This window comes from Mytilus californianus, unplaced genomic scaffold (assembly GCF_021869535.1).
Source record: "Mytilus californianus isolate M0D057914Y unplaced genomic scaffold, xbMytCali1.0.p SCAF_2, whole genome shotgun sequence".
NCBI classification, from domain to species: domain Eukaryota; kingdom Metazoa; phylum Mollusca; class Bivalvia; order Mytilida; family Mytilidae; genus Mytilus; species Mytilus californianus.
Genome location: NW_026262668.1, coordinates 98,055,840 through 98,176,041, shown reverse-complemented (window position 1 = coordinate 98,176,041; position 120,202 = coordinate 98,055,840). Strand labels below are relative to the sequence as shown.

The 120,202-nt window shown below is 32.6% G+C and overlaps 4 long non-coding RNA genes across 5 annotated transcripts; 1 reads left to right on the top strand and 3 right to left on the bottom strand.

The window, feature by feature from the left end:
• The first annotated feature begins 7,813 nt into the window (after positions 1–7,813).
• Positions 7,814–8,783, top strand: LOC127728821 (uncharacterized). The gene is made up of 3 exons (XR_007994386.1): positions 7,814–8,072; positions 8,314–8,381; positions 8,484–8,783. It is a non-coding gene; the product is annotated as an uncharacterized LOC127728821 (long non-coding RNA).
• A 34,142-nt stretch (positions 8,784–42,925) lies between these two features.
• On the bottom strand, positions 42,926–47,509 carry LOC127728820 (uncharacterized). The gene is made up of 4 exons (XR_007994385.1): positions 47,391–47,509; positions 46,173–46,247; positions 44,087–44,259; positions 42,926–43,039 (listed from the first exon to the last, which is right to left on the bottom strand). It is a non-coding gene; the product is annotated as an uncharacterized LOC127728820 (long non-coding RNA).
• Positions 47,510–69,647: 22,138 nt separating this feature from the next.
• Positions 69,648–88,653, bottom strand: LOC127730516 (uncharacterized). Of its 2 annotated transcripts, none has more exons than XR_007995141.1 (3): positions 88,463–88,653; positions 78,766–78,916; positions 69,648–70,204 (listed from the first exon to the last, which is right to left on the bottom strand). It is a non-coding gene; the product is annotated as an uncharacterized LOC127730516 (long non-coding RNA). The 2 variants fall into 2 exon arrangements; XR_007995140.1 differs by lacking the exon at positions 88,463–88,653 and adding an exon at positions 84,687–84,868.
• Positions 88,654–92,392: 3,739 nt separating this feature from the next.
• LOC127728819 (uncharacterized) lies at positions 92,393–97,142 on the bottom strand. The gene is made up of 3 exons (XR_007994384.1): positions 97,057–97,142; positions 95,986–96,169; positions 92,393–92,493 (listed from the first exon to the last, which is right to left on the bottom strand). It is a non-coding gene; the product is annotated as an uncharacterized LOC127728819 (long non-coding RNA).
• Between the last annotated feature and the right edge of the window lie 23,060 nt (positions 97,143–120,202).

Genomic DNA, 120,202 nt, shown 5'->3' with positions numbered 1-120,202 from the left:
GCCAAGAACATTTTGTAGACGCATTGTTTTGAAATTAAATTAGAAGGTTTCATTTCTAAATGTTTGTGGTAAATTTATTCACAAGCGATTAAATGTAGAATATGTATTCTTTAATGTGATTAAACCTTGTTGGAACAATGGTTTACATTAAAAACAAAAGCATAATAAATAAAATAAGACAAAGGTACAAGTGATGTTGAGATGACAAGATAAAGAAATTATTAATAAATAAGAAAGATACTAGAGGGACAGTCAAACTCATAGATCGAAAACAAACTGACAACGACGCCATGGCCAAAAATAAAAAGACAAACAGACAAATAATAGTACAGATACAGATGACACAACATAAAAAACTAAAGACTAAGCAACACGAGACTAATAAGAATAATAAATTGAAAGATAGTAAACAATACAAGCATCTTGCAACACAGAGCTTATACATAGATGTCTGATTTATAGGTATGAATTTAAGAATCCACCCTTTTATTTATAGTTTTATAATGTAAAAAGTTGTTTTCAGTTTTTGGATTGTTTGGTAAATTCATATGATCCCTTAACTTTGAAAGATTACAATTATTATATATTTCCAATATTTGCCAATACAATTTCTCCCATCAGCAGTGAAAGATTTACATCCGAGAAGGTAGAGATAATCATATCCCATATTATTAGTATTGCTCACTTGACACGTTCTGTTTTCTCTTGCAATCTTGAAATATATGCCGATTTTCCAAATGGAATAAATATAATATCTGCCATCAAAAATACTGAAATAACTTTCAAAATTAAAATTTTCTTTATATATTCCTTAATTTAATATTAATTTTATTAATTTTTAGGCAGTTATTTACATTTGAAATTAAGGTTTAAATGAAATGGTTCTGCAAAGTGTTTTTAATTCAATATACATTTTTGGACATTTATTTACACTGACTCTTCAAAGTGGATCTAACTGTAATTTTGAGGCAGTTGTCTTTATAATGTGTCCTCATTGAAAATGTGTCAAATCCCCACTTGCGTCTTCTAGTTTCAATATTTAATATCAATGCTGATTATGTAGGCATACAAGTGACGCAACTGATTACCACGATCTTATTCAACCTATAAACACCAGCATATTCGTAAAACAAGATAAGTTAAGGAGTTTTACAGAAAGATTGTAAAGTTTTCAGATCAAAGTCTGGAAGAGAGAATTTTTATCAAAAGCCTTCCACAAATAAATTCTTACTGGGAGATATAACTCTGCTCCATTCCTCTGCTTATTTACGTGCAGAGATTTTAGCATCTTCACAAATCGATCCTTTCATTGGATTGAGCATTCCCAATTAGAATGGACATTACTGCATATTTATATATCCGCACAGGCAAACGGGTTGTTTGATGCTGTTTTCTTACGTCAAGTGGAACATATTGAATGGATTTTGAGGACGATAATAAATAAAGAGCTGCGCCATGAGCGCATAATACGTCCGTAGTTTTTTCAACGAATAAAGTTCCATAACTCCTCAATTTCATATCAGAAATATATAAAAAAAAAAAAAAAAATACAGAGAGGTTATTTTAATAGATATAAACCAGTCACCAAATGTTCATGAAAACTGCTCAAATCACTTTTGAGTTATTGTCCGAGAACGGGAAAATCGCCTCTTTTTATGAATAAAATCCCATAACTCGGAAACGTAAAATCTAAGATATATAAAATCGAAATGGAGCTTAAGTCAATAAATATAAATAATTCACCAAAGTTTCATGAAAACGGTTCAAAGCATTTTTGAGTTATTGTCCGAAAACTGGTAAATCCCCCTTTTTAATGAATAAAACCCGATTACTCGGAAATGTAAAATCTAAAATTAATAAAAATCGAAAGGGAGCTCACGTCAATAGATATAAACAATTCACCAAAGTGTCATGCAAATTGGTTACAGCGTTTTTGAGTTATTGTCAGACATGTTGACGACGGACGGACAGACGGACGGACAGACGGACGGACAACTGTATACCATAATACGTCCCGTAAACGGGCCTATAAAAATCAACAGACCAATTAGGTGTTTACTGCTTAGTGGGTAGACTGGAACGAAGGGTTTGAAATTTGAGAACTGCCACTCAAAAAGATGGTTGATTAGATTTGGGATATAAATTTTGCATTTCATAATAGGTTAGCTACGGACCTCAAAAAGGAAAAATTATTACATATTTTCACCACGAAACAGTGGATTAAGTCGTATGGACAAAGGGAATTGTGAGCAGACGTCACTCAAAAAGCAACGAAACAACAAAGTCAGTCAAGTATTATCATTTAGAGATCAACAAATGGTCTTTCAACAAAAGAAAGTATATGTATACCTTACATCAATTTCTTAACCCTAACCCTTATGGTTAGTCGACTCAACATAGGTATGTACTTCAAAAAGATGTATTTATTGATCGATTGTTTGCTTAACGCCCAGTGGTAAATAGAAGATTGCGTATTAAAAAAACGTTACACACCTCCTTGCCAATTTACATTGGACCATGTTTTTGATAAATCTGTAATAACATGTACTATACTTAACAACTGCATAGTAGTTAAATCGTCGAATCAATGGTTTACTTTGTAACAGATTTTTACCATTTTCTTTAAAAATCCTTAAAATTTCAAAGCGGGTTAATCATTCAAACAAATAAAAAAGACAAAAAACACTGAATATGACTAAAAAGAACTACAAAAACAGACAAAAAAAAACCAGAACATAAGCATAAAGTTAAAATTACAACAGAAAACTCAATTCAAAAGAAATAAAGTAATAATTCACAAAGCAATACTAAAAACTAATGGACCAGAAAAAAATTCTTTTAAAATTAACATCAACACATCTATCAACTGTAAACCAAAAGCACATTTACGGTGGTTCCAACAATTATATTTTATTTTGTCAAGCATTGTAGCTAAGAGAATACATAATGAACTGCCACACTATCCTTCACCTGAGTTCTTTGTTATAGTGTAGCAACAGTTGAATTCATATATGTAAGTTTATTTGGGATATTATCTACATGTGTATTACAGTAAAACGAATAATGTTTTGCGTCTTTAATTTCAGGAAAAAGATTCAATAATACAATACTAAGGATGTTTAAGCTCATTATACCTGCAGGAACTCAAACAACACCAGACAATATATTAGGTTCTCAACAGTTTGTACATACATTAATGCCTAGGGGAAATACATGGTATAAAAATTATCACTTTCATAATATATTGTGCTAGTATTATGACACGTTTATTTGTTTTATTATATTACATCACAAATATATATATCATTCGATAAATGGGGTCCATTGACAATATGTATCAGAAAGACATTTGTTTTGACACTGACGGATTAAACCATGCAATCTATGACAATTTGTCAAATTTTGCACGCTGTACTTGTATGTTAAATACTTCAATAAATTCAAATCTTAACATTGGGTAAAACGTGTCTAACTGTGGTATACGTTTTTTCCTCGTTACAATCTTATAAATGATAAAACATTAAAATGAAGAAAAAAAAAATAAATACAAAAAAATACTCCCCTCCAAAAACCCTTTAAACAATAAACATACAATATAATGCAATATATGTACCATTAAGCATATATATATAGTGTAAATGTAAACAAGTATAAATTGAAAACAACGTTCAAACCTATGATTGACTGAGTTGGATAAAAACCGCAATTTTTATACGTGTGCATGCAAAACAAATTTCTTGGTAGAGGGGTCTATAGTGTAAATGTATATACATGTATGCATGTCTTTTTTGTCAACTTAAATGTGGGTATCTCTAAATGCTTGATGAACATCCATTTGCTTTGAATTCATTGTATAATTACGACAATACTCACATATAGAAAGAAGAAGGGATTTAAAAAAATTCTTTCAATCTTTACTAAAATTCACAATATAACAGTCTGATTTGTGTGGCTTTTGAGTTTCTATCAACATTGTGCCGTATCATTGAACTTATGACCTTGATTAAATTAATGGATATTGATATTTTGTTTTTAGAATTTTTCCCAAAACTTGAATAGGGACATATTATTTTCGGAAATAAAGCTATATGTAATTTGTCTCTAAAATACAAATAAAAGCACGATATAAAATAATTCACAATTTCCTTCGAAGCACATTTTACGAAAACATGTTGAGGAGTAGGCCCAATTTTCCCTGATTTTTTTTTCACACTAGCGCCATTTTCATAAAGTTTTTCAATCTTTACTTAAATTCATAGTATAATGTTACCAAATGTGTGTACTTTAAGGTTCTAACAATATGCCTGCTTATTTATTAACAGGTCATAAAATTATAAACGCCTGAAGAAGACTCAAAGTTGGAATTTTGAGAGATTTTGACAAGTTTTGAGTATTTCTTTTGTATTCGTCTTTCAGATACAAATTATTTCATTTCTGTTAGCGATGTCCTTTGGTGCAAAATTTGACAAAAACATGTAAAATTTGCAATTTAGTATCAAAATGCCTTCAACAACAACATGTATCGCTGAATAATAGTATGCTTCGATTGAAAATTGAAAGATTGCGAAAAAGTATTTCAAGTAAATCATGGTTTAGATTTTCTTATTTTCAATTTCCAGGAGATTTGACAACTTTACGATTTTGACCCTATGAATGAAGAAAATAATGGGGATATGGTCCTACTCCTTTGCAATATTATATCAAATTGTCTCTGACAACAACGTTAACGTTAGCACTGAATATCTATTTAATATGGATATATCTAAATTCAATAATTAATAAATTCTTTTTAGTATATGATTACAAGTATTCAGTTACTTTGTTATTCAACATCAAGTATTTTTAGACAACTATCTGATTTTGGCCATGGGGGTAAAACAAATGCAGGGAATATTGGCGATCATGTGACTTCTTTAACATGTTCAATGGAGTTGAATTAACAAGTATTTTTTATAAATAAATCCTAATTTGTATGGTGAGAGAACACATGATCCTACATCCTGTTGATACTGTTTACTTATATTTGGCATTGCACTAGGTGTATTGCGTCTTTACACCAAATCTGTTGCATGTGCACTGATTGATACTTTTGTCCTGGAGAAAATGCTTTCAGAAACTGCGCACACCTTTTTATCGGTGCTTTGTGTTTATTATTCTTATGTTAGATGTTTGAGTGCTTCGTATCTATCTATTTGGTTAAACCAATTGTAACTTTTTTTTACAGTCTGTTCTTATGATTTGCTGTTACACCACCCTCCCAGATTAGGGGACGGTTAAGCGCTTATAATCATGTTTAACCCAGCTACATACTTTATGTGCCTATCCCGAGTCAGTGATTGTAGTTGGATCATGCCTGTCATAATTGTTTTCGTACATGTAAATTGTATCGTCATAAACTAGGCCGTTAGTTTTCTCGTTTGAGCTGTTTCACATTTTTAGGTCGGGACCATTTACAGCCGACTATACGGTATGGGATTTTCTCATCGTTGAAGGCCTTACGGAGACCTTTAATTGCTTATATCAACTTCATTCGAACTCTGGTGTATAGTTGTCTCATTGACAATCATACCACATACCACATCTCTTTATTATGCCACCGCTGTCACCGGAGGGGGCATTAAGTGTTACCCTTGTCCGTCTGTACGTCTGTCCCAAAATTGGTTTTCGTTCTTAACCAATTTTTGCCTCAACCAAATGTTATGAAAATATACATAATACTTATTACCACAAAACACAGATCAAGGTCGAATTTTGGTGGCGTCACTTTTACCGTTCTCGAGTTATGCTCTTTATTGTGTCCCATGGACATATTCTCCATGTATTTTTAAATTAAAAAGCAGTTTTGGCTCGAATTCGCAGGGCCGAGTGTTAAATCATTTTTCTTTTTATATTTAATTTTTTTTATAAGTTTTTACTACAAATGCTGCTTACTGGTGTATTATTTATGAATGTATGGCTATGAAAACAAAAAGGTATGAACTTATCAATATAACAAACTTTCCATGTATATGTATTCATGCATTTTTTTCCATTTTTCATATATTTTTTCACATTATAATTTTCATGGTGATTTATTCCTCCCGATTTGGGATATAGGTGTTATTCATATATTGATAATATACTGAAAAATAAAGGATAATCTATACATCTGTTCCATTATGATAACATTGAAGTAACAATCTGTTGATATTCACTAAAGGTATACTATTGGAAAAGTTTACCTTAAACCCTTTTCCTTTAACTTGATTATTGATTATAAAAAATCGTCCATACATTGTAATAGTCGACTTGTAATTTATTTTCTGTTATAGGTAAAGATTATTTGAACGTGTAGGCATTCTGCGAAATAAGATACATGTATGAAAAGATGACGAGTATTAATGGAATGCAATAAGTACCCATAGGAATTCTGGGAAATAAGACAGATGAAAAGTATTACTGGACTGTCAAAAAGTACCCATTGGAATTCCGAGAAATAAGATACGTGTATTGAAAAGATAACAAGTATTACTAGACTATCAATAAGAACCCATTGACATTCTTGGAAATAATAAACATGTATGGACAAGATGACGGTCAAGTCTTACAGTACTATCAATAAGTACCTACTAGGATTTTTCACAAGTTTTTCAATATCCTCGAATTATTTTTAATGTGTTATATTAGATCAGGCGTCAAGATTTATCGCAGTGCGTGTTTTTAATCGTCGTTTTTTTCTAGCAGAGCCTATGTAATTGTTCGACCTATTTCTGTTAACGACGCAATAATGTTATTGCGTCTTGTACTTAAATTGTATAGCAATTTACTATTTTAAGTTGAACTACAAATTCAATGATTGCCAATGAATTCATCTTCCTACGTCATGTAATACTAGTAATTACCATTTTTAAGTTTGGTATTTGAAATTCAGGACGCCAAGTAAAGTTTCCTTATTTGTTTTATATGAGTGACTATTAAAGCAGAAACGTTTGCTGATATCCAATTGTTTTAAATGAATTTGTTTTCCTTTACTACCCTTTTTATCAGTAAGACTGAATTAATACTTAGTCTACGCAATTTCAAAACAGACGCTATCCTCTTGTCACCATTATAAAAAATAACTGTACTAAAAACACAGTTTATAGGCTGACTTAAACACGCAGATGACCTAAATACGCAGATAAAAAATATTCAATATACTAAAGGACAGAGAATATAATAAATTTGTTTACCAATTACGGTACAAAAAGTAGGTGTCATTTTTCATCTTTTCGTGTTAAATACTTAACATATTAACATGACACTTTCTGTTACACAGAAAACATGCATTAATAATAACATGATCTAAAAACTATTGTCACATATTACCCACATGATCACATTGTTATGGTATCCCCTAGGTTATCAATTATTTGTGACTTTATTGCAGTTTCTTGATAAAATATTTGTGGTTTACTTGACGCAAAAGCTTGGCTTGTGGACTATATCGTGATGATAGACAAGTGGTTGTCGTGATCTAACTGAATCATTTGTCTTAGTGATTAATGTCAGAGAAATATTTAACCCATATATTTACACAACAAAGATAAACATCAAATACAGATTTTGTTAATTGATAAGTTCTGTAGATATAGTGTTAACCCTTTTACTCATAAACAGTCTTACTACAGACCATGCTAACCTCTGTCGAATCAAGAGAGTTCATCCTCAAATTATCTGAGGTCCACGGACAAAATATGATAGAGGACCCCCTTTATTGCGAGGATGATAATTGTGTTGCTAATGTCTGTTCAATAGGCGTTAAGTGCCACGCATATAGAACATGTATGTTACATAAAATTGAGAATGGAAATGGGGAATGTGTCAAAGAGACAACAACCCGACCATAGAGCAGACAACAGCCGAAGGCTACCAATGGGTCTTCAACGCAGCGAGAAACTCCCGCACCCGGAGTCTTTACCTCAAGAAATTCAGTTAAATTCACACTTAAAGCATGAAAAATGTATATTTGACTATGTCTTGGAGGTATAGAAACTGTATATTTGACTATGTCTTGGAGGTATAGAAACTGTATATTTGACTATGTCTTGGAGGTATAGAAACTGTATATTTGACTATCATGTCTTGGAGGTTTAGAAACTGTATATTTGACTATGTCTTGGAGGTATAGAAACTGTATATTTGACTATGTCTTGGAGGTATAGAAACTGTATATTTGACTATGTCTTGGAGGTATAGAAACTGTATATTTGACTATGTCTTGGAGGTATAGAAACTGTATATTTGACTATGTCTGGGCGGTATAGAAACTGTATATTTGACTATGTCTTGGAGGTATAGAAACTGTATATTTGACTATGTCTGGGCGGTATAGAAACTGTATATTTGACTATGTCTGGGAGGTATAGAAACTGTATATTTGACTATGACTTGGAGGTATAGAAACTGTACATTTGACTATGTCTGGGAGGTAAAGAAACTGTATATTTGACTATGTCTGGGAGGTATAGAAACTGTATATTTGACTATGTCTTGGAGGTATAGAAACTGTATATTTGACTATGTCTTGGAGGTATAGAAACTGTATATTTGACTATGTCTGGGAGGTATAGAAACTGTATATTTGACTATGTCTTGGAGGTATAGAAACTGTATATTTGACTATGTCTTGGAGGTATAGAAACTGTATATTTGACTATGTCTGGGAGGTATAGAAACTGTATATTTGACTATGTCTGGGAGGTATAGTAACTGTAAAACATCATCAACTGTTATGTGTTTGAAAAAATCAGATACAGCAAATGAGATTTCAGGTTTAGGGAAACATTAAAGTGTATTTTAGAGCACCGATTTACTTTTTAAAGTTAACATACACAATCAGTCCCATCTACATGCAAGTTTTCAAGATCACACGTCTACTACCACGTGCATAAAGTTGCATTGTAATAGTATTGCATAATGTTAAACTTATATTTCGTAACCAAACAAAACTGTTAAAGAATAACTAAAGATTGTAAATTCCTGTGGAAGCCGGATGCAACCAATTTTGCGTTTTCACGTTGCCAATACAAAGGCGAAAACGCGAAATAAAATTCATTTCTCGATTTCGCGTCTCCTCCTTTGAAAATACTTAGGCCACTATGCGAAAACACAAAATTAGCCACATTTGGCTTTCATGAATTCCCCCTGTCTTCAATTACTGAACGTTTATGTAAATGTCCTTACTCCGGATTTCTTTATTTGCTTCTAAATTTTTCTGTCGAAGGTCGGTGGTCCTTTCCGGGCACTCTGGCTTCCTCCATCATTTAAACTGACCGCCACGAAATAGCCAATTGTGCTGAAAGTGGCGTTAAACACAAAGCAAACAATCAATTAATCAATGGCTATTAAACCTTTGGTGTCGAGAGTAGATACATCTGTAGCCATCACCAAAATTGATACCAAACATGAACGTGTATATAAATGCAAACTTACTTTGGGCAAGTTTAAAAGCTTCTTATCTTCAAAACGATTCCAGAAAGATGTCACAGGAAATCCATAGGATTATGTAGTTGTGTAGTTGTTTAGTTGTGTAATAACTCATCAAAGATACCAGGCTTATAATTGTGTACGCCATATGCGCGTTTCGTCTTTATAAGACTCGTCAGTGACGCTCGAATCAAAAATGTTAAAGGTCCAAATAAAGTAAGAAGTTGAAGAGCATTAATATTTAAATGCAGTAATTTCTAAAATAGATCTGTTCGTTCAATTGCGAATTTAGTGAATAATTTAGTGGAGAATAAAAAAATAACAATCAACAATGGGAAGGAAAAGATAAGGCAATCGCACCGAATCTTGCTTTGGTGCTTGTTTTTCATTCATGGACGTTAATGTCTAGATGTCTTATGAGAGTACAGCATAAATAACTTATCATGGAAGTTTACCGCCACTGGTATATAATCGGTTAGCTTGTTATATTTTTTATTGGCTGCTGGTCTTCTTTAATTATCATGTGACCATGCTCTTTGAAAAACTAAATGGGATAATATAAATGCACGATACTCATTTCAATGCACAGGAGACATGTTCCTTGAATAACCTTCACTCAAAAGTTTGTGAATATTCATGATAACAAAGAAAGGCCCAGACGATGGTCAGTGAAATGTTAGGGAGATTTAATCTTATCTTAGTACAATTACGTAGCTTATATTTTTATAATTATCGAATTGCTCGATTAGCTTCATAACCTGTAAGTCCATGGAATCTGTAAGTGCAAGTTAAATTTATTATTGTTTTGTGGTGAAACATTAAGATTAAGAAAAACTGGAGGACATTGGTATTAAATCAAACATATTTTAAAAACTCGTTAATATCTAAGAATCTATTATTATATTAATATATAATCTCACAGTTTTCTCTGAAATCAACGATACATGTACTTGGACTTTATTTTAACACAATATTAGCTCCAAATTTATCTGAATCACTGGTAATCATCTCTCAATGATATAATGTCCATTCGAAACATGTATGTTCCCCTACGAATCCTACGTTCGGTTGACTTTCGGATTTTTTTTAACAATAATTCCGTTGAAAACAAACATGAAGAATAAAATATACATGTATTTTGGAACCATTCGAGAATACAGCTGACCCTATAAGAAAACAATTAAGAAAAACATAGGCATGGGTTCCCGATACACACAGCAGTGGTCTGTGGGTGGGATATTCTCCAAATAACATGGGTTCCCGATACACACAGCAGTGGTCTGTGGGTGGATACACACAGCAGTGGTCTGTGGGTGGATACACACAGCAGTGGTCTGTGGGTGGATACACACAGCAGTGGTCTGTGGGTGGGATATTCTCCAAATAACATGGGTTCCCGATACAAACAGCAGTGGTCTATGGGTGGATACACACAGCAGTGGTCTGTGGGTGGATACACACAGCAGTGGTCTGTGGGTGGGATATTCTCCAAATAACATGGGTTCCCGATACACACAGCAGTGGTCTGTGGGTGGATACACACAGCAGTGGTCTGTGGGTGGATACACACAGCAGTGGTCTGTGGGTGGATACACACAGCAGTGGTCTGTGGGTGGATACACACAGCAGTTGTCTGTGGGTGGATACACACAGCAGTGGTCTGTGGGTGGGATATTCTCCAAATAACATGGGTTCCCGATACACACAGCAGTGGTCTGTGGGTGGATACACACAGCAGTGGTCTGTGGGTGGGATATTCTCCAAATAACATGGGTTCCCGATACACACAGCAGTGGTCTGTGGGTGGATACACACATCAGTGGTCTGTGGGTGGATACACACAGCAGTGGTCTGTGGGTGGATACACACAGCAGTGGTCTGTGGGTGGATACACACATCAGTGGTCTGTGGGTGGATACACACAGCAGTGGTCTGTGGGTGGATACACACAGCAGTGGTCTGTGGGTGAGATATTCTCCAAATAATACAACGGAATAAGAAACAGTTCATATAAAATATTCAACGAAAACCAACTTAGCCTCAAAACCTAAAAAAACCTCAATTTTAAATGAGATCGTACACTACTCATTTAATGCAAAATCTGGATTTTTTTTTAGAATATTGTTTTACATACTTTTTTTTAAAATAAAGTCATTGGCATGTTTTATGACTGTTGCAGCAACTATGTACTAAAACAAAATGACTAATAACCACTTCAATCTACCATCCCATAAAGTTTGAATGTCTATTTGGGTCAGATTTACTACAAATGTACTAAGTCGTTAGACCAAAATCTCAAGTCTTAAATCAAGCCCGCCTTGATAAATAGGCTTAACATAGTAACCTATAACTCATAGAATTAATTCAATTATCCCACTTTCTTTGATAAATCTAAGATGTTACGTTTTATATATATTAACCAAGAAAACAATCTGGATTATTTGTTTGTGTTTTATGTTGCCAGTTAATTGAAAGGTCAGGTTAATAGTTGAAACAATGTGATATGTACACTGTTCATAAGATTATAAAGAACATGCTGACGACCATTACAATATTCAATAAACATATTTCTAACAATAGCATAAGAAATATTCGCCTGGCCTACACTTATACTCATATAAAGCATGTTGAATAATAAAGGGTCACTATATATGCAGTCGTCACGGGTTTGTATGTAAGGTGTACATGTATATAGTCTCCATACAGAGACAAGATATCATTGTTTTCCAATAGAGGACTTATTAGGGACCAGTACAATGACTAGCAATTACAATATAAATAAGAAGATGTGGTATGAGTGCCAATGAGACAACTATCCATCCAAGTCACAATGTGTAAAAAGTAAACAATTATAGGTCAAAGTACGGCCTTCAACACGGAGCCTTGGCTCACACCGAGCAGCAAGCCATAAAGGGCCCCAAAGAGACTATATAGATTACTATTAAACAATAACAATAACAAACATTAGCTCTAATATTGAGTATAACATGAGTAACTGTTATAAATTACACCTTATATCAGTATCCTGGATTTTGATTTGTTGATAGCTGGTGTATTTTTCATGTATTTTATTTTAAGAGAGGAAATGTGTTTACATTTACTCATCACCGGGGTATATGTACAAGGAAATGCCCTTTTTTCACTCACTTGCACTTTGATGACGTGACTGTGGTTTTCTAAAGCAGTTGGTTAAAATTTCTGATGTTTGATAAAACGAATTGCAATTGGGTAAGATTTTTGAATGAACTGCAATAGGTGGAGAGAAACACTTACGGTCAAGTCACAGTAAAACAGGTGTGTGGATGGTACGTTTTACGGTCAAGTCACAGTAAAACAGGTGTGTGGATGGTACGTATTACGGTCAAGTCACAGTAAAACAGGTGTGTGGATGGTACGTATTACGGTCAAGTCACAGTAAAACAGGTGTGTGGATGGTACGTATTACGGTCAAGTCACAGTAAAACAGGTGTGTGGATGGTACGTATTACGGTCAAGTCACAGTAAAACAGGTGTGTGGATGGTACGTATTACGGTCAAGTCACAGTAAAACAGGTGTGTGGATGGTACGTATTCGTTCATGTTAACTGAAGAAAACATAAATTGATAAATTTTATAAGAAAATTCAAATACAAAAAAAAAAAAACAAAAAAAAAAACCACATAATTCCTACATGTTGTATATTAAACCAGAAATAAGTATATTACGATAGAATTCAGTTGCAAACGTGAATTTGTTTATTTTATAAGATTGATTTTAAATGACCGTTTTACACGGAGTCAAAATAAACTTGTTTACATTTCAAATAGCTGATGCAGCAGATTATATGGTAAACAGAATTACGGAGAAATGTTTCTTTTCGACTTTCCTATCGTCCTTCCCGATCAGAATCTCTGTTTATTGAAAACAGGGCATCCTCCAGGAAATACTTCCAGCATTGGTATTAGTACTGCTCTTGGTAAATAGCACATGTCTAGTAAAATCAAAAAGATATTAATACAAATACGACAGATAATTTACTACCCTTACTTAAAGCATGCATATATGGATGGAATCACTAACTACATTGATCTTTTTGATTTCCAATAGCTCTATGGCGATGTGACCAGTATTTTAGAAATAGGTTAGACTAGTTTGAGAGTACATGTCATCGACCAGATTATCATGACTGTGTCAAACTGACCTAACAAAGTAGTTATAATACAGTCCTACTGACCATGTAGTTTTATGGCATATTAATGTCAGTTCTAGAACTTTGAATATCATGTAAATAGTACGTAAAACGGTCTTTAACTTCACTTTGCAGTATTTAAATATTCATCAATAACTATATTATTTTTGTTTGCATCAACAGTTTTGATCAATGGTTTTCTAGGTAAACGCTATTGTTACTCTATACTGTACATAATAAACTAAACTTCGCTCAAAGTGAGATATATATATCCAACGCAATCATAGGTTTGAACGTTGTTTTTAATTTGACTTGTTTATATATATATTTGGGCTTGTATTATATTTGCCTTCGGGTTTATATGATCCGTTCATCCTATTTTGACTTTTTTCAAAATTCAAGAGTAAATCGTAAATTGAGGTAAATTATATGGCCTTCCAAATACCGTTTCGATTCCTAACATCACTGAAGAGACATTAATTGTTGAAATCCGGATATGGTGTACAAATTTTTGCTCCTCGTGTTGGCGGTATACCATCTTTTCCGCAAGTTTATTGTTTTCTGTTTGGTAATAAATTAATAAAAAGATCTATTTTGTTACATCTTGTGATCCGTTTATTTGGCAATCGACAATGGCAGTCAGCAGGGTTTAAGAACATCAGTTGTTCGACCTGCTAGTCAATTGCGTTTTGTTAAAATATACTTTTTCACTCATTTGGTTTTTTGGAAAATGTTGTTTGTGCTGTATTTAGACCCCTCTACCAAGAAATTTGTTTTGCATGAACACGTAAAAAAATTGCGGTTTTTATCCAACGCAATCATAGGTTTGAACGTTGTTTTCAATTTAGACTTGTTTATATATGATAAAATTATACTCATATATTAGAATATATATATATATATATATATATATATATATATACTCATATCTTAGATGCATGATTTTTTTTATTAGTTGTTAGTGGCTTTGAACTAGCTGTCAGTAACTGCGAGTACTCTCAGATCTGTACTTAGTGTCTTTTTGTTGTTTGGATGTACAAGTACCCGGCCACGTCCACTTATATTTGTATTATTTGTATTTTTATCCATCTGATGAGTTAAGCCTCTTTCAACTGATTTTAATAGTTCGTTCTTATGTTGTACTGTTACACCACTGTCCCAGGTTAGGGGGAGAGTTGGGATCCCGCTAACATTTTTAACCCCGCCACATTCTGTATGTATGTGCCTGTCCCAAGTCAGGAGCCTGTAATTCAGTGGTTGTCGTTTGTTTATGTGTTACATATTGGTTTTTCATTCATTTTTTGTACATAAATTAGGCCGTTAGTTTTCTCGTTTGAATTGTTTTACATTGTCATTTCGGGGCCTTTCATAGCTGACTGTGCGGTATGGGCTTTGCTCATTGTTGAAGGTCGTACGGTGACCTATAGTTGTTAATTTCTGTGTCATTTGGTCTCTTGTGGAGAGTTGTCTCATTGGCAATCATACCACATCTTCTTTTTTTAGATATACATATATATAAGACTCGGATTGACGTCCAGTCTCTAACCAACCCCCATTCCTGAGGTCAACATCCAAATCTGACGTCGTAATAAAATAAGATTCAAACCTACATGTATGAACAATTATATATCCCTGAAATAGACATCTTTTTTGTTGTTCTCAAATTAATGTCCCAATAGTATTGGTTTCTCTAATTGTTGTCTTTTTTAAAGACTAGCCACAATGAAATCAAAGTTGTATAAAATGTTAGGTTGAACCTTATACTAAAAAAGTTGTGAAAGATATAATATTTCAAGCCTTGCAAATACATGTAATAATACATAACAACAATTAGCCATGTGTTGGCTGTACTTTTAGTTTTTTATTTTGTCTATTGTTTGAGATTGTGTAACTCTAGACGTCTTTCAATTTCTTTGGCATTGGGTTGTTTTCTTATTGTTGTACATGTATATTAATAATAATCCTCGTGACATTTTTTTAAATGAATATGAAAGGAATATGACAAAGAAGATCCAGAGGATGAACTTCTTTCACCAAAATATTAATATGCATGTACATATACATGTAATTTTTAAGATGATGTTGATGGTGGTCTTATTGTAATTTTCTGAGGTTTAACCTTTTAATTTTAAGGATGTTCGCTACTCTGTTTTAAAATAACAAGCTTTTCAAAAGATTGTTCTAAATTTATAGTATATAAATAAAGGAACCAAAAAAGCAGAAAAAAATGAAGCTTGTTTTTGAGATATAAGCCATTGAAAATTTGGCGGGAAATGATTCTCTCTAGATTTTTCATACTTTTAACACTGTCCGCTTTTCTCTTTTAAAAACTATGAAAAAATAACAAGGATTTTATAAGATGTTCAAATATGGCTTTTAAAACTATATGAAATAAAATTATGAAAAGAAAAGTAGGGGTTAGTGGGCAAAATTATTTAATGGCAAAACATGGATAAAACCAGAGGATTCCGAAAATCTGGCAAAATTTTAAAAACCAGAGGAGCGAACATCCTTAAGCTGTAACATGCCCAAGATTTGGTTTAAACAATATTTTATTCGATAAGTCAAATCATGCTATATAATATAATACAGTATAAACAATGGGATTCAGAAACAAGCAACATTACTTATTTTAATCTGTCTCCAAAAGAATGTTGACATACAATATAATGAATACTTGGAGCATGCTCTGTCAATTGAAATATATTAAGAATAGTAAATACAAAAAAAGATTGACTATATAGTTTGAGAAAAAAGGGAGAAAAAAAAACAAAAACAAAGAACAAAAAACAAGTGATTGAAATGAGCTAAATGAAATGCAAGGAAAACATATAAATGATGCTTTCATATTATGGTGTGAATCTTTTACTTTTCAATATGTATTTTTGTACCAATACAAAAAGAGTACAATTTTCTTCATCAGTTAAACAATCTGACCCAAAAAGCAAAATATTTACATCAATACGCTGCGGAAAATCAGCAAGAGAATTCAGTAGCACTTGGCGTATGTTAGTATAGTAAGGATTTAATGTCAATAGACCATGAGAACCACGACTAAGGGGGTTGACCAACTAATCCCCATGGATGAGATGTTGTAATTCTGATACATGTACAACACACCAAATATTATTGACTTATATTACTGGCAGTACTGGTTCCGTCACAAACAGAACTATAAATCAGATTCAGCATATACTGTGGATACATTATTATTCGTTGGATACCAACTTTCATGCATTTAGTGGGTATAGGTGAACCACGAAATTAAATTTTTAACGAATGACAAATTTCCTATAGATATATAGGCTTGTATGCAAACTTCGGCAAAACCACGAAATTAACATGTAAGGTTTCCTCAATCCACGAAAATGGGTCCCCACGAAAATAAGTGAATACACAGTAATCAGATCTACAGCTCCAGATAAAAATTCATAAATTGGGGTTTTTACCTATCACTTTTTATGTAATTGAGTGAAATAGTTTTTTCAATTGCATTATTAACTCCAATTCACCTCTCAAGCAGATATCAAATTTGGGTTTTCACCACCAAGCTCTTTAATGTATTGTTTTTTTTTCATCATCAAGATATTGAATTTAGGCATGCATATTATATTATAATGAAGTTATATCAAACTGATATGTTCATCCATGATTTGAATATGTTTCCTTCATTATATATGTGAGGGCTGTTTTATTTGGTTTATACCTTGACCATATTGATGAGCAATTGTTCGTTTAATTTGAGTCTGGTTTGTTTTAACTGTTCAACGAGTTTTGTATTTTCTCTCAATTTATAAATTATATAAACTGGTGTCACTAGTTGGGCAGTAACTAATTACTTTTCTAGAGCATATTCGATCACCCCTCGGTTTATTTGGGGTAGGTGTGGCTAATTTTTTAGATTTTTATGAAGTACTTTTGAACATTGGATCCTGTAAGACAGTTTTGCCAGTCCTATCAAAATTAAAAGTAAATTAATGTAAAGAAGAAAAAGTTGGATTACGATATACCTTAAAACTTTGACTGGAACAACCAGGTTGAGGATATGACCAGGGGTGGTTTAATGACTGAGATCACACTCAATTTAAATGATCCTGCAACATCAGATAAATAAATTGACAATGTTGTACTACACTTGATACTTGAATGTTTTTGTTTAAATGTATTTACATAAAAGTATCTGGTCATTGGTTGTCCCTTATTATAATTTTTGGTTTCCAATGCTATTCAATTATATATTTGATTTGGCGTTTCTCTGTTCCAACTAATTTTATTTTTGCACCGTTGATTATTCATTTGGAGACGAAACCCGTGTTTGTCATATTAACAATATTCTTGTTAAGGCGCGTGTAGTTGTCCTGGACGCGTGGTTTTCTGTCTGGAAGAGCTCTATGCATGAACCACTGTTACCAGTGCGTCCGAGGAAAGCTTCCTGATAACACTATATATAGCTAACTGAGTCTAGTTGTCAAACTATACCATGTATCAATGACTTCCCTTAAGTGTTTCCAGTTAAATTAACCTACATGTACATGTAAACAAACAGTAATGTGGTCTTATTTCATAGGTGGCGGAAGCCGGAGAGAACGACCAACCATTGGTTGGATGACTGACAATCATAGCCAATAAAGATTATATTTATGAGTCAAAAGTTGTAATTTTAATCTTTAACAAATTGTTAACGTCATTGGCTGTGCCAAAAACAACATACATTTTTTGTACCTTAGTTAAGCTTTGGAAACTTTGTTGCAGCAAGACAAAACTAATAGACAACTTTCGAGTTAATTGCATTTCCCTCAAAAACTTTGGTTTAAGTGAACATTATTCGTGCGTTTAGGGGCGTCATCACTTCCGTTCCTATGTTGAGCAATTGGTTGAAAAAAAAACGAATGCTATATTGCACGAATCATTTTTGCAAATTAAATTCTTTTAATTGATAATCAACACTTCTGTCATTAGAGATATGTTATTCAGTACCTGTTGGAACAAACATTATTTCTAGTTCATCTAAACGATCACGATTGATTAATTGATTGTTGGTGTTTTAACGCCACTTTTAAGCGCCACTTTTGGGCTATTTCGTGGCGGCCAGTTTTTATTAATGGAGGAAGCTGGAGTGTCCGGAGAAAACCACCGACCTTCGATAGGAAAACTGACAATCCTAGTCAATTAAGATTGGAGTCGAGTGCACGCGCACGAGCGGGGTTCGAACTCACAATCTCAGTATTGACTGGCTAGTGATTACAGTAGTAGAACTATTTAGATCACTTGGCCACCGAGGCCCATATTGACGATTATGAAGACACTTGATGAACTTTTATAGTGCAGGGATACAGGCGGTCCCCTCTATCTAGTAAATGACATCATAAAGCGTGTATAATTGACAAAATTTCCAGCAAAGGACACAAGTATAAAGTGCTCTATTGGGAAAGGGTTTCTCACCTACAATTGCTGCTGTCAGTGTAAATGTGTAATGATGACTGCCAAAAAATAAGTCCTTTTATTAGTTATTAGTTTACAAATCACTATTTAACGGTGGACATGACTAAGCGTTCCATAAAACTAAAAAGCGAGACGTATTGGCTTCATATGGAGCGCTTTAGTGTTCATAACAATAAAAAGGACAGGTTTGGGGGATAGACGTCACGTTTCTGAGTGTTACAGACATATTACTCCTTACTAGAGACCACGCAATGTGCATTTTCAAAATACATGTAGTTTATAGTATACATACATGAAATACTATTACGAAGGAAAAAACCATTACAGAAATTATATGCAACCATATTGCATATATATGTATTTTAGCCAAAAAATTACACTGCATGTTTTTCTTCAAGAATTGAACATGTTTGAATTAATATGTTCAATGTGTTGCTTCATGCAGACATCATATGGCAGACTATAATTAAATATTATGTATATCATATGGATGATGATGTTGTATTGAAAAAGTTTCATGGACATATTAGTTCGAGACAAAAATTTGGTTAGACAAATAGGTGGAATTCCAGTAGTTTTTGCAAAATCTGTAAAAATAATCCAAAAATATGGAAAGTTCCGACGTGTGTTCGTTTCGACTTTTGTTTACAAATAATAATGTCACATGATTATTCAATGATATCCGCCATCTTTATGTGTACTGTGAATACAAATTCCTCATCATAGCCATTTATCGTGTATAAACTTGAACAAATTGAAGATATGGTCATGGTTACACGTTAAATACAAAGATATTGCATATACAGATAATTCAGAAATTATTAAATAGTTAAATACTAAAATCAGAGAAAAATATGAGTGACCCATATTGTTAAGGTTCACATTTTTGTCCATTGTCCCCTACATTTCTAAGAAATGGGATTGTTACTTAGCGCTCTCAATGACAAAAGTTAACAGCGCCCAAATACAATACAAATGAATTGTCATCATGCTCAACGGCATTTCAGAAAACAAAAATATTATATTCTTCGTTTTCAACGTCGAAGAAGTCTCATTCATGGATTTTTTTTATGGCGGGATAGATCCTTACTCACTATCGGATTTTATGTAAATACATTATATAGACGTTCATTTAACAATCTGTCAGTGTCTTCTCTTCTTCTGATATATAGGTTCAGCTTCATTTCAAATTGAAGATTACATCAGGATTAATATATTACCTTTAGAGTAGCGTCACTGAAGCATTACATTTCAGCGGAGGAAATATATTTATAGTTATGTTGTGGTAATCTTAGGGATCACCTCAGTAATTCAACCAATCAGCGGAAGTTTAACATTGGGAATATCTATTTTAATGCAGTTTTTTGCACACTTAGATAGGAATTATTAAAAAACGGAATGTTGTTAGTAGATACAAATTAGAAAATGATGAACACTGTATGCAAAAGATGAATTGGATCGGGGTTCTGTGTATTCACATTATTTGTACAACTCTCCTTACTCTTGGTAATTTTTGGAATTTCCGTGACCTAAATGGTTCGCGAAAATTAATATTTTTATATATAATATAGTAATTATATTCGTAAAAGAGGGACGAAAGATACCAGAGGGACAGTCAAACTCATAGATCGAAAACAAACCGACAACGCCATGGCCAAAAACAAAAAGACAAACAGACAAATAATAATACAGATGACACAACATAGAAAACCAAAGACTAAGCAACACGAACCCCACCAAAAACTGGGGGTGATCTCAGGTGCTCCAAAAAGGGTAAGCAGATCCTGCTCCACATGTGGCACCCGTCGTGTTGCTTATGTTATTACAAATCCGGTAAATAGTCTAATTCGGTAGGTCACATTCGTGAAAAGGAAGGGTATTGTAGTTACGACATAAGAACATATCCGATAGCATCTGTGAAACGGTTATTCCATAACGGTCAACCAACTCGTGATGGCGTCCGTAAAATTTACGAAGGGATGATTTCAACTTCACCATATGGAACTCTTGGTTTAATAGCTTCCTTGTGAACAGCAATCCTCTATCAAGGAAATCATGATAGGAAATACAAGCCCGGGAATATCGTATCAATTGGGAGATATATACTCCGTATGCAGGCGCTGCTGGAATGTTGCTACATAGAAATGGAAAGTTCACAATTGGGAAGCTGAAATCATCTCTTTTTTGTCGTAAAGTTTTGTTTTCAACCGACCCTCAATGTCAATTTCTAGATGTAAGTCAAGATATGAGGCAGATTTAACTGTATATGTAGTATCCTTTATCTCTAGTTCGATGGGATAGATTCGTTCAACATAGTCACCAAATTTTGTATTATTTAGTGAGAGAACATCATCTATATAGCGGAACGTAAAGTTAAAGGATATTGCTAACTTCTTATCTTTCTTCCTAAGAAGTTCCTGTATGAAGTCAGCCTCATAATAATATAGAAACAAGTCGGCACGAAGAGGGGCACAATTGGTTCCCATTGGAATTCCGACAGTCTGTTGAAAACACGTCCTCCATACGTAACAAATATGTTGTCAATCAAGAAATCAAGCATTGTGATAATGTCAGTTTCAGAGAATTTTTTGTTTGAATCAGAGTGATTCTTTACAAAGTAGGATTTATCCCTCCCCAAGACAAGATACTTGTATCTACGTTCGTAACTGCTATGCGAATACCTTTTCAGTTATATAATGTGTTTGTTGGACTCTTTCTTCACTACTGATGAAGGAGAGACATTATTTTTAGCCCAAAATAAAACAGTTCTTCACAGATAGTAATAGTTAAATTATCTGGCATGTTGCCTAGATGGTAGACATTGCAGATCCAGAAAGGCTAATCCAAATAACATCAGCTGGGCATTAATGCGTCTTACTGATGAACTGAAATATAATTCGACAGAAAAAATATCACAACTTAAACTGGTTTGGTCCCGTTTAGTCACTGCTACATAATAATTTACAATACAAGTATATTTAATAGACTGGGATTTTTAGAAAATACGAAAAATGTAGTAATTTATATAAGTGTTTAAATATTTTCAATTTTTATTTCTTTTTTCAAAGTAAATGCTATATTTTTGTTTTTAAAACTTAAAAGAAACTGTCCATCATATGAGTGTTACAGTAACTGATTGTTTGTCTGCTTCTTTTGTTGGTTGATTTAGTGGATCTGTACTGGTTGGAGAAGTATGATGGGGAGTCGATATATATCTGGCATTACCTTTTGATGGGGAGTCGATATATATCTGGCATTACCTTTTGCAGGGATTCATAGTTCTTTCAAATGAACCTTTTTTATATAAAGAAGATGTATCGTAACGAAGAACATTACTCTTATGATTACAGAGGGGCATTAAAACATTGATAAGAGTGTAATAAAATCATGATCCTCCCTCCAAAACAAAACAAAAAAGAAAAAAGAAAAAAAGTGATATATGTTTGATACGAATAAAAAGAGACAAGACGACTTTAAGTACAAAACTACTTGTTTTAAGACTATGATTCTCGGATGACCAAAAAGCTGCAAGGAAGAACCAGGAAAGAAAATAAATTTTAGCAAAAGCACTTAACTTTATATTATTGCTTTTATAGATTATAAAACCACATTTACACATATAAGTATAAATGTATAAAACAGAACGAAATAAAACTGTATCAAAATTGTAAAAGTCCTTAAACTTTTAATATCGAAATAATGCTTTCTAGTACTGTAATATTTATATGTACCTTAAAAGAAACTTAGGTCAAGTTTACTCAGATGATTTTGGCGTTCTCTCTTAGTCAATTTTTGGGAATACAGGCGATTTATTTATCTGGCTTCTTAAATTTTGGTCGGAAACGTACCTAGTATTTTTTTTCTAGAAAAACTTGTCGCACGCACTTATATTAATGTCATGTTTATTTGACAACTATGCACTGGGTTGGTGTGCTGTTGGCAGTCTAGCAGTTCCAAAGTTTTCCATTCTCTCAGCAACCGTTTCCTTAGTTCTACCATGATTGATTGACACATTTAATCGAAAATTGTCAGTCGATGAAATGCATAACAGTCCACGTTTAATCCTTCCAAAAAGAAAGTGTGGAATGCTTCGCAGTATCATTAATTTAAAGTCAGCTTTTGTTTTTTTGTGAGAAAACAACAGTTTTTTTTTAGTTTTTTTTTATCTACTTATTATCTTTTAAATTTTTGGCTACATCTATTTGGGTTTCAGTTTCATCTTTATAAGTAATATGATACAAAGTACGACCGAACCGGGAATAGAGTCCGCTCTGAGAGTTGCGAATAAGGGACTGTGAATAAAGGAAAAATGTAACATTAAACAGTTAAACTAACAAATTATTCATGAGATAAAGAAAGTTAAATTCGAATCTCCTTGATTAGATTGACACGCGATACCGTTAATTCTGACTAAATATTTTTACTCTCTGTTAAGAATTGAACTATTTCTGTCAGATACAAGTAAATCGGTGCTCGCAACTTCATCATCACCTAACATACACAGCGAGAGTAACCCATAAACTGAAGCTTTAAATTTACCATGTTCTGATGGTTACACCTACAAATTGATGTTGACTTTATATACAGTTGTGTTGGTTGTTCTGAAGTATTTATACCTATAATTTTTAAATAGTATAATGTGAAAGTTTTGCAAATTACTAATATTTACGTATCGGTAAACATGATCAGTGAACAGAGCTATTATATAAGTATAGTATATGTATGACTGATGATATTATATTAACACCAAACACATCATACATATGTACGGAAAAAATGAATATAAAACTAATCATGTTCTACAGATTGAAGCTAAGGAAATGCGTAATAATGAATAATGTATCAATTTTGACTATCAGAGCTTATCCAACAATACACATATTCATCAATCAGGTCTTTAAATACCTATACTGTCAAACCATCCGCATATAATTTATTCTTTCCTTCCTGACGCGTTCTCAACTTTATGACTCGTTCAAACCAATAGAATCTTAGCCACACCATTAAACAACCAATCAGAACTAACTGTTGTTTAGTAATGATTTAAAAATTAAGTGTATATCGACTACAACTAATAGCTTCACAATGCCAAGCAAATACATCTATTTTGTTCTACTATTGGTTACTGTATACCCTAGACCATTCCATCCCAAAACACTGGCAACAATGCACCGGGTAGAAGCAATTATTGAAAAGTTTGTAACGGTGGGGAGTAAAATCTGGATCCGATTCCCACGGAAGAATTATGCTCCATGGGAATCGGATCCAGATTTAACTTACCCACCGTTACAAACTTTTCAACAATTGCTCCTCTGGAATCAGATCCCTCCGCAGATTTCTGATCGGGATGCCCGGTCTGATGCAGATAAGTTTAGAACTGTCCAACGCCCAAAAGTAGATTTGTTTTTGAAGAATCGACATAAAAGAACAAAAAAAAACAAGTATTTTTCAAAGTCGTGTTCTAAATAGTGAATGATCCAATCGGTATTGATAAAAACAAATGCATTTTACTGTGCGATTTATCTACGACCTTGGTCTTCCGCCGATTGATGATCTGGATAGTGAGTTAGGTACTCACAAAACAAAATTACTCCAAGACATTGATTTGTACCTATCCAAAACCAAAGGTTTTATATACACGATAACACATGTATTTTTATTAAATGTTTGTGTTCGTTTACTGTTGTCTCATTTGGGTTTTACTCTCCGTCTCGTAAGGTAGTTCGACTGACCAAAAGACAATGGACAGTGCGTGCTATAGCCTTTACTTAGGTAGTTCGACTGACCAAAAGACAAAGGGACAGTGCGTGTTATAGCCTTTACTTGATTTTTGTTGTCGCTTGTCGATGTTTCGAACAAAATCTAAATACGATTTAGAATATGACTAAATTCAACACATCAGCGTTATAGAATTGCACTAAATATTATGTCCCTTAAACCGTTAACTAGCCAATATTAATACCTTTAACTTTAATAAATAGATATAAGGGGGTATTGTAAAAAAATCTGTTTAAAGACGATTACTGTTTAACACATGCATTACATACTTATGGTCCAATTAAACAATTTGAAATTGATGACGCTAACAGTCATCAGACATGAACTTAAAAACACAATAAAAAATGGACATAAGATGTGAAATGGATGTCTTTTCCTGTGAAAACTTATCAAAGGCACAAGGTTCTCAATTAGACACGCAAAAATCAGTTTTTCTTTCATAGATGCGTAGAAATATCATCAAATTAGATCATTTTGTTCAAGTTGATCTACTTACAATATATGACCGAATTTCGACCCTTGGACACAAGAAAATTTAACAGTTTTCTGTTCCTTTATCAGTCTTCTTTCTAGCTACTGACTAATGCCAAATACTAATTAAGAGTTAGAATTAGTGCAGTTTTTAAGTATGGTTTTGAAATGGTTTCATTGCATTACTTTATTATACTCGACTGCGTGGATAGTAAATATATATATATATATATATATATATATCCGTGAAGATAAACGACGGAATAGGAACGGAGTTATTCCAAGTGCGTTGACATGGAAAGCATTTCCTGCTATTCATCAATCATCCATTACATTACTCCAAAGTCACATCCATCAGTAACTGTCAAAGCAAGGAAGCCGATAATGTCAGGATGGTATATTGATATATAGCGGAGATGTGGGATCTATGACAGTTATAAGGTTACTGCTAGACCTTTTCAAAAACTCTCGACACAGACTATAATGACATCTTCAGTTTGCAGGTGAAATGAAGGGGTCGTATTAAAGAGATAAATCATTCAGGAATAACAATACATTTACATATTCGATTTAACGGTATTTATATGAAAATAAGGAAATGTGGTTTTGATTGACAAATGAGATAACTATCCACTAGAAACCATATCACGTGGATTTAATCTACTATAAGTCACCATACAGCCTTAATAAAACAGAAAACAAGTTGCTTTCTCTAAAAAATAGAAAAGCAACACGTGAACCTAAGACCGCTGACTGGTCACCGAAAGATTGTTGCTGATTTTTTGTTTGCTTTTGAATTGAAATAATTGACTGTGAATAGAAGAAGATAACGATGAAGTTAAAGTACCTTTATTAAAAATATGTAATAGTGTGTACATTCTTGCACAAGTCAGTTGAAAGCAATGTTGGATAGTTGTGATTTGAAAAGTTTATATACAGCTACTATTTGAATATACATTTTAAAGCTCGACTATTTCATTTATTATTGGGATTGTTCATCATTTTTTTTCATAATCCCATTGCAAATCCCAGTTTCTGTAAACCGGATGTATAATGCGAGTTGCACAAACCAATCGCAATATAAATTTCAGCACTCAGTTTGCTTTATAATCTGGATGCATTTATTTTATCTATCATATCTTTATATTTTGTTTCCTGCTTGGATGCCTTCATATTCTCAACTCGTTATTGAAGTTGTCTGTACTCATGGTAGATGTTGTATAGCTAAATTTCAAGTTCATTTTCCATGTGAAGTGGAACCTTGAGGCATGCAACTTCGTATATTTTTCTTGAGAGTAACACACTATCTTCATTTGGACCTTTTATATAAAGACTTATTTTGGTCTCATAAAATATCTCAATTTTTTATGATTTCCTGACTTTTCTTAAATCAATCTAAATATTCTACAGGGAAACCTGGTTTTGAAGGATATCTTATTTTCAGAGGTTTGTGAATAACTGAACATACTCTCAAAAGAACTAATTTATATAAAAAGACATGTAGATATAAAAAGATACCAGGATTTATTTAGCATGTTGTACGCCAGACGTGAGTTAAGTCTACAAAGAATCATCAATGACGCTGGAATAAAAATAGTTAAAAAAGCCAAATAAAGTACGAAATTAAGTAATCTATTCCTTGGGTAGAAAATCCTTAGCATTTTGAAAATGTCAAAGTTTATAAAAGGACAGTGACTCAAAAAAGAAAACAAATTTAAAGAGAAACAGCTAGAGGTCAGAATACCGTAAGCAATGATGACCGTGATGAAGTCACATGTCAAGCTCTTACTGCCATGTCCTGAATTGAGATAAGAAAAGCGAAAAATCGCGTTCGGGAGTGAAATTAATATTTATGCATGAACGTGGTATTTTTGCGCAAGAAATAGTAAATAGAAAGCATACGCACTGATACTCTGGATAAGAATACGCATTTGCGTCATCACATATAAAATTAATCTAATAGTTGAATTCGGATGTCAAACTACCTACCTCATGTGGTTTGACTCCGGATTCATTGACATTTTATCCGGAATTATTGTGAACGCAAACCGATAGTGTGCGTGTGAACAGGGTGATGTATAATGTGAATGAATCAAGACTGTAGGATAGCTGGTCAACACAATGAATACAATTTTCAAAACCATACTAAGTACAAATATTTAGATGCTATAAAGTTGAACTAATAAAAGGAAAAAAAAACGAAAACAAAAGAATTGAAATTTCAAATAAACATACAGTAAAATTACATTCCTGTTAGTGAACCTTTTTTCCGAAAATAGCTTAAATATAATATCAATAAACACAAATGTCAAGTATTTACGGATGGACATTTTATTTATCGAATGAATCTCTTTTCAAAGTCTAACATTCCACTATATGAATATATTGCTATACAAAATATAAGCAGAGACTTATAAATTCCTACTAAATCAGTAAAAATTAATTTGCATTATGATAGTAACTAATTTTATTATGATTATTGTAAAATATTAATTACGTTTTTTGCGAGATGCAAGTATTTAAAATCCTTGTGAATTGAAACCAATCAAGTATTTTTCATTCACGACCGTTTAAAATTTAGATATATAGCTACATTTGGGTGCGCATCCCTTCTCATTGGTGCTCATACGTTACATTTAATTTCCATAAATGTAATGACTGATCAAACCTGTGAGACATAATCTAGTATACATTACAATTTTAATTATATTCTCTAATTATTAGTAATAAATTCAGTCTCAGTTTTTCAATGAATATTCTCTTAGTCTGATAGTATCTATTAATGAAATTAGATAAATTTTTTTACAGAAAAATCCTTTTGTTTGATTATCTTTCTGCTTTCCAACCACTGTACGTGTTTCCGACCTTAGATAAACATATTAAAACAGAAATATCATTTTCTTAATTTTCTTCATGCTTTCCGACATTTTCTCATTCTATGATTGAAATACTAAATATCAAACGATAAACGTTCAGAAATAATCAATTTATTCTGGGTCATTATATTTCAATTAACTATTCCCAGGTTTATTAAATACTACACACCCAACGCGTAGAGGGACCGTCTCAAAATATGAATTATATAATTGCGTTATCATTATACTTGATATTTAATAAACATTTACATTATTAAAAAACATATATGTTTTGTCAAAAGGCAAATAGATTCTAACATATGAATGAATTTAGAATGCAACCTAGTCTTTTTTGTTTTACTTTCAAATCTACAAATGAACTTTGCCGGATTGTTGAAATATACAAGGTCACGTGGTAGCCTTTCCATAGAGGGACCGTATCAAAGACAAACAACTACCTGTATAAATGATGGAAAATTTTCGAGACGTTCCGAGAATCTTGATTCCGAGGATATCGAGTGGCCCATAGACACATCCAAAACTCGCCAATATATAAAAATGCATACCGTATAGTTAGTAATGATAGGACCCAACAGGACAAAATGTTCTACCATTTTTTTAAACGAGAAAACTAACGGTCTGATTTATCATAAAACACTATGACTGACAGAAACAAACAACAACCACTAAATTATAAGCTTCTGACTCAACAATCATTTTTTCTTAAGGAACAGATATCGAGCAAACGGCTATTTGCGTAACTTTTCTTCTCTCTCTCTCTCTCTCTCTCTCTCTCTCTCTCTCTCTCTCTCTCTCTCTCTCTCTCTCTCATAAAAATGAACTCGTTTTAAGAATGATATTAAGTTATATTGTCGTCATTACGAACAGATTGACTATTAGTCAGAATAATGACTAACAATTCACATTGATGCAGCAAACTGAGAAAGATGGTTCAAGAAGACTGTGTTCTTCTGGGAGATAACATACTATACCAAAATTTCCACCCTGTGGTACATTGTAACACCATTTACGATACTTCAGATCAACGAACAGCCGTAAAATGTAAACAAAAAGTGTTGAAAATTAAATCGTATTGTCACTAAATGTAAAATTGAATTGAACATCAAATTGGTGAATTAAGAAAATGATAGTATAAAAACATTAACTTAATAATAATCAAAGTACTGAAGTACTGAACATCGGATGACCGCAAGTTCTTGTGGATGGTCACAACCGCTTGTCCAAGAAAAAAAAATCACATCTCTATACCTGAAAGTGAGGTTAATATACAGAGATATATTTTTTTCTGAGACAAGTTCGTGCGTGGATGATGAAAAAATGACAGGGAATTCAACCTCACCGTAATAACTATTATTATAATAGTGTAGTGATACAAATCAGTGTATATTATATTAATATTTGTATATAACAGTTACATGTATTATAATTTTCATCCATTTGTATATCATTTTATTCTAGTATTCTAATAATAGTGCAGTGCAAGTGCATTATGGACACTTTTCTGTAATAATTCGATTTTTCTAATAGTTGGATTTGAGTAGGCATTCATATTTTCCCGCAAAACGTTATTGAGATATTCTTCCGCGTGCGTTAACACAAATTTTCGGTATTCTTAATTTGTTATTGATACATATATTTCTCAAGACAAAACATTTTCATATCATTTATCTATGTTCTTAAAAATTATTTTCATGAATATTTATTGATGAAATTGATATATAACAAGCGATAAGAAATGTAATTTTGCGTTCGGTTATCAGTCAAAAACGAAAGTCACGTGAGTAGAAATATCTGTGGCAACAATACACCGGAATGCCCTCACGGTCATCCGATGTAAAAATAGAAATGTCAGGATTAATTAAGTAAGTACATTTATTTATAGAATATCCAGTTAGATTTGGACAAAGAAAGACGACTCAATCATCCTCATATTTGTAGATATTTGTCTGATTTAGTAATGAATTATCTGTCAGTTTTGATATCATTTTAAGTAAAGGTTTTATAGCACAAATATAATCAATCATTAGTCATAAGCCATTAATATGTATTCTCTGAGGAAAGATTGATAAAATTGATAAATCTATATTTCAGATCATTGATGAATGCCTTTCTACAATTTTCAAGAACAGGACAGTCAAAAAAAATGCCTATCATCTTCTACTGATTCTTAACATAAGTTACATTTAATAAACTTCTAAATTCAAGACAATTGATTATAATTTGTCAAATAATTTTCTTTGCCCTCCTGAGCATATAGTCAAGGAACTTCGAGGTTCAATTTAAACATATATTTAGATTTTCTGTATACTCTTAACTTATTTCTAGCTTTGGATCTTGTTTTATTATCTTCATTTAGTAGTTTATACCAAAGATCTATAATTTTTTGTCTTTTAACAAATAAGTTTTTATTCTATCTTCCATATAACATGTTAATAAAATTGAGAATGGAAATGGGGAGTGTGTCAAAGAGACAACAACCCTACCAAAGTGCAGAAAACAGCTGAAGGCCACCAATGGGTCTTCAATACAGCGAGAAAATCCCACACCCGGAGGCAGGCTTCAGCTGGCCCCTTAACAAAAATGCGTACTAGTTCAATGAAAATGGACGTCACACTAAACTCCAAAACATATAAATGTTTTGATATACTTATGTAAATAGTGTTAAAGATTCAAAAATGCAGATATCTTGTCAATACAATTAATCAAGGACTCTTTTTTGGCAGTTGACATAGCAGCTTTAAAAACTTTGTTATCTTGATTATCTTTATTACATTTGACCATGGAAGTAATATTTAAATATTACTTCCATGATTTGACTTTGTTCTTGTTTTGGGTACCATTACAAATGTTCTGTAGTCGTAAGGGGGCGACCAATTGATATTCTGGATGGGTGATCTGTTGCTACGCATGGTTATTTTTTTTTCTGTTTTTATTTCCGTTTTTTTTTTTACAATATTGCTTCCTGCATTTAGTGTTGCAGAATATTCATTTATATCTTGTATTTTGCATGAGTTTATATTTTCAGCTCTTACCATGCCAGGATATTCATTTTTTTAGAGATACATAATAGAGCAATGGTTTTAACTTCCAAGTCTCCTCTCCCTTATTTTTAAGTCGAACTCCTAATGAAAACTGACAGAATTTTAGAAGGATGTTCTCTAGTCTTAAATTTACAAATTTCTTGTAATATATTCAGGGTTCATCAGAAATTTCTAAACTATCATGATGAATTGTCCCCATTTTTCAGCGCCATATAGCAATACTGGTTTTACTGTGTGATTAAATGTGTGTATTGATGACGAGATTTTTGGTTTAAATGGAATAAACGCTTTCCTTAGTTTATATATTGCTTTTGTCATGAATATCATGCTTGGCATATGAAAATCTACCAGATTCTGCTAAAAAAAGCCGTAGATAGGTGTATATTTTAAGACATATTCAGTTTCAACGTTATTATTCCAGCGGATATAGGTATTATTGATCACTTTATTGTAAAGACATGAAACTTGGCATAGTGAACAATTAAGGGGTATAAACAAAATTTAGATATGAAGCCACGAAAAAAAAATCCAATATGGCCGCCAAAATAAAGATGGCCGACATAAGGTACTGGGAATACAACATCATACACTTGATGAAGTCTATGAATAAGCAAGAGTTAAGTAGATATCACAAATTAAAGGAAATACATTAAAGATATGCCAATAATCATTTTTGCAACTTTATTAATACATCATTAATCAAAATGGCGTCCAAATTCAAAATGAAACCGTCAAAAATGTCAAGAATTTGACAGTATTAATTTATATATATGCAGTATCAACACAGGCACTTGTCTCAGAAAAAAAATTCCTATATACCTTAATATAACGTTTTATATTAAGGTATATAGGACATTTTTTTTCTGAGACAAGTGCCTGTGAGTATCAATGTGGTATATAAAGTTAACAAATTTGTGAAACTGATCATGTAATTTAGACACTGTCCTATGTATTAATTATACCAGGGGACAGAAATTATGTTTTCAAAATGGCGGCAAAAAAATCGAAATGGCGCCATTAACAATGTCAAAATTTGACGTTTTTTCGTAAAGATGTGGTATAAAATGATACAAATATAAGGAAATATTTATTTGGATACAAATGCAAACCAACATATTATTTCTTTGTAATAGGTTACATAAACTATGAAATAAAAATGGGCGATACAATTCAAAATGGCGTCTCTGACAAGGTCTAAATTTACACAGTTATAATAAATGTTTTCATAACTTCAGAATATCTTCCAATTTAATAGCAGTGAAGACTATGTAAGAAACTCTACAAAGACCAGTATTTCTTTTTTCAAAATTTGAAAGAAAAAAAAATAGCGCATAAAAAGTAACTCTTTGGCATAACAACTTTATTGAACTATGCATATTATTGATAACTGAAAGACGATCAACATGCAGGATCATAACAAAAATTTAGCACAGTCTCAATCAGTTACTCACAGTCCGGTGAGCAGTTACATAATAAATGCTTTCCATTTCAATGCTGCTTTCAAGCATTGACATGACCCTCGACATCCTTTCTGCGTACATCCACAGTGCATGAGCTTTGGACATGACATTGCAGCTTCTGCAAGCCCTGATCAGAATGGTACCCACGTACTATCAAGTTCTGACCCGCTTCAGGTTTAAGTTTTTGGTCAAGGTAGTTTTTGATGAGGTTGAAGTCCAATCAACTTGAAACTTAGTATACATGTTCCACATGATATGATCTTTCTAATTTTAAAGCCAAAGTTTTGATCCCAATTTCACGGACCACTAAACATGGAACATGATAGTGCGAGTGGGGAATCCGTGTACTATGGACACATTCTTGTTCTATTCAGAATCGATATCTAAGGCAAGCAATAACATTCTGGTATCTGCCATCTCATACATGTATGAACATTAGCTCAATAACTCTTAGCTGTGTTCTGCAGTATATCCAATGGCGTTGTCCTTGTCAGTTACTACGATCTCATTTTTTTGTCAGCTTTGATTATTTTATCAGCGAGAAAATTAACTAACTAACTCAAAGTTATTATCGTCTAGACTCAAGAATTCTTACTAGTTTCCTGGACTATTCGACTCATCTTGAACTCGCCTTCGTTTACCTTTACTCTGTTTTCTACGAGTAGACGCTTTTAAGCTATTGTCAACGTACGTGTTAAACACAACGTCAATTCTTCGTCCATCTTTCCCAATACTCAGAATATGTAGATCCACCAAGAATGATAGAAGACACTACAGGTTAATCACCTGTTAGGGACGATAAATCGTCTAGACATTTTGACAGAAGGTTAGCTTTGTTCCTAGACGGATGTACCATTTTGACTAAGTGATGTTTCCAACTCTATCAACAAGCAAGTCTTGAAAATAAAGGACAATTACTTTTCAAATACAGTAGCTTGTGATCCATCGTAGAAGTTTTCTTTGCAGGTGGTTGTGTTCGAAAAAGTGGTAACTTGTTCCTCTTGATTTCATCGGAGACAGACGTTGTTCAATCGACAAGGCATTAGTCTCACATATAGACTTTACGAATATCAATTCTGTCAATTCAATTTGCAATGTTACATACCAGGATTTAAAACAAGGAGATTATTCGACCTTTCAAAAGACCACTTTTCGAATTCTAGGATTACCTCATCATCACTCAAAAGAATCGGTGTACTCTCGGAGAGCGTTTGGCAATAAACGGTAAAGTGTACATGCTGTAACTAGATGTTTTCTAAGTGTTTTTTGTAACATAAGACGCCTGCAGGAATGAATCTGCTGTTCCCAGTACTGTAAGCTGGGCATTTTCTTAAACACTAGTCCATCCACTATCGTCAAGCCAACTACCAAGTGTTTTCAACGCAGCCATTTTTATGGGTAGGTCGCCGAACATCATGACAAAGTTTTTCACACAATACATCCGAGGCCAGTTCCTTTGTATTAGTTTTACTAAGTGTGAAAAGTGGTTGGTCAACAGCAACAACAGAAGTTTTACCATGATTTAGCTTTCTTACAGCGCTACAAATAAGTTCAACAAATGACGTATCATTGCAACAGATTTAGCCTGCTCGTTAAACAGAGGTAGAAGGGCAGACATTGCTGGTAGTTTCTTCCTATTTGGCAACGATAAAGCATGATAGGCTAACCAGGAATTGTTTGTCCCAGTTTCAGCCTTAACACTTGAATTTACCGCAACATATTTGAGTTATTTGACTTCCATTTTTAATGCATCTGGGAATGAAGACATATCAATTGATAGTTAATGGTATACTTCTTGGATTGTGGTCAATGTGGTCCACAGCAGACGAAGTGATAAATTCTGCAGTAGATTGGTAGGGCAAAAGCTATCTTCCTGGATATCTCTACGACATGCATCATCGGCATCAAGTAGAAATTCCTAACACTCTGTCTTATGAAACAGATAGTCAAAGTTTGAAGAAAGTGTCTACTAGATCACGTTTTTTTTTGTAGTCGTACAGTGGATCATGATATTCAAGTACAAAACAGGAGGTTCATCGTCTTTCATGTGACGGTTTCTTTGCACAACTATTCATCAAAAGCTGTGCTATTGTCAATTTCGAATGAAAATTTGAACGATTCCGAATGTTGGGTCCATACTGAATCATACTGACCAAAACATGGCAATGGCTGGGATACAGAAGCTTCTTATGGATTTTTATAGATGGCTTTTAATAAAAAAAAAATCATTAGCATTATAACTAACACTTTACAAAATTTCTTGCTTTTATTATAAAGTGGTCAATTCTACAAATATATTGAACTTAGCCTCTTAACTATTGGTGGCCATTTTGAATTTGGCGGCCATTATGGAACTTCTAAGATAGCACTATATCAAAATATTTTTGTTAGCGTCATAACTAGCACTGAGCAACTGAGCAAAGTTTCGTAGTTTTACCATAAAGTGATCATATTAATATATAGGACTAAGACTCTTGACTATTGGCGGCCATTTTGAATTTGGCATCCATAATAGAATTTTGTTAGATGGTTCCATATCCAGAAATGTTAATAAGCATCAAAACTAACGCTGTGCAAAGTTTCATGCTTTTACCATAAAGTGATCAATCATAACAGCATATAGGACTAAGCCTCTTGACTATTGGCGGCCATTTTGAATTTGGCGGCCATGATGGGTTTTTTTTTTATGGCTCCATATCCAAAAATAAAAACTAACGCTGTGCAAAATTTCATGCTTTTACCATAAAGTGATCAATTGTGCCAATATATTGGACGTAGCAGCTGGACAATTTATATGTTTTTCTTGGTTCTACCTGACTTATCAAATATCAGAATTTTAGTCTTTGTAGTATTTATCTCCCGATGCCATTCTTTAGTAAACGGCGCAAATTTATTGATTCAGTTTACTGATTAATACTACAACTAAATCATCGACATATAAAAGGCAGTTAATTTTCATATCATTCAATGTTACATAAAATGAATCAAAATGTGATGGAAAATCACTAAGAAGATATAAGTTAAGCAAATTAGGACTAAGATTACTTCGACATGAATTGGGATAATACTGAGCAAGAATTTAATGGTTTCATTCAACATGCCAACGGCGCCCATCCCTCAATAATATTCTCTTATGAAATCTCGGCACTGCTACGAAAGTGAATGATGGAATCATGTTTACATATATGTATTGCAAGCCAAAAGACAAACGTCAATATCTTTCTCCTCAAAGTTGTCATCCAAAACACTACACCAAGAGCATTCCCTACAAACCAGCCATCCGAATAAAGCGGATTTGCTCCACCAATGAAACTGTAAAAAGTCGATTATAAGAACTGCACGGCCACATAAGAAATCGGGGTTACAGACGAAAAGATGTTGATAGAGATTTTTTCGTGCTAACAACAATAAGCCGAGATGAATTTTTACAATATAAAGAGAAAAGGGTCAACGAAAGAGTCCCGTTTGTGCTGACCTAAGTTTGACAAATTATCACACCTTATCCGCGAAAATTTGAAAGAATTCAAAAAACATCCTAAGCTATCCGAGATCATCCCCGAGCCACCAGTACTGACTTTCCGTGGGCCCAAAAGCATTAAAGACTTGCTGGTGAGAGCGGATTTACTCTAAAGCAGACTATCTGTTGGCTCTTGCAAGGGTTGTGGGAATAAACGATGTCTGACTTGCAAGCAAATACTGAATACCTGGACTATTAAAAGTTACTCCACTGTACGAAATGTTTGAAATTGCAAGATTACAAATAATGTATGTCTTCCACAGTTTAAATGTGGTAAACAGTATATTGGTGAGTCAGAACACCCATTTCACAAACTTATGAACGGCCGTCATAGTGACTATGAGTGTAATCCATACCTTCCTCTCAGTCGACACTTGAGACCCCCTGACCACACTAAGGCAGATCTCAATCGACTGACTATTATCATCATAAACCACAACACCGCTTGGTCTAAGGAGAAGAGAATCACTCAGGAAAGATTTTGGATTAGAAAATAAAAATGTTGGCACTAAATGGGATTAATGAAAAGGTGTAGTTCAAATCGCACAGTGTTAAACACCGCAGCTTGGTGTGTAAGTTTCATTTTGGATGAATAGAAACACAGTTCCGTTGTAAATATAAAATTTGCGTGAACTTCGAAATTTTAGAATTATATAAGCGTAGTTCGGTTTTTGATTTGTATTACGTTCAAGATTGTTTAAGTAACTCAGAATTGATTGGTACATGTAAGATTCATTTTATATCAAACTGATGAAGGATATCAGTTATCCGAAATATTTAATGATACTTGTATTTAATGTTTCCTTTTTAAATATTGATGTTGTTTTGTACAATTTTCAGGCGTGTACATATAATTTATGTATTGTGTACAAGTATCGATTTTACATAACGATTCAACGCCCTGGTAAGGAAGATCGTGGACGAAGATCAAGACATTTTATCCAATCTTGTGAGATGCAAGAGTTTGTGGAAACTACATTTATATATATGAATATATGTAATGTACGTGCAATGTACGTGCAATGCTACTAATTCAAGAAGAGGATTTTTAATTACCTAAAACATCTCAAGCAGAAATGTTAACTTTTCAAAAGCCCCGGTTTTTTGTTGTTGAAAAAATCGTGATTTTGATGGTTTAAGCGACCTGATTTACTGTTCAAGATTTTGGGGCAAATTTCTGATATCCTTTTTATGTACTTACATGCCAGTACATGTATAGAGATTTACTTTTTCTGCTTTATAACAAATTGATATATGTTAACTATGGAAGTTCTGAAGCCATTAGAACCACCAGTAAATGTCTTTCTAAATATAAAAACATGTAAAATTTTAAAAAAATAAGCAAGGAATGCCAACTCCGCCCAAAATATATATAATTATTTTCATTGATATATATATAATGACAAAAACTAAATAATGATATAGGTTTAAGTACGAAGGAAAGATTATATTGTCAAAATCTAGAAGTATGAGCATCAACAACAGCGAGCATTTCTTTATATGTATTTTAGTTAACAAGGTCACGGACATTTGTACCAAAATAAATAATGATCCCCACAGAACACCCAAAATCATCTGAGGTCAACTTACACCAAAATAATGAATCATTTAAATCAAATTAGTAATACATGTTTATATGTCAAAATACGGAGATGTAGATTGATTGTCAATGAGACAACTATCCACCAAAAACCAAAGGAAAAGGACGCGAACAAATACAGATCATCACACAACCTTCAACAATAACCAAACACCATACCATATATTATGCTATAAAAGGTCCCGGTATAACAAACATGTGAATTCACAAGAGAAAACCAACTGCATGATTAATGTGCATGTACCAACATGACTAAGTCAGAGGTTGTGTCATTGTAATTGTCGTTGTCTATCTAATAATGATTGGATAACTGCAGACTTTAGATCAAGTCGCTCAAGACATGTTGTCGTTAACTTTCCGTCCAGAACTCATACGAGATAATTACAGTTTTTTACACATTCATCAAGTACGTGCTTCCTGGTAAACGTATGCCTGTCCCAAGCCAGGAGCCTGTAACTCAGTGGTTGTCGTTTGTTGCTGTATATCATATTTGTTTTTCGTAAATTGTTTAGAACATAAATCAGGCCGTTAGTTTTCTCGTTTGATTTGTTTTACATTTGTCATTGCGGGGTTTTTATAGTTGACTATGCAGTATGGATTTTACTCATTATTGAAGGCCGTACGGTGACCAGTGAATTGCCTTGTCTTTTTATGTATTACATTGGTTGACTTTGTGTTGTCTTCATGCCGTTGTCCTAATTAAGAAATGTTCTTTCTACATTTGTTACCGGTAATTTGACATGACTGAACAAAATGCCAGATTAAAAATTGTGATACTATTTGTTTCCTGTTTGTTATACGGTATTACTATTTGAAGGTTGAAGAATCATTCCCAACCTTTCATATGAAGTCATTGAATATCAACTGTGTAACGACGAATAGTTAAGTATGGAAGAAGTACCAGGTGAAGATGGAAATGAAACTGGTCAGTATATTTCTGAACCACATGTGAATGGCAACCAATTCGAGCAGTTGACCCAAAAAAACTGAATTGATACAAATCAATTCTACAAAACATTATTATTTGGTCTACCTAAATTTAATTTTAAAAAAAGAGAGAAAAAATGATATGCATATGCAGTGGTTAGAAAATGAGGTGTGGACTTTAAGATGATCTAGGGGGTTTCTGAGCATAACGGTTGAATGTGCTATAGCTCAAATAAGAACTTTATGTTTTCTCTCCACTGCAACACATTCTGATGCCCAAGCTTTTTTGATAGACTTGAATTAATTGATTTTAATTTTTAAAAAGCTGATTATTTCCTTGCAATGTCTCACCGCTACACAATGATTTTTAAATTTCCTTAGCAACCAATATATTTAAAATTAATCATTTGATTTTTATGTACTAGTAGTCTCTCCTATAATCTGAGTAAAATACCCATGATCATCAGTGTCCATTTAAAACGATTCACTGTTTGCGTTATTGAATTATAAATAACCGCTTCATTTTCCTATTTTTACCTATTTTTCAAAAAGGGGGTGACATTTGATTGCTAATATTTTTGTTACTATTCAAATTCAAAGCAACATATTTTATCTATAATTAATTTAGACTTAAATGATTATGCAACAACCAAAATAAAAGAAACAAAAGTGTTATCTTTAAAGATACTAGTATATGCCAATGAACTTTGACATTTTTAAGCAAATAAGAATTTTGGAAAGTTTTCAGAGTTATCTGGCTTTGGCTAACTTCAATTAGTCTGATTGTATTGTCAGGTATGGTTATGAAAATGTTCTTTTGTTATGTGTTACATGTAATGCTTTTTAAAATGTGTTTATTATAATAATAAATATTATTTCAAAATATACTTGGTTTGTGTATTTCTTTTTTTTTTCTTTTTTGGTTTTCATCCGAAATTTGAAGAGTTTAAGAAAGCGCCACCTACCCCAAAGATATATAAATAAGACGTGAGAAATATTTTTGCGATAAAGTATTTGGATTGCATATGCATTGTTTGTATGAAAGTGACTTTTTATATATATTGAGCACAATAAATATCAATAAACCTAACCTGATTTTGTAATTTGCAGTGGAAATAACTTGATCGGTAAATAACATTGTTTTTGTTTTTAATATATTAAATTATAACATATAACTTAACATGCTTTTCTATACATAATGGTCCAACATCCTGTCGATACTTAAATTGCGCAATGATGTGGTCATACTTTTCTCAGACAGTTTATGATCTTTTCACACTATATATATCCGTTTGATGTGTACTGATTAGTCATGGGGTGCACGTGATTTGAATTAAAAATGCAACGTCACTTAATTAATTGTATCTTTAAACAACGCCGAACGAAACGGACATTTGTGTTGGTATTGCTTTTTAGAAAATCAAATAAAAACGTTCCTAAGTGCGTTACATGTATCTGTAACATTTTTAAACAGTTGGTTTGCTTTAACGTTTTGGCTTCATCAAATCAAAATTGTTGCCTTCCGAACATGTCTTATTCATGTATGTGCGCTTCGAAGTGCAAACGTTCTAAATTTTCCTATTGGAATTGAAGTAATTTTATCATTACATGCTTTCATTTCAACATGCATTATATTTGTCAACATTGTACAACTCGCTTACGCTCGATATACATATATGACTATGTTAAAATGAGCCAAGAGCATAACATTACATTTTTTTAATTTTTAGTATCGGAATACACGGCTAATTTATTAGTTGAAACTGGCGTTGACTGACTAGCTTTTAGTAACTGCTTCGTACCCTTTGCTTGGTTCTTTGTGCCTCTTGACTCTTTGTTAAGTTCATCGATGTGATTCGTGTCAATTTAAGCAGTCAACCCTTTCCAACTTTCTAACTATTTTTTTCCGTTTGATTTTATGTTCTGCTGTTCAATTACTGCTAAAAAATACCAAAACAACACGTAACAAATTTCAGGCGTCCGAAGCGCTTTTCTGGATTTACCTTCATCAGGAAAGCTCACAGCTGATTATTTGAAACCCAATGATGTATAAGAATCGAAGCAGTTGAAAAGCGAAATGACTGAAATGGACTTAAACGTTATTAGCCAAATCCATCTAAGGTCAACTTTGCCTGAGGGAGTCAGAGGATATTTGAGCGGTAACACACATGTTTAACCCCGCCACATTTTTTATTTCCTTATTCCAAGTCAGAAGCCTGTAATTCAGTGGTTGTCGTTAGATGCTGTCTGCTATTGTTTTTTTTTTTAATAAATAAGTTCATTGTTTTACCCGTTCAGCAGTTCGTTGATTTTCTCTTTAGAATTGTTTCATATTTTGTAATGCCTCAGCCTTTTTATAGCTTACTATACGGTATGGGTTTTGCTCATTGTTGATGATCATTCATGGTTGTTTACATCCTTGTCCTATAGTTGCTGGTGGATGGTTGCCTTATTGTCAATCTTACCACATCTCTTTAGTTGTTTATATTCATATTGACCAGCTTGCGGTACAACGCGTGTAGCATGCATAGCAGGACATGAAGAAATGAGAACCAAACGCAGGAGAGATGATGTATTTTGCTTTAAGCGATCCCGATGGAGGTTAAACAAGAAATGTGATCCAAACGCGGAAGAAATCAAGATTTTATTTGATATGTGTATGAAGGGTTTTTTAGTGTCATTTCGGCCCATTGTCACCACGAATGTTTATCGCCGAATCTCGGCGCCTTCATTGATCGGTTATCTCTAATGATGTACATTATGTTATACTGAAAATCCATTATAGTTTTTAATGCATAGAAATCATAGTATTATTTTATTCCATAATTATGATATATGCCGTACTGTCGGAATGAAATGTCGTGTATCTATTTTGTAAATAATAAAACTATGACATCTGTTTTCTTTGGATAATCGTCGAATAGTTTGTATATAATATTAAATCTGCACAAAGTTTAGACTTGGCATTGGTAACAAAATCTGGATGGTCTTTATGATCAAATGATACTTAAAAACATTAAGATGAATGAATATTAATGCTGTACACCTATGAAAATGCACGGTCCTACATTCTGTTGATACATTTATTTTGGCATTACACAATGTCATGTTTTTTTCTGACAGTTTATAACGTCTTTATACTAAATTCATTGGAAGTTTGATGTGTATTGATTGATATTAGTCTAAGATACATGACTTTTTTATTAGTTGTTATTGGCTTTGAACTAGCTTTCAGTAACTGTGAGTAATCTCAGATCGGCGATTGTGTCTTTTGTGTTTTTGTTAGTTGTTTTCGTGCTTTAAACAATCTGATGAGTTAAATTAAGCCCTTTTCAACTGATTTTTTTTTAAATTTTGATCTTATTTTGTGCTGTTACACCGCTGTTCTATGTTAGGGAGGGTTTGGCTCCCGCAACCATATTTAACCCCGCCACATTATGTATATGCCTGTCCCAAGTCAGAGCCTGTAATTCGGTGGTTGTTGCTCTATATCCTATTTATTTTTCGTTTCTTGTTCATTGTACATATATCAGGCCATTGTTGTCGTTTGAATTGTCTATATTTGTTGTTTGGGGGTCTTTTATAGCTTTCTGTGCGTTATGGGTTTTACTCATTGTTGAAGGCCGTACGATGACATATAGTTGCTTACTTCTATGTCATGTAATCTCTGGTGGAGGGTTGTCTCATTGGCAGTCATACCACATCTCCTTATTTTATACTGCAGTTAATTATGAAGTTCTCATCTGATAGAACGACACGTCCCAATGGCGACTGCAAAACTTTGACGAGATCTTATATTTTTCTAGACAAAATGTAACTTTGAAAAAGAAAGACGACAATGACAATGACATGACTAAAAACTAAAAATGACCAAATGACAAACAACAGTGCACAAAACACAACATAGAAAACTAAAGACTGAACAACAAGAACCCCACAAAAAAACGGTGATCCCAGGTGCTCCGGAAGTGTAAGCATATCATGCTACACATGTTGCATTCTTCTGAGCAGTTTGACTGAGCAGCTTATTTGTCTGGTATCGAAAAAGTGGAAAGTGAAGATAAAAATAAACAGGGTAAGATTTGCTTTCGTTTAAACCATTTCTTACGATTTGATAAGGTTTGACGCTTATCAATACAATAAAGAAGTATTATCTGCGTTGTATATAAGATAAATTCAGGAATTGACAATACAACAATAACGTGACATTATATTTATTTTGAGAGAAAAAAAACAAGTTCTTCAAATTGGTTGTGATCCAACATGTTCTTTAAATCTCTTCACCACTGATACTATGTCTCATTGCACATCTCTGTTAAAAGATCAAGTGGAAATAAATCGCATAATGAATTATAACAAGTCGATGTGTCTGGTCGAATCTTTGAAATAAGGTATTGCTGTATCAGAGCAGATCGACACGAAGCGCAACAAAATAAAACAAAACCAACAAAAGACAAAAGAAATAAAGTATCAATCTGAGAGTACATACAGTTACTGAAAGCTAGTTCAAAGCCAATATCCTATAGAATAGATAACCTATGTCTTCCCTGATTTAGTGTAAAGATGTTATACACAGTCCGAGAAGCACATAAACTGGTGAAATGCCGAACTATAAGTATAGATAGGATGAAGGATCATAAAAGTTAGTAGCTGTATAACAATGCATATTAAGTTATGTTTTAATTTATGAAACACATAATCAATGCTGAATTTTAGAACCAATAAAGACAATAATCAAAAGTCTTACTACAATGTTGAATTAAACACATTTCGCAATATGTTTGCGCAAAGGAGTAATTGATGCTCGTTGGCAACGAGGTATAAGTGTTACCCTTGACCGTCCGTCCGTCCCATTTGTGTTGCCGCACTCTAACTTAAGATTGCCTGATTCAAATTTTATGAAACGCATACACCATGCCGGGGATCATAACGTGCAGACAGGGTTCGAATTTGGGCAGTGAGTCACTTATCGTTCTAGAGTTATGCTTCTTTATAATTTGGAAAATTGCAAAGTTTGAGCGAGAGCATTTGTGTCCTCAGACACATTCCTCTTTTATTTTTACATATAACAGAACGACCTGGCCAAGAATATATGTGTATTCGTTTTACTTAACCGTTTGATATTTAGCATTTGTTTTGTTTACCAACTGACCTTTCACTGGTAATAAATTATGGTTCTTTAATAAAAAAAAAACCAAACAAACAAACTATTCACACAATTAGGATGATAAGCTGGGTTAAAGTTACATTGCACTTTCCAAATCTATTTCATTTTTAGCCCTATAGCTACCAGTTAGAATTAAGTTATGGTAAGCCAAACGTTTGTAGATTCTTATTTTGCATTTACTTAAATAATCACCATTTTTGTCAATTAACAACAGAGTCATTCTTTTTTGACTGATTAGCCAAACTAGCTGCCTCATCTCTACTATATCCATAGGCCCAGTACATACACGTAAGTTCTTCCTCTGTTACTATGTCGTCATCAAATTCGGGACTGAGGAGAAGATTTCTACATTCGTCGGTCACATCCTGTCAATATATAATGCAATATTAATATCATTTTGCGCAAAAGTAGTGAAATGAATGTCTTTTTCTTGTAACTACTTGTTAAAATAATCTGATTGTATAAACAACCGAGATGTGAGAATATACGTTATCGGGATAGCACCCCAAGACACAGAAAACCAAGAGACATCCATAAGAAAATCTAATTTAATGGAATAGATGCACTCTACCACGTCACAGACGGTGAATTATCTAGTGAGAGTACATCACATACATGTCAATTGGTGTATTTAGAAGTAAAAGTATAAGGCTTAATTTGTTGTTTTTTGTTGCGCCTTCTTTCTGGTAGAGTTTTGAAAGCCTAAAATAAAATAAATTTACACCATATAATTCATAAATCATTTGATAATCAAGAATTTACGATTTGCTTGGTGAAGTTTGAACTTTCATCATAATTACGCATACCCTTACTCGTTATTTGGTAAAAAAAAAACCTTCAGTCTAATCTGTTGTGTAACTTTCTAGAAATAAAAATATTACAGAAATAATATATTAATGTTGAAAAATGTTCTTTGTGTGATTTTCCTCCTTGCTTGCTGGTAGGTAGTTTTCAAAATTTGACTTTTTGTTTTCAAGATTGTGTAATGTCATATTTTTCAATCATAAACTCTTATTCTAGACAACTAACAGAGAAAATGATTTGAACATCGTGTGATTCAAATATTTTACCCTTATTATTACAGTGTGTATAAATAGAAGCATGTTTTCAAATACGAAATAAGTTTCAATCTGGAAGAAATAACAGAACTAACATACGGTACATTAAATCTTACAAAGTCCAAAGAAAGTATTTTTAAAATCCATGAAAATATGAAGACTATATTAGTTTTTACCACTATTTAATGTTTATTTATGTAAAATATGTTTTACAAGGACCCTGCAATCCAGTTTTCTGTCCCCGACTTCCTCGACAAGAGAAGTGTTCTAAATGTTCTGAAATATGAATCAAGAGCAGCTTTAATTAACATTAGGTAGAACATGTAGAACTGTTCTACCATAGAACAAATTTTTTCAAGAGTTATACCCTTGAACAGATCATGACAGTTCAACCTAGAACTGTTGAAGTGTAAAACTATTCTAGAACAGTCTAGACCGGTTCTTGTTAAACATGTTAGAAGTGATCCCAAATGTAGTTAAAATAAACACTCCCCCTAAAATTACAAATTTATTTTCAATAAAAAAAACACCATGTTTATATAAATGTAAGGATGCCAGTGAATCAACTATCCACCTAAGACCAAAGGACAAGGATGCAAGCTGTTGTTAGGGAACTTTATGTACGACTTATAGAGAGGTTTTACCTACGGAGTAGTCTTTGTCCTTTCGCACGTACATGATTTTTAACATCCTTGTTTTTAAATTCTCCGTTGATAAATTTACAAAATAAGGTTCCAACTCCTCAAAAAAAGTTGATCTCGGATGAATACGGCTATTATTTATATATCCCTGGTGATATAGCTTCTCTCGTATTCGGGTATTTATACATTCTCGGCGTAAAATTTTAGGGTTTGAGCGTTCCGGTTGAATATATATATCCTTCGAACGCACTAAAGAAAGAGTTGTTTTCATATCTTAGTACAAGATATCTGTGTCTACGTTTGACATAGTTGGGCTTATTCTTCATTGTTTTTTTTTCCTAATCTGTCTTTAGGTTAAGAATAAGGAATACGTTTATAAATTATGGAGCAATCAAATGTTTATACAATTATACCGTAAAAGAAGGATAAACCGTCGTCGCTGTTGCATCCATTAAACGTCTATTGTATACAATATAGAGGAATTTTTGGAGGGAAATAATGCTCTCTTACACCTAGATAGCTGTATACATTATTGACATACTTTTGCTGATTATCACGAGTTAGTTCAATTTGACTCACCTCATCTTTATTTGCCAGTAAAATGTTACTCCAGAACAGCATGTTGCATATAAGGAAGATAAAATGCATTTTTTCCTGTAATGGACATGTATATCATCAATAATCAGGAATAAAAGGAGAAAAATAACAATGTATATAAGGAATAAGTCAATGAGACAACAGAGGTAATTATACAAAAAATTCCAAAAGGAAAACTTGAGCGATCAACACACAGCCTTAAATAATAGACAGTTGTTTTTTCTTCTTCTTCAAAATATCAATCCCTTAATCGCCTCGACTCTTGAAGAAGGGAATAAATTTAACAAACTTTTTATTAAAGATATACATGGTAACAACACCAAATCCCCCAAAAGGTTTACGACAAAGTAACAACCAATAACAAGGTTCCTTTTTTTAAAATTAACCATCACAATTTGATTTCGACTGGTGAACTAATACTTGGCTAAAAGAAGACTGAGATACTTAAATCAGTAAAGAAAATATCACTTAATTCGAAAATAACGGTATTATAGATAAAAGAAACATAATTAATAACAATTTCAAAATAACAAAACAATAATAAACAAACGTTATTATACTGTATCAAAAAAGCTCACAATGTCTGAAAACAAACTAAAAGTACTTATTCTACTGATATAAATGCATGCCGTCCTGCAGTGTTGATTTATGATTTCTGCTGACATGTTTTATTTCTAAAATTTGACGTAAAGAATTAGACAATGGGGAGATCATTTCTGTGATCACTGAATATTTAAGTTTATATGATTTGAAACTGTGTAAATAATAAGTTGCATGTACAACCAATTTAAAATAAACTATTTACCCTTTATATATAATGTTTCAGTATAATGCAGTACACAAGTTATTCAGTCTACTTTATTAAACTTCATAGTCGGAGTAAACAGTCATTAAAATCGGACTATAATATTGCAGTCATCAAAGTTTTAAACATAAATGCTTTTAGGTAGGTTGTACACGTCTGTAGATACGTCCAGATGTAAAGGCATTAAAAGGCTCTCAGGATATTACAAAAGACAAAAAGACATTAAAACAACATTCGACGACGACGATAGCATTGTCCTGCTGCTGACAATCTTTGATCTCTGGTGATCGTAACACTTCAGCTCACATTATCTTTCCAAGAACGTTAAATATACATGTTTAGTAACAAACAAAGAACAGTTTATGACTGTGACGCTAAAGGAGACTGATACTTACGTTTTGGTATGGATTAAACTAAGTTAAGCCTCATATATCCTGATAATATAAACTATTAAATGTGCACATAGGACACTATGTAGGCGTGTTTGAAATGTCATATTATACACTGATACACTTTAACGTTTACATAATCAATAAATTATAAAAGTGTGATATGAAAGCACTAATAATTCTAATATGTGGCTAATAAAGTATTAGCTGTGATTTAAAATACAATTGAGATTTGTTAAAATCTGAACATGCTAGATTTTGTTCATTGACAACGGCAATAAGGTTAAATGTTCACATCCTCGTCCTTCAAATTTGGTCTACGTTGGTTAGTTGTCTCATTAATAATCATACCACTGACATTTCTTTATTTCTAAATTTAAATATAAATAGATTCTTTATTTTTTGCAATTTTATCTAAAAATACATGTCTCGTGTTGTACAACCCCCTATTAAGGAATTACTGGGGTATAGAAAAAATGTCATCCATGAGCTTCTCCCATCCAGCTTTGAAACCCTTGGTAAAAACGGACATAATTTTAGTTATACGGGATGTATAAAAACGCAACCACGATCGGTTGGAACGGTAGCAATACATCCGATGCCACTTTTAGGGAGAGTACCTAACTATCTGCAACAGCTTTTCGTGATGTAAGTAGCCTGTTCCAAGCCAAAATGTACATGTATGACCCTCTCCAATATACCTCTTCATTTTTCCTTGAGCAGTCGAAATCCAGAAATCCATGCTCTTTATCCCGGTCGGGCTATGTTGTGAAATCTACTTTTTATTTATTGTTTATTTCTTCTTGTTCTGAAAATATACGAAGAACTACTACTGGGCGTTATGCAAACATAAATCAATGATTAAATTATATTATATATTGGTGCGAAATGTCGATGATATACACCAGCTAAAAGATCTTATTTCCAATGACAAACTAAATATTTTTTTATACATGATGTAAAAGTCTGTTTAATCTTGTGATCGAAGTCAAACTAGCTTAAATATATCAATTCAACCCTTAATTTACAAGATATATTTTATTTATTTAATTTATAGCTGGTGGAATTCAATATAAAAGGTCGTAGTCACAGTTCGCTATTTTTTTATTTTTCTAAACGACTTAAATTTTCCAAGAAAAAGTAATTATTTATCTAAACCTTTTTTTATTTTAAGAATCAAATGATTTCTTTAGTTTTATGCTTCCAAAACGATTTAAATTAACATCGAAAGATATGATAACCAGTCTATAAGAAATAGAAAAATAAAATAATGTACCCCCTCTAAAAGTGAGGGCTATATTGCATTCACCTTCTCCGTAACTCAGTTGGTCTGCCTGTCCGTCCGTTCGTCCAACAAATATTTCCGCCACACTTTTCTCAGATACTAATAAACAGAATGATTTTTTATATCATGTATATGGTCAACAACTTGGCAGTTGTGAGGTCTAACGTTTGAGTATTTTTCGGATCTGCCAGCCACCTACTTCTTCTTTGACGATACTTTAATATTTTCAAAATATTAAATGAACTTAAAATATTTCGACACACTATTCTGAAGTACTACCCATGCAACAGAAAGACTAAAAACTTGATCAGCAGCGTGGCCGTGATGAGTTGTAACGTGTGAAAATTTTTCAGGTCTGTCGGACACCTACTTCCTGTTTGTCGATGCTTTGATTTTTTTAAGCAAGCCGGGCTTCAAAGTTTTTCAACCACAGGAATGTTATAATACCATGTAGGGTCCTCATCACAGAATATATCTTTCGGTCTCTGCCATAGTTTGTCACACGCAGGATTTAATTTATTTAAATACTTTTCAAAGGAGGACACGGGACAACATTCAGAACCGGAATTTTATGGCATTATGTCAGAAGTTTTTTCTTTGTCACTGCTGCGATGGTTTTTTGTCAGCTCATCCAAAGTTTTAAGTATTTAAGCCCCGTCTTCGGATCTTTGTTTACAGAAGACGTCGATTTTGTCATTTGTGGCATATTTTTCATTCCTCGTCGACTAAAATACAAGCGAATATCGAATTGAACTACTTTGGTTTACTTGGTGATAGATATATTGAAGCATCTTTCCTTCTGTCAGCTTCGTCAATAGACGGATAATGCTCGACGTCTCTTAAACCCACGCGTTTCAGTTCTGCCATTACCGCTTTGAAATATTCTCTGACACTAACACTTTCATCATTCACATTGTCAATTTTGTTATTGTACGGTGGAGCCTTTGCATATCTATTCAATGAATATCTCAAGCACTGCAGTGAATTTGTTTTATATTGATTTCCATCAGCTTTCCGTGTAGTTTTAATGTGTCATGATGTTCGAATCCTAGATCCATTTTCTTTTCTTTTAAATACTCCGGGTAAATAGAAGCAGCTGTTTTATTCTGCTCTTATCAGCACTCATTTTCAAACGGTTTTTTTTCGATTTCTTCATCAGTGGTATCGACAAATCGTCTTTTACCAGGCTCCAACTTAAGACATCAAATATGCGCTGCACGAAAAATCAATAGATCATCGTGTTACGCGATCAGTTGGCGGAACATACACATTTAAGTCAGGGATTTCGTTACCACAAATTAATTTAAACCTTTACTAAATTCTTCTATAGATATAAAGATTTGGTTTTGAAGCTTGATTGTACCTGTAGAAAACTTATTTCAAACGGGATAGCACATCGTCATTTTGACGGAGATGTTGTTTACCGAGGCCGGAAATTTAGAAACGATCCGGGTAAACTTATTCTAAAAGGTTACCAATTCAACACTGTAATTAGATCTTTGAATATTGTTTTATTGGTATTAATATTGATTTTGTTATCAGTGAATTAAAATCAAACTGAATATTATTTTTATATATATATGCAAATTCATGGCTCTACAATCTGTCGATACCTGTATCTTGGCATTGCACAAAGTCATGTTTTTCTCTGGATGTTTATGACGTCTTTACACTAAATCCATTGGATGTTGTATGTGTCCTGATTGATATTTTAGTTTTAGATGCGTGACTTTTTTTTTAGTTGTTATTGGCTTTGAACTAGTGGCAGTAACTGCGAGTACTCTCAGATCTTAGATCTGTACTTCGTGTCTTTTTGTTGTGGGGATGTATAAGTACCCTGCCACGTCCACTTTTGTTAGATGCATTGTATTTCTATTTGTATCCTGTTTAACCTCGCCACATTCTGTATGTGCCTGTCCCAAGTCAGGAGACTGTAATTCAGTGGTTGTCGTTTGTTGCTGTGTAACATATTTGTTTTTCATTCATTATTTTGTACATTAATTAGGCCGTTAGTTTTTCTCGTTTGAATTGTTTTACATTTGTCATTTCGGGGCCTTTTATAACTGACTATGCGGTATGGGCTTTGCCCATTGTTGAAGGCCGGACGGTGACCTATAGTTGATAATTTCTGTGTCATTTGGTCTCTTACATACAGTAAAGCACACATAACACAGTTACAATAAAGCACTCATAATACAGTTACAGTAAAGCACACATAATAAATAGTTTCAATCAGGCACATATAATACATAGTCACAATAAAGCATTTATAATACATAGTCACAATAAAGCACACAGAATGCATACATGTAGATACAATAAAGAATACGTAATACATATTTATAACAAAGCATACATAATACAAAGTTACATGTACAGTAAAGCACACATTATACATAATTACATGCAAGATAAAGCATACATAATACATAGTTACATGTACAATAAAACACACATATTGCATAATTACACGTAAAATCAAGCACATATAATTACTATACTATATATAAAAATATTAATTTTCGCGAACCATTTAGGTCACAGAAATTCCAAAATATGGCATCAGTAAGGAGAGTTGTACAAATAATATCAATAGACAGCACCCCGATCCAATGTATCTTTAGCTAAAAGTATTCATCATTTTCTGTTTTATATGTACTAACAACATTCCATTTTTCTATAATTTCGATTAAAATATTCTAAAACCTGCACTTAAAATAGGTCACATGCCCCAAATAAACATTCCTCTACTGGTTGAACTACTGTGGCCTCGATGTAAAGCAACGCAAGCCTCGATGTAAAGAACACGCTTCCCAAGAGTAAAGGAGGGTTGTATAAATAATATGAATACACAGAACTCCGATCCAATTCATCTTTTGCTAAAAGTGTTTATCATTTTCTGTTTTGTATCTACTTACAACATTTAATTTTTCTATAATTCCGTTTTAATTATGCCAAAACCTGCAGTAAAAATAGAGGTATGTCCCAACTTAACATTCCCCGATTGGTTGAACTGCTTTGGCCTCGATGTAAAGCAACGCAAGCCTTGATGCAAAGCACAAACTGAATTTTCCGTTGATACACAAAAATTTCCGTGAATATGTTGAACTTCGACCCCTGGATTCAACCGATTCACAAACAGAGATGTTCTAGCGCTCAAATGTAATTCTAAGTGAAGTATAATGGTAAAGTAAAATTCTAATCTTTTGCAGTAATATATACTCATTTTATCATTGATATATTGTCATGCTTCTGCATATTAACTTTTATTTCCGCTGAGCTATATTTAAATTGTATTCTATACAAATTTTGTTACGTCAAGCAATAGGAGTAAGAATTTTTCGCGCCAAAAAAAGAAAATAACCTGCAACATTAAACTATCATCATGTTTTTGATATTTCCAATAGAAAATAGCATTTGGTATCAGCAATTGTTGTAAGTATTACTTATTACTGTTAAGGTTCTCCATATCTGGTTCTCTTGATCTTATTGACGGTCAATTTAATCCCATTTATCAATTATCCCCGATGACACTTTTTTTTGACAGAAATGTCAACCCAGTCGATTTGTGTCATGGGTGAAAATCTTATCTATTTGATGAAATAATTTCTTCATTAACTGTACATACAATATTTTTGTTAACCGTATACAAACCCTTTGCATGTCTGCAAGGTAAATGGGTTATGTATGACTTGTGTTAATTGTGTAATTACAGTTATTGTGTAGATTTTGTCGTCAGTGCAGTGCGTGATCACGTGATATTATTATTTGTAAACATACGAGCTCCTGATGTAACAAGTGTCGGAATTATCCATACAAGGTGCAAACAATCTTATATTTCAGTATTTGATGATATTTCTGTGAGTTTTAGTAGATGTTTCAGATCAGAAGTCATAGATTCATATAGTCTCCCGATGTAACACGTGTCGCCGGAATTATCCATACAAGGTGCAATCAATCTTATTTAATTTCACTATTTGATGATATTTCTGTGTGTATTAGTAGGTGTTTCAGATCAGAAGTCATAGATTAATAGTACCATACCAGTGTTAGTGTTCCAGGGTTGCGTTCTATATCCAGAGGCGGATTTAGGGGGGTGCAGGGGGTTGATTATATAGGGAATCACTGAAGCATGACCGGAGCAGGCCCCCACTTATGAAAAATTCTGGATCCGCCACTGATATCTTAGCAGCTTCATAGGGCTACGTGGATTTTTGACTACTGAACATGCTGCTAGCCTAGCTGCTAAATAGATAAAGTCAAGATAGCAGCTTATAGGCTAGCTACATGTTTAGTAGTAAAAAATCTATGTAGCAGCTGCTACTATATTGAACGCAACCCTGTTAAGTAGCTAAATACATGTACACGTAGTTGTGAATTTTTTTATATGAAACTTCTTTGCCTTTGAAAACAGAGAATATAATCTTTTTGTTTTCAGAAATTCCATTGATGAATCTTGACATCATGGAATAATCTATCACGAGACATTATTATTTGTAAACAAATGTCGAAACAAACACGTGTCGGAAATTTCGATATCATTCTAAATTTTGGATTATTTTTACAAATTTGGCAAAATATACTACATTCCACCTATTTGTCTAACCAAATTTTTGTCTTGAACTAATATGCCCATGAAACTTATTCAATAGACAATACATTATCATCATCCATATATATACATGTATGTAAAATAGCTATACTATAGTCTGCACGTAGCAACACATTGAAAATATTATTTCAACAAACATGTTCAATACTTGAAGAAAAAAAAATACATGCAGTGAAATTTTTTGGTTAAAATACATACATGTATATATGGTTGCATACAATTTCTGTAATGCTTTTTTCCTTCATATTAGTATTACAAAATGTACTAGTCCTAGATTACTCTTGCTTCCCAGGCCACGGCCCCAGCTTGTCTGGCAAAACAGTGAATGTACATTTATGACAGTATGTATACTATAAACTACATGTATTTTAAAATGCACATGGTGTGGTCTAAAGTAAGGAGTATTTTTCTAACACTCAGAAACGAGATGTTGATCCCCCAAACCTGTCCTTTTTATAATTATGAATACTAAAACGCTCCATATGAAGCCAAAATGTCTTACTTTTTAGTTTTATGAATGCTTAGTCATGTCCACTGTTTTAAATTGTCATTTGTAAATTCACTAACAAATTGACTTATTGTTTGGCAGTCACCATTACACATTAACACTGACAGCTGCAATTGTAGGTGAGGAACCCTTTCCTTATATATAGTTAGACCTCTTTAGAGTTAACGTTATGTTTGCTGGAAAATTTACACGCATTTATGACGTTATTTACTGGATAGCGGGGACCGCCTGTATCACTGCACTATTAAAGATCATCAAGTGTCTTTGTGATCGTCAAGATAAACTAGAAATAATGTTTGTTCTAAAGGTTCTTAATAACATTTCTCTAATGACAGAACAGCTGATTATCAATTATAAGAATTTAATTCACCAAAATGATTTGTGTAATAAAGCTTTTTTATGCCCCTGCCGTCGCGGAGGGGGCATTAAGTTTTACCCTTGTCCGTCTGTCTATACGTACGTACGTCCCAAAAATTGGTTTCTGTTCTCTATCTTTAGTTTGCCTCAACCAAATGTTATCAAACTTATACATAATGCTTATTACCTCAAAACTCGGGTCAAATTTGATTTTTGGTGGTGTCACTTTTACCGTTCTAGAGTTATGTCCCTTTACAAATGGAAAAGTTGCTGATTTTTTTGTTTCCGTTCTCTTACTTTAGTTTGCCTCAACCAAATGTTATGAAACTTATACACAATGCTTATTACTACAAAACACAGATCAAGTTTGAATTTTGGTGGTGTCACTTTTACCGTTCTAGACTTATACCTTTTACAAATTGAAAAATTGCTAATTTTTTTGTTTTCGTTCTCTAACATTAGTTTGCCTCAACCTAATGTTATCAAACTTATGCACAATGCTTATTACCACAAAACACAGGCCAAGTTTTAGTTTTGATGGCGTCACTTACAACTGATCTAGAGTTCTGCCCCTTTATAAATTGAAAAATTACAAAATTTTTAGGTACCATTCTCTAACTTGAGTTTGCCTCATACAAATGTTATCAAACTCTACACAATGCTAATTACCACAGAATACAGATCAAGTTAGAATTTTGGTAGCGTCACTCTATCCGTTCTAGAGTTGTGCCCCTTTATAAATGGAAAACTTACAATTTTTTTAGTTTCCGGCCGTTCTCTAACCTAAGTTATCTTCAACTAAATGTTATCAAACTTATACACAATGCTTATTACCACAAAACACAGATCATGTTGGAATTTTGGTGGGGTCATTTTAACCATTCTCGAGTTATGCCCCTTTTTAAATGGAAAGAAAATGCAAAATTGTTAGTTTCACTTCTGTAACTTAAGATTGCCCCAACCAAACATTATGAAACCTTTACCCAATACGTATTGCCACAAAACTTACATCTGACATGTACAAATTTGGGTAGCGTCACTTTTATCATTCTGGAGTTATGTTCCTTTATAATGTTGTATGCAGCGGGGGCATCATCTGTGTTCATGGGGACACATTCTCCATTTATTTCTTATACGCCCGTTTACGGAACATATTATGTTATACCGTTGTCCGTCTGTCCGTCCGTCCCTCATGTATATAGAAAGAAACATATTTGAATCATGGATTGACATCTTGGTTTGACATAACTTCATTATAACATGTCTAAATTCAATATAGATCTATTGATGATGAAAAAATCCAATACATTAAAGAGTTTGGTGGTGAAAAACCCCATTTGATATTTGCTTGAATGGTGAATTGGAGTTAATAATGCAATTGAAAAAAAACTTTCACTCATTACATTTAAAATAATGGGTAAAAACCCAAATTTGTGAATTCTTATGTAGAGCTCTCTTATATGCTAAATCTGATTAGTTCAGTTTGTGGGGAACCAGTTCTGGTAAGTCAATACTATTTGGTGTGTTGTACATGTACATGTATCAGAATAACAACATCTCATCAATGGGGATTAGTTGGTCAAGCACCTTAGTTATGTTTTTCATGGTCTATTGGCATGTTTCAGCTTAAAATTAAAAGGCCAAACCTCATAAAATAACAATAAGACCTATTAATATTCTAGTGTAAGAAGTTCATCCTTCATTTAAATAAATGCAACCAGTATTATTATTAATTTACATGTAAAACAATTATAGAGGTCAATACACAATCTCAAACAATAGACAAAATAAAAAAACAAAAAGTACAGCCGATTGCTGAAATGTATTATTACATGTATTTGCAAGACTTAAAATATTTTATTTTTCACAACTTTTTTAGCATTGGGTTCAACCTAACATTTTATAAATAAAATTGAGAATGGAAATGGGGAATGTGTCAAAGAGACAACAACTCGACCATAGAGCAGACAACAGCCGAAGGCCACCAATGGGTCTTCAATGCAGCGAGAAACTCCCGCACCCGGAGGCGTCCTTCAGCTGGCCCCTTCGCTAGGTCTCCAATGTTACGTCATCAAGGCGCGACGTCATATATCGAATAACGTCAAATTTTGACATATGATGTCCAAACTCCGAAACAGTGGTGACATCTGGCTACGCTTCTTTACAGAAAGGGAAGTATGGCCCGAACGATAACGCTGTATGGAGTTTGTCAGTGATATGATGTCCAGTTGCCGTATTTTCTGGTATGATACGAAATGTTACCACATTAAATAAGCTAAACAGCAGCGGACAACAATCTACTTTTGAGGGGGGCTGGGAGGAAGAGCTAGCAAATTTGATGAGGTCAGACTATTTATTTCAAACATAAAGGAGGCCAGATTATTTAAATAATCAAACAAAAACAATGTAGAGCAGTCAAAATGAAGTCTCGAATGTATATATTCTCAAATTACACCTTTTTTGACAGTTTTTTCACCCTCGGGACTGTTATTGGCTCCTCGTGGTGATACAGCATGCGAAACGGATTTAGCCATGTATTATTCTATATTTATATTGATTCAGTTGTGTTGGTAAATAGATACTGATAGATAAGTGATAACTTATTATAGTTTTAATGTTTGGTCACCTAATTACAATGATTATGTGGAAGTATGATCTTATTTCAACAAGAGGGCCACTCAGCAAATATTATTATATTAGTGCATGAACTACTTGCTAGAAACTGAATTAACACAACTTTGTATGTTAAAACTGGAATATATATGTACATATAATATAAACAAAACACATGTCTTTTTCAGGACTTCTGCTCCATGTTTGGCATGTTGAAGGAGAATGTTCATGACAGTCCTCTATTACAAAGTATATCACTGGATTGAGCTTTTTGTCCAAGTGTATTATTAAAGTGCTTTGCTTTGAGCTCAGTTCATTGTTATGCAAATGCATTCTTTGTGATATAAAGATTTGACAGACAACTCACATCTGCACATGATCTGCTGCAAGGTAATATGATTAAAACTGTCAGCAAAAGGAGTTGTACCATCCATTCAATGTTCCCATTTATGGGAATATTAAAGCATTTTATTTGCACTTGAGCCAAACATTTTTTGTCCAGAAGCCAAATAAAAAAAGCCCAAATTTACCAAACAATGATACTCGTGCTACTAAAAATATGATGCTACATATGCATGTAGGTGGTTTTATAACACTTTTTTAACATCTGTGCTGCCTGCTCATGAGTCCTGAGTGTAAATGATCTTTCACTTATACATACCGGTAATGTTCCTAAGTATAAATTATATTTTTATCCTTTTGTCCTTCAATCCTGTTCATATCTAAAAGAATTGTAATCAGTTTGTAGGAGTTATGAGCATCTGTATTGGAATCTGCCATATCTGGTATATTATCGTTACTATCAAACCATAATATATCTTTAATTTCCACATTTAAACAAAATTTTTACTAATGATACTGGGAAGACCCTGAACAAATGTTTAGTTTTTTTTGTGGACAAACCCAAGTAAGAAATGACCACCTCAAAGGAACATAAATAGAACCATACCAATATTACAGGCATACTACAATCAAATCATGCAGAAATGCACCTAATGTGGTCCTCCTCTAGAATCATGTGCATAACAGTGTAGACGAGACCATTGATTGGCGCGCTAAAATATCCCATTGACTGGGTCAGATTAGGTGAACGTTCGTCTGTAACGCCCACTATTCACGACTTATTTATCATAGACATTTAAACTGTGGGGTCATCAAAGGGTCTCAACGCCTAAATAAAATAATTCGAAAAACTATTCGGTGTTTTTGTTATGTTTTGATAATCATTTTTTATGATATCGCACGTTCTTTCAGCAAAAAAAAGGATTTAACTGGCTTTAAAAGTTACAATGCATGTGTTGATTATTTCCTTTTTTCAGACGTCAACGCGATTTAACAATTGCGGTTGTCCAATTATGTCATTTTTTAACTTTTATCTGGTCAAAATTTTATTTTAAAACGAATGCATGATCAACTTTAAAAAGTGTGCAAACACAAAACATATAGACAAAATATACTTCTGTCCTGTCTTTTTCGTATTTGCAAGTTATTAGACAGTAAAAAAGCTATTTGGATCAAGCCTTGTGAAATTTGCATTTACGTTTTTGAATAGGTAAAATGTATAGTTTGGTGAACTTTTCTGCGAAGTACTATACTTGTGAAAAACCCTTGGCAACAGAAACATATTCAGCTTTTTTTTTTTAATCGACCCAATTTACATAGTAATGGACGACTTTGTACATTTTATGATCGCAAATAATATATGTATATAATATACTGTGCACTGTAGTTCGTATATTCATTTTTAGGCAGTTAAGCTGCCTTATGCGAGCACCCTAGATTTGTGTTCTACCCAATAAATACTGAAATACGTGCCATTGTTATTATCTAGCTGGCTATTATGTTATTTATAACTAATTGGACATTTTTTTAATACTTTTATTTCTGGAATACAAAAAATATGATCAGAAAAACCTTAAATGATCGTCGAACTACCCAAAACTTTTGAAGTTGCACATAGGAAGTAGTGCTCAATAGAAATCCGTACGTAGTTTATTATCCCCTGTGCTTTTGGCTACGATGTCAAAGAACAATTGTATGAAATATTTCATCGCCGAAAATGGGTAATTACAAGTCGTTTATATTTCCCAAATGGCAAAATGCGCAGGAATATTGTTCATGTACAACAAATCTCTATGATAGAGGAAATAAAGTTATATAAGTGGGTGGTAATTTCTAACTTGTCTTGCCAAATAAGGTTGTTGTTATTTTATGAATGAAACGAGGTCATGAAAACAGATGCGGAAATCGACGTTGATGGGATGTTTTAAGTAATGTGGACAACTCGTCCCCGAGACAAGTCGGACCGAATCCACTCAAACCGTCTAAGAAGACAACTTTGACCGTTTGTCAGATTTACTTAGGGTTTCATAAAATATTAGACTAACATGTCTAGCGGAGCCATTAATCTTTTGTTTGTGCATTGGGGTCTATTTAGGGGGTATTTGGAGGGGCCTGAAGAAGGGAGGGGTTTACTATAGAACCCTATGGGATTTTATTTTTTTAAATTTTCAAATGACTATTTCTCGAAAACAGTAGGTGATAGACACATGCAGTCTTCAGTAATGAGAACAGGACAATACAAAAAATCAACCAAAATATAGGGTGAGTCCCTGGGGGTCATCCCAACCCCTTTCAATTTGAAAATGTACTTTTATCTTGTAAACCGTCGCGATCCCCACCCCTAAACAATATATATACTTGAATGGGACAATAAAAGAAATCAAATGAAAATAATTTGGGGGAGTCCCCAGTGTCGTCCCACCCCCTCCTGCTTGAGAACTTGGAAATGGTCAAGATCCCCACCCCTAAACCATATATATTTATGTATGGGACAATAAAACAAATCAAAAATGAAATATTGAGTGAGTCCCTGGGGTCACCCCACCCCCTCCTGTTTGAGAACTTGTAAACGGTCGAGATCCCTACCCCTAAACCATATATATTCATGTATGGGACAATATAACAAATCAAATGAAATATATGGGGAGTCCCTGGGGTCACCCCCAACCCCTCCTGTTTGAGAACTTGGAAATGGTTGAGATCCCCCACCCTTAAACCATATACATTCATGTATGGGACAATAAAACAAATCAAATGAAATATAGGGGGAGTCCTTAGAGACACCCCCGCTCCTCCTGTTTGAGAACTTGTAAACAGTCAAGATCCCCACCCCTAAACCATATATATTCATGTATGGGACAATATAACAAATCAAATGAAATATACGGGGAGTTCCTCGGGTCACCCCACCCCCTCCTGTTTTAGAACTTGGAAATGGTCGAGATCCCCACCCCTTAACCATATATATTCATGTGTGGGACAATAAAACAAATCAAATGAAATATAGGAGGAGTCCATTGGGACACCCCACCCCGTCTTGTTTGAGAACTTGTAAACAGTCAAGATCCCCACCCCTAAACCATATATATTCATGTATGGGACAATATAACAAATCAAATGAAATATTGAGTGAGTCCCTGGGGTCACCCCACCCCCTCCTGTTTGAGAACTTGTAAACGGTCGAGATCCCCACCCCTAAACCATATGTATTCATGTATGGGACAATATAACAAATCAAATGAAATATAGGGGAGTCCCTGGTGTCACCCCACCCCCTCCTGTTTGAGAACTTGGAAATGGTCGAGATCCCCACCCCTTAACCATATGTATTCATGTATGGGACACTATAACAAATCAAATGAAAAATAGGGGGAGTCCCTGGGGTTACCCCACCCCCTCCTGTTTGAGAATTTGTAAACGGTCGAGATACCCACACCTAAACCATATTTATTCCTGTTCATCATTTCAAAAAGATTTGAATGACATACAGGGTCAATCTCCTTGGTGTCACATATGCATATCACTTTACTAGACCAAACCAATATGAACTGGACTTTGCCCAATGTCAGGAGACCATGGGAATGACGAATTATGGGGGCTTTGTTTGGGAGACTTCGTAACGGCATCCTGTTACTATTATTTCTTGTTAATTATAAAAAAAAATTTGATCCAAAAAATGAGTATAGATTATTGAATTTACTTTAATTGTTTATTAAATTATTTCTGGGCCTATAATAATTTTCATTAATGGCTCATTTTAAAGAAAACATATAAATCTTTCAAGCAGTGTAAAGCCCGAGAATGTTTGACCAACTGTTTTATAATCACCTGTCATTTTATTCCAAACTTGGTATGGAGTAACACCATGCACTTGGGGGTGAAGATGGGGGTCATTTACATTGATATACGAGTTGCTTTTGAAAACCTTGATGAAATATATTAATTAATTTGCCTTAATAATCAATTCATTTAATGAACATAAATGTACAATATACGAATTTTCTAATGTTTGTTCTTTCAAATCTTAAAAAAAATTGAAGCAACATTGCCACAGTTTTCATAATTACGTTTGCCTTGGTTTTTGGTTAACTGCCTACAGCGCTTACAGTGCTTTGATTTCTTTTGTTAATGGATGTTTCCGTCTTTCTGGGAGTGATCATTTGTTATTGAGTCCTTAAGCTTACTCGCAAATAATTTAAAACCAAGACTTGCATTATAAAAATGTCCAAACAAACCTTGATTTTCCGTTTTTTTAAACATACATCTCAGCCATAGATAAGGACTTAAATTCGCCAGGTCTTTAATTTCAAGTTAGTGAGTTGACCAAAGTAACATTGCGGACCATTTGCCAGTTTCCATGCGGTATCCGTTTTTTTTTTCACTCGCTCTGTTCTGCATCCACTCAACTTTCGTGTTTGTCATGACAAGGCCATTTGAAGCTTTCATGCTATACAGTGTGTGTTTTGCTTATTGTTGAAGGTCGTACGGTGACCTATATTGCTAACGTCTGTTGACCACTGGAAGGGATTTGTCTGATTGTCTATCACACCACATATTCTTATTTTTATATGCAGTTATATCTATAATAAAATTGAGAATTGAAACGGGGAATGTATCAAAGAGACAACAACCCGACCAAAGAGCAGAACATTTGTTTTTCGTTAATTGTTTTGTTGTAGATTAGGCCGTTGGTTTTCTCAATTGAATTGTTTCATATTTTTCATGTCGGGACTGTTGTAGCCGACTATACGGTATAGGTTTTTCTCATTGTTGAAGGCCGTACGGTTGCCTATAATTGCTTACATCCACTTCATTTGAACTTTGGTGGATAGTAGTCTTATTAGCAATCATACCACATCTCCTTATTTTTATATAAAGTTGTATCAATTGTGACTTTAGATACATTGGTGTATTGATTTTTGTTTGCGTAACGTCTAGTGTCAAATTTGTCATGCATGTTTGTGACTATTAAATATATTGCAGATAGTTTCGTAATTAAACGGCTTTAGATCTGTTATACGACAATAAAACATACAAAGATAAAAGGTAGGAAAATTAAGAGACCACAACAACGAAGACCATCCAGTCCTATCCATAAATAGTAAAATAGACGTTTAATCAACAATGAACAACACAAAATCCGGATAGCCGGACGTTTGGCTCAAAATTTAGTGAGGCTAATCCAGTTTAACATGCAATCCCTCCCTGGCTAGACTTGGTGCAGGCACACAACCCAGTGGGTTAAATCAGTATAACATGCACCCTCCCCAGCCCGACTTTGGCAAAATATGTAGCGGTGTATTGTTGTGTGTTTGTTTAATCTAAATAGGCTAGAGGTATAAGGGAGGGTTGAAATCTCACTAAACATGTTTAACCCCGCCGCATTTTTTGCTCCTGTCCCAAGTCAGGAGCCTCTGGTCTTTGTTAGTCTTCATTTTGTATGTTTTTTAATTTAAGTTCATTTATTTGTTTAGGAGTTGTATGACGTCCATTTTCACTGAACTAGTACACATTTTTGTTAAAGGGCCAGCTCAAGTGCGCCTTCGAGTGCGAGGTTTTCTCGCTGTGTTGAAGACCCTTTGGTGGCCTTCGGCTGTTTTGTTTACTCTTTGGTCGGATTGTTGTCTCTTTGAAACATTCCCCATTTCCATTCTCTATTTTAACATGTAACCTTTTAAACTTTTTTTGTCTGTCTTGATTATATTTGGCAATAAACAATAAAAGAAAAATAAACTACACAGCGCAGCTTCCAACAGGATTACAACAAGAAAATTAATTTTAAAAATTCGGTTAACAGTTACAATTTGCTCGCAGCGCAAAAATGCAACAGCTTGATATTCATTTGAAATAAAATAATTGTAATGATTTACACAACGTTACTTTTTCCAATATAAACATTCAAATTATTTTGTTGTTTTTGATTAATTTACAACATCTTTACAAAGACCACATTCTGACTTCGATATTAAGAAGACAATAAAAGCGATTTTCATTATATTTCGTCTGTTGTAAGTTTAACTTAGTTATTTTGTGTCATGAATTGGTATTGATGTCACTCGTATGTTTTTAAATATGAAAAAGGGGTAGCCCGGTTTTCTTATACGTCAATGAGACACAAAAAACGACAAAAAATAAAAAAGGAGCAACATTCATTCTTCAACAAAAGAATACATCACAAGAATATAAGTTTTGTAAGAAAAAGACCAAATTCGTGAGACGTTTTGTAGGACTTGAATAGCCAAGACAAACTGATAAATATCTGAATGAATGAATCGATTTATGTAAAAAAAAATCAAGGTATTAAACAAAAAAAAATAAAATGATTTTTTAATTATCCGGAACTCTTCACAAACAAAACCTACATGTATGCATTGAATAAATAATAGGCCACTCTTTTAAAATGATTACAACGTAGAAATACTTATTCTCGTAATCAATAAGATATTTTGTGAATTAACCCCATCAACTTAAAAGTTTTTTGCAATGAATAAACGTATTTTTGGATTATTTAATGATATCAGCTCTGAACATTATTATTCTTTAAAATGAAACTGTTGTATGTGATGGTATAAAAAAAATATTTAAAACAAATGTTTTAAAGTTTTGTGAAAAGAAAGTTTCATTTTATGTATCGAAATGTGTAACAAGTGATCATTATTTAAATCCCAACTGGAAGGCCTCTGACAGACTGAGTGAGCGTAATATCATTGTTATCGATAGCCAATGACAAACAAGTTAAAGGTAAATTATTCAGTATTATTACCAACAAAAGTTTACCGGTTGTCTACGCTGTTATGAAAACGATTCTATTTTTAAGTTTTTGCTGCTATCCCAAATCAAATTTTGAAACTTATTTTATTGGAATAATTTGGCAATCCTTCCAAATCTTTTGCTTCTTTACGTAAATCTCTACAGCGTTTGAGCACACTCAGCTAGCTGTGTTCCCTTAACAGATCATTTTTTAAAAATGTTAATCTATTCACATAGAAGTTATCTCAAAGTTAAAATGTTGAAAGGAAATCCTCCAATGTAACGTTGCACATGCACAAAATTTATTTTCAGGAATGTACATATTATATTCCGGAAGCAATCATAGCACGTTTGCCAATATGTAGATTTGATATTAAAAGCAATGTCTAGCTAAATAAATTCTATGAACGGTCAGCACTGATTTAAAGTAGTGTTTCCTACATGACAGTCTTGATTGACCTGATAATGGTTTACTTTTACAAAGTGTGACTTGGATGGAGAGTTGTCTCATTGGCACTCGTAACACATCTTCTTATATATATTGAACAGTAAAACGCAATATTGAATATAAGACTGCTATTTTCAGTGTTCGGTACAGGTTGACTGTCACTGGGCACAACAGTTCAACAAAGAACCCTATGGGGAAAACCAGAGAACTCTTTTTGTCAGAAAACACTCAAACATCCAAACATACTATCCACACTGATCTGTGTCCACACTTGTACATAAGTAAAATGTACAATGAAACACACATAATACATACATTGTAGTTACATAGACAATAAAGCACACATAATAAAAATTTACATGTACAATAACGCACACATACTACATAGTTACATGTACATGTACAATAAAACACACATAATACATAATTACATGCACTATAAAGCATACATCACACATAATACATGGTTACAATCATGTTCATTATTGCACACACAATACATAGTTGTAATAAAGCAAACATAATACAGAGTTGCAATAAAACATATATAATACATAAAAAATTGAGTTTCCAACAAAAAATCTTGTTGCTTTATGTTAATGAAAAACATTATTTTTAATAAGGTAGATAACGTGAGGGTACCCAAATTGCACCTATTTTGACAGTTTTTTCACCTGCGTTTATTTATGATCTAGACAAAAGTTTCCATTCTGTGTTTATTTTGTAGATGTATCATTATTTACTAAATAGTTCCACCAATTTAATTGTGAATCCATATTGAATCATAGAAAAATGGGTTTGAACCGACCTCCAAACGATCCATGGTTCTGTAATGAGGAGTACCCAAATTGCATCCATGGTTAAATTCACATCCGTAAAAATCGAATAACAGATATTTTGTTTTATTTCTTTAAATATTGAGAACAATTTGACATTAGCCCATGCGTACTATTCATTTTTTAAGAAATGAATGCTTGTAACATATTTTATTTGCTAATTTTTAAAAGATGACTTTTTGTGGTCGTCGCATGGCGACGTTTCCGTACATTTTACTTTTTCCAGTGAACACTTCATCTGTTTATATATACTGTGAACTTTTTGTGTATATTTAAATATATTTACCTATGCTGAAAGACGTGCATAGTGTCAAATCATAAAAATACAATTTTTTTAGTCTCTAGGAAACTTGTAAGGTTTCCTCTGATATTTTCATTAAATAGGTGCAATTTGGGTACTCGGTGCAATTTGGGTACCGTGACGTTACAATTGTTAGTCCCGAGAAAAATAAACCATGCACTCAATTAAAAGATGGATGGTCGATGACTTACAATAAAGCCCACGTAATATATAAAGTATAACAATATAGCACACATAATTTATATTATACACAGCACATCACAGTCATGCTTGCAACAAATGCAGTCCAAGTATATCAAATATAAGGCACTGTCAGCATACTGAATCACGCTTACATCATTATTATGTAGGCATACCTTGAGTTGCTGTATTCTTTGGTTGAGTTGCGTATACATTTTGCTATTTGTTCATCGTAGTCATCCGGCTTGTAATTAAATGAGGTCATTTATTCGCCGCCTGTTCTTCTCTTAAGGTACTTGGGTAAAGTGTAAATGTTTGAGTGTGGTACTTGAATCATCTCCTTAGTCAATGAGGACTTTTGTTGGTATAGGTGACCTTATCATTTCCTTAAAATTTCAAGCACTCTTTCAGCGAATATATTTAGAATAACGACAAAAATATTTACACAATATTTTGAATTTTTTTAAGTGTTATTTTTGAGAAAAAAATGATAACGCTCTCACAATTACAAATATTTTGAATTTTACTCTATTCTTCATTTATAAGTTGAATATAATTTTGAAATAACTTTTTGTTCTGTCTATACAGAAATTCTATAGAACTATATCCTTGTGTTTGGATTTCAAATTTTGCTTGAAACATCACTTTAGTTAACTCTCTATAACGGAAGAAATTTTTATTTTAGAGACTTTGAACTTTAAAATAATTTTTCAAAGACGAGGAATGAAACGGTTTCTATGTAATTTTCTAAAGTTTTCCAGTTGTACATCCTTTTCTATTACAACATATTTTAACCCATACGACCTTTTTGGCCTCTTAAATTTGAGAATAAAAAAAATAATTAATGTATCTACTTAAATCCTTCACGCGTAGTCTTCAGATAGATATCAATTTTAACTTTTTTGATTTTTTTTATATATTTGCATTAGGGTTTCAATCTTCCTGCATTTAATACAAAATTGCAAATACTCCCCAAAAAGCCCCACTTTGAGATCTTGTCATAGAATAGTTTTGTTTTTATATCTTTTTCTATTTTTTATTGTATGTATACAAATTTGCACTTTCTAATAAACTGTCTGTAGTAGATTCTAGGACGATACATTATGTAACCTTGATCACTTTGTTCTGTGGGTGTTTGATTACAAATTTGTTATTAAACTGATTGTTTTAAGCTACCCCAATCAATTATTAATAATTCTCTTAAGTTATTGCTGTAAAGTATCCGCAAGGAAAGATTCAGTGAATGATATTTCTCAAATTGTCAGGTTAGTCGAAGTGATCATTGATATTAAAACGGAGATTAGTCATACGTGCATTTAGGATTGACACAAACTAATGATTTATATCAAAATTCAAATACTACATTCTATTGATATATGCCAGAAGAAAAATCATCGACTCCCACAAAATCAAAACAAAAACAGGATACATCCCGAGTGTCGGCTAGTTTGTTATCAAGCTCTTTTATTCGCTCGCGTCTAAATAAGCTGTGAAAAAATTAAGTAGGCTATTGAATATTAATATTTATAATAACTTGAATGACAAAAACAATCAGATATAACAAAGGAGAACCATTGAAGTGTATCCTAACTATAAACATGCTAATAAAATACGGCGGGTTTACACTTTTTTGAGATCCTAACCATGTGATTGATTGATACCGGCGTTTTGCATTTGCACCAATCTGCACTTCATTTGCGCCAATTTATTTTTCCATTTGCGCCAATTTATATTTTCATTTGCGCCAATTTTTTTTTCATTTACGCCAATTTACAGGTAGACAAAAGTCATGAGACAAATAAGTTGTACATAATTTATATATTAACAAAATTCAGCACCCCTTCCGTCTGCCATCTGCCCCCTGCTCACCATGGGGTGGAAGTGGGATTTCGAGCAGGATAAGTTTATTGTTTAAGTTTCTAAAACTATATACATCACACGTAAAATAGCACTGTTTTAATAAAATAGTAACAGTTTGACGTCAAAAACATATTTGCATATTTACAAGTCTGAGTATTTGTATGCAACACCTCTGATGAACTGCGACCTTGTGATATATTCTCTTCAATACATCCGATACTTTTCCCTAACAAAGTTCATTTTTTCCTTTTCATGTTTTCTTACGGCTGCTGACATGTCGAGAGATCTGAATTTTACATAAGTTGTTGCCTAGATTTTCTTTATGACATCCATAAAAATGTAAATATTCTGGTGGTGTTAGTTAAACTGTTTATTGTAGTGCGATTAAAACGATTCATGGCCGTTATTTGTTCTTTTATAGTCTAAAATGTATCAGATCTAACCTGTTCAAATCAAATTGGCGCAAATGAAAAATTAATAATTGGCGCAAATGAAAACTTTGTCAGTTTGGCACAAATGGAAAACATATATTTTCAATATTGGCGCAAATGTCATACTCCCATTGATACAAATGTAAATTGATTTTGTTTGTGTTTAACGCCAACACAATGGACTATTTCGTGGTCGTCAGTCTTTACAGGCTTGGAAAGTGCCCGGTGAGAACCATCGACCTTCGGCAGGAAAGCTCTTAACCCTCGACTATTGAATATTATATAATGAAAAGTACATGAAAAGAATATACAATACAATTAATTTAGTAAGCTCGATTGGGTGTATCTAATTTACATCAAGATATTTTTGTCAATGAAGAATATTTTCAATAATCTTTCAGAGATTTGATCATTATATGTTATTGAAAAGCATGAAACATGAAGGATATCCAATTTCATTTAACGACATCTTGGTGTAAGTACATAAAAAGCACTTGTAATGATACAAATTTCTAAACTCGTTTGCGTATTTGCTTCCAAGTTCACAGGAAAATAAATGGCATGAAAGTGAAATTGCTTGATTTTTCGTTATTTTTTAGACATGAAGTATTCACAAATGAAAAAAAAGTTTAGAATAATTAATTCATAATCGTCTCTCCAGAAAGGATGATGTAGATAAACATATCGTGGTTTTCAAAACGACCGTGCTACAAAATGATGTAAGAAATAGAATTTAGAATTTACCATCAACAAAATGCTTTTATTGATATAGTCAACACTTATTTGTTTTGTCACTTGACTAATCTGTAGACAGTCCCAAAGGAAATATCAGTGCTGTTCTTCTTGTTGACTACTTACTTCATAGTTGGACTATTACAGACGAATGAAAGATGTTACCGTTATACTAACATATCACCAAATCTATTCATTTTGTAAATGTAATTTTAAAATAACTAAATAATTCAAAGTTTGGTGACTATCTAAATATAAATAACACTAAATTTGACATAAATAATGAGACCGATACAGCTAGGTATGTTTTATACATTGACGAACACATGACCTCTGGCAATGAGTGTGTAGATATAAACTTTTTGAAAACAAAGGTGACTTCAAAATTTTCATCTTTAACTATCCACTTTCAGCAACACATTTATATAGAATTTTTGATAATGCATAAAACAAAAACAAAAAAAAACCACAGGAATTATCAAAACTAATGGACAACAAAACAGACTACAGCAACCACAAAATTCGACTCCTCTGAAAAATAACAGACGCAAACAAAGGCTAACAACAATGAAAAACACATTGTCCAGATAGACTGACATTATACAGGCACAAAATGTGGTGGGGTTAAACCAGTTTCACGTACGCACGTGACGAAACGTCCACTAACTGTGGCTTCCACAAAAACATCAAAGATACCAAGCTTATAATTTGCTACGCCAGACGCTCGAATCAAAACAGAGAGAAGGTCAAATCAAATACGAAATTGAAGAGTATTGAAAGCAAAAATTTCAGAAAAATAGTGCCAAAAACGACTTTAGCTACATTTGCATGCGTAAAAAAACCTTAGTGTTTCTAATAATTCAATATTATATCAACTGTAAATTCAAAAAAAATGAACGGATCGATAATGTTTTATGACAACACAAAAGTGCTGACTACTGGGCTGGTGATACCCTCGGAGACGAAACGCTCTCCAGCAGTGGCATCGACCCAGAGTTGTAAAAACTCTTTAAAGATACCACTCCTTAAAGTTTTATTGAATATATTTATATTATAGTATATGCATAAACTTTTTATGCGAAGCATGGCATAATGCAAAAAAAATATAAGGTGAAGAGTTATTAATGCAATAACGCTTTGAATATGCTATATTAACGTAACAAGTGAGATACAGCTAATACTATAACGTTTCATGCACACAAAAAAAGAAGAGGAAAAGTAATTTTGTCTGGGTTTGGATATGCAAAATGAAGTAGTTTTTATTACATTTTGTTGCTTCAAACATGTTTGAATTCATCTAACACAATGTCTTATAATTATTTAATCAGCATGTCTCTATGACTGTATAATAAACACCAGAGACGCACAATTTAACATCACAAATGAAGTATTACGCTACAGAAGAATACAGATTGCTAAATGACGTCAACAGATCAAGTGTCATAAATTCACGTTTCAAGTGTAGCAGATAAGGTCTATTGATGTTGTATCAAAGACAGTAATAATAAAATCCATGTTTACTTTTATATGGCTTGAAGCTTTCCTTTATCCTCTTCCTTCCATCTCTGTCAATAAACAAGCAAACACTAATGCTCTGAGATTTAATATATTAAGATTAAAAACATTTTTTATTTTATCAAGATTCTTGTACAAAATTGCTTCATTTCGTTGTTTCCTTTGGAAAATTATTTCGTATCGGAAAACTTTGATTCCCTTCATCGAACTTAAATACGTTTTAAAACAATTTGAATTCTAGTACGTAAGGATTTTAAACCGACGATGATGTCTGAATGACCGAGTAGTTACGATTGAGCGTCTGTCTGTTCCTGTGTTTTAATTGGATTGCTATATTTAGTTTTAGTTGCTCACCATTGAATCGTTTGTGTGCCTTTTCCATGACTTTATATATTTATGTTTAAGTCCGGGAGTTTGTGCGATCTAACTAAAATAAGAATTCCAATTTCACATTATTAAAATCTGACTTCGGTTATAAAAGTTGGGATTTCAAAAAGATTAGATTGGGATTAGTGTATCAGTGATTTGACAGCGATGTTTGCCATGACGTCACCAAAACATCACGTGTCTATTTGGATGGCAACAGATTGTTAACATGTCGAAACTCTATATAAGAGAGTTACAATCAGTATTTCCGAACATCGCTATATGTTGTTCAGCATTTGAATAAAAGAAACACTTATCGAGAAAATAAAGGAATATAGTAAACTAGGATCCTTGAAATCTGTATATTTCCAACTAGGGCTTTCTCACGAAAAGGATGTTTTACAGGATAGAACCGTTTTATGTGACCTTTTAAAAACCATGGCTAGAAATTTTCACGTGAAAAAGAATGGGAAAAGGTATGAATCCTCCCTAAAAATGTTCTATGAAGTTAAACCATTGTGGTGACGTCAGCCTATTCATTTACCGTGGATTCTTTTTCTAGAATCAACGCTTTCTAAATCTGCCGCTGAAATTGACTCACCAAATTATATTCAATTGTTTCCTTTGTGTGCCTAATTTCATTAAGTTTGAATGGGCTAATTTACTGATTTCTGTTCACTATTGGAATTAATTTAAAAACTTACCTTTAATTTTTGTAATTTTTATATGCCTTCACTGGGAATCGAACCCTTCCTTGAAATCTGTTATGTGTGACTGACATCAACACATCGACGAAACCTCTCGGCTACCAATGGGTTACACTATAGAAGTCTATTTTATATATTTAAATAACATATAATATACATCGGTTCATCGGACACACAGGGCTTGTACCTTTATATAGACACAATATGCAGTCGTATAGTATGAGTTGATAGCCGCGAGGTTAGCATGGTTAAAATCAATGAGTTAAAGATAGGGATTTGTCGGTTTAGGTTCGAATCCCTGTATTCTCTCTGTTGTTCCAATTCTTAAGTTATCCTGTTTTTTTTCTAATTTTGCATGTTATAGTGGATATTTTTGTAATAATAGCGAGTTTTACCGGGTTTTCTTTATTATATTGGCTATTTCACATGTTTGAAACAAAAATGATTACATTCTATTTGTCAATTTTTGTTTTATAAATATAGTATGATTTCATCTGTTTTACTCCATAATTTTACAAAGGTTTGTTCGCAAATGCCTATGCGAGAAAATCGTGATGTGCCTAGAGTGTTAGAAAAATTTCGATAACATACTTATTATATATACTTTATATATGCTTTTTGGTCGGATTGTTGTCTCTTTGACACGTTCCCCATTTCCATTTTCAATTCTAATAGAAATAATTTCGAATATGTCTTATTTTGTATAAGCAGATAATATTCACATGCCTGGTAATATAAATATCTTTAAAGGTAGAAGTGTTATATTTGTATTTTGTTAACCAATTAATTGTGATCTGAGATTAATCAATGCATCGTTGGACACGATAACATGGTTATTTAAACTCACTTACAATACCTTCTAATTAAGAAAAGGCTTTAATTTTGAAAAGAAATTAACACAATAGTTTAAGTTATAGATACAATGGATAAGCGTAGATTCATGAAAAACAAACCATTCGCCCTCCGGGCTCATGGTTTCTTTTTCAAGAATCCACGCTTATCCATTGTATCTATATAACTGATCATATTTTGGGGTGGACCAAGACTAGTAAATTTCATTGCTTTGAACCTTGAAGGACCAGATGTACACAGTGTTTACAGATGGAGGAAGCAGGAACTGACGCGCTTAGATGATGGCATTCAAAAATTTTTTAGAATACTTGGTGAAATCTATTTTGAAATTATGAAACGTGAAAATGTGCCTCAGATTCCAGTGTTAGTTGCGGAAGACAAAACAGCCATTGTTGGTGAAATTCGTTATTATCAAGATTCCGATAGCTTACGTTTTTGGTGTAAATGGACATTAACATAAATGTTTAGATTCTTTCTTAGTTCAAGTAGGTACTGGTATAGATAGTTATAATGAAATAATGAATGCATTTCAGAATTACAAAACAGGCACATACGCAAGAGCAATGAATATTAATCCACTTCACCCGAAAGTACCAAAACTTTTAATTCTGGTTATGCCAACATGTTATAAATTTGATACAGACTTTGTCTACCACCAGTGGCAAAAAAGTGCAACTATTTATGATGAACACCTAAAGAATATTATTGGGCCACCGATAGGTTTTGGTTCGGAGGGGGATATCAGACGGAGGAAAATAATGCTGCAACTGATGACCAGCACAGAAGGTGAGCGATACAGACCCAATACCAGCAGAACTTGGATTTGTTTATACTGCTTTTGTTGAAAGACCAGCGAATAAATATATCATAAGAAATACTGCTGATCAGGACTTTATCCACAATCACAAGAAGCTGATTAATCCACTCGACCACGAATCTCGGGTTCTAATGATGAATGATTTTATGATTCACTTAAACCATTTACAATTGGTGTACGATGAGTTCACACCAGCAGAACATGGATTGTCACATGATAATATCAGAAGACGAGACCTACAAAATTGGCGATCCGCTCAGAAATTAACTTTTATTCAAGTACAGAACTGCTTAGAAGCATTAATGAATGGACGACAAGACGATGAAATCCCTAGACCATACCTAAAGGGAACTCTAGTTTATTTAAAAATCATTTGGTACTACGTAGAGATATTTTGTAGTAAAGTTCGATCATAAGAAGAGAGAATTAAGTATGCCGCAATTGTGACACATTTTTTTGGCAATACGGCACAATTTTATTTGTGAGAATAATCAGCAAACTACAAAAATTAACTTTATAACAAGAGAAAGTTACAAGGACGTACTACTGTCATGTCATTTTGCTGTTTTGTTGATTTGTTTTATGAGGGACAATTTTCCTACAGTAGAATGTAGACTTGATTTGAGTGGAACAGATGTTGTGGAGGACTTCTGGAGTAAGAATGGCCAATGGATAGGCAATAGACACAATTACAGAGAGAGAACAGAGAAATATATCGCATATGATCCGGTTGGAGAAAATAAGGATCAACCCAAATGCACCTGAATTTGCAAAAGCTCATCCGAAACAGGAAAATATATGGAATCGTCAATATGTTGGCCAACCACGCATTGATTTGACCGCATATCCCCTTGTAGGAGCTGAAGTTTTATCGTAGAAAACTGGTATACGTGAGGCAAGGAGATTGGCAAGATCAGTAGTAATGGGTCCTCCCCGTGTCGGCAACGACGACAATGGCAATGATGATCCTGACGATGGTGGCGGAAGTGATTATGACGATGATGAAAATGGACCAGATTGTTTTTTTTTTAGACATTTTCACTATAGGACAAACGTAATAAATGTGATGACCGATGAAATAAGTGACGACTCAGAGAAATGTATATCATCTAGCGGTGGTGATTGTAGAAAAGATGATGATTTTGATGGTGCTCATTTCAGCAGTGGAAACGCCCCTAATATGGAGATCATAGTTAATGATAGTTCAGGTTTGTACTTAATTTTAGAGTATGCTTTTTGACCGTTTTGAATACTTATGAAAGGTACTAAGCTTATATTTTTTTCTTCACGAGACGCGGGTTTTATCTATATTATAGCTCATCAGTGACGCTCGAATCAAAAGATACAAGGCAAAGTAAAAAGTTGAAGAGCATTAAGGACACAAAACCATACAATTATAAACTAATCGTTTATGAGATTTTATATGGTTTGTCTAAATCAAATATGTATTTACCTGAAACATTAAAAGAATGGTTATTGCATAATGTAAAATGAGACATTAGATAACAACAAACGCTGCATTGACCGAAATATTTATACAAACACCACAACAAAGACTAAAGGTTGCATAACACGAACCCAAATGAAATATGGGGATAGAATTAAATTATACCTTTAAAATATAATAATGCATGTTGATCTTATTTAATGTTTAATCTTTTATTATTTTAGATGATGTGTTTGACATGAGACCTATATTTAATGATGTATTGGAAGAAAATGAGACCATAACTCCGAAGACCAACCCTAAGGTCGATGTGCCAGTTGGAGGTGTAATATATAAATCAACATTAGTTTCAATGCTCAATGAAGATCCTTTGCTCTCCCATGATAGGTATGCATTGTGAAAAAAATTTAAGACATGTTCGAGGCACCTGTTTATAAAGGTGTTTGTTGTTGTTTTGTTAAATTTGTTTTGGTCATTGCGTTGTTAGAATCTCAATCGATAAACGGTGTTAACTTTCCATGTAATACTCGACTTTGTGCTTGAAAAGTTTTGTGTCTCATGTAAAATAACTCGTATATCGATATATCCTTCCTTCCTTTTTATAACGTCCAACTTGATTTAAACAACACGCTGAACTGCTGTTCTTCAGAATAGCTGAAAACAAATTGTGCAGGCACGGTGTCTACTCTTGATTTGCATTTGAGCACACAAAAAAAAACCTTTGATTTTACTAGAAATAAATCTTTGAATTAATACAAAGCTAACGAAATTCATGTCCATACCTATACTGTTATAATTATCATTTAACATTTTTCTGGTTTTGTTTGTTAACGTTATTCCATTCTTTTATTAAATTTATTTATTTTCATTAACTGAAACCGAAGAACGTATTGTACAGCTATTTTGTGACTATGCTGTCCTAGACAAACCGAATCAATCATATAAAATTGGTCAGGTTGTTCGTATAACAAACCAGGGAAAGAACAGTAGTATTTACTACAAACGTCCTGTTCCATATGATCACGAAAACAAGAAAAACATTATTGTAACTTTTCAAATTTATGAAAAAATATTAAACGAAACACACGTTTACAGACCAGTTTATTCAACACTTAGACTACCCTTTGATGACATAATTACTCATATCAATGTTACATTTAATGGCGAAGGTAATCTCCAGTTGTGCCAAAATTAACATAATGAAATTATGCGACTCATATCACGGAATATTTCTCATACTAAGAAAAGGAGGACTCCCGATGAAGATAGTCTCATTGTTAACACCAATGATCATGATGATCATGATGAAATTAGAACAGTAGTGAGACCATCTCCGTCAGAAGATGGTATCAGAAGATCACAACGTGTAAGAACTGTTAAATGGTTTCTATAATTTTAAACAGGCTGAACTTGATCTATGAATAATTTTTTCATTGATATTTTCCAGTTTATAAATTTGTTTATACATTTGTCTTTTTTGAAATCGAGTTAAAAACAACAGAAATTGACACAAGTATGTTTTTTGCTTACATTAATGAATTGTTGGTGACAGGGTATATATTTCTGAACTAGTCTAGAACATATAGGTCTCTGTCTAGAACAAGGTATACATTTCCGGAGCGTGTCTAGAACAGGGTATACATTTTAAGCATGTCTAGAACAGGGTATACATTTTCTGAGCGTGTCTAGAACAGGGTATGTTTTCAAATATTTCTGTTTAGAACAGGGTATGTTTTTCAATGTTTTCTGGTTTGAACAGGGTATGATTTGGCAAGTGCTGTCGGCACAGTTATACCCGAAAGGATAGTCAGTAACCCCCACGGGGTCTGGATTACATTAATCATACATTGACCTTTGACCTTCTTGGAAAGTTATTGAAGTTTATTATAATTTAAATATTTTGTAATGTTAACGACAGTTACAAATAAAAAATCTTCCAAATTGCCAAATTTACTACATCCTCATAACAATATTTGAGACATAATTAATATCCTTAAATGTTGATATTTGAATTCTAATAAAATTGTGACGTTTTTCAAACGTTTTGAGTACACAACCGTGGTAAAATATGAATGTATTGTATGTCAGCTGATCGGCAACAGCAGGATTTGTTTGGGCTGTTCCCATCATGCTCCAACACCGTATGTTTTTTTTATCAATGAGTTACCAGAGGTCAATCGGTGTAAATGACTTCATTGAAGTCGGAAAATAATAAGCATTCTAAGGCAAAATACACGAATGTCAAACTGAAAGTCATCAAAACACTGAAACATAAACAGACGATGATAAAAATTTGTTGAAAGCCAATTTTCTTAAAATAAAGTAAGATAATCATTTAACTTCGTCCAAAGTATGTTATTTCAAATCGTTTAAGCATGTCACTAATTCTGTTTTCTTTGTCTTTTACGTCAATATTAGTAGAATGATTAATTACGGGAGCAGCAAATATTTGCCTTCACCTAGAGCGCTTCGATACAAAAGAATTGCCGTATTTGTCCTATTAGAAAAGAAATAATTCATGGGGCTTGAATTTATACTGATTTTATCATGGGTTTGCCCTTTATGCCGATATTTTACCCCTCACTATTTTTTGTGGTAAAATATTTAACATAAAGGGCCAATCCGTGGTAAAATCAGTATAAATTCAAGCTCCCATGATTTTTTTCTTAAATATACAAAAATGTATCAGCGGTTTTGTCTTTATTCTTGAAAACTATAACAAATATACAGAAACTGTAAACAGCAAAGATTTACATCAGAAATAAAAGTTCTACAAGAATACCAACATGACTGCAACAATTTCTCCGCTTTTTATAGGAGTTATTATTTATGACAAATTTTAGCATTCTGATTCTGAACTTTTATGGCATAATTTAGATTTTAACAGCAAAACACATGTATACAAATTTTTAGAAAATTTGGTTTATTAATTCGGGACCTGATTTTTATATTACTATCAATTATATTGTTTTTAATAGATGAACGATTCAGACTCTTTGAAGTTTCTAATTTAAATCGCTATTTATCAGTACCGAACTTTCAACAGTCGCTCTGTTTTGAGCTTTTGTTTTGGGACTTTCCGTTTTGAAAGTTCCTTCGGTATTTTTGTTATTTTACTTTTTTTTTGTCATTGTGGAAGACAGTAGAAAAAACCCATTAAGACCGCAATGAAACTAAAAATATCTTTAACGTACTCTGTATTAACTTGACTGTACCATAATATTAATTACTATTATACTCATTCAACAAGCCGTTACATCCATATCAATTATGAGGTGCTTGCTTGCAGTAAGGGTAAAATTGAAATTAAAATTCCAATTAATATTGCAAAATTATAAAAATTGAAATGACGGTAAAACATGGTCAACTACAATCCTGTTGAATAAGGAAGTTGTAAAACAAAATGTATCATTGCCATTATGTAATAATAGGCCATAAACATTAAATCATCCATAAGTCCCACAAAATTACAGGATTTCAAACTACTGCTTTGACGTTTGCATATTTTTTAAACGTTGTTTCTGTTTCTAGAATCAATGATTTTTAAATTCATCACAGAAATGAAGCCATTAAATTATATTCATTTGGTCCCATAGTGTGTTTGAATTGACTAATTTCCTGATTTCTGTTCACTAATGGATTAAAAAATACTTACCTTTTGCATTTTTTTTTTTGTCGCCGTAACTGGGATTCGAATTTTTGATTTGATGCCTATTATGTGTGACATCGACGAAACCTTACGGCTACCAATTGCTACCAAAGCAGGCCGGGCTGGTAGCGGCGTGGTTAAGACGAATCTTACAGTTAACGTTGGAAGTGAAATATGTATAGGTTTACCTTCGATTCTCCGTTTCCATGTATAATTTTTGTTTTTTCATTAAAATCGATCTGATGAGTAATGCTGATTCCTATTTATTTTTTCATTTCGGTTTTATGCTGTACTATTAAACCACTGTCCCTGGATAGGAGGGGGCTGGGTCTAAGTCAGGAGCCTATTATTCATTGATTGTCGTTGGTTTTTGTCTGCCATACTTATTTCAGTTTATTGTTTTAGCATAAATCAGGTCATTGGTTTTCTTTTTTTTTCAATTGTTTCACGTTTTGGCATTTCGGGGCCTCTTATAGCTTTCTATACGGCATGGTTTTACACATTGTTGAAGGCCGTAAAGTGACATGATGTAGCTGTTTAAATATTCATCGTTTGGTCTCCTATTGATCTTTGCTTATAAAAATATTTAAATAAAAAAAAAACCAAAAAATCAGATAATATTGACAGTGGTGCCCAAGCTCATGATATACAGACAATTTCATCAATCAAATAACAATTAAATGTGAATACACATTTGATATATAATACTTAGCTATCGTTTTCAAATATATTTAATGAATTGTATACTTTTGTACAAAATAATGTTTCTTTACCCTCTTTAGCAAATTCTTGTGCCTCCGTTTTTGTAAATCCATAAGCCCAATACATGCATTCCAAATAGCGTAGGCTGGATGGTCCTGCAGAATCATTTAAAAGTATCTCTCTACACTCATCCGTCCAGTCATTTTCTGTAATTAGTGATTCCTGTAAAGATATAATACATAATATAGAGCGTTACCTTTGAACGTAAGTATTGCCCTTTATAATTGTTTGAAAGTACAAAAAATATTAGTATACAATAGCCTGTTCAAAAATAAAACTGATCTTTAACACATGACGTGTTATGGACTTTCCGATACAATATAATCTTACAATATATATTTTTCAATTAATTTATTTGCGGTGTAATGTCATATTTTTACTTGGTTACATTCTTGTTTTTTCTACGTTATTTTCATAACTAAGGCAACAGTTTGGACGTTCACATTTCTACACTGTAGGTGTCATTATTCGGTGTCAAGATATATTGAAAAGGTCTATTATAGCCTATAATGCAAATTGTTCCTTATAAACCATATAGTACATGTTTTTAAACCCTTGTATGATTTGCATGACCAAAAATCAGATGAATCTATATAGGTTGCACTTTGTAAATACAGCTGTTTCACAAACCACGCCTCTTTTTGGGAGAAATTTAATGTTAATAGATGTTTTGTTTTTTTTTACCTTCTGGTTTCCAAATATGGTCTCTATGAGACACAATTCTAGAATGTTACCAGTATAAATACACATGGATAGCTATCAAATTAAATTCTGAGGAAGACCAAAATTGAAGGGAGGAGTAGTACACAGTTTTAGTATAAGTTTAAACTCTTAGAAGTTGGAGGCCTATAAATGTTGAAAATATGCCGCACAGCCCTATTTTTTGAACTTTGAAAAAAATAGTAGTACATATAAACTTTCAAGTCTAGGATATAATTTTTTTACGAAACTTCATAGTAAAAGGGGCACAGTTTTAGCCGTAAAAGGAGTTCCTATAGGAAATTGCATTATCTAAATTTACAGAAGTGTAACCTTTAGTGTATGAAGTGCATGTTCGTTTCGGTTTCATAGATAAAATATCTCAATATGGTTCAACAGGATATTCCGTGGTGATTAGCAGTATTGTTTTCCATTCGTTCCGTTGGTTTATATAGTCTAAGTTAAACGTTTAATTTTGTCAGGTTATATGGAATTCCCCTTTTTGAACTTAGGGGTCGGGAATTTTGTTTATAATTTTTCATACTGTTATATCAGGATAAACTAAGGACAAACATTTTCGAGTTTTCACACCAAGGACAGTTACATCACCAAGTGCTAGGTTTTTCAGCACCCAATCCTTTATCATACAGAAACAAATAATACTATTTAAACAGGACAGGGATTTTATGTAGAAATTCCTTCAATCAAAATACTACCCTTGTCAGGTGGACAAAGCGAGGTAACCAATGTACTGTGGATTCTAACTTGATTATACTAGTAATATAAAAATATAATTTATGATTATGATGATGTATATGATACATCATCATAATCACAAATGTCCACGCAAAATTCATTATAAAATATAACAAAAATTCTGAACCGAAAGGTAAATTCATGAAGAGAGAAGTCCATAAAAACTGACAAAATCAAACGTTAGACTTTATCAACTAATAGAACGAATGGAACTTAGCTGTAATATTGCTGATTTGGTACAGACATAATACCAAGAAATGGTGGTTTAACCTGGTTTTATAGCTATCTAGTCTTCCCACATGTATGACAGGTGATTATAGTTCTGATATATTGAGCTACCCACACAGATATAATAGGTTAAATTGACAATAATTGGAAATAAGCTCAAGGCTGGCGCCTGTTAAAACGTTTAAACCCGCTGCATTTGTATGCACCTGTCCTAAGTCAGGAGTCTGTTGTTCAGTGGTTGGCGTTTGTTAATGTGGTTCATTAGTGTTTCTCGTTTCTCGTTTTTTATATAGATTAGACCGTTGGTTTTTCCTGTTTGCATTGTTTTATACTAGTCATTTTGGGGCCCTTTAAAGCTTACTGTTCTTGTGAGCCAAGGCTACGTGTTGAAGACCGTACTTTGATCTATAATTGTTTACTTTTTACACATTGTGACTTGGATGGAGAGTTGTCTCATTGGTACTCATACCACATCTTCCTTATTTATATCATCTCAGATACCAGGATTAAAATATCTAAATCCAGCAGCCAAAACTGTGTGAACAAACATTACAGACATACACCACAGCTGACTAAAAAATTCAAACAACATACAAATAAATCTAACAAAGACGCCAACATAAAAGTTGTTGTAATGAATAGTAAATTTGACAAAAACGCCAACAAGAAAGTTTTTGTAGTTGATAGTACATACTGTATATAGTATAAACTTTGTTGGTAAAGTAAAAATTATGTAAAATATAAATACAAGGATAAATAAACGAAAAAAACACATTAAAAATCTCTTGTGTCCGAATAAAATGCACCTGTTCAGTATATTAGGGATATTATTAGCTCCGAAAGGCATCTGGCTATTTCAATCACTTGGCGTTTGTCCAAGTTGTCGTCAGTAATCTAGTGAACGTTTCATATTTTCTTCATCTTCTCTAAAATCACTTAGGACATTATACCCAAATAAGTCAGGTATGTTATTTTGAAGCCCATCTACATATGACATTTATCTCTGACTTTAATTGGATGACAAACAAGGATCGAAGAGACAATTATTTACTCTGATCGGCTAATTTACAAAAAAACCCTTTCCTCTGAAACCAGAAATCTAAATATTTCCAACACCTTCATTTTAACATCTAACATAAAGAAGCCATTATTTAGCAAATATGCCAACCTCTATTTTTTCTGACATAAACGTATGGGAGGGTTGAGCGCTCATAAACATGTTAAAATTTCTTTTCATATACCTTTACACAGAAAGAAGCATGTAATTCGGTGAATGTGTCAGGCAATGGGTTAAACGCAAAAAAAATGAAGATACTCTGTCCGAATGTGTAACGAGGTCGCTTATATAAATTAGAATTAAAAAAACTGAATCGGTCTACGAATACATATGCTTCATAGATCTTTAAAGATCCAGATTTTGCTAAGCACCTGTCGTACCTCCTGACCAAATGTTATTGTCCCTGCAAAAATGAACCCCAAAAACATTCGTTTTTGTCTGAAAATCGTATTACATAACCTATGTGATAAACAAATTAGACATTAACAATTCACTTGAAAACTCATCATATACGACACTTACCAAAGGGGAAATCCCGAATAACAATAGGGCTTTTCTATGTTCCTTTGGAATTTCAACCAAAGATGAAGAACTGGATCTTCCTTCAATGAATTTGATACATGAATAACATTAGTGTCCTAATACACAATGTTATATTGCTGGGTCTTCCAAGTAGTTCACGAAACTTTTTTCTAAACTATAAACATGAATTTAGATATATATTAAAGGGTTCAGAGTTATTGTCATACTACGTATATTTATGTACTCTAAGGGCGGTATGAATCAGATGTAGATACTTAAAAAATCTAAAGAGTGCATACAATATAAGTCTCGTTTCTCTTGCAATAGTATAAAACATTTGACTATTCTACTTGTCAAACTTAAAGACCTATTGGGAAATTGGTCTTTCTTTATTTCATAAAAAAATAATGGCCAACGTTTCTTGTTTTAGAGAGAGACAAATCTTACTTTGTAACCCATCAACCAAACAATCGACATTCTCATGAGAACCATCTGTGCTCCTATTCTTGTCCACTTATTCCTTTATTTATATGAGGCAGATGTCATACGAGAGCTTCTAAGGAAGAATGAAAAGAATCTAGCATTATCCTTTATATAGATAATGTCTCCTCACCATATGATTCAAACTTTTGTGAACAAGAGGAAAGCATCTACCCCATTGAACTTGAAGTAAAGGACACACCATACTTCCCACTGCTGCTGACAAGAAAGCTATTAAAACAAGGTTTCCAAGTAATGAAGTTAAAGTCATTCCTTCGGAAATTTTAGTGACGCAATCACAATATGGTTGACCGTAAAGGAACATGTGTTTAACAGATGGCGTCGGATATGTTCCAATAGTTGGAACCACAATCTCGTCTTCTTCTTCGGCTCTGACCTACTGTATTATACTTATCACCATTTAGTACATGAACCACAACACAAGACAGGTGCAACAAATGGAGCAGGATCTGCTTAGCCTCCCGGAGCACCAAGGAACATCCCCTGATTTTGATGGGGGTCGTATTGCCCAGTCTTTAGTTTTCTGTGTTGAGACTATTGATTGCTTGTCTTTTGGTCGTTTATCGTTTATTTGCCATGACATCGTCAGTTCGTTTTCGATTTATGAGTTTAAATATCTCTTTGGTATCATTCGCCTCACTTAAAGAAATAAGCAAATTAAGAAATTGTCATATGGTTCATTGTTTAGGGTCTAAAATAAATGTCCCTTCGGTATTCTTCGCCTCTCTTATAGTTTAAGTATATTAGTGTCATTTGATTGCAATACCATAATTATAAAAACATATCTAATATGTAATTGACCGATTGAACAATATTCAATTGAAATTTTGTCAAGATTAAGAAATGCAATATAGATTTAAACAAGACAATTCTGCTCTTTGGTCGGGTTGTTATCTCTTTGACACATACCCCGTTTCAATTTTCAATTTTAATAATACGAGTGTACTAACGTAGACTTTTTAAGCTCACCTTTATTTGTAAAAAAAAAAACATTGTCAATATATATTGGAAGCATTAAGTTTCTATAAGCTGCAAATGCTTTCTCGATTGACGATAGTACAACTGACATGGAGACCATATAAATAAATCTATTGAAGATGCTCGGACAAGTTTTGTAACTACTCATCCATATGTGTCCTATATCAAATTATGCAAGACTGAATATTACAGTTATAAAAAAGATATTATTCCAAAAAAGCACTGAACTCAATGATAAAGGTACTTCAGACAACATGAAATTAGGTAAATACAAAGTTGTACAAATAAGCAATATCGTTATTCTAAGTGTGTCAACAGTGAACGCATGTTGCTCTTAAGAATCTGATCGGTCTTTTGATTCTATGCCAAATATTATAAATGGCTAAAATGTGTAACTCAACCTTATTAACAGCCTAATCGATTCTATAGTTTTTAGGGAAATTAACAGGCCATTTAATCGATTTTTCATCGCAGTTTAAAATTTATCAAAAGTAAAAATGACTTCTAACAATGGTTAGAATGCCCTATTTATCAGCTGATTTTAACCAAATGAAGATCATAAATGTATCATTCAACTAGAGTTTGATACTTCACCTGATCTTTATAATTCGTTTTTAATTAGTAACAGCGGTGGTTACATTTGAAAGTGGTTGGGATAATTAACCTCCATCTGAAAACGTACCATATATACATTTACACACAACGTGTGACATATGGCCATACAAAATAATTTAAAAAGGTTTTTGAACAATCGATCCTGAACTGAATTTTGCAGATAATTTATTGCACTCACGTCGTTATATCCTTCTTGAAGCAATAACAATCTTTGGTGGTGCCATGAGACGTTAAATTTTGAGTGAACCCTGAAGTGATAAGAGTATTGGTTTCAACTGGCCTTAAGCTCTTGGGTTCAGATGAAAAATGTGAACAGGTATGTCGGTCCATAAACAGACGACGGACGTCAAGTTATGACAATAGCTCATAAAAGCTCACATTATATCTTTAGGACAATACAAAAACAGTACAATTTTATCTTTTTAGCAATTTCAAAGATGAAATAAAGCCCCTTGAACATTTGTGCACAGCCCAAATATAAACAAATTGCATATTCCTCATTGAATACAAATAAAGGTTTTAACACAAATCTAAATATGAAGTTTAAACCTCACAAGATAACAAAACAAAACTGACCTGACTTTCTTGTACGTTCCATATCAATAGACACAACGTTAGAAGCATGATGGAATGCATAGTCCGATTTAAAAAGAATATAGAAGATTGTACTTCAATTTAAGTACAGGTCTACTGAAACAATCTTACGATGACAAATGTTCTATTTTATGCAAGCTTCCCGACAGAATTATTGATTAGCATTTATATCGCTTTACTATATAAATTTACATTCCTTCAATATTTACAATATTTAATTATTGATAAGGTAGTACATGTTTTTAGCCAAAACGTAACGGATATTTAATGTTAATTGAAGCGTCAAGGCTAGTCATATCTTAATATATGTACCTGAAGGTATGAGTACAAGACAACGAAAAAACAATGAATGCAATTATCTAGATATGCCGTTATTGTGCAATTCAGTAGGCAAGCATGACGAAAGAATTCTGGGGATACCAAAAACGAGACCTTACATTATATAGATAAATATAAAGAAATACCAATTAGACTCAGTTTATAGCTGATGACTCTTTTGGTTAGGATGTCCTTGTTTATATATAGAATATGACATTGGTTTATATGGAATATGACACTCGTTCCGTTGATTGATAACGTTTGTTTTTGTCAGTGTTTATGGATTTCACCCTTTTTGAATTTATCTTTGAGTTCGGTATTTTGTTATACTTTTTTAGACCTACGTACTTGTGTTATATCTTGCACAGAAATGAACAAAATTAGGACTTGTTATATGGTTCTATTTAAAACAAACTTCAGTTAACTTGTGTCATTTGGTTACAATACCATCTATGCAAAATCAAAAACGTATTTCATTCGTCGATTAAACAGTTGATATCAAGAATTAGAAATTTTATTTAAATTTCAGTAATCTAACAACGCAAGTGCAGCAAAATAGACATTTTAGCACACCCTTTGTTTTCAAAAAGACATTGTGTACATGCATTAGAGACATTGAGTTTAGATAAGTTGCAAATTATGTAAAGAGAGACGATATAAAACTGATATGATACATATAAATCAACAAATTATAGAGTTAAAACCGTGGAACTTGTTCCGACTAGTTCTGTCACTATTCATCCACACTCGTCCTTTTCCAAATGATGTAAGAACAAATATTACATGTCCAGTTATATAAAAAAAATCATCCATCCAACAAAAAACTGAACTCACTTATATCAGTACTTCATACGAAATTAAAAAAAAAATTGTGTGGAAACAAATAGTACATCAAAGAAATTAAGTAAATCTAAAGAATCTCATTTTCCGTTTGAATTTAAATATTCGCAATGGCTACAATTCCGAGTTTAACCCTATTAGAAGTCTTGTTGATCTATAGTTTGAAGCAATTAGCAGGCCAAGTAAAGGACTTATTGCGATTTTCGTCGCAGTTTTAAAATAATTGAAATTAAAGGTCTACCAATATTTGTAATGCTCTGTGTTTCAGCTGATTTGACCAAAATGAAGATTCTAAATGTATCATTTAATTACAGTTTGATAGAAATACTTCACATAGTTTTCGGATATCATTTATTATACTTTTAAATCAAATACATTGGAAGTCATGTTTGAAGTTGGTTCTAACATTCATATTTTATACAAATGTTGAATTAATATTTAAGACATGGATGCTGTTATATATTGTATTGTTAAATTAGTGAACTAGAGAAGACTCCATAAGTCGGCTTGACCTGTGTCTAATACAATTTGTGTTTATGAAAATATAATAAGTTTAAACTGAAAACTGAGATGGATAGATCTACGTCAACTTGGGCTCTGGTGGATTGTTGTCTCATTGGCAATCATGCCACATCTCTTTATTTTATATTAACCTAAATTCTGAATAAGAATAATAATTGTATTGTCATTTTTGTTCATTTTAATCACATTTGCGGTAATTTTAAAAGGTAACTGGCGTCACCAACAGTTTCCTTAAATGAAGAGCATGAAAACCTTATTTAACAAAAGTGCATTGGTAGTATTCTTTGACCTAATTTTTATACGACCGCAAAAAAAAATTGGGGTCGTATAATGCTATCACGTCGTCGTCTTCGTCGTCGTCGTCGTCTTCCAAATACATTTGCTTTCCGGACAATAACTTTAATTTATGTGTATGGATCTCTATGAAATTTAATCAAAAGGTAAAATACCACAAAAGGATGGTTGGGATTGTTTTCGGGGTGATGGTAACAACCGTTTGGGAATAAGGGGCCCAAAGGGGGCCCAAAACAAGCATTGTACTATTGTCAGGACAATAACTTGTGTATAAGTATTGTGATTGCTCTGAAATTGTACCACAAGGTTTAATACTACAAGTAGAAGGTTGGAATTCAAATTTTTTAAGGGGGGTCAATTTTTTTCATCAAGGTTTAAGAAATTGTCAATTTTCCAAAGAAAAATTGGGGGTCACAATTTATTTTGCTTATTCTTTGTATATAGTTTGAAAACAGATTTTCTAAGTATTGCGCAACAGCACAGTGTATTGCACAAAAGCAAGAAATCTTCAATTGAATATAAATTCAAATCATATAACCAATTTCAAGTTCTTTGACTACATTTATTCTGTGTCAGAAACCTATAATGTGTCAAATATTTAATTACAATCCAAATTCAGACCTGTATTAAGCTTGAATATTGTGTCAATTTTTGCCTCAACTGTTCAGGGTTGGACCTCTGCGGTCGTATCCAACTACGCTAGGCGAAGCAGTTTATTCATATTCATTTTATTCAGATTCGTCTAAATGTAGTATTTTTAGTAAATCGTGTTGCCATGTTTGAAGGCAGTTGATGTCACAAGTGATACGCACATTATTACTTAGCTTGGTAGCCAGATTCTTCAAATACTTTAGTTTTTTTCCCCTTAATTTTCTATTCTTATATTCTCCGTTGATAAGTCAACAAATTAGTAAGAATCTAAGGCACCTACCCTTCAAGTAAAGACGAACTTATGTTGGTCAGGCATTGTTTTACATTTCCTTTAGCATCAAAATATTTAAACATCCTTGGCTTTCAAATTTTAGAATGTGTGTACTGATGAAGGTATAACCAGATAAGTGCTTTAACCGCACCAAAAATGTGAAGTGAATGCTAAACTTGAAAACATTTGGTCATAGAAGACATCATAAGTGTGTCATGTTTTACAGTTTGATAGCAATTTATCCATAAATGAATTTTTCCGATTTTTTATCATTGCATGTAAAAGTTTGTCAAAAATACCCTTAATACCCTCTTTGAAGTAATAACGGTCATTTTGGTTTGAAGTCTCCAAAGAATATGCCCTTTAAGTAAACCCCAAATGATGATAAGGAGCAAGTTTGGTTTCAACTAGCAATGGGGTTTAAGTGGAAGATTTTGAAAAAGCTACGACAGTAAACGGACAGGCCATGGACGTCACTGATGACAATAGCTTATCCATTTATCAATTATCCCTTTATAACAAATGATTATATCTTACTTTGAGTACACTAGGTATATACCAATCTCTTGATTTTAAAAGATTGATAGCATTTTACCTTTCTTCCATTTTAGAGATGAAATGTCATATCTCCTTTGTTCATCACAGTCCCCCCCTCCAATAAAAAAAACCAAAGAAGACCCTCATAGATAGTTTTTGGTCATTTTGTCGATGAATTGCAGTCTCACTGGCATTCAACTATTTTTTTTATTATATCAAAACAATGTAACATAACTTTCAGGTACTCCATATAAGATCTTCATAATGGTTTTCGAACAAAAACAAATTTTTAAGTTTACACCTTATAAGAAAGAAAAAAACTTACCTGACTTTCTTGTACGTTCCATATAAACAGGCATAATGTTAAAAGCATGACGAAATGCATGGTTCCCCGTAAAAGTATGTTTATGATACAATAGAAAGTTCGTGGAAGATTCGATTTATGTGGATTTAAGGTCTCTTGATACAATTTTACAGTGCCTACTGTCGTATGTTATGCAAGCATCCCGACAGAGTTATTGATTGAAATTGCTAATGCTTTCACAAATTGAATATCTTCAATATTTACAGATTAGGAACATGTATTTATCCATTACTTAACGGATATGTAACGTTTATATGGACAGTGTCTATTCATATTGCAATCATTTTTCTCTGGTCTGATTTTCAAATTGTTGGTTTTAAGTCTAGACAATACCATTTCTAAACTTAAAGCCAACAGTTTGAAAATCAGACCAGAGAAATGCTATAAAATAATGAAACTTAAATACTGAGTACTTGAAAACATAAATGACTACGGTCATTTAAAACTCAGGTATATGCAACAATTTTTTTTTTGCGATTTGTAACTTTACTGTCTACTCATTTTAGCTTCGTAAATCACATTAGAAACCTTTTGCAATTCGATTTGTAGCTGCATCCATTAAATGTTTACTTTAGATTCTTCTACTTAGTTCTCATCATTACAGATGGCAAGAAACTCGCTGTCAAGTATTGTGACAAGGTTTATGTTTATAGAGGAATAGAGAGTTACATGTATTAAATATTTCTTGGCTGACAAAAAAATCTGGAGGTCTTTGAATACCTACATATCTGTTAGGGTCAGCTGTGTCCATTGAAAGTTATAATTTCTGTACTATGTACAATGTATAATACACTACATTCTGATTATTATTCATTTTGCAAAGATTACGTACCTCGTATAAAATTTTAATTTGAAACGTAAACGCTCCCTGTGGTAAAATGGTATATTTTGATATGTTATGCTTTTAAACAACTGGCCAGTATTTTGACATTCAACTAGTCCGATTTCCGAAAAGTCTAACTTTACACCACATATTTACAATAAAGGAAAGACACTGGTCTATTTTAAATGATGTAAGGTTGGTATTCGTATCAGTTTATCTTTTGGTGACTTTCGACAACCAGTGTCAGTTGTCAAAATGAAAGGAAAATACACTACAAAATTGAAACTATATCAGAACCTTGAAGATAAATTAAGAAGCATGAACAGTTGTTCCGAAAAGGCAGTCCCTTATTCATAGGATGAATGACGATCTTGCAAAGGTAATACTCAGGTGTACGAGTCTAAACTGAAAAGTATCATTTATTATTGCTAAGGTAATGATTTGATCCAAGCATTATCATTTCAATTCATTACACAGAGCACTAATTTCAAAATAAAAAAAGAAATACTGAAGATATAAAAATTTCCAAACAAACGCTAGATTATTTCCGAAAAAAATAGGTCTGTCGGAAAAATGACATTCGGGAAACATTGTGAGAAACAAATGTTGTAAGGAAAGACATTGAGACAGTTTCGTTTTCCATTCGAGAAGCAAATCGCGGGTTCTTTTCAGGTTCAGAAAAAATGATTCAACCAATGCTTTTCATTGGTGTTTAATATTTTGTTGGAAGAAATCTGTTTCTCGAAGTCCGATGTTTTTCAATGTGAACATTTGTTAGTATCGCTTTATAAAATTCTTGCAGCTATCAAAGATTGCAAAATACAAAATTTGGTCTTTTTGGAACAATACAAAGCCTATCCTAATATATAAATAAAAATAAGGACATGTTGTATAATTGCAAATAAGACAGCTATGCACCAAATAAGTATCGCTATTCCATATGTTTGCTACTTCCCATAGAAAAATCAGTTTTCTAATTCCTGTTTACGAAACACTATAACCTACAAATTTTGTTGCGACAACCACAGGAGCAAATTGTCAGAATTAATTTTTAATTATTTTTTTATTAAATAACGACAACAACTTCTTTTTGTGTATTTTTTTCAAAATGCAAAAAATTACAGAGTCAACGAAAATCTTCAGGAAAACTGCTCAACAATGTAGACAAATTCAGCGTGTTCTGACTAAAATATAAAACATGTTATCAAATTTAGAATGCTGATATTGAAATTGTGTTTTGCCCTACCCAATTTTAAAAACTTGAAAAAAAAACCATTTTAAATGATTTTTCCAAGATCACATCTAAAGCATTTCTTAAACTCACTCAAAAATATGCAAAAAAATGTCAAACAAAAGATAAATTAATAAATATAAATCAATAAAAATACATACATTTATGAAAATGAATAGATAAAAATCAAAAATTAAAAATAAATTGAAGTTAACGAAAAGCCAAATTTTGAAAGTACATAGCTATTCTTTTCTAGACTTTCTATGACTATTTCTACAATATAACTTTGTAAACGTCTCTGTTATGTTACTTAACATACATAATAGTAAGATTAAAGTCCCTTTCATATGAATTTGTAAACACTGAAACGTGTATATACATTTTTGTACATGTAATAGCAACCATCATTCAATTCCAGTGATTATGTATATTATGCCAAGTATACCTCACAGTTACTTTGTTTTTATATGAGTTCCAATGAGACAACTATCTATCCAAGTCACAATGTGTAAAAAATAAACAATTATAGGTCAAAGTACGGCCTTCAACACGGAGCCTTTGTCTAGTCAGATTAGGATAGCATGCAACAACTGCTAGAACTCTAACTTTGTGTCTTTTGCGATTAGCTGAGTTGTGCATTTTTCAACTGATTTCTAAGGTTTGTTCTATTATTGTACTACACCACTGTCCCATCTTAGGAGCAGGATTGAGTGCTCACAATATTGTTTATCGCGACACTTTCTCGATGTGAACACCAAGTCATAGAGCCTGCAACCCCGAGGTTGTCATCCGCCATAACTGTACAAGGATTGAACAGTAAACAATTTTTAAGCAGCAAACAATACGTTGACACATATTTTTTTTGGGGGGGGGGGGGGGGGGGGGGGGGGGGCGGGAAGGGCGTTTATAAAGGCTATCTTCTCATATTTCATTTCATATTTCTATCATTTAGTTTTCTTTCTATTCACACAGTAGTCCCTGTTCTAGCCCTGTTAAGGATGTAATATGACATAGATCACCTTAGAAAAGACTTTAAACATTATTTTTGTAAAACATTGAAAATATTGCTTATAGAAAGTTGATTCATAAAGTAAAGAAAGGTATTTTTTAACTCTGATTCAACTAAATTAATGCAAATTTCATGGTCAATATGACAACTGAAAGAGCAAAGTATTTGGAAAATAGAACTATTTAAGCTGAAGCAGAATTACTTTTGTGTATTTCAGATTTTACATAATTTCGATCCCTTTTACAATTTAATGTTTAACATTGAAAAATATGAAATAATAAAAGAATTAAGATACACGTAATCACCTTGAAGGCACTCTGGTTATTGAGGTAACGTAAATAATGTTTTTCTCAGAAGTCTTGGTAGAACCAGACTTTCAGACATGTTCTAGTCATTGTGGTTTATTACACTATTAAACTTATATTAACTATTATGTAAATAGGGTAGGTCCGTGTATTAATCGTCTGCTTAGGATTGAAAACATGAAGAAGAAAGCACAATAAAAAGGAGATGGGATTGACCAGTGAATAAAACGTTTTAAAGTGTTTTGAATATCGAAAGAAAAGTTGCGCATATTCATATTTGATAAAAACCAATTTAAATTTCGCCTTTTTTGTTACAATAGAAAAACAAAGGATATGGTGTATCCATCCATGACACAAAATCTGTACATGTACAGCCAAAAAACACACACAAAGCTAAGTTCAGTTATTCAAGTCACAAATGCACTCACTTATCCGTTTACTTACTTAAACTATAACTGCATAGTCTTTGTTTACAATTATATGAGAAATTAATATTAAAGTGTACATACAAAATTTTGTTTGAATCTGTTTTATTGAACAAGTATTCAGATGACACATATTTCTAATTGATGCCTGTGATCCATTCAATCAAACGTATGCATATCGATCTTTATTAAAATTCTTCTGAAAAAGAAAATATATGCATTTAGTTAATCCAATGAGCACGGTAGGTATAGTGTCCGGCTAGGATCGTGGTTTTTCGAGTGATTTGATCGGGTTTTTTCGAGTGTGACCACTTTTTTCGAGTGAATATGATCAAAAATGTAAACAAACAGACTTACTTTCTGAAATGACGTGATATAGAAGCTTGAGTTTAATATACAAGGATATACAAGGTGTGTTAGTATTTGAGATAAAAAGATATTATCAATTCGACATTATTTTTCGTTCAAAAAGTTGAATTTAGCCTTACACTGCTTTTATTCCAAAAAAACAGAATAAAGCCATTTTTATACACATACCAATGCAAACGTCGATGGAAATGCATAGATGGAATCCATATATCCTTAGACATACAGACACTTTACAAAAATTCTTGTTGTTGCAATGAAAAACGATATTTTGAGACTAAATTCATTTCCATGTGTTCGGGATTTTTCGAGAGCAGTCCGGGATTTTTCGAGTGCGTCCGTGTTTTATCGAGTGATTATACAAATTTCCTATAGCTTAGAATGTTGTGTGTCAGTGTATTTACGTTTAAAAACAATAAAAAATGGTTCAAATTATGTACTTTTTAAGGCACAAAACCAATGCATTCATCAGTTTAATAAAGGTGTACTAACACTTAGACTTTATAAACAAGTATCAGCCATCTGTATATATTGTTGTTTGTCACATCTAATAAATTACATGTACAGTATATATTCATGATGTCAACAATCTAATGTAATCATAGACAATTTGGATTGAGACGTACGTACAAAGAGTGAATTAAGCTGATGAATTATTCATTTCATTGTTAACTATATATGAAATTTATTTCAGATGTTATTGTCAATGGGAATAAAATCTGGTCGGATAAAGTGTCTTTTAGTAGAATATTTTTTATTACATATAAAAAAAGAAGATAATGAGACAACTCTCCACAAGAGACCAAATGACACAAAAATTAACAACTATAGCTCACCGTACGGCCTTCAACAATGAGCAAAGCCCATACCGCATAGTCAACTATAAAAGGCCTCGAAATGACAAATGTAAAACAATTCAAACGAGAAAGCTAACGGCCTAATTTATGTACAAAAAATAAACGAAAAACAAATATGTACACATCAACAAACGACAACCACTGAATAACAGGCTCCTGACTTGGGACAGGCACACACATACAGAATGTGGCGGGGTTAAACATGTTAGCGGGATCCCAACCCTCCCCCTAACCTGGGACAGTGGTGTAACAGTACAACATAAGAACGAACTATAAAAATCAGTTGAAAAAGGCTTAACTCATCAGATGGATACAAATAGAAATACATCTAACAAAAACAAATGCATTTTTCTGATTTATCTCTGCTGTCCAGTAGGTTTCTTACTCCGTTTTTTAATAAACAGCTGCGCCATGGGCGCATGATACGCTTGATGTCAAACTCGCCGGAGCATCGTTTAATATTATATTGAAATTAAATAACTCGAGTTGATATCAAGCGACAACCATTATTACTCGTTATGAAACCAATAAATAATTTGTCAATGACCTATTAAAAATTTATAAAAAAAAACTAAAAGGGAGGTAACCTTTATCTATATAAAGCAGTCACCAAAGTTTCATTAAAACTCCTCAAAGCACTTTAAAAATATTGTCCGAAAACTGTAAAATCACCCCTTTTTAGCTCACATGGCCCTAAAGGGTCAAGTGAACTTTTCTCATCACTTGGCGTCCGTCGTTGTCCGTCGTCGTCCGTTAACTTTTACATTGTCTCGTCCCGTGATGCACAGAAATATACGTCTAGAGTTTTAATTGCTGTTGAATAGATCACAATCTGAGCAGCTTAATAACTGTATTTTAATGTTAAGGATAGCGGATCATGTGCAACGCAAAATTTTTTACAGAAATCTTCTCCTCTAATACTTATGGAACGAGTTCATTATAGATAGAGATAACTGTAAACAGCAAGAATGTTCAGTAAAGTAAGATCTACATACAAATCACCATCACCAAAACAGAGAATTTTGTCATGAATTATATTCTTGTCTTTAATGTAGGAGAGTGTCCATTGTTTAATATGCACTGCAGCACATAGACCAAGGTGAGCGACACAGGCTCTTTAGAGCCTCTAGTTTGTTTAATAAAATCCTATAACTCGAAAACGTAAAATCTAAAATTTATGAAATTCGAAAGGGAGGATACCTCAATAGATAAAAAAAATTCAACGAAGTTTCATGTAAATTGGTTACAGCGTTTTTGAGTTTTGTCCGACATGCTGACGACGGACGGACAACGGTATACCATAATACGTACCGTATAAAAACTCCGGGGTTCACCACGAAAAATATTATTAACTGTGACAACAAAAATACCATAAAATGAAGTTGAAAAGATTATGAGTCTCCTGCACTATGTTCTTAAAACCTTTTTATAAAGGATCCAATAATTTCTAATTTAATAATGGAAAGATGTGGTAGAACGTTTTCCGAACAGAAAACTTGCATTAAATTGAAAAAGGTTAATTTTGATCAACATAGTAATATGTTTTGGTGATTTATTGAGAATATATGATATTTTCATTCATTAAATTACATTTATATACTAGAAAGGTCATTTTTTAAAGTCAGAAATAACTTTTTTTCGTTAAAAAACCCGGACCATTTGTTTAAAAACCCGGACGGTTTCACAATTCCTCTCGAAAAAGCCCGGACAATAACAAACACTGAATTTAATGGTTAAATACAAGGAAATTGTGTTTCTTTGTTACTCAAAACATGTATAGTATTCAAAATAAGATGGGTAGTCAAGTAAAAAAACTATTAAAATTACGAATTAGTAGTTAATTAACCTGATCGCATGTTTTATCACTCGAAAAAGCCCGATCTACACTCGAAAAAAATGGACAGATTCACTCGAAAAACCACGATCCTAGCCAGACACTATACCTACCGTGATGAGTCAATCATATTTAAACGAATGTCAATTGCACGATGTTGTGTATGCATTCTCAAAGATAGTGTTGAGTAATACCACTGTGTCAGGTTTTTCGGCGCCAAATCATCACTTTTTATCATTGAGCGAATTGGTTAGGGTCACAAGAATGATTGACAAGAAATTAATGACGAAAATTAATAAAACCCGAATGGCAAAACGGCATTTAAAAGCAGAAAAATAGCATACATAACTTAATGGAAATGTTCCGGAATAGTTTTGTTCCATTGATTCCAGACATGTGCAACATACAAGGAAAATAATTAAACTTAAAAGCTTTTAAACGAAAAAAATATCTTCTAGTACTAACTCATTAATTACAGACTTTTGGATACTGGTTTCGGAAATGTTATAATTACTAACTAATTACTAACTCAAACTTTTTGTAACATAGTTCCGAAAATACTTTTCCTAACTAACAAACTTTTGGTAGTAGGATCAGAGCAAAAGACTACTATTTATCAGTTACTAAGACCTACCATCACCATCGATCGCTCCGTTGCCATTTGTATCACCTTCTAAGAGAGCCTTGTCAGCCATGTCTTCCGCAACTTCCTTTGAATTACCAGATGACCAGAACAGACATATCATTTCTTCTCTGGTTATTGTACTATCATCTATTTCAGGACTTTGAATCAATTGGTTACATTCTTCGCTAATTTCCTACAAATATTTCCATTTCAAATATTAATTACAACTTTTCAGACTTTTTTTAATAAAATACACAACCCATTAGTTTGAAATAGAGTCGTTTGTTTGTTTTATCACGCTTTCCATATTTTGTCCGTCCTGCGAACTGGTCAACATTTTATAATACTAGTACCTACTTATAGAGTTGTTTTAACCATTAGTCATTTGTGTTCGTCCCTGGCATGCATGAGGCATTTGTTACTGGACGTTCAGCAAAAACCAATTTACTAACCAAAATATTCACTGTTTAAATATAAATACAAATTTCATGTAATTGGTCAATTATGAAAACACATAAAAGAAGTATTCCATTAAAATTGTCTATGGGTATTTTCAGATTGTAGTTATGAATATTTTTTATTTGCATGTTGTAAAATGTAGTGTACACTTACAAATTCACATACCAAGGGTAATTCGGCTGTTCTGGTGGACATATTCGCAGACAGGAACGATTTGTTTATATGATTGCATATTGCGTTGGAAATGATCAATTGATTTTTTTTTTTGTATTTTTGTCAGTTTCCCAGAGTCGGTTTTACACTAGCGCTAGATATCAACATATTTTTTTAAAATACATTTTTAAACATTTTAAGCTTTTCCCGTTTAATTTAAAACAGGTCAACTTTACTCAGTACTCGGAGTACAAAGTTTGTGCTCCAAACACCAAATTCAGTATTTTGATTGGTTGATTTTAGAGTCTTAGTGCGATGATCGTGCTCGAAATTTTTATGACCGCAAGACATGATATCAAATTTTCTGGTTCCTTTACATTTGATTAATGTATAGATTACATTGTATATTTATACGTTTTATGTATCTATTGAATATAAACATATACAATAATGGTCAATAATGCTTACTGTGTCTCTTATATTATTTCTTCTATGAATTCCCAACACTAATGTGGTATATACCAATACAACTGCTAATCTTGTACTAAATAGCATGATTACTGTCCAAAAATTTAAAAGTATATTTATACAAAATGAATATATAACTGACTAGCTGAGCAATAATTTAGAATTTCTATTAGTTAAATTTCTTTGACCAATAAAATTGGTAAAATACTGAACTTAAAATCCTTATTTTATCGTATAAAAGACTAAACCGGATTCAATAAAAAGGAAATGCAACACCATGAGGTTCTCGGATGACAAAATTGAAAGTACAGGTATTTTAAAAAGTCATCTCATCTCATGTCCTCTCCTTCAACACCGTATAGTCATCTTCATTGTACAACATCTTCATTTCATAATATTACAATCAATTATTTTATCTTCTTCCATTTAGTAGTATACAGAATCCGTTGAGTGTGCATCACATTGCCACGAAACTCTATTCATTACTCATTTCTAAGCTAAATTCTTTATATTAATTATGTTTATACTGTAAGATAACGAATTTCTAATCAATAAAATGGAAGTGTTGCAGGATCTCATACTGACGACTGCTAAGTCAAAATTCCTGCTTGCACTTGTGCTAGTTTCCATATCATACATATTGCGACTAGCTATGTCATAACTGACGACAACAAAATTGTGAAAAGCTCTTTAACTGAAACTTGACAAAGGGTCGAAATATCGTTAATCTGTATCTTTATACTGAAAACATTATTTAAAAAAGTATACAGGATTCTGCTAGGGACTATTATAGACAATAGACAAAACGTGACAGAATCGACGTTGATAATTTTCCATTTGGTTTGTGGTTATGCGGTCCAAGAAATAAAACTGTTCAAGGGTCATCCATGTTCAAACCCCCAAAAATGTTTCTAGAGATTCTTGTCTCTCCATGATAAATTAGTTATTATTCCCCCGAAAACAATTTCGAATGTGTGTGAAAATTCCACAATGTCTGTGGTTTTCAATGCTACTGTTTGGTAGAGGACAAACATACAATCAAAGTCCCTCTCCTCTTACCTTTAGTATTAACCATCCTAAACTGAAATATTCTATTTTTCGAATATTACAGACATTCTTTAAACAACTAGAATTTTATGTCGTGAGATACCATGATATTAAAATTCATTATTGCAATGTGAAATGAATAATGGTCTATATTGACAAGAAATATCATTGATATGTTCATTTTCTGTAAATTTAGTTTTTTTTGTGTAGAATTATTTAAAACACACAGGTTTTCCTACCCCAGCAAGAGATAACCTTAGCGGTATTTGGCAAAACTTTTTTTCATCGACATTTTCGGTTTTTACTGCTCTTCGACATCGTGTTGGATTTGGCCTGTATTGATTTGAGCGCGACTGATGAGTCTTATTTAGACGAAACACACGTCTGACGAACTTACAATTAGAAGCTTGGTATCTTTGATGAGTTTTTATATTAGATATATCTTCAATTTTTGTCGTCATTCCGTCACTTCTAGAACTGATTAAGAAAATGTCATATTTTAATCGGCACGAGAGTTAAAATGTATTTTCCTCCGAAAATGTCAAATCATATTTAATTATTTTCGGAATTTATAGTGAAAGAAAACTGTAGGCACACACTATTTTACTTTCCTTTCTAGTTCAGATTTCCATTTAGCTTTCATTTCCTCTAGAATTTCAAAAGTTTTAAATTTTGGTTGAAACATTTTTTTGGAGAAATAAAAAATGGTATTATTTTAATCTGTATGTATAAAAGGAAACATTACAGAATTTGGTTTCCTTGCTGTCGCAAACTTTCAAATAACAAATAAATTTACGCCGACGTGTGTTCTTTGATTGTTAAGTGAACATTCATTTAAGGGGACACGGTAGAGCTCTGAGTTAATCAATACGGATTATTATTATACTTTACTGTATTAACCCGAATAAAGTAAAAACAAAATTTGCAGCACGCTTCTATTTCATGATCAAAATTAAAAAATTTCCTGTGCCAAACTGTGTGTAAGCAAAATAACTGTCTTAAAACATGCACATAGTAAAAACATTCAAAATTTGGGTCCTCAAAGCTCTTTAGATGCGTTCGTTATTTTGCCCATTTACATTGTTTTGGTTTGAGCATCACTGGTGAGTCTTTTGTAGATGAAGTCCGCGTTTGGCGTTCACAATCTAAATCCTGATACATGTATCTATGACGAGTTTATAGTAAATAAAGCCGTTATAGATTTTGTGTGCTTTTGCAAGTCGAAGACATAACACGTTATATCGCTCCGTTTATTATGGACTAGTGAAACTAGCGGCTGAAACAATATTTGGATGAATTTCAGATTTGGACAATGACATATTCTACAACAAAAAAGTCTCTGATAATCATATGTAATTCAGTAAAATAACAAAATCATCATTAAGATAAAATTCAAAATGATTACATTTAAATGGGTTATTTTCTCTGGCTCTTGCAAACCTCAGGAAAATGATAATTTTTTTATCGATTTAATACCTTTGGATACTAACTTTTGGAGAAGGCGATAATTACATAATATTGATAACAAAGCAATTGGATTCAACAAACCTTTGTTGGAAATATACTATTACAATAAGCTTTTCATTCAGGAATAAAAATATACTTACAATATTGTTCCTAATTACGTAACACTGTCAGTGCTTTATAATACAATAATGATTGAAATGAATCAGTTATATACCGCAATCAAAATTACAGATTGTTCTGATGTGTGAAATTTATTCCTTTAGTAGAAAATCATCATTTATTTCCAGCAGGCAGTGATATTTTCATCAAAGAAAAACTGTAGGAATCGAAATAGAAAATTGCCTTATTTGATGAGTATAATTATTATAAATAAAAAAAAAAAAACACTAATGATATTATGTGTCACATTGTAAGTTATAATTACAGAGGTGTTCACCATAACCAGTTGGATGTTATTTATGATCTTTATCAAATTAACATATTAAATCCAGACTCAGTCCATTTATTGTTTCGTTATACTTCAGAAATAATTGTTTTCAATCCCATATAGTCCATAACTACGTGCTGGGATCAGATGTAAACTCTTTCGAACTGTTAGAATAATCTGTGTTATAGAAATCTTTGAAACGTTTTAGAACAGTTGGAATAAGAAATTAAAAAAAAAAAAAAAAAAAAATTGTGGAAAAAATCAAAAACAAGTATGAAATTTGTAGGAAAAAAAATTTGATCATCAGTGGTTTGCTCTATATATCACTGCATTTATATGGTACTTGATTCAAGGCAGATGGAAAGTACAAAACAGATTAATAGGTTTCATTAGAAAATTTAAAAAAACAAAAGTCTCATGTATTTGTGTGATTTTTCTTCAGTATAAACACAGAAAGTGCCAGCTATTCCATTCTCTCTCAAACTGCTCTTGTTTTTGTTTATAAATAGCTACAGTTTTTCAGTACAGTACAGATCATTTAACTTTTTTTGAGTGCCTGTAATGATAGAACTTTTTTCAAACATCGACTTGAATAGATATCATATTTAATACAAAGCAATATCTTATTTTGTACATTACAGTTTCTAACATCAAAAATACCAAATACAAAAGTCTTACACCTATAATTAAGTGTTATGTGTGCTGTAGATGAAGTCCATGTATCAAAATTTTCCAACAGAATTTGTACTTTTTCACATTCCCACAATATGTGTATAATGGTTTTTGGTTGTATATGACAAAAAGTACAAAGAGGGCTTTGTACAAGTTTGGTCTTTTCCAGGAAATAATTGGTAGTCCAAACTAAGTGGTTTATCCTGTATTGGAACCACTGTGATCTACTATTTGTTGTAATTTTGAATAGAAGTTTATAAATGAGTTCCATTTCATCATCAGTGACACCAAACTTTTCCATAATTTTCTTTTTATTTGTAGGTTGAGTAATATTTTTTCTCAGTATGAGGTACATATCTTGATCTGTATGCTTGGAATGCTTGGTAACAATTCTTTATTGGAGATGTAAAATTTTAACAAAATATCTGGAATACTGTTTAACACATTTTGTTAAGCCATAATATTTCAGAAAGTCTGTACGTATGTGATAAATCTCCTGGAATTTGGTCAGGGAAATAAATTCTCCAGCTTTATCTAATAAATCGTTTACAATGTGTACATCTTTGTCGTACCAGTCTTTGTAAAAACAACATCATTTTCTATTTTAAATTTCCCATTAAACCATAATGGCATATTCAAAAAATATTCCCATGTATATTCAACATTTAATGCAATAAAATCTTTCCAGGCACTCAAAACATCTTTCTAAAATTGATCTGTGCATACAGTCATACTATTTTCTACGTTTTTGACACCTGTATTTTCTAGTAACTCAAAATTAACCCCATGGAAAGCAAAAATTCCCTGTAATTTTTCATTATTGATCAATTTCTAACCCATGTAGGTTTCAGTGAATTTCTGAAAGGTTTCAAACTAATCATTTTTAGACCCCCTTGGAAATAATCTTTCACGAAAGTTTCTCTCTTGAATTTACCAACAGGTTTTTGCCACACAAAACTAAAAAAAACAAGTGATCAAGTTTTTGAATAATTCTGTTGTCTGGATTTGGCAATGATGAAAACAGATGGATTAGCTTTGGCAATGCCAATGTTTTAACCATTGTAATATGCCCTATTGGAGTTAAGTTTCTCTTGCTCCGCTGTTTTAAAAGAGATTCAATCTCCAATATTTTTTATCATAATTTAATCGTATCATCTTGGATAAATCTACATCAAAGTCTATTCCAAGGAACGAAAAATTACTTTTACACCATGGTAGGTTTAAGCTAGTACAAAATACATTCTGACTGTATTTCATACTGCCAATCCATACAAGCTGGATTTTACTGTAGTTAATTTTTAACCCTGAGATTTCCCGAAAATAATTAAGGTCTTTCATGCTTTCCATTAGAGATTCTTCTGATCCATCTAAATTAATAGCAGTATCATCAGCAAATTCACACAATTTGTTTTCAATACTAACAGATTTTTAACCTCTTATTTTCTTATTGTTGCGAAGCTTAATAGCTAGTATTTTAACACACAGTATAAACAAATAAGGAGAAAGTGTATCGCCTTGTCTACAACCCCGTTCTATGTGAACAAAATCTGATACATTACCCCCTTGGTTTACAGCTGAATGTATATTAGAGTAGAAAATTCCCAACCAATTTCGGATAGATTGTAACTTTTAATACTTCTTGTAGAAAATACCATGATAATGAATCGAAAGCTTTTTCAAAGCCGACAAATAGGAGAAGTCCTGGTATGTTTTTTTTTCTTCTGCAATTTGCATCAATTCGTATAACAATCTTGTGTTTTCTCCTATAAATCGACCCAGAAGAAAACCAGTTTGATCAGGATCAATTAAATTTCCAAAGACACTTGTTTTAATCGATTAGCAATCACCCCTGATGCAATTTAGGAGAGTAATTGGCCTCCAGTTTTTAAGAAACTGTCGAGGTTTATCTCTTTTAGGTAGACATGTGATTATACCTTGCCTCTGCGTTACAGAGAGTTGACCTTTTTCGAAACCATAATTTATAGATCTTACAACAAACGGACTAATTTTTTCCCAGAACACTTTGAAAATTTTTTAAAACATTTGATGCCTCATGTAGACAGATTGGACCTTCTGGTTTATCTGACTCCTCATTTGTTAGTTTGTGAACATTGTATTTATCAAAATCAGTATCAAAATTCTTAATCTTATCTGTAACAATATTTCTTTTTGAGTACAACTCTTGATAAAAAAAAATAACCTCTTTGAGAATATCCTTTTGATTACTAATCATTTCCATCATCTTTTTGTACTTTAGGAATAATTTTATTTGTAAAGTTTCTAGATTTCAAATTACAAAAAATATTTACTAGGTTTTTCACCTTCTGAGATCCATATTGCCTTGGATCTTAGTACACTCCCTCTTAATTTTTTCCCTCTAATGTCTTTAAGTTCTTGTTTTTTTTCTCAAGACTCTGGAAGTCAGTATTGCTACTAATATTTTCTTGTACCCTTTGAATCTCTTTTGTAAGATTTTCTACTTTGTCCCTCTCTTTTTTTTTTGTAACTACTAAATGCTATAGTTTTACCTCTAATTTCAATTAACAAGGTTTCAAAAAATAATTAATCATCTATACTTAACAAAAAATCTGAATTCATAATGGTCTGATTTTCTGAAAGTGGTTGAGCAGAATACTGATTTGTTATATCTTCAATTATTATATTTATAGTGTCTAAATATTCTTGGTCAGAGAGCAATGAGTTCTTAAACTTCAAGAGTCTTTTTTCCCCTTTTGAAATCAATAAATACTTAATGCAAAACTATAATGGAGTGATCGGATCGATAGCTTGATTCTATATATGAACCTTTTAATGAGGTAATAACACATCAGATACGAGAAAGAAGTCAAGCCTTGATTGTTTCAGTGGTGACTTTTTTCTCCAAGTATAGCGTCTTCTATCAAAATACAGTTCTCTGTATGGGTCAACCATACTTTGATTATCCATAATTTCTAATAATTTTAACGTGGCTTTTGGATTGTTTACATTTAAGTAATTGTAATAATCTATTTCAGGATTAAGCACAAGATTGAAATCACCACAGATTATGAAGTACTGATTCTCAAAATCTTCAATAATATCTGATATTTTTTCATAAAAACCTGGATCGTCCATATTAGGACCAAATACAGCAATTAGAGCTAACTTATGATTTTCAATTGCAATGTCTAATGCAAGATACTTTCCATATAAATCTCATTTTTCTCTATGAACTTGAAACTAAAAATTATTTTTTAAAAAATTGCAACACCTCTGAAGCTAGATGAGAATGATCTAAAAAAGCATTTGTATCCTCATAGGTTTTCAATATCATTTTCTTGTGATGGAGTAAAATGAGTATCTTCTTAACAATATATATTACAATTCTTATCTCGCAAGTAACCAAAAATATCTCTTCTTTTACCAATATCGCCTACACCCTGACAATTTACTGACAAAATTTCAATACCTTCCATAAATCCTATACATCGTCAAATATGTGATATAGAGCAAACATAGATATCAGATATATTTTAATATTAAAATTAAGACTAAAGACTGTAGAGTAAGACATAATACACAGTATCTTGTGTAACCGGAATTAAAAACAAAAACATTGTGCAACATGGTCACCACTGTTTATATACACATTTGGTGTTTTGAACCTTTTTTTAGTTATACAGTGATTTTAAGACTGTGGAATAAATCTTTGTTTTAAATTGTTTCACAGTTTTGCTATGAGAAAATTCCCATGACCTTCTACCTTATCTTAAACAGTCTTTCACTTTGGTTATATGAGGGAGATTACCACAATATTGTTATATACAAATATTGCATATTTTATGTGAAAATATACTCTATTAAATTAGTCTAGAGTTTTAGATTAAATATTGGTTTAAAATTAAACACAAAATAAAATTTTATGTAAAGACATGATGTGAATAAAAAAAAACCAACAAACTATATAATAATGATATAACATATTTTAGACAATTATTATTATTTATATGATTATACCAATTATTTCACTGTTAATCAGTAGAGTTTAATGTTAAGATATTCAACTTTCGCCATTTTGCTTGTTCACATCTTTGGTTCCTTCATATTCATTTCTGTAGCTAATATCATCAGAAATGTCAAAAATAATTTTGAGACCATCTTTTGTTTTCCAATATACAGAACCATTGTTATAGTATGCTACATCAATGTCTTTATGGTGTTTTAGTCCCTTCAGTAGATCTCAATTTTTAATTGTTATGTCATCATACAATTTCACATTGTCCTTCAATTGTTTCTTTTTTCTCATAATCGCTGTTTTTACCTTACTGTTCAACACTTTAACAATTACTGGTGGTACTCCAGGTTTGTACGACCTCAGCCTGTGTATTGCCACTATATCTCTTTTTTCCAGCTTTAATTTGAGGTCATCTGTCGGAATTCCAATGGGAACCAATTGTGCCCCTCTTCTTGCCGACTTGTTTCTTTATTATTATGAGGCTGACTTCATACAGGAACTTCTTAGGAAGAAAGATAAGAAGTTAGCAATATCCTTTAACTCTACGTTCCGCTATATAGATGATGTTCTCTCACTAAATAATACAAAATTTGGTGACTATGTTGAACGAATCTATCCCATCGAACTAGAGATAAAGGATACTACAGATACAGTTAAGTCTGCCTCATATCTTGACTTACATCTAGAAATTGACAATGAGAGTCGGTTGAAAACAAAACTTTACGACAAAAGAGATGATTTCAGCTTCCCAATTGTGAACTTTCCATTTCTATGTAGCAACATTCCAGCAGCGCCTGCATACGGAGTATATATCTCCCAATTGATACGATATTCCCGGGCTTGTGTTTCCTATCATGATTTCCTTGGTAGAGGATTGCTGCTCACAAGGAAGCTATTAAGCCAAGAGTTCCAAATGATGAAGTTGAAATCATCCCTTCGTAAATTTTACGGACGCCATCACGAGTTGGTTGACCGTTATGGAATAACCGTTTCACAGATGATATCGGATATGTTCCTTATGTCGTAACTACAATACCCTTCCCTTTTCACGAATGTGACCTACCGAATTAGACTATTTACCGGATTTGTAATAACATAAGCAACACGACGGGTGCCACATGTGGAGCAGGATCTGCTTACCCTTCCGGAGCACCTGAGATCACCCCCAGTTTTTGGTGGGGTTTGTGTTGCTTAGTCTTTAGTTTTCTTTGTTGTGTCATCTGTACTATTATTTGTCTGTTTGTCTTTTTATTTTTGGCCATGGCGTTGTCAGTTTGTTTTCGATCTATGAGTTTGACTGTCCCTCTGGTATCTTTCGTCCCTTTTTTTTTCTCCTTTCACTGTTTTCAAGAAATACTCTCTAAGATTTTCATCATTTTCTGTCTGATAGTTTACCATTTTGATGTTGAATTTTCGAGAATATTGCTCGTTGTAATTCGTCACTGACAAGGCTGCATATGATTTGTTCATAGTATCATCCATTTCTATTGATATCCTATTTAATCTAATATTTTGTTCCTCTAACTGATAACATAAAGTACTATTTTGGGATTTCAGTAGCTGAATTTCAGTGTTGTGTTTATTAATTTTTTCTTTTACTTTGTCATTGACTTCTTTTTTAATCTCATTTTTCAGAGTTCCTAAAAGTTTTTCTACAATATTTGTTACAATCTATTCAATGTCTGATTGTTTAACAAGATTTTCCAGGGCTTTTGTTAAATCATCTTTCTTTATGTTATCCTTCAAAGCACTTTTTATTTCCCCCATGTCTTTACCAATACCACTAAAATCTGAGCTGAGTATCAGAAAATGTTCTTTTAGGTTGTTTTGAGGCCTTCTCACCAGATTTTTCTTTTCCTTCTTTGTGGTCTTTATTCTCTTTATTATCTTTGTTGGTTAAATCACTCCTTTGGACAATAAGTGTTTGCACAGTCTTATTTATGTTTTTAATTAAATTGTCTCTAGGAATATTGACTCTATGAACAGTTTTTACAATCCTTTTATTTCACACAGAAAAACACTAAAATGCAAATTTAAATCCAAATGCAGAATTTTCAGGAATAATACAGCTAAATCTTGAATCTTTGTATGAAGAGGATCATAACTATATAATTTTCCAATAGCAACAATGCAGAGAATCATAAAAATATGAAACAATTCAATTGAGAAAACTAACAGCCTTATTTATAACAAACAATTTACAAAAAAAAATGTTAAACATAAAAAAGTTTGTTTATGTTATTTGTTTTATAATTAATATTAATTTTTTTCATGAATTATATTTTTCTTATTTTTTAAAGTTTGTATAATTCTTCAGTGGTGACGAAATATACTCCTTATATTTTCGAAAATTGTTATATAAACAAGAAACAATTTTTTTTTCAGGTTGACCAATCTGTTGTTCGATGAACGCTTATGGGATATTTATTACAGGTAAATTAATATGATTCCATATTGACCATATCTGATATAATTTTTTTGTCGGTCGTGTTTTTAAACTCGAGTTTACCTGACATAATAGCTTATATATTTACAACAGTTCATAAAGCCGAAAAAATGAAAAAATAAAACAATTTTAAAAAATGCACAGAAACATAATTATTAATAATCAATAATGATGAGTTACAATTATTTCTCATATTTGTGTAGAATAATATAGATAAAAGAAAGAAAAAAGATGTATAACTAAACTAAAATGCTGTTCTATCGGAAATAGAAGAGATGCTAGGAGAAACGTTCGTCATACTGTTTTAGAACAGTTTGCATGACATATTTTAGAGGTTAGAAATGAACCCAACTATACTTTTAAATCAATTAATTACCTCGCAACATTTGAAAAAATACACTCAGCAGACGTCATCGTTAAATGTCCTCAAATTGCACGTTTCATGCAATTTACGATATTTAGATATCATTTGATTTTAAATGCTTTGTATGTCTGTACAAACTCAACATATACAAAAAAATAAATAAAGCTAAATTTGTTTTTTTTTAATTATATCTAATTTGAGTAATTTGAGTCAGAGGTCAACACTTTTTAATTTGATTTCTGTCGCACCCGCGTCATATTTATAAACATATTAAGAACCTCGACTAAAATATAAATTGGTCAATTCTTTCTTCCACAAATTAGAAAAACAATTGTCTAACTTTTCTGGTGTGTGTTAAGGGCATACGATACAGTTACAGGGGAGGTAATGACTTTGCTTACGTAAAATATTATTTTCGCGACGTCAAACTGTGACATATCGGGCAAAGATGCATTTTTCGACCGATTTTTATCATTCAGACATATTTAACTTGAAAACGAGTTTGTGGACCCCTCTTTTTTTAAAATGACATTAGGTTTGATTGCGTATGAAGATTATTTGTACCAATTTTTATGAAAAAGTCACCGATGAAATTTTTTTAAATTAGATAAATATACAGCAACAAATGCCATTTTTTTTCTAAAATCATGAAACTTTGATAAAAATTAACTATTTCTAAAGAATATTTTTCCAAATATTTTTACAAAAATCCGCTTGTGTTTATCTTCAGAAACAAAAAAAGTTAGCTATGTCTATCCAAAGGAAAGAAATGTCCAAAAAAAAAAACGAAATTTTGAGTAAATGTCTTAAATTGCAACCCTATCTTAAAGTAGCACATGAAGGTATATTTTTTTATTACATATTTGAATTGAATAGGTGAAAAATAGCTTGTATACAGATTGTCGTAAAACATATCACTGTGGGATCAAAACTGTACCGTATGCCCTTAAAAGGTCATAATTCAAAACAAAAAATAAAAAGAGTTACATGTTTAAAAGAATTTACGATTTAGCCAAACAATAAAATGTGTTAGAATTTACCATACGTTGAAAATGAATTAACGGGTGACTTCTTCGTCTTTTTGATCTCTCTGGTTGTCAGTTGTCTCATTAACAGCCATACAACATCTTCTGATTTTGATACTAAAACGAATGGCCAATTTTGTCTAAGGAGTTGAAACCACAGTTTCTAGATAAATCTAAATTTGAACGGAAAAGCGCTGCTTATATAAAGATGAGCAGATGCGACATATTTACCAATGAGACAACTATTTACGCAGTTACTGAAAGCTTGTTCAAAACCAATTGCAACTAATAATTAAATCATGTCTCCAGACAAGCAGTACGCATCCAATGTAATTAGTGTATAGACGACGGAATTAACACGACCTTGTGCAATGACAACATATTAATATCGACAGGATCTTTGACCATAGTAGAGCTATTTTTCTAATAGGTATAAGAAGATTTGGTATGAGTGCCAATGAGACAACTCTCAATCCAAGTCACAATTTGTAAAAGTAAACCATTATAGGTCAAAGTACGGCCTTCAACACGGAGCCTTGGCTCACACCGAACAGTAAGCTATAAATGGCCCCAAAAATGATTACTGTAAAAAAATTCAAAAAGGAAAACCATCGGTCTAATCTATATAAAAAACGAGAAACGAGAAACACTTATGAGCCACATCAACAAACGACAACCACTGAACATTAGGTAATGCTTGTAATTTAAAGGTTTGGTTGGTTTGCTTGCTTTGTTTGTAAATGTTTGCTCAAGCATTGTAATTAAGATTGACATCTGCCATCAATAGATAGACGGGGCTTCAGCTTGTATATCTATCTATTGATTGCAGATGCCAACTTTAATTACAATGCTTGAACAAATATTTATACAAAAAAAGCAAGCTAGCCAACCAAAAATTGAAGCTACAAGCATTAGGAAAATAGCTCTCTAAGTGTTCATAACCTGATAGGAATTAATATTAAGTTGGGTTTTAATTTATTGATAAAAAAAACTGATATAAACAATATTCAAAGATCTTATCACAGTGTTAGATTTATAACATTTTATAATCAGGATCGGTAAGTCTATCTGGATCGTATCTAAATTTACGTGCTCTGTAACCAACATTACCGTTAAAATTAGAATGTGACGTTTATAAGTTTTATCGTCTCGGAGGAGTTGGTTGTTTGTGTGGTCTGATGTACTGACCAAATGATTTGGTCAGTACTGTTATGTTTTGTTTGAATCATGGACAGAACGATTATAAATATCTTTTTCTCTTCAAACGTTTCTGATATCATACCAAGACTTTAATACTAATCAGCTTAAATTAGCCGAGGGTCGATACTATGAACGATGTAAAAATGAAAAGAACATAATCTGTTGATATTTATTTCAACTATACTTAAGACAAAATATTCTTGTATTATATCATTGATCACTGTCAACGCAAATGCTGAACATTTATACATCAAGAAGAAGACACAATTTCGTAATGTCTGACTACATAGATAATTGTAATATAAAAAGATTCAACAAACTGGTGTGTGGCAATCATTGAATGTCTTAATTTCTAGTGAGTCAATGATATATATGATAAAGCTACACAATTCTCATTAGACAATCACATTGTAACACTATTTCCGATATTAGAATTACATAATACTCAACAGACATTATGTTGCATCCTTTTACAGAACTTACTTGGTCATGTATATAGAAAACGATATCTTCATATGCAGTATGTTATACGAGACAATCGATGATCACTCGGCTTTATGTTTAACACAATTAATCAATATGTTCTTGCAAGAGACGAATTTATGAAGTCTGTGTAACAAAGTTATGTATTAAATCTATATCTGCAACAGAAATAAAATGTTCGTTTGTGGAACTCGAGTATATTTTAACGTCATTAAATTGGATCAAACGAAACAAGCAGTTTCGTTTATATTAACTATCCCTGTTTGGTCCAACTTTCCTTTTTGAAAGAAAATTGGTTTCGACTTAAAACTAGACGCCGGTATGAGCAGGAAAAGAATAAAAACACCTTCAATTTTACAGACGCCATCACGAGTTGTTGACCGTTATGGAATAACCGTTTCACAGATGATATCGGATATCTTCCTTATGTCGTAACTACAATACCCTTCCCTTTTCACGAATGTGACCTACCGATTTAGACTATTTACCGTATTTGTTATAATATAAGCAACACGACGGGTGCCACATGTGGAGCAGGATCTGCTTACCCTTCCGGAGCACCTGAGTTTTTGGTGAGGTTCGTGTTGCCTAGTCTTTAGTTTTCTATGTTGTGTCATCTGTACTATTATTTGTCTGTTTGTCTTTTTATTTTTGGCCATGGCGTTTTCAGTTTGTTTTCGATCTATGAGTTTGACTGTCCCTGTGGTATCTTTCGTCCCTCTTCAACATTTACTAATACACAACTTTAGATTTTCAATGATAATATTTCAATGCCTACATGAACTCATTTTGGTTAAATGGAATTTTATAAGAACATTCAATAAAAAAGCTTATTTCAACTACAGTCGACAGTTATAACTTATCGACTATTTACACTACAGTAACACTTCCTCACATTCTTACAAAACAAAATGATTTAATTTCGTAAGATGGTCTTTCAAGAATTTTTTTATTATGAGAAGTATTTTTGTTAGTTATTAAAAGAACCTTTTTTGTTTCTGTAAGGTTTTTGTTGAACCTGGGATGACCAATGGAAAATATACGACTTATTGTCAGTGGTGTCATTGGAAGAACAATATACCACAAAAGCTAGAAGTAAAAAGTAAAATGTCTCAATATTTTGACAGCTTTTTGAAACAGAAACAAAATTCAATTACCAAATACCTTGTGTTCTTATAAAAATCCATCTCAATTGTATCTATTAATGAAGTTGTCTAAAGAAATTCCTATTACAAAATGTCACAAACACCTTGGGGTAACGTTTTGCTCTGATGCTCGGTGGAAAAGCCATATAGACAATTTGATTATTAGTGTAACGAAACATTTAAATATACTGAGAAAACTCAAGTATCAACTTTGTAGGAAAAACTTAGAAAAACTCTATATAGTATTTATAAGACCAATTTTTGAATATGCAACTGAGGTTTGGGATAATTGTGGGATAGGATATGCTATTAAACTTGAAAGTCTGCAGCTAGAAGCTGCTAGAATAGTTACTGGTTTGCCTATATTTACAAAATCTGAAAATCTGTATGAGGAAGTTGGGTGGGAAACTTTAGCTGACAGGAGGAAAAGACGAAAATTACAAATGTTTTATAACATTCAATACAAACATGCTCCGGATTATCTATGTAATCTAGTTCCACCCAGTGTACAGAGCACAACTGTATATCCCTTGCGAAATGGCAATGATATTATTGTTCCCTTTTGTAGATTATCCCTTACTAAAGAATCTTTTATACCATCAACTATTAGACTATGGAATCATACCGATTTGTCCCTTCGAAAATCAGACTCTATCTCAAAATTTAAAATCCAATTAAAAAGGCTAAATACTATAAATAAAGATGTACCGAAGCACTATTCATATGGACCGAGGAAACTAAATATGATTCTAACACAATTCAGATGCTATTCATCTTTCTTGAACTATGACTTGTTTAGAGTCAATATAATTTCTGACCCATCTTGTTTTTGTAAATGCAACATTGAGACTGTACACCATTTCCTTTTCGACTGTTCTTTATATACACACCAGAGAGAAATTTTGATGAACAATCTAAGATGGCTCCCTGATGACCTTATATTAAATGTTAAGTTACTAACATCTGGTAATCCAAACCTTTCGTATGAACAAAACGTCAATATATTTAAACATGTATTCGAGTTTATTAAAAGGTCTGAGAGATTTCTTGTTATATGATACTAATAGTGTATTTGCGGTACATTCACGTCATCATCCTCATCATCATTACCAATTTTTCCGTTATTATTGTTTTATCTTTTTTTTTCAATAGATAGACTCTTATAGTATTGTATATTCTGAATTATTGCATGCTCACATTAATATTGTATTGTAATTTATTGTTATTCGGAGCGGACTTCATAAGTATGGTTTACTTGTGTCCAATCCATTTTACTTTGAGTAAATAAAATATGTTTAAACTAAAGAGATAATAAAGTAAAATAAAATAAATAAATAAATAAATAAGTTGTTATTTTTTTTACAACAGGATACTTTCATTTGCCATAGCAAATCTTCCTGAGGGTCCTCAAAAACATAACATAAGATAAGGTATATCATTCATAAAAATAAATAAATATTGATATTTTCATTTTCAGCAAATCCATTCAAAAAAGTATTCAGAGACCACTCATTAACAAGAAATTAAAAAGACTTTATCTTTTAAACTAACTGAACGAATTTCAATCTTTTTCTGAAGAAAAAAACGTCCATGTTTGTGCATCAGAGAACATAAATGTTGACTTCATACAACTAGTCTTCAATTTACCACGTGTAAAGTTTTGTTGTTAATGAACGTAAGTTATAATTTGGAACATTAACACAGGGAATTTTCTTCTACATAAGGAGATGTACATTCTTCGAAATATTTTTAGTATTTAACTTTTTCCAAATATTTAATCTTTTCGAGCTGTTAAACAGTAATGATAATGGTGTCATTGTATCAGCTTCAAAATATTTCTTGCTGACCTGTTTAATGATTGTCGACATTTTCTTTTCAAATATATTTCAGTCTCCACATTTGGTTCAACAAAGTCAAGTAATGACAGAATATATGAACTTCAATAGATAATTTGTACGTGTGTAGGCATCTACCTGTGAATCTTAGTGACAAGATATCATAAATGGCATTTATTCTGTCTTATTTTATAATGTTGTCTACAGTTACATTAAGAATTTGTTTTCAGGTGATTTCAGGTTTTGTTTTAAGCTAACAAATAAATCATTAATATATAATGAAAACAACAAAAAGCATAGAACAGAGCTATGGGACACACACGTTTTTATATATCTCACATCAGATACTGCTGTTAGTATTAACGTTTTGTGATCACTCCTATAAAAAAACAGTTGAACCATTTAACGATATCTATAGAAATATTATAAATTTCCTACTCATTAACAAGATTGAGGGGTTGGCCATTCAAAGGCCTTTTTAAAAATCTGGAAATATAACGTCATTGATACCATAAATATATGTTATCCAATCATCTATATGTTGGTAAGTGTAGCATTTATGTATTTTGACTGCGAACTTATCAGAACTCTTTCGGTTTAAAATTTAGGTATTGATATTTCAATTGTACAGCTATGGGTCTTTCAATTATTTTTGAAAAGGACCAGTAGACCAGTAGAACTGTTTATACATGTAGGTCTATAACAATCAGGATTGCATTCATTTCGATGTTGTTATCAAAATATACACACACTCAGTCTTCTGTAGATTTAAGAAAAAAAGTACATAATAACACATGTTAAAAATTTTGAACCAAATTCAAAACCTAAAACCTAAAGTAATGATGCTTTAGACTTTTTTTAAAGATAAGTTGAGATCAATTATACACATTAACTTCTCCAAAAATAGTGTTGACTTCAGTGTCGAAAGGATGCTTACTTGTCAGATTCTTCGAAAAAGTGTATGACACCGAACACACCACATGATAGGATGTAACAAACTATTTACCCAAAGACGAAATCTACATTTGGAGTAGGATATATCGGTTCTTCCATGTCGGAGTGCTGTATATATAATTACATTTATAGTTTTCTTTTTTTGATAGTGGTGTTGTTTTGTACACTTTTCAGGCGTTTGTATATATATATATATGTATATATATATATAAATAAACAAGTCTAAATTGAAAACAACGTTCAAACCTATGATTGCGTTGGATAAAACCCGCAATTTTTATACATGTGCATGCAAACCAAATTTCTTGGTAGAGGGGTCTAAATACAGCACAAACAACATTTTCCAATAGACCAAAAAAGTGAAAAAGTATATTTTAACAAAACGCATTTGACTAGCAGGTCGAACAACGGATGTTCTAAAACCCTGCTGACTGCCATTGGCGATTGCCAAATAAACGGATCACCAGATGTAACAAAATGGATATTAACTATTAATTTAATACCAAACAGAAAACAATTAACTTGCGGGAAAGATGGTATGCCGCAAACAAAAGGTGCAAAAATTAGTACAGCATATCCGTATTTCGACAATTAATGTCTCTTCAGTGATATTAGGAATCGAAACGGTATTTGGAAGGCCATATAATTTACCTCTATTTAGGATAGACTGTTGAAATTTGAAGAGTCGAAATAGGATGAACCGATCATATAAACCCGAAGGCAAATATAATACAAGCCCAAACGAAATAATATAAAACAAGTCTAAATTGAAAACAACGTTCAAACCTATGATTACGTTGGATAAAAACCGCAATTTTTATACGTGTGCATGCAAAACAAATTTCTTGGTAGAGGGTCTAAATACAGCACAAACATCATTTTCCAAAAGACCAAAAAAGTGAAAAAGTATATTTTAACAAAACGCATTTGACTAGCAGGACGAACAACGGAAGTTCTTAAACCCTGCTGACTGCCATTGGCGATTGCCAAATAAACGGATTACCAGATGTAACGAAACGGATCTTAACTATTAATTTAATACCAAACAGAAAACAATAAACTTGCGGAAAAAATGGTATACCGCAAACAAAAGGTGCAAAAATAAGTACAGCATATCCGGATTTCGACAATTAATGTCTCTTCAGTGATGTTAGGAATCGAAACAGTATTTAGAAGGCCATATGATTTACCTCAATTTAGGATAGACTCTTGAATTTTGAAGAGTCGAAATAGGTTGAACGGAACATATAAACCCGAAGGCAAATATAATACAAGCCCAAACGAAAACATATAAACAAGTCTAAATTGAAATATATATGGGCTTGTATTATATTTGCCTTCGGGTTTATATGATCCGTTCATCTTATTTTGACTCCTCAAAATTCAAGAGTCTATCCTAAATTGAGGTAAATTGTATGGCTTTCAAAATACCGTTTCGAATCCTAACATCACTGAAGAAACATTAATTGTCGAAATCCGGATATAGTGTACAAAAACCTTTGCACCTTTTGTTTGCGGTATACCATCTTTTCCGCAAGTTTATTGTTTCCTGTTTAGTATTAAATTTATAATTAAGATCCATTTATTACATCTGTGATACGTTTATTTGGCAATCGCCAATGACAGTCAGCAGGGTTTAAGAACATTTGTTGTTCGACCTGTTAGTCAAATGCGTTCTGTTAAAATATACTTTTTCACTTTTTTGGTCTTTTGGAAAATGTTGTTTGTGCTGTATTTAGACCCCTCTAACAAGAAATTTGGTTTGCATGCACACGTATAAAAATTGCGGGTTTTATCCAACGCAATCATAGGTTTGAACGTTGTTTTCAATTTAGACTCGTTTATATTTTTTCGTTTGGGCTTGTATTATATTTGCCTTCGGGTTTATATGATCCGTTCATCCTATTTTGACTCCTCAAAATACAAGAGTCTATCCTAAATTGAGGTAAATTGTATGGCTTTCCAAATACTGTTTCGATTCCTAACATCACTGAAGAGACATTAATTGTCGAAATCCGGATATGGTGTACAAAAACCTTTGCACCTTTTATTTGCGGTATACCATCTTTTCCGCAAGTTTATTGTTTTCTGTTTAGTATTAAATTTATAATTAAGATCCATTTATTACATCGGTGATACGTTTATTTGGCAATCACCAATGGCAGTCAGCAGGGTTTAAGAACATTTGTTGTTCGACCTGTTAGTCAAATGCGTTTGGTTAAAATATACTTTTTCACTTTTTAAGTCTTTTGGAAAATGTTGTTTGTGCTGTTTTTGGACCCCTCTAACAAGAAATTTGTTTTGCATGCACACGTATAAAAATTGCGGTTTTTATCCAACGTAATCATAGGTTTGAACATTGTTTTCAATTTAGACTCGTTTATATATATATATATATAATTCGTCTGAATAACAGCCCAACAATGTTTGATCTGTAAATTTGCGGAAGCAAATTTTTGTTCTTCCCTGGCCGGGATTCGAACTCATGCTACTGAGATATCGTGGCACTAAATATATATATATTACTTTTTTTTCAATGTTGTCTCTTGGTAACTTGTAAGTACGCCCTTGTCATTTCCCCATTTTCTGTACTCATTTTGTATCGCATTGATTTTGTGTTATTTTTATAGTTTCAATATCTAATTACCCCATTAATGCCAGTCCAGTCAGTGTTTCTCAGTCTTTAATTTGCACTCATTACACATAATAAAAGCTATGATTAATTAGAAAATTTCTAATAGTGATCTCACGTAAATGGGTTTAAATTACATATTTATTAATATAATTGTCCAATTCGTATTAAATCAAAAAGTGGGTTGGTTTGTTTTAAAACTATAACAATATTCTCTAATGGAAAACAAAATCGAGTTTTAATTACCAGGAAATGATGATGCATTGATTTTATAATTGATTGACACAGCAACAAATACTAATGTTTTTTTTTTAAACATATCTGTAATGTCATTGTAGTTTTTACCAAAGCAGTAAGTATATATCAAAATCAAAAGTTGAACAAACAATAAATTAAAGCCAACAGAAAAATTCAGTTAATCAGATACAATTCTGATGTTTATGTTAAAACAAAACTAACTTTATAATATGGTTAAATGTACTAATTTACAAGATATAATAACTGGAAGTGTTACGTTTCTGTCATAAGGTTTATCGACCTGTTGTACTTATTCCTATGGATACCGATTGCGTCCCTATATCAACAGACTTGATCCTGCATTGTTTTGAATCGCAGTTTATGGCCAAACTTAGTAAACATCCGTTTATATCCATGATGATAATGTGTTCTTTAAATAATCAAGAATTCTCTAAATATACTGCCGAAATTTATCCAAAGGAACTTGATTTAGAGAAAACTTATATAAACAGCAATAACCGCCCTATTATAGATTCAGATATTTCAGTTTCACACGGGAAACTCAATTCTAAAATTAACAAAAAAGGGACCCCTTTTCATTCCTTATCGTTACTTCTCCTTTTTTGCGGTGATGTTCTTTTGACTCCATCTTACGGTGTTTATATATCTCAACTCGTTCGCTATGTCCATGTCAGCAGTGACGTAATAAATTTCAATGTACATAATAAGTGTATCACTGGTGTTATTAAATCAAGGATTATACCACAAATTACTTTAAACGTTTGCTTAATTTTTATATAGACAGATAGATTTGGTTTGAAAGTTTGGTTATTATTTATTACTAAAGGGATATCGCATCCTAAATTTTATGGTGATTTAATTTTTTGAGAAGGTAAATCTAGATACGATCAATGTACATTTATCGATCTGTTCACTAAAAGTTTTCTCAAATTTAATCAATTTAACATTGTAATAAGATCTTTGAATATTGTTTTCATCGGTACTAGCATTAGTTTTCTTATCAATAAATTAAGACACAACTAATCATGTATTGCTATACAGTTAAAGTTCTACATCATGTCGATGCTTAAATTTTGGCATTGCAAGAAGTCATGTTTTCTAGACTGTTTATTGCGTTTTTTCATTAAATTCATTGTATGTGTGCTGATTGATAACCCCTTTAATACATGATGTATGTTAGTTATTTTTGTGTTGAAACTAGCTTTCAGTAACTATGAATACACTCTCAGATAGGTATTTTTTTTTATGTTTTTGTGCTTTGTTTCAATATGATGGGTCAAGCCTTTTTCAACAGATATCTATAGTTTGTTCATATGTTGTGCTGTCACACCACTGTTCCGTTCCAGGTTAGGCGGAGGGTCGGGCGCCGTAAAAATGTCTACTCCGACCACATTTTCTATGTGCCTGTCCAAAGTCAGCAGCCTGTGAAACTGGGGCTGTCAAGCCTTTTTCAACAGATATCTATAGTTTGTTCATATGTTGTGCTGTCACACCACTGTTCCGTTCCAGGTTAGGCGGAGGGTCGGGCGCCGTAAAAATGTCTACTCCGACCACATTTTCTATGTGCCTGTCCAAAGTCAGCAGCCTGTGAAACTGGGGCTGTCGTTTGTTGCTGTATATCATATTTGTTTTCGTTTGATGTTTTATACATAAATTAGATCGTTGGTTTTCCCATTCCAATTGTTTTAAGTTTTCTTCCTCTTTTCCTCTAATGTGACCTACCGAATTCGACTTATCACCGGATTTGCATTTACATGAACAACACCGACGGATGCTACATGTGGGGCAGGATCTGCATACCCTTCCGAAGCACCTGAGATTACTTCCGGTATTTGGTGGGGTTCGTGTTGCTCAGTCGTTAGGTTTCTATGTTGTGTTTTGTACACTGTTGTTTGTCTTTTGGTCGTTTTTCGTTTTTTGCCATGGCATTGTCAGTTTGTTTTCGACTTATGAGAATATCCCTTTGGTATCGTTTGCATCTCTTTTGTTATGTCGGGGCTTTTGAAAGCTTGCTATGCGGTATGGGGTTTGCCCATTGTTGAAGGCAGTACGGTGACATTTAGTTGCAAACATCTACAATATACCATATTATCTTATTTTATATTAAAGGCCAATTTCTTGAGAGGCCGTTTTTGGGAATTATTTTAAGTACTGTTTTTTTTTTAGATTTATAATGCGTTGCTGAATTTTTTTCAAATATTTTCAATTATCTATTTATGGAGCGTTCTTTCCTTTTTGGGAATAAACTCTTGCATTTTTCCTTCATGTGTATTGCGGGTTTTGTTAAATCAACACACAAACATATACATATATTTATAAAGGTCGTATGATTGTTCAACGAGGTTGGTTACTATCTGTGCAGTATTGCCAGTTATAGACGGTCTGATACCCATTTGATTTGCTTGTTAGTCTTTTTGTAGACTTACATATAAATGATATTGGTACTTCTAACTGGTTTGTACTTTTTAAGTTCCTAACCTGATTTTACAATTGTAAAAAGGCTTTGCATGAGATTTGATTATGAAACAATAATAACATAATAGTAAAATGAATCTACATGTACGTACACATAATGCATGAAATCAATTGCAATGTCTACCACTTCCTTCGAAATTATATGGAAATAAAGGCCATCATAAGCAATAAAACAATCACCGAACGAAATTCAGTAGATATTTTTAAGTTTCATAACTTTTGAGAATTAGATTTCGTTTGATATCAACTCGATTTATTTCATTTCGATATTATGATAAACGAAACTGTGGCGAATTCATCATTACTATTTCAATTGAATAACGAGAGTTTATCAAGCGGTATCTAATTCGCACGAGTTGTTAAATATATTTCTCCTATGTTAAACATTCTCTTTGTGTTTAAGAAAATCCCTGACTCGTTAATCTAGTCTTTTGTATCTACCAGTATTACGTCATATGTCCTGTTCCGGCGTCAGACATTTTAAAACTGTGCACGCTTCAGAATGTAATAACATTTGACCAAAGATAAGATTTTCAGGTGAAAAAATGTGAGTGTTTTGTATCTTATTGCAGGTTTCACATATCTCCGTTGCCATTGAGAAAATTTACATCGTTTTGACCTTTGTAAGTCAACTTACGAATAGTAAATGGAAATATCGCAATATCGTTTCATGCTGCTGGAATACTCATCAAAGCTCATTTTTCGTATCACACTCCATGCAT